The sequence below is a fragment of the Rhinatrema bivittatum genome, chromosome 16 (genome assembly GCF_901001135.1).
Source record: "Rhinatrema bivittatum chromosome 16, aRhiBiv1.1, whole genome shotgun sequence".
Lineage (NCBI taxonomy): Eukaryota > Metazoa > Chordata > Amphibia > Gymnophiona > Rhinatrematidae > Rhinatrema > Rhinatrema bivittatum.
Window position 1 is genome coordinate 41,197,737 of NC_042630.1, and position 129,162 is coordinate 41,326,898.

The 129,162-nt window shown below is 43.4% G+C and overlaps 1 protein-coding gene across 1 annotated transcript; it reads left to right on the plus strand.

The window, feature by feature from the left end:
* The first annotated feature begins 239 nt into the window (after positions 1–239).
* LOC115077504 (vomeronasal type-2 receptor 26-like) lies at positions 240–68,785 on the plus strand. Its single transcript, XM_029579794.1, has 7 exons — positions 240–527; positions 780–1,042; positions 14,758–14,943; positions 35,602–35,893; positions 51,850–52,662; positions 63,674–63,797; positions 67,825–68,785. Exons 1-7 carry the CDS (start codon positions 240–242, stop codon positions 68,739–68,741), a joined length of 2,883 nt encoding a protein of 960 aa, XP_029435654.1. The 3' UTR covers positions 68,742–68,785.
* Positions 68,786–129,162: the final 60,377 nt, after the last annotated feature.

The window sequence follows — 129,162 nt, forward strand, 5'->3', positions numbered from 1 at the left end:
AGTTAAGATGGGAATTAAGCAAGCCTAGGAGATTAGCTTCAGTGAGATAGATTGAAATAAAAAAGTAAGCAAGTTAATGCTAGCAATGCAAGCTTTTTATTTTGTTTTACCTTTGAGAAAAAAGGAAAGAAACAGTTGTACAGATACTGTGATTGCACAGTGCATGGCCTCTGAAAAGAGAAAGGAAGCTGCCAGAGTGGCTGTAAGCTTGAACAGGATGTGGCCCTCAAGATGCACGCATGAATGAGCAAGCATTTCTAGTGATGTTTCAAAATCACTTGGAAGGACAGAGGCAAGAGCAAAACTGTGTTAGGAGAAGCCAGATTGTCTTGAATTCTGCTTTGAGAGAATGCAAAGCAACAACACTGATATCAAGTGCCAAAATGTCAATAGGAATGTCAGAACTTGATACAATGCAAGTGAACGCAGATGCAGAGGATTATAAAAGCAGCAATGATGCTGAAGATGGGAAAATGACTGTGGGTGGTGGTGTAATAGGAAAACCTGGCATGGAACCAGGGAGCACAGTACTGGAACAGGTGTCAGAAGAGAAGCCTGACTTAAAAAAAAAATGAGAGTCAGCTGATGGAGCAGGCTGGGAGTGTAACTGAGACACATGAGAGATAAGGGTGGAACTTTACAGCCTGGCCTGAGGATAAAGGGATCACAGGCTGCTCAGAAAGGGACAGTACAGTCAGTGTGGCCACTTGGAAGCAGCATGGACTGGCCTGAGGATGGTACTACGGAGGTACTAGAGAGGGACGCTGTTGAAATTCCAGAAAGAGCCACTGCAGAGGAGCCAGTTGGAGACACTGCAGAGAACACAGCACAAACTCTACAAAACAGCCGGACTGAGATATTGCAGAAAGCCCAGTGAAGGAGGTTACCAGGGGCTGAGAAGAATTGCTGCAGAGAGCCTGGACAATGGCACTTCAGGGAGGCCAGAGGAAGATGCTGTAGGGTGCCCAAACACAACCACTGTAAGATTGTCAAGGGAGGTGCTGCAGGTGGATACACAATGGATGAGTCAGAAAAAGCTGTGGTAACAATTGAGAGTACAAGCCTAGAGTAGGGTGAGTTATGCAACAACTGAAAAAAAGGGCTTTCACTGGAGCAGCCAGTCTAAGAAGTCCTTCTGGAGAAGAATTGGAACCCAGAGTTGGGAAAGAACTCAACTGAAGGACTGCAGGTGAATACTGAGCAAATGGTATAGTGGGTCATGGTAATGTCTGTGGGATCTGGGGTATTCCTAGCATGAAGGGGAGAGCACGACCCTATAGCTCCACCCAAGTGTTTACCTGGCTGAAGGCCAGGATGATCTATTGGAGAGTGAAGCCACTTCCCTGGATGGGATCCAGGGTGAGGAAGTACACTTACCCCCATGGGTTTAAGCTGAGAGGGAGGGTATGTGAAGGACTGGCCTTACTTCCCCTCCTTAACCTGTATGAAACCAGGCTAGATGGCCTGGGCCACCTTAAATCCTATAGAGAGAGAGAGAGAGCTCTGTGGGTGGGACCCTGCTAGGGAAGGATACCAGACTGATCCTAGCTAGGTTCAGGAGGCTCTGGAGTTTCCAGGAGAGGAGCTCCTGTATTCAGCTCTGCATTAAGTTATTGTGAAGGACACTGCTTGAATAAGATTGGCAGTCTACTAAATGTCTATATATGAGTATACTGCTGGAAGGGGACAGGCAGTCTAATATTGTGTTTGCTGATTGAATGGAAGAAATAATGTTTACATTGCATGAAGAAAGGTTGGGTCCTGAGTCTCTGTGTCTCCGGCGTAAGAAAGTTGCTTGGCATCCCATATCCCCTTTCATTGCTTTCTCTTCCTTCCAGCATATCTACGCTTTTCTGGATTTCTGTTTCATCTCCAACCAAGCCCTGTTTTAAGTCAAGTGGCTTGCAATGCCACAAAATATATTGAGAATAACAAGTTCTAGAAAAGAACTTTGCAGTGATCCAATCAACATTTTGCCTTCCCTCTCTGAATTCAGTTATTGGATAAATTTCCCATCCAATTTAAAACTTTCTCCACTAATCCCATACCCTCTTGTGTAAAAAGCCTTACTAAAGATAGGCAATATCTATTGTACATTCTCGATCCATTGCTTTTGCTGTCTCAATAAAGAACTCAACCAAGTTTGTATGAAACCATCTTCTCCTAGTGAATCATCATTGCTGGGTTTCCTGTAATCTTCCTGATCCACAGATCTGCATTCTTTTTTTTTTCATTATTATTATTTCCACAGTTGTGCACAGTAAAATTAGATTAATGAGCCTGCAGTTGCCTACCTCTTGCTTGTCTCCAGTGTTTGGAGCAGAACTACATCTATTCTTGTCTGATCCCACATACACTCTTCCATCCTCAAGGACAAGTTGAGTGGTTTAGCCAGCACGTTCTTGAGCTCATTATATATTCTGGGCTTTGCCACACTGGGACCTTGATCTTATCTCTTTATCTCTTCCTCTTCCTCATGTCACATTTATTGATTACATTTCTTGATTTAAGTCTGTATCATTTTCCTTATTCTGTAAATATTTAAGAATTCTTCAATTTGGATTTCATCTCTCTCCTACATATCCAAAGACTTTATCTCTTACTTTTATTGATTAGGCAATGTTGTTCTCTCTTTTTGGCCTTTGCTTCTCTAACTGCACTCCCTGCCTTCCAATTTTTTGGATAATTCCCCCTGTCTTCCTCTACCTATATTTTTTGAATGATACTCTATTTTTTCTTGCAATTTCTGCTACCTTGGTTATTTTTACTGTCTGATAATAAAAGGACTAGGAGGTACTCCATGAAGTTAGTAAGTAGCTAATTTAAATCAAATCAGACAAAATTATTTTTCACTCAATGCATAATTAAGTTCTGGAATTTAATGCCGGAGGATTTGGTTATGGCAGTTAGTAGAACTGGGTTTAAAAAAATGGTTTGGATAAGTTTTTAGAGAAGTCCATAAACTGCTATTGATCAATAAGAAATAGTAATTTGGGATCTATTTGAGGTCTGGGTACTTGCCAGGTTCTAGTGACCTAGCTTGGCTACTGTTGGAAACAAGATACTGGGCTTGATGGTCTGACCCAGTATGGCATGTCATATGTAAAGAGGGGATTTTGGAGAGGGTTAAATGATTCACTGACACCATTCCTCCTCATGTTGATCCCTTCTCTTATTCATATAACTCACATCCCCACTAATCCACTCCCTCACAGCACATTCCCTCCAACTCCCTCCAACTCCCAACACTCTACAGCTCCTCCAGTTTCTTCAATCACTGTCTAGACTTCCTCCTATCCCCTCACATCCTGTCTTCCTGCATCCCCATCCTCTCAATCTCACCCCACAGAACCTCCTATCCCCTCACTCTTACTCTCCAGCTCCTCCAATCTCCTCACTCTACAGATCCATTCCTATTCCACCACTTACTCAATTACTATCCCCCCCCCAATATGATCTCTCTCTCCGCACTGTGATGCCATCTCTCTCTTCGTATTCTAATTCCTTCCCTCTCTCCCCTGCATCTTCTCCAGTCTTGACTTGTTAGGAGAACTATTCCAGCATAGATACTCAAATTAATATCCAGCTTGACCCATAGGTTAAGGACAATGTTCTCTAGACATAAAGGGGTCCATATTCAGCCTCTGTGTGGCTTTGCTAGTTAGCAGATAAACTTATCTGGCTAACAAGTGCTGTATATTCAGTGGTACAGTTGCACCGCCGAATATTCCCAAATATCCTAATGTTAGATGGATAAGTTTATCCAGCTAACTTTAGGACAGGTCTGTGGTCCAGCAAGAGTTATCTGGTAGAGATGTGAATCGTGTGATCGATCGTCTTAACAATCGATTTTGATTGGGGGGGGGGGGAGGGAATCGGATCGTCGCGGTTTTGTTTTTTAAAATATTGTGTAAATCGTAAATCGGGGGAGGGCGGGAAAACCGGCACACTAAAACAACCCTAAAACCCACCCCGACCCTTTAAAATAAATCCCCCACCCTCCCAAACCCCACAAAATGTCTTAAATTACCTGGGGTCCAGTGGGGGGGTCCCGGTATGATCTTCCACTCTCGGGCCACGGGTGCGTTGATAGAAATGGCGCCGGCGCCATTTTGGTTCCTGTCCCCCGATGTCACAAGCATAGGAGATCGCTCCCGGACCCCCGCTGGACCCCCAGGGACTTTTGGCCAGCTTGGGGGGGGCCTCCTGACCCCCACAAGACTTGCCAAAAATCCAGCGGGGGTCCGGGAACGACCTCCTGCACTCGAATCGTGTTGCCGTAATGAAAAATGGCGCCAGCCATATGGCCGGCGCCATTTTGCAATACGGCAATATGGCAATATGGCCGGCGCCATTTTGCAAAGCAAAGCAAAGCATTGCGCCGGCTGTATGGCTGTATGGCCAGCGCCATTTTGCAAAGCAAAGCATTTTGCAAAGCAAAGCAAAATGGCGCCGGCCGTATGGCCATATTGCAGTATTGCAAAATGGCGCCGGCCGTATGGCCGTATGGCTGGCACCATTTTTCATTACAGCAACACGATTCGAGTGCAGGAGGTCGTTCCCGGACCCCCGCTGGACTTTTGGCAAGTCTTGTGGGGGTCAGGAGGCCCCCCCAAGCTGGCCAAAAGTCCCTGGGGGTCCAGCGGGGGTCCGGGAGCGATCTCCTATGCTTGTGACATCGGGGGACAGGAACCAAAATGGCGCCGGCACTACCTTTGCTCTGTCATATGACAGGGCAAAGGTAGCTCCGGCGCCATTTCTATCAACGCACCCGTGGCCCGAGAGTGGAAGATCACACCGGGACCCCTCCACTAGACCCCAGGTAATTTAAGACATTTTGGGGGGGGGTTCGGGAGGGTGGGGGATTTATTTTAAAGGGTCGGGGTGGGTTTTAGGGTTGTTTTTAGGGATGTGCAGAGCAAAAGTTTATGTTCATAAGTCTATAAGTCGAAAAGGGGGGGGGGGGGGGGGTCAATTTCGGTCAATATGGACATATGGAGAATTCCATAAGTTGAGTCTATGTCCATACGTGCAAATAAAAATTTAAACCCCTCACCCTCCTTAATCCCCCCCCCAAGACTTACCACAACTCCCTGGTGGTCCAGCGGGCAGTCAGGACGCTGGACCACCAGGGAGTTGTGGTAAGTCTTGGGGGGGGGGATTAAGGAGGGTGAGGGGTTTAAATTTTTATTTAGGATCAACAATCGCGATTTCCAATGTATTCAACATAACTATGTTGAATACATTGGAAATTCGATCGTTTTCGCCTCATCACTTTTTTAAGTTAAAAAAAAAAAAAAGTTGCGTTTTACATTTAAGTTCAAAACGAATGCACACCCCTAGTTGTTTTAGTGTGCCGGTTTTCCCGCCCTCCCCCTTCCCCCGATTTACGATTTTTGATGATAAATCGGGGGAATTCCTATTATATATCACCTCTAATGATTTTTGATGATTTAAAATATATCGGACGATATTTTAAATTGTCAAAAAACGATTCACATCCCTATTATCTGGATAACCTATCTGGCTAACTCAATTCCTCCCTGATCCATTCATTCCCTACCCCTGAGTTATCCATCTTAATACTTAGCTGGAACGTGACTTATCTGACTAAGTGCTACCTGCTGATCCTAGCTGGATATTCAGAGATGTCATATATCTGGATAAGTAGGACTTATCTGGCCAAGTTCTATTTTGAATATTACCCTCAAGGTTATCCCAGAATTAGCAGGAAACAGAGAATGACTAAGTCCTGCTAACCCAGAATGCTTTATACTTCTGGGGATTCAATCTTAGCTTGTGTAAGGAAAGCCATGTGCACACTGCATTAAGACACTGGTTGAGGTTACTGATGTCTTTACTTTGACATGCATCTACATATGCTACTAATTGAATAATGTTTGTAAAGAAAAAGGTCTTGGATTAAATTTGTCAGTAGTGCTAAGTATGAATTGAACAGAATTGGGGACAGGGCTGATCCCTGTGGTACCTCTGACAACAGTGATCTACTTGAGGACAATTCAGACTGCCAACCTTTCTAGTAGGTGTGATTGCTTAAAATGATCTAAATTAATCTAATAGAGGTGTGCATTCGTTTTCGACATATTGGCAATCCGCAATGTACATGTCCCTATTCGTTGTATTTGTGAGGTCACGATACGTATGGCGAACCCCCATGAATACAACATTTATTTTATTTATTTATTTGTGTTTTTCTATACCGGCATTCACGGAAGTTCGTATCATGTCGGTTTACATAAAACAAGGGGTGAGCAATACATTATAACGTACATAGCTAAAACGTAAGAGTATACATTACAAAAGTATAACAAGTGCATAGAAGAAAAAGTTACAATAAAACAGGGGTTATTCTAACTGGGATTAGAGTTAGAGGAGAGATAAAAAGTTTAACAAGAAGTAAAACCTTGTAGTGATTGGTTGGTATTGTCTGTTTCAGTTTAATAGAAGATGCTCAGTGTTGCTGCATTTGATGGAAGTGAATCATTAAGGGTCCGGAAATGCTTTTTCTAATATCTAATATCTAATATCTATATCTAATATCTAATATCTATATCTAATAATATATAGATAATATATAGATAATATATATCTAATAATATAATATATATATAATATAATATCTATATCTAATATCTAATATCTAATATCTAATATCTAATGAATAAACCCTCCACACTCCTGACCCCTCCAAGACTTACCAAAAGTCCCTGGCGTGATCTCCTGCACACGGGCTGTTGGCTGCCGGTATTCAAAATAACGCCGATAGCCTTTGCCCTCACTATGTCACAGGGGCTACCGGTGCCATTGGTAGGCCCTTGTCGCATGGTAGAAGCAATAGACAGCCGGCACCATCTTGTGCTCCTACCACACTAACAAAGTTGCAGGCGCTATCAAGCTAGGCTGAGAATATATTGTGCAAATCTCAACTTTGTATGCTTTTCATCACATATCACTCCAAACACATAAAATCTTCACTGATGTCTACTGTGCTGTACCTCTGACTGTTCATGTAAAATTGACCTTAAAAAGCTATCCCACCACCAAAACCTCAACCCGAGTTATTAGTTGGCCCTCTTACAGTGGTATAAATAGTTTACTTATATATGATCCAGGATCCTTATAAAGAGTGTCTCTCTCTCTCTCCTGTCTGGGCATTAACACAATTTGAAAATAACACAGGGTGTGCTAAATTATCCTAATCACACCCTTTTTTTTTTTATCATGGATGTTATTCTTGCAAAATGTATAGCAAAATGATAAATATAGGCCTGAGTGTTTTTCCAGAGGGAAATGCCAGTTCTACTTACAGGTCATTTAAGGTATTCAAGATAGCATTAGTTAAATAAACATAAAAAAAGGTGAGAGCAAAACACAAAATAATAATAAAAATGTGTGATGTTGAATTTCTTTTATTGTATTTGTTTTTGAATCTCAGAAAAAAGTGAGTGAAAAAGTTTACAACATGGTTAGCCAAGACATCTTGGCCCATCTACACTACTTGCTTACAATATCATAAAAAACACTAACATTTCTTGGGTACATAAGACCACAGCTTTATTGTGTACATTGAATGGTATCCTTTGGGGAAATCTAGTCCTGGTCATGCTCAAAGATAAATGTGCGACACAATTCTTTCCTTTTCAGTTGAATCTCCCTCAGTTTGATTGTTTGTTTTCCAGGGTTCATGACTTGTTTTCTTATTGTGGTGTTTGATGTCATTTGTTTTTCTTGTTTAATTTCCTTTTATTTCTTATGTTGAAGATGTTTCTATATATAAAATTCAAATAAAAAATCTCAGTACATAAAGCTATTCTAAATATGACTTGCTTCTTTACAAAACAATTCAAAATGTTGGCCCAAAATAGCACCAAGCTAAGAGATTGTACCTACTTGGGATTCCTATTTCTGTTTGCTCATTCTTCCTGGATTATTTTTCCTCATTGGGGAAAAAGCATAAAGCTAAGATTGACTTGTATCCTCCTGCAGCTCCAGATGTGGGGGTAATTCCTTGCACTGCTGGTTACTCTCCTCTGATTACTTACCCAGTATGGGGGCAAATCAGAAGAAGGTATAATGGCATCCTTGGGAGAGATCATAGAAACATAGAGATGATGGCAGAAAAGGATCAAATGATCCACCCAGTCTGCTCAGCAAGTTTATGCTCAGTATCTGCTGCACTGTGCATGTTACTCCCATGCTTATCAGTTTCTCAGACCATTAAAGTCAGAGCCCTTGTTGGATGCTGTTTAAATCCAGTTTCCCTTTATCCTTGCTATGGAAGCAAAGGACAATGTTGGAGTTACATCAAAAGTATCTGGCTTATTGGTTAAGGGTAGTAAAAGTCACATAAGCAAGTTAATCCCATTCTTATTTGTTCCCAAACCATAAAAGTCAGGGACCTCATTGCTTGCTGTCTGAATCCAATTCCCCTTTTTCCGACTGCCACTGAAGCTGAGAGCAATGATGGAGGTGCATTAACAATATCAAGGCTTATTTGTTAAGGGTAGCAACTGCCATACCAACAAGTTATCTCCATTCACTCTTTTCTAGGGATGTGAATCGTTTTTGGACGATTTAAAATATCGTCCGATATATTTTAAATCGTCAAAAATCGTTAGGGCCACGATACAATACCAATTCCCCCGATTTATCGTTAAAAAATCGTAAATCGGGGGAAGGGGGAGGGCAGGAAAACCGGCACACTAAAACCCCCTAAAACCCACCCCCGACCCTTTAAATTAAATCCCCCACCCTCCCGAACCCCCCCCAAATGCTTTAAATTACCTGGGGATCCAGCGGAGGTCCAGAACGGCGGCGGTCCGGAACGGCCCCCTCAATTGAATCCTTTTGTCTTCAGCCGGCGCCATTTTGCAAAATGGCCGCCGCAAAATGGCGGCGGCCATAGACAAAAACGATTCGACGCAGGAGGTCGTTCCGGACCCCCGCTGGACTTTTGGCAAGTCTTGTGGGGGTCAGGAGGCCCCCCCAAGCTGGCCAAAAGTTTCTGGGAGTCCAGCGGGGTTCAGGAAGCGATTTCTTGCCGCAAATCGTTTTCCGTACGGAAAATGGCGCCGGCAGGAGATTGACTGCAGGAGGTCGTTCAGCGGGGGTTCCGGACAAAAGGCTGAAGACAAAAGGATTCAATTGAGGGGGCCATTGCGGACCGCCGCCGTTCTGGACCACCGCTGGATCCCCAGGTAATTTAAAGCATTTGGGGGGGGGTTCGGGAGGGTGGGGGATTTAATTTAAAGGGTCGGGGGTGGGTTTTAGGGGGTTGGCTCACGATTTTAACGATTTTTCACGATATTTTTAAAACCCAAACGGCAACAATACGATTCCCTCCCCCTCCCAGCCGAAATCGATCGTTAAGACGATCGAGGACACGATTCACATCTCTACTCTTTTCTTCTTCCATCCTCTAGCCTTAGGGATCCTCAATGTTTATTCCATGCCCCTTTGAATTCCTTCACAGTTTACATCTTCACCACCTCCTCCAGCATTCTAGGCATCTACCACCCTCTCCATGAAAAAATATTTCCTGGCATTGTTTCTGAGTCATCCTCCCTGGCATTTCATTTCATGACCCCCTAGTTCTATTGATTTATTTCCAATAGAAAAGGTTTGATGATTGTACATCATTAAAATGTTTAGGGTATCTGAAGGTCTGTATCATATCTAACCTGCACTTCTACCCTGCACCTCCTGTCTTCCTGTCTTGATAGGGAGGATCAACTTGGCGAGGGTGTGGCACTTTATGTCCTGGAGGGTATAGAGTCCAACTGGATAAAGATCGTACAAGAGGCTAACTGCTCAGTAGAATCTATATTGGTAGAAATCCCATGTGTGTTGAGTAAGAGTATAGTGATAGGAGTATACTACCGTCCACCTGGAAAAAATGGTCAGACAGATGATGAAATGCTAAGAGAAATCAGGGAAGCAAACCAATTTGGTAGTGCAATAATAATGGGAGATTTTAATTACCCTACTCACACAAAGGAGTCAGCGGTTAACCACAACATATAATCTAGCACAGGAAATGTGGAACCCAAAAAACAATTTCAAAAATTGGCCTAAGAAGGTGTCAGCAAGCCTTGACGTTATGTGTCACTCTCAAGCAGACACTAACCGGTCTTATCAATCATTCACCTTCATCATAATTTTAATGCAACAAACTTTTTTTTCTTTTTTTTTTTTTTTTTCTTTTTTCAATTATTATTAAAAATAATTTTAATAATAATTGAAAAAAGAAAAAAAAGTTTGTTGCATTAAAATTATGATGAAGGTGAATGATTGATAAGACCGGTTAGTGTCTGCTTGAGAGTGACACATAACGTCAAGGCTTGCTGACACCTTCTTAGGCCAATTTTTGAAATTGTTTTTTGGGTTCCACATTTCCTGTGCTAGATTTTAATTACCCCAATATTGACTGGGTAAATGTAACGTCGGGACTTGCTAGAGACATAAAGTTCCTGTATGTAATAAATGATTGCTTCATGGAGCAATTGGTTCAGGAACCAACAAGAGAGGGAACTATTTTAGATTTAATTCTTAGTGGAATGCAGGATTTGGTGAGAGAGGTAACGGTGATAGGGCCACTTGGCAACAGTGATCATAACATGATCAAATTTAAACTAATAACTGGAATGAGACAATAAGTAAATCTGCAGCTCTAACACTAAACTTTCAAAAGGTAAACTTTGATAAAATGAGGAAAATAGAAAAAAACTGAAAGGTGCAGCTGCAAAGGTTAAAAGTGTTCAACAGGCTTGGACATTGTTTAAAAATACAATCCTAGAGGTGCAGTCCATATGTATTCCACGCATTAAGAAAGGTGGAAGGAAGGCAAAACGATTATCGTCATGGTTAAAAGGTGAGGTGAAAGAGGCTATTTTAGCCAAAAAAACATCCTTCAAAAATTGGAATAAGGATCCATCTGAAGAAAATAGGATAAAACATAAGCATTGGCAAGTTAAGTGTAAACATTGATAAGACAGGCGAAGAGAGAATTTGAAATGAAGTTGGCCATAGAGGCAAAAACTCATAATAAAAACTTTTTTAAATATATCCAAAGCAAGAAACCTGTGAGGGAGTCAGTTGGACCATTAGATGACCGAGGGTTTAAAGGAGCTCTTAGGGAAGATACGGCCATTGCAGAAAAACTAAATTAATTCTTTGCTTCCGTGTTTACTAATGAGGATGTTGGGGAGATAGCAGTTCCGGAGATGGTTATCAGGGGTGATGAGTCAGATGAAGTGAACAAAATCACTGTGAACCTGGAAGATGTAGTAGGCCAGATTGACAAACTAAAAAGTAGCAAATCACCTGGACTGGATGGTATGCATCCCAGGGTACTGAAGGAACTCAAAAATGAAATTTCTGATCTATTAATTAAAATTTGTAACCTATCATTAAAATCATCCATTGTACCTGAAGACTGGAGGGTGGCCAATGTAACCCCAATATTTAAAAAAGGCTCCAGGGGCGATCCGGGTAACTATAGAACAGTGAGCCTAACTTCAGTGCTGGGAAAAATAGTGGAAACCATTCTCAAGATCAAAGTCCCTCATGAGAGGCTTCTATGAAAACTAAAAACTCATGGGATAGGAGGTGATGTCCTTTCGTGGTTTACAAACTGGTTAAAAGACAGGAAACAGAGAGTAGGATTAAATGGTCAATTTTCTCAGTGGAAAAGGGTAAGCAGTGGAGTGCCTCAGGGATCTGTACTTGGACCGGTGCTTTTCAATATATATATAAATGATCTGGAAAGGAATCCGACGAGTGAGGTTATCAAATTTGCAGATGATACAAAATTATTCAGAGTAGTTAAATCACAAGCAGACTGTGATACATTGCAGGAAGACCTTTCAAGACTGGAAGATTGGACATCCAAATGGCAGATGAAATTTAATGTGGACAAGTGCAAGGTGTTGCATATAGGGAAAAATTACCCTTGCTGTAGTTACATGATGTTAGATTCTATATTAGTAGCTACCACCCAGGAAAAAGATCTAGGCATCATATTGGATAATACTTTAAATTTGTTGGCTCAGTGTGCTGTAGCACTCAAAAAAGCAAACAGAATGTTAGGAATTATTAGGAAGGGAATGGTTAATAAAACGTAAAATGTCATAATGCCTCATATTGCTCCATGGTGAGACCACACCTTGAATACTGTGTACAAGTCTGATCGCCACATCTCAAAACAGATATAGTTGCGATGGAGAAGGTACAGAGAAGGGCAACCAAAATGATAAAGGGGATCGAACAGCTCCCCTATGAGGAAAGGCTGAAGAGGTTAGGGCTGTTCAGCTTAGAGAAGAGACGGCTGAGGGGGGATATGATAGAGGTCTTTAAGATCATGAGAGGTCTTGAATGAGTAGATGTGACTTGGTTATTTACACTTTTGAATAATAGAAGGACTAGGGGGCATTCCATGAAGTTAGCAGGTAGCACATTTAAGACTAATTGGAGAAAATTATTTTTCACTTAACGCACAATAAAGCTCTGGAATTTGTTGCCAGAGGATGTGGTTAGTTCAGTTAGTGTAGCTGGGTTCAAAAAAGGTTTGGATAAGTTCTTGGAGGAGAAGTCCATTAACGGCTATTAATCAAGTTTACGTAGGGAATAGCCACTGCTATTAATTGCATCAGTAGCATGGGATCTTCTTAGTGTTTGGATAATTGCCAGGTTCTTGTGGCCTGGTTTGGCCTCTGTTGGAAATAGGATGCTGGGCTTGATGGACCCTTGGTCTGACCCAGCATGGCAATTTCTTATGTTCTTATGTTCCAGGGTGTACAAATTCAAATCCTTCAGCTTCCCCTCATAACTCTTACAATGCCGACCCCACACCATTTTGGACACTTATTTTGACTGCCTCTATCCTATCTTTATCCTTTTTGAGATATGGGCACCAGTACTGAATGCAATACTCCAGGTGAGGCCTCACCAAGGACCTGTACAAGGGCTTTATCAATTTTTTTTTCTTACTGTTTATTCCTCTCTCTATGCAGCCCAGTATTCTTCTGGTTTTATCTATCACCTTGTCACATTGCTTCACACTCTTCAGATCACCAGACACCAACACTCCAAGGTCCCTCTCCCAAGCCATGTGTGGTTATGGCAGTTAGTGTAACTGGATTTAAAAAAAGGTTTGGATATGTTGCTAGCGAAGAAGTCCATAAACTGCTATTAATCAACAAGAAACAGTAGCTTGGGATCTATTTAATGTTTGGGTACTTTTCAAGTATTTGTGAATTGGATTGGCCACTGTGTTATAATTAGTGAGGCACCAGAAAGAAAGTTCCTTCTGAGGCCGCTCCGATTTCGGAGCGGCCTCGGAGGAAACAGAGGCAGGCTGCGTGGCTCGGCACGCGCAGGCTGCTGATTTTGCACAGCCTTGCGCATGCTGACCTTGGATTTTAAAGGACACGCGTGGCTACGCACATATCTATTAAAATTCGGCGTACTCTTGTTCGCGCCTGGTGCGCGAACAAAAGTACGCGCGGGCGTACTTTATTAAAATCTACCCCATATGTTACAAAATGGCCACGGATCTGAGTCGGCATATGCCCATATATGTGTGCCCTCGCAGGGGTTTTAAAGGTATCATCTTTATAAATTAATCAGTAGGTTACAAAATTCAGCATCGTTTCTGTTGGTTAAAAGTACCACCCTGCTAACCAAGTTTTTATACCTTTGGAACAATCTTGGAACATAAACAGTGTGTCCTATTACCAAAACATGCCTACTTGATGGCTATAATAATTATCAGTACCATTAACATGACAATATATGCACCTGTACTCATGGAATGCTCTAGCATACACCTTGTGAGAGGTTATGCAACCATTGCACAATCTTCTTCTGATTCTCTGGAAAATAATTTCATTATTAAGCAGTAATCAACAAACTGACAGTTGGCAGAAAAATGCTCTTGTAGTATCAACTTCATAGGGCTTTCAAATAGTTTTTTTTTAACTTGGATTCAATGAGATAATCAAGCTGCTTATCAAACCCAGGTCTTGATCTAACCATAACAGCCTCCTACTTTCTGCCTATGATGAACATTCATACGTAAGGATCTATAAGTTACAGGCAAACAAACTTTTATAATATGCAATATTTTGCAACTTTCTGTACTCTGATCACTCACACATATACATATGAAAATCAGATGTAAAATGAATAAAATCCCAAAAAGTATAGAACTAAACTTTCCATCACTGACCTCTGTTGTGAATTATTACCTCATCAGCTGTGCCCGGACTTGCCAATCCTGTTTTCCATCTTCTCTTCTCTTCTCTCTGAAGATTTATCAGTGGGGCAATGCAAGTTATTATTTTGTGCCACTATCATTTATATTATTATGACCTTTCAGAGATTTTAAATTTGCAGTTATAGTTTCTAATGTGTAATATTCTTGGCACTGTTCTTGAGCTCTAGAGAAATCTTTCCCAAACATTTACAGTATAAATGTTTGCTGCTCCTCTACTATTTCTATCCATGTACAGGGATGTTAGGAGGGTCTGAGACAATACTGTCTTTATGTAGACATTCTTAATAATTGTGGAAAGCAGAGTCTTAGGAGAAAGATTACAAAGCACTCAACACTTTTCATAAGAAAAAGATAAATGAAATTTGGGATTAGGGTAGTAAATCAGAGATATCAATAGTTTGCTTACATAGAGGGTGAGGACTGATGTTATCAGCTATTTTGATTTTATTGACTCTTCCCAGTATTGTGGAAACACAATCATATCCTAGTGATGCCTGCATCCTGAAAATGGGGATTCATCCTTATGAAACATATAACTATTCTAGAGATGGCGATGTCATTCTGGGTGGCAACCTCCAATTATCTTTGCTGAGTGGAAAAGACAAAGAGATTTTTAAAGTAAAACCCATAGGAAGTATATGTGTAGGGTAAGTATTAATTCTTCTATCAGATTTTCAAATGTTTTTTTCTTATGGCATTTACACTACATCAAATCAGATGACAAATGGAAAACTAGATATTACGGGGGAAATCTTTTAAAAGATTTATGAGAATAAATCCTGGTTTTATGTTTGCAAATGACATTTTAAAAATTGTCCAGGGGTTGTGAGCATAAAAATATGTGCAAAAGCTATTTGATAAGAGCATGTTTGCTTTTTTTTTTTTTTTATTATTTTTTCTTTATTAGACTTTTCAGTTATATACATAAAGAAAAGCAAAGGAAAACTTGTATGGCAGAATACACTTCAAGGTAATAAAAACTAATACAATTACTGCTTACAAGCACTCAATAATAAAGAGGACATAGACAAATAAATAAGACAAAGAAATATCAATCTTTGGAAAGAGGAGAAAATATTATAAATTTAGTGCTGGATTCACTAATGATGCAAGGCATAGTGAGTCCCGCGGTAACGGGGGGTGGGGCAGTGTTCCTGCGTTAGCCTACAGCGATCGCACTGCGTGCGCTAGCTATCTAGCTGTCACACAGGTGAGATAGCTTTAGTAAATGACCCCCTTAGGTAGCTATAGATGGACTCTCATTTAAGGTGGTTTATCTAACAAAGACGTCTCAAGATGTAGAGGGTCAGAAAACAAATGTCTTGCCTTTAAAAAAGAGTGTGTTTGCTTTTACATCTTATTTATTTATTTATTTATTTATTTGTATTTTTCTATACTGGCATTCACGGAGTTCGTATCATGTCGGTTTACATAAAACAAGGGGTGAGAAATACATTATAACGTAAATAACTAATAACATAAGAGTATACATTAAAAAGTAAAACAAGTGCATGGAAGAAAAAGTTACAATAAAACGGGGGTCATTCTAACTGGGATTAGAGTTAGAGGAAAGATAAAAAGTTTAACGAGAAGTAAAACATTGTAATGATTGGTAGATAGAGACTGTTTCAGTTTAATAGGAAATGTTCAGTAATGCTGCATTTGATGGTAGTGAATCTTTAAGGGTCCGGAAAAGCTTTCATGAACAGCCATGTTTTCAGTCTTTTCCTGAAGGTTTGAAGACATGGTTCCTGTCTTAGTTCTAGGGGGATGGAGTTCCACAGTGGGGGACCTGCTGTGGAGAAGGCCCGATCTCTCAATGTTATATGTTGGGTGGTATTGTTGTGTGGTACCTGTAGATATTCTCTATATGCTTCTCTGATGGGTCTGTTGGAGGAGTGTTTTTTAAGAGCTATTTGTAGATGGAGTGGAGCCAGTCCATGAATATTCTTGTAGATTGTGGTGAGGGATTTATGAATTATTCTGTAGTGGATTGGTAACCAGTGTAGGTCTTTAAGGACTGGTGTAATGTGATCTCTTCTTCTTTTGTTTGTTAGAATTCTTGCTGCGGTGTTCTGTATCATTTGGAGCGGTTTAGTATGTGATGATGGGATGCCTAGTAGGATGGAGTTGCAGTAATCAATTTTCGCAAATATTATTGCTTGGAGCACTGTTCTATAATCATGGAAGTGAAATAGGGGTTTTATTCTTTTTAATACGTGCAGTTTGTGGAAGCAGTCTTTGGTTGTTTGGTTGATAAACGATTTCAAATTTAGCCTGTTGTCTATGGAGACTCCTAAATCTCTTACTTTTGAGGTTTGCAAACCTCAAAAGTAAAAGTTTGCAAAACAAAATCTTATTGTTTTGTTATAGTATATTCTGTTTTATTATCTATATTTATTATATCGCCCAACAACAACTATGGATCTGTGTGGGTTATTGTTTTAAATAAAGAGATAAAGACATTTTTTAAGCGCATTACAAAATGCTCTTCCAGGGGGCAGAGATGTGGCAGAGATGGAAATTATGCACATGTATTTGATTTTCAATAGTATGCATGTTAATATACAAGCACAACATTTTATTTGCTGCTGTATAGGTGTAATTTTGTGCATGTATGTCAGTGATGGTTATGTGCACATCCAAAACTTTTCAAAGCAAATGTGTGCACAAAAATCAACACTTAAAATTCAGGCTAATGCCTGCCAGCACCCACAGGTTTTAGCCTAGGTGAGCTGTTTGAAAATTACTCTCTGAGCTTACCTTTCAAACCCAATCCTAGAACAGCATTTGCACACATAAGTGCACATGTGGAGATTTATCTAACATTTTAAGAACTGTGTGGGGGAAGCAACAATTTTAATCACATTCTATAACGATAAAAGAAACTGCTCATAATCTCGGTGTTCTATTTGATTCCTGCCATTCCCCACATAAAGACATTTGTGCAGTCTCCCTGCTATATACTGCACCTCCTTCATCACCTCAAACCTCTACTTCAATGATATACATTTAGGACTGTATAGTAATCACTCACTGGTAATTGCATCATTAGACTGCTGCAACTCTCTTTACCAGGGTCTTCCATACTCTACACTTAGGCCATTACAGATTATATAAAACTCTACTTACTGAGCACATTACACCTACCCTTCAGCCTTACAATAGCTTCCCATTCAGCTCTGTATTTAATATAAAACTGCATCCCCTGTGCACAATCTCATACATCATGCCTCCTTTGATTACCAAATCCTTAAGTTATAAATTACGAGCAGGGCATTGCAGTTAGCATCCCAATCCTTGCTAGAAATCCCCTCCTTACAATTGGCAAGACAGTCAATAACACACAAATGTGCATTCTCTCTTTCCGGCCCTGCCCTCAACACTTGCACACCCTGAATGATCCAAAAGACTATAAGGAAGCTTTTAAAACACATTTGTTTGCAGCTGCCTTCCTCTCTGACTCTAATACTCAGAAACTCTCTCTAAATTGCTTATTCCATCTGCTCATGTGTCCCTTTATCCTAAATCTATCAGTCTCACAATCCAGCTGAATAGGAGGTTTGTGATGAAATCTGTTTGTGTGTGTAAGTGATTCATTTTATTATTATGAGTATTTTTATGTTACCCATCCTGAACTTTGGAGTGCATGGGCTATAAATATTTTAAAACAAATAACTAGCATGTGTACATATATATCTGTATATATTCCTTACAAAATAGCAACTATCAACCATGTATATTTCTAAACCCTGCCCCTTTTTTCCCACTGGTAAAATGAACACATGAAATGAAAAAGGTGCACACACTTCCAACATTTATAAAAGATCATATCTACAAGCACATAGTACTTATGTGCATAGTTGATATTTTTGCATACTAAACCCTTTGAAATTTTACTATTTGAGTAGAATTGTGAATGGCAGATCTACAAGGGAAGTGTTAACCGGCCATAGCCAAACTCATGCATTGCTTTGGATCTCTTCTCTTTTGTTATGAATTAGAAATTCATAACATTTGACTTTATATTCATTAGGTCACATTTATAGAGCAACTTTTGAATTAATAGAATAGTACACCTATTCCACAGAATAGATTCATAGCCAGTTGAAATTGTTGAACATTTCTTGGGAAGAAGATGGAGTAACCCATGGTCTTTAGCCTGCAATGCTGGACAGAGGCTTATTAAACAACCAAAAAAAGTCAGCTTAGGGTACAAATAATCTATAGATTCTATTTTTAGAAGTAGCCATTTCACTTGACAGATGCTGGAGTGGTTACTACTGCAGATTTTGGGGACTGAAAAGAATATTATGGGGTCATGTTATAATGGCCCACATAAAATAGTCAACAAGTACACAAATAATTTATACCAATTTTCAAATAGAATGTATGTGTTACGTGCATTCACTTTGAAAACTATCCCACCAAAAATTCCTGTATTTAGTTAGTACACTGGAATGTTTAGTACAGACCTTTGAAAATACAAATGAACAAGTGCAAGTACAAAAACCTCCCCAAACCAGGTCCTAGGAGCATCTCCACTCACTCCAGAAAAACTGCATTCAGGACCTACACATATAAGGGGGTCATTTATCAAAGGCTTAGCGCACGTGATACGGCCGATTCGCATGTGATAAGCCTCTATTGCATGCGAAAAGGTCCTTTTTGCGTGCGATAGAATGCAAATGAGGGGGAGGGGAAAAATCGGGGCGGGGAGGGCAGTGGCGTAGCCATGGGTGGGCCTGGGTGGGCAGCTGCCCACCCAATTTAGACCCAGGCCCACCCAACTGACACCAGAACTGCAAGGCTGTCGCGGGATCCCATCCTCGCGACAGTGAAGAGGAGAACCCATGCTTGGCACGCCATCACGGCACACGTGGGGAAGCGGTCCTACAACCATACGGCCGACCGATCTTCCTGTTTGCGGGGGAGGGGGGGAGCGGAAGCGCCGTGCACAGCTTCCACTTCCTCCCCCCAAAGCAGGAAGATCAGCTGGCCTCTCCTGCTATCTTCGGGCCGTATGGCTGACCGATCTTCCTGTTTGGGGGGGGGGGGAGGAGAGCGGAAGCGCCGCACACAGTTTCCGCTTCCTCCCCCCAGAGCAGGAAGGTCAGCTGGCCTCTCCTGCTGCCACTGGCCTCCTGCGTACAGCCGACCGATCTTCCTGTTGGGGGGGGGGGAGAAGAGCGGAAGCGCCACGCACAGCTTCCGCTCCCCCCCCCAGCAGGAAGATCGGTCAGCCGTATGGCTCGAAGATAGCAGGAGGCCAGTGGCAGCAGTAGAGGCCAGCTGATCTTCCTGCTCTGGGGGGAGGAAGCGGAAACTGTGCGCAGCGCTTCCGCTCTCCTCCCCCCCCAAACAGGAAGATCGGTCGGCCATACGGCCCGAAGATAGCAGGAGGCCAGTGGCAGCAGGAGAGGCCAGCTGATCTTCCTGCTCTGGGGGGAGGAAGCGGAAACTGTGCACAGGCTTGAATGTGTATGTGAGGATGAGAATGGGAGCCTTGTGTGTGTGTGGGTGAAAATCGGACCCTGGGTGTGTATGGGAGTGAGAATGGAGTCTTGAATGTGTGTGGGTGATAATGGAAGCTTGAATATGTGGGTGAGGTTGGAAGCTTGAATATGTGGGTGAGGTTGGAAGCTTGAATGTGTGTATATATGGGTGAGGATGGAAGCTTGAATGTGTGTATATATGGGTGAGAATGGGAGCCTGGGTTTGTGTGTGTGGGTGAGAATGGGAGCTTGAATATGTGGGTGAGGATGGAAGCTTGAATATGTGGGTGAGGATGGAAGCTTGAATGTGTATATATATGGGTGAGAATGGGAGCCTGGGTTTGTGTGTGTGGGTGAGAATGGAAGCTTGAATATGTGGGTAAGAATGGGTGCTTGAAAGTGTGTATGTGTGGGTGAGAATGGGACCTTAAATGTGTGTATGTGTGGGTGAGAATGGGAGAATGGGTTTGTGTGTGTGGATGAGAATGGGTGCCTGGATGTGTGTCTGTGTGTGCATAAGAATATAAGCCTGGGGAGGGGTGAGAAAGTGAGAGCTTATATGTGTGACTGCAGAGAATGTGAGCGGGGGGGGGGGGGGGGGGGAGAGCATATGAGAGTGAGAGCCTGAGTGTGTGAGGGAGTCTGTGAGAGAAAGCATTTATGTATATATGTGTGTGTGTGTGGAAGGGAAGAAGACAGTAGTAGAAAAGACACTGAAGAGGAATTAGGAAATGAGCGACAAGGGAAAAAATGGGAAAGAGAGACCAGGACCAACTGATTAGAAAAATACAAAGATCAGACAACAAAGGTAAAAAATAAATAAATATATATATATAGAGAGAGAGAGAGAGAGAGATGTTAGCAATTTAAATATGTCATCTTTGGGAATGTGCATTCTTATATTTTTGTATTTTGCTCTTTCTTAAGTATTCCACTGTTCAGACATTTTAGTTTCTCAGGCTTTCTATTTTGGCTTTATCTACATGTTTCTGTTTCTAATTTATAGTCTCTTATTTCTATATTAGGTAAGGGTCGGTCTCAGTTTTGCCTGTTTGTGACAGAAATGAGTATTTCTAGCATATAGTTTCTCTGTAGTAGTAGTCCAGCCTGTTCTGTTATTCCCGTAGGTGATGTATTAATGTTCTAGGGCCTGGTGTAGTATTTGCATTGCTGCTTTTTCATAAGGTTGCTGTTTGAATCCTGAGAGTCAGTGCTGTGATTGTTTGGCAAGGTTCCAGATGCCTCTTTCTTTGCAAGAGTTTGTTACTTCACAAAATAGCAGTGGAGGGTTATTTTTTGCTGAGATTACACCAGAATTTGAATTTTTTTTTCATGTTACTTGTAATGTGAATTGCCCTAGCTTTGCGCTGCACCTGTTCTGATGATTAATTATATTTTATTGTATTTATGAAGATTTCTGGGTTTCTGCAAAGATGGTTCATGAAAGAATACATTAATTTTTGTTTTATTATATGATTGGATTTGATTGTTTTCTATACTTGAAATAATTGAAGTAAATTATTTTAAAGTTTCATACATGACACATAATGGCTGTTGCAAACTACTTAGAAAGCCATTCTAGGGTGCAGTATATGGCATTATTTATCAGTAAGAAAACAACTAGTAGACCTGCATGCCTTGTGCCCACCTATGTTAACCTTGTGCCCACCCAAAAAATCAATTCTGGCTACGCCACTGGGGGAGGGGCGGAGTCGGTGGTGTATTCGCTGCTGGAGATAATGTTACTAACATTATCATCGGCAATAGTGCGCCAAATAGCACCACCTTTCACGGTGGCGCTATTCGGTGTGAAAGCCGGCAGCCGGCACACTGCCGTGATATGAAGGCTGTGGGCTTTCATAGGCCTGTTACCTGGTGTCGCTCTCTTAGTTCTATGTAAACCGATACGATGTGCAAACGGATATCGGTATATAAAAACCACTAAATAAATAAATAAATAAATAAATAAATATATCTCTGCATGCCAGACACGTGCATACACATGGCTGTGTGGAGTTGTTCGAAAGCAGTCATCCTTGTGATTAGATCAAATGTCCTAAATATGTTGCCTCCATTAAAAAAAAAAAAAAAAGGTATTCAGCTATTTTTCATGATTCAAGAAACTTTGGATCTCAGTTTCACACAATCTTCTTAAATTTGGAACCACACAAGAAATATGTAGACAATCCCACTCTTACTACCAGCTGTGAAGCCTTTCTCACAGCCCTCTCAGCAATGGGATTCAAACAGATAGTGAACAAACTGACACACAAAGCCGGTCACACTCTTGACCTTATCTTTGTTAACAAAGACATCTATCCTGCATCGCTCCTCAATTGCAAGAAAGTACCTTGGTCAGACCACACTCTTATTTCGACCTCATTCTCACTGAAAGAATCCAGCACCCCCCGTGTTCCTTCACCCACATTTCTTTACAGAAAATCTTGCTCCTCAGAAGACCTTAAGAACCTCCTGACCGCTCAACTTCCCCTTATAGACCTCACCGACCCGAACACAGCTCTCTGCTCTTGGAACAAAATTACAGAAGATATAACCAACAAGCTCTGCCCACTATCTACAAAAAGGGCACACTCAAATGCTTCCAAAAGACAACCTTGGTTCACCAATGAACTTAGAAGGCTAAAACAATGCTTAAGGCAGAAAGAGAGCAAATGGTGCAAAGCCCCATGTGCCAACACACTCTCCGCCTACAAATCTACACTACACCAATACAAGTCCTCTACTCTAAAATCAAAAAGGGACTTTTACGCCTCCAAGATCCATAACCTGGCCTTCGATGCCAAAGCACTCTTTGCCTACGTATCTAGCCTTACCCAAATCAACCCCCTGGAAGTTCCTAGCAACCTAGCACAAGCTAAAGCGGAAGAACTAGCTCTATTTTTCCAAAACAAAATTGCCAGCCTTCTAATACAGCTGCCCTCCAATACCACCTCATACTCGACTTCTTTTAATCTCTACTTCAAAAGCACCCGTCTTGAAGCTTTCAATCCCATCTCCTCCACTGAGATACAAGTAGCATTAAGGAGAATGAAACCTTCCTCTCATCCTATGGATCACATTCCTACGAAACTCCTCTTGACAATTCCAGACTCCATTTCCAAAATTCTGGCGGACATCATTAATTGTTCTCTCTCCCAAGGACTCTACCCAGAGGACCTTAAATTGGCTTCTCTCAAACCACTCCTAAAAAAACCCAATCTGGATCCTAAAGACCCAAATAACTTCCGCCCGATCGCCAACCTGCCCTTCATAGCAAAACTCATGGAAAAATTAGTGAACACTCAACTTTCAGACTACTTAGAAGATAATAATCTCCTGTTCCCCTCCCAACATGGGTTCCGCAAAGCCTTTAGCACAGAATCACTCCTCATTTCCCTGACAGACTACCTCATCATGGGCCTCGACAAAGGACAATCATTTCAACTGATTCTACTGGACCTCTCGGCAGCGTTTGACACTGTCAATCACTCCATCCTCATAAATCAGTTGGCGGCAATAGGAATTACTGGCGCCGCACTTAATTGGTTCAAAACTTTTCTCAACAACATAGGCTACAAGGTTAAAATCCAAAACAAAGAATCATCACGTTACAATTCAACTGTAGGAGTCCCACAGGGTTCCTCTCTGTCCCCTATGCTCTTTAACATCTATCTCTTACCGCTATGCCAGCTCCTCTCCAGCCTCAATCTAAAACATTTTCTATATGTGGACGATATTCAGATAATAATCCCTGTTAAAGACACATACTTGAAAACACTAGATCACTGGGAAAACTGCCACCAACAAATCAAACTCCTCCTCACTAGTCTAAACTTAGTATTAAATTCCTCCAAAACCGAACTCCTGCTCTTCTCTCCCGAGAACAGTAACATCACTTCCACTCACCCTGGCATCCCACAGTCCACGCAACTGAGAGACCTTGGAGTTTTAATTGACAATCGGATGAATTTGAAAGCTTCTATCAACAAAACTACCAAAGACTGTTTTCACAAACTCCAAGTCTTGAAAAGGATAAGACCTCTCTTTCACTTGCAGGACTTTAGAACAATCCTTCAGGCATTAGTTTTCTCAAAGTTAGACTATTGCAATTCTATCCTACTAGGTCTCCCTTCCTCCTATACCAAACCGCTTCAGATGGTACAAAATGCGGCAGCACGAATATTAACAAACACCAGAAGAAGAGATCACATCTCCCCTATCCTAAAAAGCCTTCATTGGCTGCCAGTGCACTTCAGAATTCTCTACAAATCCATCTCCGTTATCTACAAAATCATTCATCAACATACTTCTATCGACCTGCAAATTCCTCTCCTCTTACACAATTCTTCAAGACCTACCAGAGATGCATATAGAGGTTCACTCCAGGTTCCTCCAACCAAAGCCACTAGACATATTACCTTGAGAGATCGGGCCTTCTCTACCGCCGGTCCCCCTTTATGGAATTCCATCCCCCCAGACCTAAGAGAGGAACCCTGCCTCCCAACCTTCAGGAAGAGACTTAAGACTTGGCTCTTCAAACAAGCTTTCCTGGATTCCAGCTAATGTCCTTCAACTTCAAGTTCTATAACACAACCAGCTCATTTAACTGTTCGTTGTAAATATTTAAAATGCTATTAACCTTTACTTTTTCCTTCCTCTCCCAGGGCCTCATTTTCTAAAGTATCGCATAAGAACATAAGAAATTGCCATGCTGGGTCAGACCAAGGGTCCATCAAGCCCAGCATCCCGTTTCCAACAGAGGCCAAAAACCAGGCCACAAGAACCTGGCAATTACCCAAACACTAAGAACCCATGCCACTGATGCAATTAATAGCAGTGGCTATTCCCTTAGTATAATTGATTAATAGCTATTAATGGACTTCTCCTCCAAGAACTTATCCAAACATTTTTTGAACCCAGCTACACTATCTGTATGGTTCCTTTTATCATGGATATGTCCTCTATTTCATTTTCTAATCATTGTCAGATGCCTTTTGCCATAGTCTGGATAACAGCATTGCTTGTTTATGAAGTGCTTAATATCTGGCCAACAATATTCATGGAATCCTGATCATTTTTCTTCCAGTCATTTTTTTTTTACTTCCTGTGTAGCTGTTATATCAGGTGGATCAGATTCTTTGACTGTCAAAAGTCCCTTAGATTTTAGAAGAATCATCATCTCAAATCTCCAAACTGAATAATTGCTGGAGTTCAGCATTTTATATGATTAGTCCAAAGAATTTTCTTTCTACTCAGGCTGCTGTTTTACAAAATGTCCCTGCAATTTGTTTACCTGGCATTTCTTACTGTTATTTTGTTCTTTTGTTTACATTATTTTACATTATTCAGGAAATACATTACATTATTACATTACATTATATTCCATTATACATTCCATTATACATTATTCAGGAATTAATTACCCATTACCACAGAATAACCAAAAGTCAAGGAAAAAGAGATTTACTGTGGCATCCCACAACTCTACCCCCACACTCACACAGGGCATTAAGGAACTCAAAAAACAGTACTACAGTGGGCTCTGGAAGAATTAGACCTGTGATCCAGAGACACACACTGTATCAAGTGCAACAAGTACAAAATTCCTACTCTGTACTAAATACTGAAGAAGTTCTTGAGAAAAAGATTGAAGTGTTATCTGAAAAGAGAGAAGAAACCCAATGCATACAGAAATTCCAGATCAGAAACCAAAGAAAAAAGCTCACTGAGATGGATGACTCAATCAAAGGCACTAATCTTTCCCCTTGCACAAATGCAAAGGGAAAAGTGGATAACAAAACTCAAATAAAGAAGTCACAAAAGGAGTCCAGGGACAGCAGTAAACTGAACAAAGAAAGTTGGAAAGCTATGAGCACAAATGCTCGTAGTTTGGGCAATAAAATCCCAGATTTGCAAGCCCTAATGGTGGAGGCGAACTTGGAAGTTGTTGCTGTCACAGAAACATGGTTTACGGACTCTCATGACTGGGATACTGCAATACCAGGCTATAACTTGTTAAGGAAGGACAGAGAGGATAGGAGAGGGGGAGGAGTGGCTCTTTATGTCAGAAACAATATCCAAGCATCTGAGCTGCAAGGAAGACGGGGCAATGAAGAAGCACTATGGGCCGACCTAAAAAAAGATGGGGCATCCATTTTTATTGGAGTGGTTTACAGGCCTCCAAACCAAAAGGAAGAACTGGACAGAGATCTGATTGAAGACATCCAAAAGATAGGAAAGAAGGGAGAAGTGGTGATCGTTGGAGACTTTAATATGCCGGATGTAGACTGGAGAATCCCATCTGCAGAATCTAATAATAGTAGAGAAATAGTGGATGCCCTGCAAGTAGCTTTGTTCAAAACAAATGGTAATGGAACCCATGAGAGAAGGAGCTATACTCGACTTAGTGCTCACTAATGGAGATAATGTCTCTGATGTCCAGGTGGGCGCCCACCTCAGCACCAGTGATCATCAAACGGTATGGTTTAATATCACAAAAAGGATATGGAAAAGAAGCACAAAGACCCGAGTTTTGCAGTTCAAAAACACGGACTTTGATGAAATGGGGAAATACCTGGAGGAAGAACTAAAAGGCTGGGAGAACGAGAGAGATGTGGATCAACAGTGGACCAATCTAAAAGGAGCAGTTACCAAGGCAACTAATCTATATGTTAGAAAAGTAAAGAAAAGCAAATGAAAAATGAAACCTATCTGGTTCTCAAAGGAGGTGGCTCACAAAATAAAGGCTAAAAGAACAGCGTTCAAGAAATATAAAAGATCACAAAGGGAGGAGCACAAGGAAGAATATCTGGTAGAACTGAGGGAGACGAAGAAAGTAATCAAGATGGCAAAAAGTCAAGAGGAAGAAAGGATTGACAAAGAGGTAAAGAGAGGTGACAAAACATTTTTCAGATACATCAGTGAAAGGAGAAAAGTCCAAAGTGGTATAATGAAATTGAAAGATGAAAAGAATCAATGGGGCGGATTTTAAAAGCCCTGCACGCGTAAATCCTTCCGGATTTACGCGCGCAGGGCACTCGCGCGCCGGCGCAACTATTTTGCATAGGCCGCCGGCGCGCGTAAAGCCCCGGGACACGTGTAAATCCCGGGGCTTTCTAAAAGGGGCGTGTCAGGGGCATGTCGGGGGCGTGTCGGTGGCATGGACGGAGTGATGCGGCGTTTCGGGGGTGGCGATGCGGGCGTGGTTTCAGCCCGGGGGTGTTCCGAGGGTGTAGCAGCGACCTCTGGACCAGCCCCCGGGACCGGAACACGGAGCGGGGCTGCCGGCCGGCATGCGCAAAGTTACGCCTGCTGAAAGCAGGCGTAACTTTGCCGACAAAGGTAAGGGGGGGTTTAGATAGGGCCTGGGGGTGGGTTAGGTAGGGGAAGGGAGGGGAAGGGAGGGGAAGTGGGGGGAGGGCGAAGGAAAGTTCCCTCCGAGGCCGCTCCGATATCGGAGCGGCCTCGGAGGAAACAGGCAGCGTGCGCTGGGCTCGGCGTGCGCAGGTTGCACAAATGTGCACCCCCTTGCATGCGCCGACCCCGGATTTTATAAGATACGTGCGGCTATGCGCGTATCTTATAAAATCCAGCGTACTTTTGTTCGAGCCTGGTGCGCAAACAAAAGTACGTGATCTCGCAATTTTTTTAAATCTACCCTAATGTGTGGAGAGAGACGAAGGAATGGCAGAAATATTAAACAAATACTTCAGTTCGGTGTTCACTAAAGAGGACCATGGAGAAGGACCATCGCTAGTTAACAAGAAACTGGAGGGGAATGGAGTAGATGTAACTTCATTTACAGTAGAGAATGTATGGGAAGAGCTGGGGAAACTGAAAGTGGACAAAGCCATGGGGCCTGATGAAGTTCATCCCAGGATACTGAGGGAGCTTAGAGATGTGCTGGCGGGTCCGTTGTGTGACCTGTTCAATAGATCCTTAGAAACGGGACTGGTGCTGAGTGATTGGAGAAGAGCGGTGGTGGTCCCGCTTCACAAGAGAGGGAACAGAGAAGAGGCTGGTAACTACAGACCGGTCAGCCTCACCTCGGTGGTGGGAAAAGTAATGGAATCACTGTTGAAAGAAAGAATAGTGAACTATCTACAGTTGCAAGAATTGCTGGACCAGAGGCAGCATGGATTCTCCAGGGGAAGATCCTGTCAGACAAATCTGATTGACATTTTTGACTAGGTAACTAAGGAATTGGATCAAGGAAGAGCGCTCGATGTCATCTACTTAGATTTCAGCAAGGCGTTTGATACGGTCTCGCACAGGAGACTGGTGAATAAAATAAGAAGCTTAGGAGTGAGTGCCGAGGTGGTGACCTGGATTGCAAACTGGTTGATGGACAGAAAACAATGTGTGATGGTAAATGGAACCTTCTCTGAAGAGAGGGCGGTGTTGAGCGGAGTGCCGCAGGGATCGGTGTTGGGACCAGTCCTGTTCAATATCTTTGTGAGCGACATTGTGGACAGGATAGAAGGTAAGGTTTCTCTTTTTGCAGATGACATTAAGATCTGCAACAGAGTGGACACGCCGGAAGGAGTGGAGAGAATGAGACGGGATTTAAGGAAGCTGGAAGAATGGTCAAAGATATGGCAGCTGAGATTCAATGCCAAGAATTGCAGAGTCATGCACATGGGGTGTGGAAATCCGAAAGAACTGTATTCGATGGGGGGAGTAGGGCTGATATGTACGGAGCAGGAGAGAGACCTTGGGGTGATTGTCTCTAATAATCTGATGTCGGCAAAACAATGTGACAAGGCGATAGCTAAAGCCAGAAGAATGCTGGGATGCATAGAGAGAGGAATATCGAGTAAGAAAAGGGAAGTTGATAATCCCCTTGTACAGGTCCTTGGTGAGGCCTCACCTGGAATACTGTGTTCAGTTCTGGAGACCGTATCTCCGAAGGGACAGAGACAGGATGGAGGCAGTCCAGAGAAGGGCAACCAAAAAGGTGGAAGGTCTTCATAGAATGACTTATGAGGAGAGATTAAAGAATCTAAATATGTACACCCTGGAGGAAAGGAGGAGCAGGGGTGATATGATTCAAACTTTCAGATACTTGAAAGGTTTTAATGATCCAAAGACAATGACAAACCTTTTCCGTTGCAAAAAAATCAGCAGAACCAGGGGTCACGATTTAAAACTCCAGGGAGGAAGACTCAGAACCAAAGTGAGGAAGTATTTCTTCACGGAGAGGGTGGTGGATACCTGGAATGCCCTTCCGAAGGAAGTGGTGAAGACCAAAACTGTGAAGGATTTCAAAGGGGCGTGGGATAAACACTGTGGATCCATAAAGTCTAGAGGATGTGAATGAAGAGAAGAGGCAAGGGGTGGCTTGCTTGCGGGAATGACGGCTACTACCTGGAGATTAATATCCTTATTCAATAAACATACACACAGTTAATGCGACTCCAATATTGCTCTATGCTTCAATGGCAAGAGGAAATGTGGAAAAAAGGATTTGCATCCACAAAAAAGCAGGGGAGTAGCTTGCTTGTTACAGCAGTTACTACCCCAAATCAAATAAGCCTGATACTTCACTTTCAATGCACATCCAGCATAGCTCTCTCCTTCAACGGCAGGGAAAATGAAGAAAAGATGATTTATATTCAGCATCAACCAACAAGGAATGAATTACATAGTCTGGGTAAACAGATAAGCATGGGTGTAGCTTGCTTTTTACGGTGGCTACTACCCCGAATCAATTAAGCATGATACTTGACTTGGAATAAGTATCCAGCACAGCTCACTGCTTCAGCAACAGAGGGAATTAAGTAAAGAGGATTTTTATTCAGACAACCAACAATGGCTGAATTGCACATGCAGGGTAAACAAACGGGAGTAGCTTGCTTATTACGGTGTTTACTACCCCAAACCAATTAGCTAGATACTTCACTTAGATGCAGCTCCAGCACTGCTGTCTGCATCGATGGTGGGGGTGAAAGGGAATTGGAACCAAAAAGTTACCAATAAGGGCCTGACCTCAGTGGTCAGAGTAACAGATTATGAAAACAAATAGGTGTGAAAGCTTGCTGGGTAGACTGGATGGGCCGTTTGGTCTTCTTCTGCCGTCACTTCTATGTATGTTTCTATGTATATTTAGGAGCTTATCTCTCTATGCTCTGGGTATAGGATAGTTTTATTTATTCTTTCCATCTTCTTTACCAATGTCCAGTGTCTTAAAAGAGCTTTGTGGCACAATGACATTTGTTTAGATAAGAGAAATGTAAGGAAAATCACATGAGCAAGGGAGGTTTCTTATTTAAAGAGCAATCAAACTATGCTACATTTATTAACAAGGTAAAACTCAGCTATAAGCAACCAGCAGCTCAGCTCACCCAGAAATAGGAAGCAGGTAGGGACAGACGAGGAGCAGTACAGAAGCTCCAGTGGCACAAAACTATTCAAATCTACGAAACACATTTCCAGCACAGCCCAGTTTTATGGTTAAAGCACTATTTTACTTTATTTTATTTGCCTTTGAAAATTACCCTCCAAATGAGAAAGGGGAAAACAAAGAAAAGGAGTCTGAGGATTCTGGGATGGTGAGAACAGTCTCAAATGCTTTTGGATGAGGGCTCTGTGTGGGCATTTCTGTTGGCATCAGCGAGAGCATAACTGAATGTCTGTTATGAATCTTCCCCGTTCCCCGGTTTGTTTTCAAAGCTTTCCTTGTAAATTTCCTAAAAACATTTCTTATGCTGAAATCAATCCAACTCTAATGTTTATGACAACTGATGTTTAATATATTTTTTTCTATCAATCATTTTTCAGAGGCAAAAAAAAATATATATTTGGATTAATTGAACCCAAGGCGAATAAGTATGACATATAGGGGTACATTTTCAAAAGCTTAGTAGGGACGAATTTGTGCATAATTCAATTTATGAAAGAGTACATTCAAAGATATTTATCTAGGTAAATTGGTATCCTCTTACCATTTTATTTATTTATTTATTTATTTATTTATTTATTTATTTATTAAGCTCTCATATACCGTCGTTCAGACTGGCCATCACAACAGTTTCCATATATAAAACATAAATAACAATAATAATGAAAAGAGCAATTATTCATAAAATATGATAAAATAAAACAAAAAATAAAATGCAATGAAATAAAAAATAAAAACTAAATCATATAAAACAGTTTCATTAATATCGGATGTTAAAAAGTTAAGATTAAGGTCTGGATTCACTAATGCCGCAAGGCATAGTGAATCCTGGCGGTAATGGTGGGCAGGGGGGTGAAGCGGGGGGCGGTCCTGCACTAGCCAGCAGCGATCGCACCTCCACAGTGCGATCGCTGCCAGCGTTGCGTCAAATAACTACACCATAAAAGGTGTAGTTATTCGGTGCGAAATAGGCAGCAATACGGAACCTTACTGTTTCGCTGTCTGCGCCGTCTTTGCAGAGTGAGCCCCAGTGAGGCCCCAGCTCCTCCTCTTCCGGGGCCGACTCCGCCCCGATGTAGCTAGTGCACGCATGCGCCAAACTTTCTATCTGTCGCACTCTTGCGATAGATTTAGAAAATAACCACCTAAGTGCCTAGAATTTGTATACTATTTCTCTCTCTCAGATGTTTAAAAATTAAGGCCAGGATTCATCGCAGAATGATGAATCCTGCAAAAATGGGGGGAAGGGCGGGCCTGCGAAAGCCCGCAGCCTTCACACCAAGGCAGTGCGCCGGCTGCCGGCTTTCGCACCAAATAGCGACACCATGAAAGGTGGTGCTATTCAGCGCGCTGCTGCCGACAGTAATGTTAGCAACATTATCGCCAGCAGCGAAGACACCGCCGACTCCGCCCCTCCCAGCCCCAACTCCTCCCCTCCCCCTAATTTGCATCCTATCGCACGCGAAAAGGCCTTTTTCGCGTGCGATAGGGGTTTATCGTGTGCGTTAGGGCCCTAACGCACACGATAAACGCTTACAAAACAACCCCCTATGTGCCTTATATTAAATGCAATGTGTAAAAATGGAAGTAAAATAAAAGTGAGATAAAATATTATAAAATAAGTAATTTTAAAATAAAAACAGTCAGTCGTTCCCTCCGAATGTGATTCCAAACAGCCATGTTTTCAGGTTCTTTAAAAATAATTTTAGCTCGGTTTGAGTCCTTAACTTAACAGGCATTTCATTCCAAAGTTTTGGGCCAGGCGGGGAGATACTTCTTTCTCTTATTTGGCAAAGATGTGCTGATTTTACTGAATGTAAGTGTAATGTTCACAACCACATACTTTTACTCAAATGAAAAAAGGGCATTGATGAGAGGATGATGAAGTCAGGGGATGGGGGAGGGTAAAGTACTCATGTAGAAAGTCATTTTCAAATGTTCACGTGTACTTTGCAACTTTTCATATTATTTGGTATGCATTGTAGAGATGTGAATCATGTCCTCGATCGTCTTAACGATTGATTTCGGCTGGGAGGGGGAGGGAATCGTATTGTTGCCGTTTGGGTGTGTAAAGTATCGTGAAAATCGTTAAAATCGTGAGCCGGCACACTAAAACCCCCTAAAACCCACCCCCGACCCTTTAAATTAAATCCCCCACCCTCCCGAACCCCCCCCCCAAATGCCTTAAATTACCTGGGGGTCCAGCGGCACACTAAAACACGGCACACTAAAACACGGCACACTAAAACTGCAGGAGGTCGTTCAGCGGGGGTCCGGAACCCTCGCTGAACGACCTCCTGCAGTTGATCTCCTGCCGGCGCCATTTTCCGTACGGAAAACGATTCGCGGCAGGAGATCGCTCCCGGACCCCCGCTGGACCCCCAGGAACTTTTGGCCAGCTTGGGGGGCCTCCTGACCCCCACAAGACTTGCCAAAAGTCCAGCGGGGGTCCGGAATGACCTCCTGCGTCGAATCGTTTTGGTCTATGGCCGCCGCCATTTTGCGGCGGCCATTTTGCAAAATGGTGCCGGCTGAAGACTACACGATTTAATGTGCCGGTTTTCCTGCTCTCCCCCTTCCCCCGATTTAGCTACGGACCGCCGCTACGGAGGTAATTTAAGGCTACGGAGGTAATTTAAGCTACGGACCGCCGCTACGGACCCCCAGGTAATTTAAGGCATTTGGGGGGTGGGTTCGGGAGGGTGGGGGATTTAATTTAAAGGGTCGGGGTGGGTTTTAGGGGGTTTTAGTGTGCCGCTGGACCCCCAGGTAATTTAAGGCATTTGGGGGGGGGGGGTTCGGGAGGGTGGGGGATTTAATTTAAAGGGTCGGGGGGTGGGTTTTAGGGTGTTTTAGTGTGCCGGTTTTCCTGCCCTCCCCCCTTCCCCCGATTTACGATTTTTTGACGATAAATCGGGGGAATTGGTATTGTATCGTGGCCCTAACGATTTTTGACGATTTAAAATATATCGGACGATATTTTAAATCGTCAAAAAACGATTCACATCCCTAATGCATTGTGTACTTTAAATGTATTGAGATTATTCAAGACGCTACTACAATTTGGCTGTTATTGAACATCGGCTGCTGTCTAATGCACATTACCTCTTGTCGGCGTTTGGAACCGCTCTGATTGGCAATCAGAATTCAAGCTGCTGTTTGAACGCACATCATCTTTGTAGATGCTCTGATTATAAAAATGTGAGTGCTCAATAATCCTATGCCTAAGAGTCTGTTTATGAACTTACATGGAATGAGCACACCAACAAAATCTGTCACTCATGTTTTGGACGTCGTTCTGAATGAGGCTTGAGAGATTGTAAAGTACAACCTAAAAGTGATATTCTGCTGTTTTCAGAGCCCCTGAAGCAGCCCTCAAATGGGTGAAACTCAGGCCTAGAGTCGGGCACTCATTGATTGAATAAACATTTTTTTGGAGGACTTTAGGCTATTCCTTGTTTTATTCCATTCCAAACTTTTGGGCCAGGCAGGGAGATACTTCTTTCTCTTATTTGGCAAAGATGTGCTGATTTTACTGAATGTAAGTGTAATGTTCACAACTACATACTTTTACTCAAATGAAAAAAGGGCATTGATGAGAGGATGATGAAGTCAGGGGATGGGGGAGGGTAAAGTACTCATGCAGAAAGTCATTTTCAAATGTTCATGTGTACTTTGCAACTCCTTTTCAGCAGGTGAAATAAAGGAGGGAAAAAACTTGCAGGGACATTTTTGCCCATGTAGACACTTAAACAAATTCTAAAAGGCAGTCATGGAGAAAGAAAAGATCCTCAAGCATTTTGGGAAGCAATTAAAGATCAAGAAACTGCATTAAGATAAATGGCCCCCACTGTATTGGTCATCACTAACCAAAGTAAAATTAACTTTCAGCCACAACTTGACAGGTTGCCGCAATATATATTACATCCTATGAACTCCAGACCAAGCCTCTCTTTGAAACAATGCTTGTATTAAGGAGAGCAATAGCAGTACATTTGAGAGAATGGGATCATTCCAACATACCCTGGTTAGGAATGAGGTTTATTTCTGTCAAGGTTTATGCAAAACAAATCCATTTGGAGATGCTATACTGCACTTTTGTGGGCTACTGAAAATTTCTCCCTAAGTGTATGTTAGCCATATGCATGTTGTTACTGCTTTGAAGATTACCTTCTTTGGTTTTATACTATTAATGTGCATAATTTTGCATCCTGTTTTGCACTGGGTATATTTATGTGTGTAGGTTTATTCGCACAGCAATCCTACCTTCAAAATAAACTTGTATATGGATCCTGTTAAAAATCAGGATAATTTGTGTAGGCTTGAAATTGTACATTAAAATCTGCAGTAAGATGCACTATTAACATGTCTATCCTTTATTCTAGCTAGGCATTAATCTTTATTTAGTCAGTTATATGAAGTGATTCTACAGAAAATTTATAGGAGAATAATGAATCACTTTGGGTAGTGATACAGTAGGTAGCAAGAGATACCAAAATGTTTTTGTAAGAATGATAGGATACAACACTTTGGGGAAAATCTTTAAACTTACGCGAGGATGCAGATTTGTTCGCGCAACCCGGCAGCGCACGCATGTTATAAAATCCAGGGTCGGCACGTGCATGAGGGTGCACAATTGTGCAACCTGCGTGTGCTGAGCCGAGCAGCCTGCCTCCATTCCCTCCGAGGCCTCTCCGAAATCGGAACAGCCTTGGAGGGAACTTTTTTTTTGTCGCCCTCACCTTTCCCTCCCTTTCCCTGTCTAACCCACCCCCCCAGCCCTAACTAAATCCCCCCTACCTTATTTCATGGAGTTATGCCTGCCTCTGGCAGGCGTAACTTGCACGTGCCACTGGCTCCCTGCCCCAGCACAGGCCGTTCTGCCGGAGCACTCGGCCCCGTCCTGGACCACCGCCACGCCTCCAGCCCCGCCCATGGACCACTGCCACACCCACGGACACACTCTGACACATTGCCATGCCCCGGACATGCTCCCGGCCAGCCCCTTATTCAAAGCCCCGGGACTTACGCGCGACCCGGGGCTTGTGCGCGTCACCGAGCCTATGCAAGATAGGCTCAGCACACGGATGAGGAGGCAGGGGTAGGTTTTCGGGGGTTGCGCGCATATCTTACGCACGCAACCCTTTGAAAATCTACCCCTTTGCTTTCTTGCTGTACAGAAAAATATCAGAATTATGTCTGCTTTCTGTTATTTGCTTTCTAAAGAAATGGTAAAAGTGCAATATATCGAACAGTAATAAAACTGAATAAAGCATGCTATACATGTCATTCTTATAGGAAAACAGTGGAAATAAATTGCAAGGGATAATAATTATGAATTAAAATGGAGATAAACAAACACATAAGTTTTATTCTTTCCTTTTCATCAAATAATAACATTATTCCTTCAGACAGCATTTGCATTACTTACGGCATCTTTTGGCCTTTGCTTTTGCCATTGAGGAGATCAACAACAGAACAGACCTCTTACCCAACATTACTCTGGGATTCCTGGTGTATGATTCTTGCTACAGTGATGAAATTTCAGTGCTTAACATTTTGCGAGTATTATCTAGTCTTCAGTATCCAGTTCCTAATTATCGTTGTTATCAGAAGGGCAGATTAGTAGCTGTGATAGGACAATTGATGTCTTCTCCAACCTGTTCATCTGCAAGCATCACAGGGATGTACAGATACCCTCAGGTATGAATAAGAAATCTCTATAGAGTTCAGTTTTACGAAAATATTTAAACATTAGAAGATACCGAGGGTTTGTAGTAATTTTGCGGTTCCCTTTCCCTTTTCCATACTTTTCTTCCTTCCTTTATAAACTCCTTTCCTTAATAATTCTTCTTCTGTTCTGAATTTCCCCTATCTTTCTTGCTGTCAGTTTTTACCCTTTATTTTTGTTGTCCCTCAACCCAATTCTATCATTTGGAACATATTTTCAAAGAGTTCCTCACATAAAAAAATAGCATATAGGCATGAAAGTGGCATGTTTCCATATATATAATAAATGTTAAGAGTAGGCATGTATTTTTAGGTTTCTATATATATTTTGCCAGGGGAAAAATGGGGTTGTTTAAGAGCATTTTGAGGCAGGGTTCAGTATTGTGTGTGGTAGTTGTTATTGAGAAAGAGTTATACACAAATACTGTACATTATCAAACTTATTTGTTCACATTTATATCTGCTAGTGAAAGAATAATATGTTGCCTACAATTTTTGGGTGAGAGATCTGTGTAAACTGGTGGGGATTTAGAGTGAAGTGCTAGAGGGTCTAGGTGAACAGGAGAAGGACTGGATAACCTGGCGGAGATATCAGTAAACTGGTGATTCCAAATTCTCCTGTAAGTAAGTATTTTCAGAATGGTATGTGGACATGCTTTACAAAATATCTGCCTCTATGTTTAATTCTGAGTGTTTATTCATGCAGTATCACAATTATTTTGCACATAAACTATGCAAGTGTATGTTATGTTTATAAAATAGGCAAGATTTGCATCCACAAGTAGATGTGTAGAGATTCATCCTAAGATATTATAAACTGTGTGATGGAACTGCACAGTTCATAAAATACTACATAGTTCTGTTTTGAAAACACATGCATTTGCTTTAGTATGCATGAATATATCCAGTGCAGGAAATCACTCACATTCTCTACTTATTATCTAAATATTTACATATATATTTTATGTGCAAAAAATATATGTACATGTAATAATCCTGACTGTATGCAGGCAGGCAATTTATAAAACATGCATTTATGCCATTTTGATACTATTTGCCTGCATATTAGAAATCAGCATTTTGCCAGTATCTCTGTCAATTCATCAAGTCCATATTCAGCTCACACAGACCCTCTAGCACTTCACACTGTACTTCCATCTTTTCACCCAATCCTCCCACCCAAAAATTGCAGACAGCAGATGTCCAAGTTCACTTGAACCAGTCAATTAGCAGATATAAAAGTGTACAGATAAGTTTGCTAATATATATACATATATCTCTTACAAAATAGCAAATGCCATGTGCACTTCTGAATCACACACCCAAATCCCCCTAGCCTGCCCCTTTTTTTTCTGGTTAAATCTCTGCCTGAAATGGAAAAATGCACACAGACTGTCAATGTTTACAATGTAGTATATCCACAGCTTCTAAATGGAAAATGTTCCTATCCCAAAGCCTAAATACCCCCTTCACATGGTCCAGGAGAATTTCCATAAGGGCAGGAGCAAACTCTAGCAGATATAAAACTATTGAGACTTGTTCTGCTGAATAACAAGGACAGTTTACCTGGCTAATTTTCTGAATAATGTGTTTGTTTGCCATTTTTTGAATATTGCCCTTCTGGAGGCTAATATATAAAAAACAAACAAACCCTAGAAAATACATCCTGAATAATGTTAAATGGGTAAATTTAGCTGGATAACTTTAATCTTTTGAGTTTTGCCAGTTAGATTTAAAGTTATCTTGCTAAAAGTAGCTGGAAAATGTTATCCTTATCTGGCTATATTCATGCAAATATACCCAGTTAAGTGGCAGTGACCATTAAAAAAATGTGTAGCATGGATCTGTGGGTCAGATTCCCAGGCCTCAAGCCATTGTAGAGTAGTGCCCCGCCAGATTGAATCCTACTCCCAAAGCCTTCCAAATATTTTGAAAAACATAAATGTATGTTGGGATGGTGCAGGGATCCCCTTCCCCATCCCAGATAGGTAAAACCATTAATAAATATTCCCCTTTGAAACATAAGAGATCAGCATTGCTGTCAGAGCAGCATTGGAAGCAATCAGGATCACTTTGTACCCGTAACTCTAGGGTAGAATGTGGTTCACTACAGTACTAAATGGTTGGGCAGCTTCGACTTTGGAGGGAGGGAGCAGTGAGTAAAGAGTCTGCCTTACTGAGAAGGGATAGAAGAAGTTAGGTGCCAGCCCATCATACTTTCAGTTTTGTGAATGCTTGGAGGTGCTTGAGGAATGGGAGAGCGGGCCAGTCCTCCAGGGCACTTCTATTCATTGACGGGACCTGGGAGTCAGACCCCCCAAGCTCACACGTGCCACATTTTAAAGATCATTAACATTGAAGCAGCTATATTCTTTGGTTTCTGGATTAATTCAGACCTGTTCCAGGACACAGTTAAAGTTAGCCAATAAGCTTCTTTTTGGCAAACTCCTATGAGTCAGCTGATACGTTTCTGGGCTAACTTGTCTCCTTTCTGGAATACCTAATAATGCCCATTACTTATTTAGTTAAGTTTTATCTGGATAATGACTTATCTATCTAACAATTAACTGGAGAGTTCCCATTCATTTGCACAGATAAGGGCTGGCTAAAGCCGGGGAGATTTCCCTTTCCTTTGCAAAGGAATGGGCTCCCTAGAATGAGTTGGCCCCTAGAGTGAAGCATGAGCTTTCATAGTTTGGCAAGTCGACGTGGAGTAGGTTTCCATTTGAACAGCAGATCTGGTTCAACATGGGTTGGCAGGTACTAAGAGATAGGCTGGCTACACCCGGGGAGAGTTCCCTGTCCTTTGTGCAGGAAAGGGCTCCCTAGAATAGGTTGGCCCCTAGAGTGGAGCACGAGCCTTCAAATATAGCAAGTCCGCATGGAGGAGGTTTTCATGTGAACAGCGGGTCTGGTTCAACATGGGTCAGCAGGTACTAAGAGATAGGCTGGCTAATCCCAGGGAGATTTTCCTTTCCTTTGCGCAGGAAATGGCTCCCTAGAATGGGTTGGCCGCTAGAGTGGAGCATGAGCCTTCAAAGTATGGCGAGGGGACATGGAGGAGGTTTCCATGTGAATAGTGGCTCCGGTTCAATATGGGTCTGCGGGTACTAAGAGATAGGATGGCTACACCCGTGGAGAGTTCCCTTTCCTTTGCAAAGGAAAGGGCTCCCTAGAATGAGTAGGCCCCTAAAGTAGATCATGAGTCTTCAAAGAATAGTGAGTCGACGTGGAGGAGATTTCCATGTAAAAAGTGATTCTGGTTCAACATTGGTGGGCAGGGTAGTAAGGGATAGGCTGGCTACACCTGGGGAGATTTCCCTTTCCGTTGCAAAGGAAAGGGCTCCCTAGAATGAGTAGGCCCCTAGAGTGGAGCATGAGCCTTCAAAGTATGGCGAGTCGACGTGGAGGAGGTTTCCATGTGAATAGCAGCTCCGGTTCAATATGGGTCAGCGGATACTATGAGATAGGCTGGCTACACCAGTGGAGAGTTCCCTTTCCTTTGCGCAGGAAATGGCTCCCTAGAATGGGTTGGCCCCTAAAGTGGAGCACGAGCCTTCGAAGTGTGGCGAGGGGACATGGAGGAGGTTTCCATGTGAACAGCAGTTCTGGTTCAACATGGGTCGGCGGGTACTAAGAGATAGGCTGGCTACACCCAGGGAGAGTTCCCTTTCCTTTGCGCACGAAAGGGCTCGCTAGAATGGGTTGGCCCCTACAGTGGATCATGAGCCTTCAAAGTATGGTGAGTCGATGTGGAGGTGGTTTCCATGTGAAAAGCTGTTCTGGTTCAACATGGGTCAGCAGGTAGTAAGACATAGGCTGGCTACACCTGGGGAGAGTTCCCATTCCTTTGCACAGGAAAGGGCTCGTTAGAATGAGTTGGTCCCTAGATTGGAGCACGAGCCTTCAAATTTGGCAAGATGATGTGGGGGAGGTTTCCATGTCAACAGCGGTTCTGGTTCAACATGGGTTGGCGGGCACTAAGAGATAGGCTGGCTACACAGGGCAGAGTTCCCATTCCTTTGCACAGGAAAGGGCTCCCTAGAATGGGTTGGCCCCTACAGTGGAGCACAAGCCTTCAAAGTGTGGTGAGTTGACGTGGAGTTGACGTGGAGAAGTTATCCATTTCAACAGTGGTTCTTGTTCAACATGGGTCGGGGGGGTACTAAGATATAGGCTGGCTAATGCCGGGGAGATTTCCTTTTCCTTTGCAAAGGAATGGACTCCCTAGAATTAGTTGGCCCCTAGAGTGGAGCATGAGCTTTCATAGTTTGGCGAGTCGACATGGAGTAGGTTTCCATTTGAACAGCGGTTCTGGTTCAACATGGGTTAGCAGGTACTAAAGATAGGCTGGCTACACCTGGGGAGAGTTCCCTGTCCTTTGCGCAGGAAATGGCTCCCTAGAATAGGTTGGCCCCTAGAGTGGAGCACGAGCCTTCAAATATAGCAAGTCCACGTGGAGGAGGTTTCCATGTGAACAGCGGTTTTGGTTCAACATGGGTTGGCAGGTACTAAAGATAGGCTGGCTAATCCCAGGGAGAGTTCCCTTCCCTTTGCGCAGGAAAGGGCTCCCTAGAATGGATTGGCCCCTAGAGTGGAGAATGAACCTTTAAATTGTGGCGAGTCGACGTGGAGGAGGTTTCCATGTGAACAGCAGTTCTGGTTTAACATGGGTCGGAACATACACCTGGGGAGATTTTGCTTTTCTTTTCACAGCAAAGGGCTCCCTTGAATGGGTTGGCCCCTGGAGTGGTAGAATTAGACCTGTGATGAGGAGACACACACTGTACCAAATGCAAAATGAACAAAAAGTCTTCTCTATATTAAAAACTGAAGAAGTTCTTGAGAAAAACATTGAAGTGTTACCAGAAAAGAGAGAAAAAACCCAACGCATGCAGAATTTCAAGATCCATAACCAAAAGAAAAATCTAATTGAGATGGATAACTCTGTCATCAGTGGCACAACTGCAAAAGGAAAGAGTGAAGTGAATAACAAATCTCAACTAAAGTCTCATAAGGAGTCCAGGAAAAGCAATAACCTTAAAGAGAGAACCTGGAAAGCTATGACCACAAATGCTCATAGTTTGGGAAATAAAATCCCAGATCTGCAGGCCCTAATGACGGAGGCAAAATTGGACATTGTTGCTATCACAGAGACATGGTTCACAGAATCTCATGACTGGGATACAGCAATACCAGGCTATAACTTGTTAAGGAAGGACAGAGTGGATAGAAAAGGGGGAGGTGTGGCTCTTTATGTCAGAAACAATATCCAAGCATCTGAGCTGCAAGGAAGTTGGGACAGGGAAGAAGCACTATGGGTCGACCTAAAAAAAGATGACGGAGCATCCATTTATATTGGAGTGGTTTACAGGCCTCCAAACCAAAAGGAAGAGCTGGACAGAGATCTGGTTGAAGACATCCATACGATAGGTAAGAAGGGAGCAGTGGTGATCGTTGGTGACTTTAATATGCCAGATGTAGACTGGAAAATCCCATCTGCAGAATCTAAAAATAGTAGAGCGATAGTGGATGCCATGCAAGTAACTTTGTTCAAACAAATGGTTATGGAACCCACGAGAGAAGGAACTGTACTCGACTTAGTGCTCACTAATGGAGATAATGTCTCTGATGTCCAGGTGGGCACCCACCTCAGCACCAGTGATCATCAAACGGTATGGTTTAATATCACTAAAAGAATATGGAAAAGAAGCACAAAGACCCGAGTTTTACAGTTCAAAAACACGGACTTTGAGGAAATGGGGAAGTACCTAGAGGAAGAACTAAAAGGATGGGAGAACAAGAGAGATGTGGATCAGCAGTGGACCAATCTAAAAGGAGCAATCACCAAGGCAAGTACACTATATGTTAGAAAGGTAAAGAAAAGCAAAAGAAAATTGAAACCTATCTGGTTCTCAAAGGAGGTGGCTATCAAAATTAAAGCTAAAAGAACAGCGTTCAAGAATTATAAAAGATCCCAAAAGGAGGAACACAAAAAAGAATATTTGATTGCTAATAAAAGGCTTGAGAATATAGAAAATTCCTTGAGATCCCACAATCTGAGATTTTTGAATTTCCCGGTTTTGAAAAACATTTCCCCAATTGATCTGTTCAGACTTTATATAACTCAAATTTTGAAAATGCCTGAAGAGGTGAAACCTGTAGTAACGAAAGCATACTACCTACCAACAGCGGATTCTAATCCTGGAAATATAGATGAACATTTATTACCTGATGTTACCACTTTACTTGAATCCTCACAAGAGATGATTGTGACCCAGAGGAGAACTTTACTGATTTCTTTTGCGTTTCTTATGGATAAAATAATGTTTCTAAATATTTTTTTAGAAATAGTCAAGAAAAATTCTTTGGTCATAAATTGTGGTGCTTTCCTGATATTGTTAAAGCAACCCAAACCAGGCGTAAACTTTTCATTGATATGAGAGCTGAAGCGATTCAAAAAGGGGCTCAATTTAAACTGCATTTCCCGTGCAAATGTTTTATTTTTTACCAGCAACAGAAATATATTTTCTTAGAACCCTCCCAGCTTAGGGATTTCTTGGCTTCTCGCCCCTAAGAAGTCTCACTATATAAGTGGAAATTGAAATAGACAAGACAAGAGTTCTATCAGGCTGTTAATTTTCACGTAGTAATAGATTACCTTAAAATCGCTCCTTATATGAGGTGTCTCCGTATTTCCTATATTATTTAAAATACAAATAGTATGTTGCCTTATAAGATGTAAAGATTATTGTGTTTCCATTTGTACTTTATAATTTTCAAACAAGTTTTGACTTGGATGTATATTAAAATGAGAAATTAAAAATTAAAAAAAAAAAAGAATATTTGATTCAACAGAGGGAGACAAAGAAATTAATCAAGTCGGCAAAAAGTCAAGCAGAAGAGAGGATTGCCAAGGAGATAAAAAATGGTGACATCTACTTGGATTTCAGTACAGCTTTTGATACGGTTCCGCACAGGAGACTGGTGAATAAAACGAGAAGCTTAGGAGTGAGTGCCGAGGTGGTGACCTGGATTGCAAACTGGTTGACGGACAGAAGACAATGTGTGATGGTAAATGGAACTTTCTCTGAAGAGAGAACGGTTTTAAGTGGTGTACCGCAGGGGTACCCAACCACCGGTCCGCGGACCGGGACCGGGCCGTGGGAGTTTTTTGCCGTTCCGTGGCGCCGCCAAGCACCGGCAGGTGTGTTGCGCGCTCCCGGTCTCTCCCGCAGGTGTGTCGCGCGCTCCCGGTCTCTCCCGCTGCCGTTGCCGCCGGGCTGTCAGCACGTTCAAGCCCAGTGGGAATGGCAGCGGTGCCAGAAAAAGCAGTAGCACCCGCGGCTGGGCCTTTTCTTCTTCCCGCGCCTGCCCCCCTCCCGTGACCCAGAACAGGAAGTGATATGCGGTGCGCGGGAAGAAGAAAGAGCCGGCCCGTGCCGTGTGATAAAGTAGCAGCACCGGCTGCAGCATCGGTCCCCGAGCAATTGAAGCAGCCGGTAATCGAGAAAGGAGTCAGCAGCGTGAGCCTCCCGCGGCCGATGGGATTCTTCTGTCTTGGCCTGCGGGGACTGGAGGAGGAGGTGGTACCGCTACCGTTTGTGCTCGGGGGGGGGGGAGAGGAAGTGAGTGAGAGAAAGAGAGAGAAGCAGGCAGCCAGCCTGTGTGTGATTGACTGGTCAGAGAGCTGATGTATGTGTGTGTGTGTGTGTGTGTATGTGAGAGACAATGAAAGTGATTGCTCAGGGAGGTGACTGATGTGTGTGTGTGAGAGAGAAAAAGCATGGAAGTGAGAAGTCTGGATATTTGGGAAAGCATGGGCGTAAGAAGCCTGCTGTTGTAGGGGTGAAAGAAAGCATGGGAGTGAGAAACCTGGGTGAGTGTGCATGCATGAGAGAGAGAGACTGCTTGGTAAGGTGACGGTGTGTGTGAGAGAAAAAGACTGGTGTGTGTGAATGTGAGAGAATGTGATTCAGGGAATGAGAAGCGTGTGTACGTGGAGAGTGAGCATGGAAATGAGAGAGACTGGTGTGTGTGTAACAGAGAGAAAGTGATTATGGGAATGAGAAGCCTGTGCATGTGAAGAGAGTGAGCATGGGAGTGAGAAACCTGGGTGTGTGTGACACACAGCATAGGAGGGAGAAGCCTGTATATCTGAAAGAGAACATGGGAGTGGGAAGCCTGTGTGTGTGTGTGTGTATGCATGAGCGAGATCAGGTGACTGGTGTGTGTGTGTGAGAGAGAGAGAGAGAAAAATAAAGTGATTATGGGAATGAGAAGCCTGTGCATGTGAAGAGTGAGCATGGGAGTGAGAAACCTGGGTGTGTGTGAGACACATTATGGAAGGGAGAAGCCTGTATATCTGAAAGAGAACATGGGAGTGAGAGACTAGTGTGTGTGTGTGTGTGTGTGTGTGTGTGTGTGAAAGAGAGAGATAGAGAAAGTGATTATGAGAGTGAGAAGCCCATATATCTAAGTAGAACACGGGAGTGGGAAGCCTGTGTGTGTGTGTATGGCATGAGAGAAACTGTTCAGGAAGGTGACTGGTGTGTGTGTGCCAAAGACTGTTTGGGAGATGATTGGTGTGTGAGAGACAGAAACTGGTCATGGGGGCATGACTGGTATGGTGTGTGTGTGAGAGACATGGGCACTAAGGAAGAGGACCATAAGTATAGAGCTTAGCTTCTACTGCTGCTTCTGGTGTGTGCCACGGCCTGCAGGGAAGGGGAGTAGGAGAGCTGCTGGAGGGGGTAGTAAAAGTGGCTTTTTAAGTTTATTTTTCTTGACTGCCATTTTAATTGTGTGATGTCTGCTTTTTTGAAATATTTTATTGGTGTTTGGAGAATGTTTAATAGTTTTTATGAGTTTTTAATTGTTGGATGTTATTCTGTTCATAGCTGTTTTGAAACATTTATTCTGCTTATTAGTATAGTTTTACAATTATTTCTGTGTGGGGATCTATAACTGCTTGCTAGTTCTGTTTTCCTAATAGGAGGTATATTGGTTTTTAGGACCTGATTTAATATTTGTAGTGTTGCCTTTTCATAGATAGGGTTGCTCCTGTTTGAGTGTATTCCATAATGCAGGTGTAACTGTGTGCGGATTAGTTTATGTGCATTACTACAGATCCTGGGAGTATGTTAGGTCGGTTCTGTGTCTGTTACCGAGATGAAATATTTTGCTAGCATGTAAGCGTTTGTATCGGTCTTATTTGTTGTGTTTTATTTATTTTTTTAAGGCTTTTATATACTGACTTTCTTGATATAAATCTCTTTCTTGATACAAATGTTTTCTCAAGAGGACATGCATTGGTGGTAAACTGCTGTCTTTTCATAAGTAGGGCTATTGAGCCTGGAAGTAGAAGGAGTTTGAGTTGCTGTTACTGAGATGTCACCAGAACCAGAATATCTTTTTTGTAGGGTGAGTTGTATGGGGAATGTCATAATTCTGCTTTACATCCATTATTGTTGGTCAGGGGGGTTCCTGTGGATACAAACTGTACTTTTACGTCTAGCCCCGTGATGATCATGGGTCAGTGTGCCATGCATGTGAGAACCTTTGGTGAGTTGAGTCACATTCACATTACAAATGTCATAATTAAATGATAAGTGTGCACTAAAATCCAACACCCTCCATAACCCCGCCCTCATATGACCAAAGCCCCGCCCCTGCCCCGCCCTGCCGGGCCATGGAAAAATGGTCTTGCTTGAAGCCGGTCCCTGGTGCAAAAAGGTTGGGGACCACTGGTGTACCGCAAGGATCTGTGTTGGGATGGGTCCTGTTCAATATCTTTGTGAGCGACATTGCAGACGGGATAGAAGGTAAGGTTTGTCTTTTTGCGGATGACACTAAGATCTGCAACAGAGTGGACACGCCGGAAGGAGCGGAGAGAATGAGACGGGATTTAAGGAAACTGGAAGAGTGGTCAAAGATATGGCAGCTGAGATTCAATGCCAAGAAGTGCAAAGTCATGCATATGGGGAGTGGAAATCTGAATGAACTGATCCGATGGGGGGGAAAAGGCTGATGTGCACGGAGCAGGAGAGAGACCTTGGGGTGATAGTGTCTAATGATATGAAGTCTGCAAAACAATGCGACAAGGCGATAACAAAAGCCAGAAGAATGTTGGGCTGCATAGAGAGAGGAATATTGAGTAAGAAAAGGGAAGTGATTATCCCCTTGTACAGGTCCTTGGTGAGGCCTCATCTGGGGTACTGTGTTCAGTTCTGGAGACCGTATCTAGAAAGAGACAAAGACAAGATGGAAGCGGTACAGAGAAGGGCGACCAGGAAGGTGAAGGGTCTTTATCGGATGACATACAAGGAGAGATTGAAGAATCTAAATATGTACTCCCTGGAGGAAAGGAGGAGCAGGGGTGATATGATTCAGACTTTCAGATACTTGAAAAACTTTAATGATCCAAAGACTATGACAAACCTTTTCCATCAGAAAAAAATCAGCAGAACCAGAGGTCATGAGCTGAGGCTCCAGGGAGGAAGACTAAGAACCAATGTCAGGAAGTATTTCTTCACAGAAAGGGTGGTGAATGCCTGGAATGCCCTTCCGGAAGAAGTGGTGAAGTGTGAAACTGTGAAGGACTTCAAAGGGGCGTGGGATAAACACTGTGGGTCCATCAAGTCTAGAGGATGTGAATAAAAAGGCAGCAAAACACTGCACGGAGCGGCAGTAGCCACAGAGGCATTCACGGAGCGGGATGCCAGTGGTTGGTGTTCACTGCTGCCATCTCCAAAAAGAAACAAAAAAAAACCCAGGGGTGGGTAAGAGTATGGGGCAGGGGTGTGGCCTGCTTGTTGCAGTGGTTGCTACCCCTAATTGAGCTGGATGTTCACTTGGATGCAGATCCGGGGCTGCTCTCTACATTGCTGTTGGGGTGGAGGGGAATTAGGCCTGGAGAGTACTGGAAGCCAATAGTAACAGGTGGGTGATAGAAAAAGATTAAAAAAAAAAAAAAGGATAAAGTGCGTAGTTTGCTGGGCAGACTGGATGGGCCATTCGGTCTTCTTCTGCCGTCATTTCTATGTTTCTATGTTTCTATGTAGTAAGAGATAAGCTGGCTATACCAGGGGAAAGTTCCCTTTCCTTTCCGCTGGAAAGTGCTCCCTAGAATTGGTTGGCCCCTAGAGTGGAGCATGAGGCTTCATAGTTTGGCGAGTCGAAGTGGAGTAGGTTTCCATTGAACAGCGGTTCTGGTTCAACATGGGTCGGCAGGTACTAAGAGATAGGCCAGCTACACCCGGGGAGAGTTCCGTGTCCTTTGTGCAGGAAAGGGCTCCTTAGAATGGGTTGACCCCTAGAGTGGAGCATGAGTCTTCAATTATAGCGAGTCGACATGGAGGCAGTTTCCATGTGAACAGCGGTTCTGGTTCAACATGGGTCTGCAGGTACTAAGAGATAGACTGGCTAATCCCAGTGAGATTTCCCTTTCCTTTGCAAAGGAATGGGCTCCCTAGAATGGGTTTGCCCCTAGGGTGGAGCATGAGCCTTCATAGTGTGGTGAGTTGACATGGAAGAGGTTTCCATGTGAATAGTGGGTCTGGTTCAACATGGGTCGGAATGTACACCCGGGGAGATTTTGATTTCCTTTGCACAGCAAAGGGATCCCTTGAATGGGTTGGCCCCTGGAGTGAAGAACAAGCCTTCAAGTTATGGCGAGTTGATGTGAAGGAGGTTTCCATGTCAACAGCATTTCTAGTTCAACATGGGTCGGCGGGTATTAAGAGATAGGCTGGCTACACCCGGGGAGAATACCCTTTCCTTTGCACAGGAAAGGGCTCCCTAGGAAGGGTTGGCACCTAGAGTAGAGTATGAGCCTTCAAAGTTTGGCAAGTCGACGTGGTGTAGGTTTCCAAGTGAACAGCAGTTCTGGTTCAACATGGGTTGGCGAGTTCTAAGAGATAGGCTGGCTATACCTGGGGAGAGTTCCCTTTCCTTTGCACAGGAAAGCGCTCCCTAGAATGGGTTGGCCCCTAGAGTAGAGAATAAGCCTTCAAAGTTTGGCGAGTCAAGGTGGAGATGGTTTCCATGTGAACAGCGGTCTGGTTCCACATGGGTCAGCGGGTACTAAGAGATAGGCTGGCTACACCCAGGGATAGTTCCCTTTCCTTTGCAAATGAAAGGGCTCCCTAGAATGGGTTTGCCCCGAAAGTGTGGTGGTTCTGTTGGTGTCTAGTGAATAACCAGAATCTCTCAACTGCTTATGCACTTCAGCTGATGACAAAGGAACTTGAAGAGCTCTCAGAAATAAGAAAACTGCTACTCAAGTCAAAAGCTACAATATCAACCTATGTTGACTTTGTACCCTTCACAGTTCCTCTGTAAACTATGGGAACACAGAGGATCAACTAGAGTGCAACTACCACCAGTTATCTATAGTACTAGAATCATTAATGTTGGCACCTAAGAAAGATTTAGGGAAAATGGTCCATATTATGAAGGTCTTGAAAACTATGGAGCATATGAAATATGCAAGCTCCAAACATACATCTTAAGTCAGCTTTTTATGTTCTTACAGTCCAAATGTTGCAAAACTGGAAAAAGAATATTCTGTAAAGAAGTGACGCACAAATTCATGAAAATGAAATTAGAAATACTAGAACTAAACTCAGACAGGCACAGGATTTGAGGTCAGATTGGCACAGAATTTGGGTTCATGCCCTTGCAATGACATAAGGGCTGGACGGGCAGGCACAGTGCTTGAGGTCAGGCCCTTGTAGTGACATAAGGACTGAACAGACAGGCACTGCGTTTGAGGTCACGCCCTTGTACTGTCGTAATGGCTAGATGGCCAGCACAGCGTTTGAGGTCAGGCCCTTGTAGTGATGTATGGGCTGGACAGTAGACAGACAGGCACAGTGGTTGAGGTCAGGTACATGTGCTGATATTATCTGGTGCATATGAGGCAGTTGGAGCTGCTGAAAGGCTTTAAATTGCTATTATTCATCTTGTCATTCAGAGGGAAAATTTGGAAACCCAAGCAAAGGCATGTTTATTTTCAAACGACTAGCATTTCCATCAACTCTGGTGCAAACCTTGAGCAGTGAGGACTCATGATATCCCCTGTCATTGAAAATACACGTTCACTGGGCACACTGGTTGGTGAACATTACAGATATTGCTGAGCCACTTTGGCTAGGTGTGGCTAGACAGTGGACTTGTGTGCCCAATATGCCAGCGGATCTGTCTGCATGTCCTCTATGGGCTCTGTGAGATACCGTGTCACTGACATTTGTGCCATTGTCTCCTCTTTCTACTAAATATGGTTCTGTAGGGGACTTTGCAATTTGGATCTAAGACCTTCAGCAAATTCTTGAAACCCACATTCTCCACTACCTGCAAGGGATGCTCATCAAGGGCAATCATTTCCACAATGCTCCTGGTTACAACTTTTGAGGCTGCCTGCCTCCTTCACCGGGATAGCATTACCAAACACCACTCCATTTCCTCCATGGTGTGTTGTCACTTCTGACAGGGGGGGGCTGGTGGCCTGCCACCTGACTGCTACTGCCACCATTCCCAGATGGCAGTACTGTTGGGTGTTGCTTCTGCATATGATGCATCATGTCAAAATTAGTTAGATGTCCCATTTGCTTGCCTCTGCTAATAACCCTGGCCTAGTAATTACACTGAGCAAAACGCAAGTCCTTCATCACTTTATAGTGGCTCCATATCACAGATTTCTTTCATGATCCCTTTTCTATAGCCTTTGAGGTGGATGTTGACACTGGAGGTGAAGAAGTGGGTGTACCCTGAGAAGCAATGCCAGGGGCATCAGTCATACTCTGTGCCTGCGCTGACTGCTCTTTCTCCTCATCATCATCAGTTTCATCTCTACCCTGCAGCACTGAAGTGGAGGCTAAGACAGGACTAACTAAACCTCCTAAACCTTCTTCACCTATGACTTCTTCCATTTCTGATGATGAGAATCCCACACAAGATGATTCTTCATCGGAAACAGAAGCAAACAGCACTAACTAGAGTCTGCTGTCACACTGCTTCTTTTGGGTCTCACCCTTTTGTCTTGCATGACTCAACCTCCCTTTCCCTCACCTCCAAAACTACAGGGTCAGAAAAGGTGGTGGCGGTGCATCATCTTTAAATTTCAGTTTTTCCTGGATGGAACTTCCTGCCCCTCCAGAGATTTTAGAGTGGAACAGCTCTCTTTTTAACTTTAATGGGGGACTGACACTGCCTTTTGAAGTGCCTCCTCTGCCAGCCCCAATTACTCGACCACATCTAGATTTCACTGACATCATGGATTTAATGTCTCTGCCTAGTAGGGATTTCAATTAAATAATTATTTCTTTATTGGTGACTGAGCACCTCTGTACCAATATATGTGAATGCTTAAAACTACACACACACACACACACACACACACACACACACATAGAGAAAAGACTGGAGGCCTGAGCAAGCCCAATTCCTACAGTGATGCTGCTTGTTCTTTGAAAATTCCAACTCCCAGACAGCCACTGGAACTCTCATACAATCTCCCACCCATACCATCCAAACCCTGCCTGCAACCTATCCCAGGGGGCTAAGATCAGCAGCAAAATGTCAATACTGGCAGTTTGTCTCAGTGAGAGAGAGAGAGAGAGAGAGAGAGAGAGTGAGAGAGAGAGACAGTCTGAGTTCAATAAAAAAAAAAAAGTGGAGTAAAAGAACCTTGGGTGGCACAGCAGCAAAACAAACACATTTCTTTTTCAATGGAAAATTCTATCAAAGAAGCAAACACAAGCAGCAATAGCAATTAAATACAAATTTGAGACACTCAGACTAGCTCTGAGTAAAGCCACCTCCCTAGACAACACCTGAGAAAAAAGTGCATGGCACGCCGCACGCTGAAGGTTTAAATAGTACAGCATCAGCAGGAACAGCATCACAGAGCACTGAGAGCAGCGATTGGCTGCATTAGAAAAATGCTTAGCTCTGATACATTGCCATTCTGGTGTCCTTGCCAACCTTTCTGACCCGCTCTATGACAGGGCTGTGAGGTCGCTTATAGCTCGCAGGAAAGGGCTGTTTGTTGCAATGGATACTCCCTTATGACCTTCTCCTATTTCAAATGGCCACTAAGAAATCACTGCGAACCAAAAGAATGAAACTAATATGATATGTTTCATTTGTGGGTGATCGCCATGCATTTTGTGAACCCACGAAAAAAACGAACAGGGACTTATGCATTGCAGATTGCACATTCGTTGAAAAAGAATGCACATCCCTAATAGATATGCATTATAGGTCACCAGAAAAAAGCTATCATGTAATATGATGAGCACATAATCTCCTGAGCTTTCCAATATGACTGCAAATCCTAATGCATTTCCAATCTCCCTTGTAGGATAGTTATTATTTCCTTACTGCAAGGTCTGCAGACCCCCCAGTTGAGCTGGTATGTTCATACCAGTGTGGGCATTTCATGCATTCTTAACCACTTTCTTTAGGTTAGTTTATATTTCTTATGGCAATTTCTCTTGATCAAACACTAGGCAATTTAGTGCTATTCATCTATGATATTGAAATGAGCTTAGTGGATCCCAGCAGTTGGGGTGATTCAGGACTGCCATATTCCCATTCAATTATTACTGTATATTAGAGATGTGAATCAGGTGAGATGAGGCGGTTGCACCTGAGAGGGTTGTGACATAGTGTTTTATTGTATGCATACTGTGATGTTATTTGAATATGCTTGTTAAACTATATTTCTACTGTAATCCTTTTATAAATGTATTATCTGTTTTAAATTTATTTGTTCAAATGTCCATTTGCAAATGCAGGATATGATAATGAATCAAATCAGGCCCTGAATGACATATTATTTAGGAAACATTTGATTCATGGTAACAAAAATCAATTAATATATGTTTTTAATGTCTGTAAATTACACTCTTTTCTGTTCTCTGCAGATCAGTTATGGAGCCCTGGATCCCATCCTCAATGACCGGGTTCAGTTCCCTTCCTTATACCGGACCGTCCCTGATGACAGATCTCAGTATGAAGCTATAATTCAATTACTGAAGCACTTTGGTTGGACCTGGGTTGGTATTATGGCATCAGAAGATGACAGTAATATGAGAGCCAGTGAGGAGCTGAGGAATGAGATTATCAGGAGTGGAGCTTGTGTTGCCTTTTTAGTAGTTCTCACCTCGTCAAAAGGCTTTAACACTGCTATCAAAGTACTGACAAATACAACAGCAAATGTCATCATTGTATATAGTAGATTTGTTTATTTTATAGAATTTATGAGAAAAATACAAGAGGTCCAACTGCCCAGGAAAGTTTGGATTTCTTCAGCTCCATTAATAATTATCACTGAAAATTGGTTTGAAAAGTACTTATATCAATTCAATGGTTCTTTGATGCTTTCTGTCCACAAAGGGGAGATTCCTGGATTAAGAGATTTCATGTATGGCATCACTCACTCAAATATGTTGCATATGAATTTGCTCACGATGTTGTGGTTTGCAACTTTCCATTGTGCACCCGAAAACCTTCCTACTAGAGAGTGGCCTGTTAACGAAAGGAAGTGTACGGAGAGAGATGAACTGAGATTCCTTGACGCTTCAACCTTTGATCTGAATAACCTTAGATTTTCATACAGTATTTACATTGCTGTATATGCAGTGGCTTATGCTTTGCATATTGTGTATTCATCTGAAATCCAGCAGAATGGATTTGTAAATAAATCAAGTCTACCACAAAATTCTCTTTCAAGACAGGTAAGAAAATATTGTTTGGTTAATGTGTATGATTTTATTTGACTATTAAAAGTTGGAGTTTTTTCTGACATATTAACATTTCTATATGGTTTACATATGACAGTTATTGAACACATTGGATGAGAGATGGTTTGAATTATTAAATTGAAAGATCTCTGATCTAGCATGAAAGATTCCATTCCCCACAATATTCTATCACCATGACAAGAATTTATAGGAGAAACTGTGGAAGATACAAGCCCAGGAGAAGCAATGAATTGTGGTAGAAGCAGAGAGTTCTAAACGAAAGAAAACACATTTCTAACCTGCTACTATAATTTGCAGCTTTTCATTGAAAACAGCCATGATTCTTGATGGTTGAATGCTGCCAATGTGATGCAGATTTTTTTTAAAAGGTCTCAAGGGGTGATCAGGGAAACTATAGACCAATGAACCTAACATCAATGCCTGGCAACATGGTAGAGGTCATTCTTCAAAACAAAATCACTCACCATATAGACAGACATGACTTAATATGGAAGAGTCAGCATGATTTTTGCAAGGAGAAATCCTGTCTTACCAATCTTTTAGAAATTTTGTAAGGTGTAAATAAACCTGTAGGTAAAGATGAGCTTGTTGATATAGTGTATTTAGATATTTAGAAGAGATTTGACAAAGTCCCCTATGAGAGGCTTCTTGGGAAGTTGCAGAATGATTAGAAGGCAGGAAATAGAAGGGAGGATTACATGGCTAGTTTTCTAAATGGAGAAAAGTCTTTAGTGGAATTAAGGGACTGATAATGGGCTCTATGCTGTTTTACATATTCATATAAGATCTAGAAAAGTGACTATAGGGAGAAGAGTTCCGATTTCTAACCCAATCTCCCTTTACGTATGCACCAACTATTTACCAGTGACCCTCCTGTTAATTGTTAGAAAATTACACAACTGTCTGAAGAAAATCAAATTTACTTTATTTCAATGTTACACAGGGCTAAGCTTAAAACTTTGCATCAGAAACCACAAAAGCAATTGGGGACACAGACAATAAGAAAAACAATAGTTACCAAAGCATATCTGACATCCAGTGACTATCCAATTAAAATTAATCAATTAATATTAGCCCCACATATTTCTAGCATTGACTTGCAAGTAGAGAATGCTAATGAGCTCTGACTTCCTGACCACAGACTAGGGAATATGTTAGAGTCCTTATCTTAGGACCAGAAGCTGAAACCTCTCTCCAGATCTTCAGCAGGCAGGTCTTTCTACAATAAGGACCCAGGAACTCAGGTGGCAGGGTCTATTTCCTAGATCAGGTATCCCAAGCTGAGAAGAGCTTCACCTTTCCAGCAGCAAGGTGTGCTCAGCTCTTCTGCTCAGGTACACTTTGAAGGAAGATAAGTATTTTATTTCAGCAGTGGTAGCCAGAGAGCTTGGCCAGAGTGGCGCCAACAGCACTCAGATGGACCACCTCCTTCTCTTTCATGGGTAACAACCTGATGACAATGAACGGCCAATATTATTGTTAGCTGGCCTTTTTCAAGGGCTCACCTATGCATAATTCAGGAGCTCATGCGTACAGGTGAATTCATAATTAAGGTTTTTAATTAGCAGATTTCCCTGTGCTTTTACAAGTCCTTTGTCTCATCTCCAGTTTCATCAAGTGGTCAGTTCTGATGAATGACAGTTATTCACATTTGAAAGAGCTCTGATAAACTCAGATCCCAGATAGCATCATAAATAGAGGCCCTAATATAATTGCAGCATCCATTCCCACACAGCACCATCTGTTCTAATGTTTCTTTTGGCCCCATTTTGGTGCCAGTTTGGCTAGCAAGGCTAATAATTTCTTCGGGCTGTCTTGCATATAACAATGAGAAGGCTGTCTCATGTCTGCATTTGGCTGTATGTAGCCAAATGACAAAATCTTTTTTTTTCTCTGCATTTGCATTGGCAAAATAGGCCAATATCCATTTTTCCTGACAATAGAAGGTCCATCTTAGCTGTTTGTCCTTGTTAGCAAGAATTGAGATATTTCCTACAGGACCAAAGAGTGAGGAAATAAAATTTGTAAATGAGACAACTTTATTCAAATTTGTTAAAACTGATGAAAATTGTAAGAAACTTCTTAAAGACCTTGTGAAACTAGAAGACTGGGCAACTAAATGGCAGATAAAATTAAATGTGGAAAAATGCAAACTGATGCACATAGGGGAAAATAATCCCAACTACAGACACACAGTGCTGGGTTCTATATTGGGAGCTAATTCCCAGAAAAATGACCTTGGACAATATGTTGAAAGTTAGGAATGATCCAATAAATTGAAAGTTAGGAATGATCTAGCGGAGAATGTTCAATAAAACAGAAAATATTATATTGCCTCTGTATTGATGAATGCTGCAACCATACCTTGAGTACTGTGTGCAGTTCAGGTCACCCCATCTCAAGAAACACATTCATGAATTAGAAAAGGTAAAGGATAGTAACAAAAATTATAAAACTGATAGAACACCTCTCCTTTGATAAAAGGCTATGAAGACAAGGGTTCTTCAGCTTGGAAAAGAGACGGCTGAGAAGGGACATGCTAGACATTTCTAAAATCATGACTGGGATGGAACGGGTAAATAAAGGAAGGCTGTTCACTCCATAATACTAAGCCAAACAGATTCAAAACAAATCATAGAACATACTTTTTTTTTTACTCAGAACACTAACAAGCTGTGGAATCTATTGCCAGAAGATGTGATGAAGGTGACTAGTATAGCTGGATTTAAAGGAGGTTTGGAAATATTTCTGGATAAAACTTCATGACACAGTATTAGCCAAATAGACTAAAGAAAGCTAGTTATATTCCTGATAGTGAGTAACAGGAATCAGATCTACCTTATGGGATCTTCCAGCCATTTGTGACCTTGATTGGTCAAAGTTGGACACAGAATGCTGTGAGAAGGTGATATGGTCAAATTTCCTTGTCCCTAATAAAAGTCTTGATGAAACATTTTGAAGTAACTATACTGGTTTTAATAGTCTTGAAAATATGCCTAGTAATAGGGAGTTACAGTAATCAATGTTTGAGAATATTGGTTGCAATATTGGTCTCAAAGCAGATCTCCCAGTTCAACATTTTTTTCTTCCCAGTTGTATCATTTGTATTCCAGATTCCCTGTGGCTCCATCTCCTTCAGCATATTTCATCACACACCCTATTTGTTATGGGCCAGTAAGGACCCTAAAGATAGTTCTTTCTCTGTTACAGAGGTTCTCACTCTTTCACACTTCAGAAAGCAGCTTACATCCAGGAACACTCTTCAGGAGTGACGTCAGAATCTGGTCCTTTGTGCATAATGTCATGCGATAAACCCTATCGCACGTGAAAAGGGGCTTTTCGCATGTGATGGGATGTTAATTAGCTGGAGGAGAGGAGTCGAGGCAGGGAGGGGAGGAGTCAGGGTGGGGAGGGGAGGAGTCGACTACGGCACCACACCCAGTAATAATGTGAAGGACATTATCGCCGGCAGTGGCGTGGCAAATAGCGCAACCTTTTACGGTGGCACTATTCATGCAAAAGGCTGCAGTCGGCCACACCACAGCCGGCAAAATTGCACCGCCAGGGTGTGAACGGCTGAGGCCTTTCACAGGCCCGCCCCCCTTCGCCTCCCCACCCCCTTTTTCACTGGATTCATCATTCTGTGAAGAATGATGAATACAGCCCTTGGTTGGATAAGACTGATATTCAGCATATCCCTAAGTTTTCTGAATAACTTTAGCTGTTCCAGAGGGCTCTCCTAACTTATCTGGATAAACTGACCAAGATAACTTTGGATATATGTGGGTATATTCAGCAGTTTAGGTTAACTTGTAAGTTTATTCAGTTAACTTACACAAACAGCCAACAGTTGAATATTTACTTTTTTTTTTTTTATCATGGATCTATTTTCCAAGATGGCCACAATCACTAATAGCCCCACCATTTTCAGCTTACTGACCTTCTTCATTGATTTTCTAGATAAATATTAATTATCTTCTTCTGACTTTAGCTAAATCATCATCTGAAAAATATTCACTTCAGAACTTCAGCTGGTGATGAGATTTTCTTTGATGATGAGGGGAAAGTCCCAGGTCAGTTTGACATTATAAATTGGCTGATCTTCCCAAATGGAACAGTCAAGAACATTCAAATAGGAAGCTTTACATCCTCTTCTCCAGTGGGTCATCAACTGTTCATCAATGTGAGTGCCATTGAGTGGGGACCTAACATTATACAGGTAAGAGCCAGAGGGACACACAGGGAAACTCGAAGCTGAAGGATACCATTAATTTTATAGTTGGACCATATTTTCCAGTGTATAAGTCACACCTTCCATAAATTTCCATGTTGACAAAAATGTTGGTTTAGAAGTCACACATTTGTATAAGACACACCTGTTTGTACAGTGAGGTTAGGAGACAGGTTGAGAGAGAGAGAGATTGTGACAGTATATAGGTTGCACCGGTGAATAAGTTGCGGTCACTGAAATTGCAGAAAAAATAAAATGTGACTTATACACCATAACATACGGTAGGTTCCAGAAGCAACATCATTTTGGCCTTCATAAATTAATCAGGGCCATTTTTTCTACTTCTGAGATTTAGAAATCTTGATTTTCTATAGATAAAGACAGATATAAAGCTTATTAATCAAAAATGAGCTCACAAACATGATGAAAAGATTTAGAGTCAAAGATGTCATTAGCGATGTTGACCTTCAAGTATTATTACAACATATTTATTCTTTTCCTCTTCTGGAACCAGGGCTGGAATAAAGCAACGTATGCCCATTGGCAGTGGGGGTAGGGTTGTTATCCTCCCCTTCTTCCTCTGGGAGGATGAGGTGGGGAGATCCAAAATTTCCCTTCCTCTTCACCTCCAAGTCATGGAGCCTGAAGCACTGTGGGGCCTTCAGTAGCCCTTGTTTGCTGAGGTACACTGTGAGCTTCAATGGAAACAGGAAACCTGGGCTGGATGTGGGGCTGGGGTGCCACAGGATATTGTCAAAGCGTGAGGGCTGTTGCTTTTTCACCATCCTTTGGTGCAGCTGCAGGCTGAAATTCAGGCACGACAGAGGTAGTGACACTCCAGCAACCGTAAGAATTTGGTGCAGGAGGGAGTTGCCTGCATTGCTGATGTCTAAATCTGGGCCTCTCTGGGAGGCAGAGCATCACTTCATTTGTGCAAGGAAGAAAGTAAGACAAATGGTCAACAACTTCAGACAAGTCAGCAAGTATCAGATGCACAGCAACAAAGAAGGCAGCACAAACAACAGCACCTCAACGGAAAATATCTCTTCTTGTTGAGTGTAAGCTCCAGGGAATGCTTCCATGCATGGATGGATGGGTGGCATGGGTGGATGCAGGTAGGCACTAAGGTATGCCAAAAATATTAGTCCTTATGAAAGGCAACGTCATGTTCTGTGTAGACAAGGAACCAAAAAAAGTAGCAATCATTTCAAATACAAGAATATAATGTACTATGAAGCAAGAAGAAAGAATGCAAAGACAGCATGTTCAGCAGATAAAGGACATACAAGGGTAAATTTTCTAAAGCTCAGGTATTGTTAGCTATCAAAATCCTAAATATATACACAATGTCGAGTACTTAATGAGGGAGTTACACACATATTGGCATATATGCTCGAAAGTAGCCTTTTCTCTCGTACTTGCTGTTCTATAACAGAAAAAATATAAGGTGACATGTTCACTATATCATGCACATACAAATTATTATATACGTGTATCAGTAGCCTCTACTCATATATTTCATCTATATAAATAAAAATGTTAAATAGTTTGTACGTCGTCGCTAATCTCGCCAACCGCTTAACCGAATGCGTTCAAATTTGCGCACAACATTCACTTCCCGTACGGGAAGGATCTTATACACTTATATTACATATAGGTCACACCTGTGACAGGTAATACAAGTTTAAAAATTGCTTACACAAAACAGCGACATCTGGTGGCCGTCAGCGCAAGCACAACCTCTTACACCTTTCACACACACTCACACACCACACCCCACCCCCACACAGGGCTATTGTCTTTCATTCACACTCCCTCATAACACACAGAAATCCACACTCATCACACCACACACTCCCACCCACACGCCCTGCCAATGTCACTTACTTCACCCACCCTCCCAAAACACACCAAAACACGAATTCCTGGCTGCTACATTGGGAAGTCAAGCATTTCACACACCCTCCGATTTTAAATTAAAGTACCCTCTTCCACCCACCCACGCACTGCACTCCGATCACACACTATACCTGAAACAAGTCCGGCTTCTCCGCTGGCACCACAGGAACGGTCCGGGACACATCGCATTCAGTAGGGCGGTCGGATGCCAGCAACAAAAATGGCGCCGGCGGACCTCGCCCTTACTATGCTATACGGAGACAACAATGACGTCGGTACACCATGTGACATAGTAAGGGCAAGAGCCTGTCGGCGCCATATCCTCACCGGACTTTTTCCCTTACTAGGTCAGGAATCCTGATGCACCACTTTCACCGGTGAAGTTTTGCGACATGGCAGCCGGTGGAACAAACCCTAGCACACATCCTCGCCACCGGTTAGCAGTTTACACAGGTAGCCGGGGAGGAGCACGGTGGAGGACCGTTCTTATTTTCCGCCATGCATTTTTCACATGGGGGGGCCACTCATTCTCCACATCTCCCGAGAGGGGGGCTGTAGCGTGGGTTTCTCTATTTCGCCGGGTTGGGGGGGGGGGGCAGGAAGGTGTGCTTGCATATTTAAACTATTCTTTGCTGGTGCTGTTCATTTTGGGTTAAAAAAAAAACCACACACAAACTCTAACCTTTACTGCTCTGTTCTGTTTTTTCAACTTAACCAGGCTCAGCCACAGCAACGCGTGGCAGGGTACCGATTGCTTTCATACTTGGACACAAGCTTCACCTCACATACTGCAAAGTTCTTCTACACTTACGTTACATATATGTCACACCGGGGGCTGGTAAAAAAGTTTTAAAATTGGGTTCCACAAACAGCGACATCTGCTGGACGTAAGCACAAGCTCTTACACCTTGCACAAACGCTCACACCCCACACACACATGACCAATGTTTGGGATTCACACACCCTCCGACCAGACACAAATCCACCCTCCTCACACACCCCCGCACACATGCCAATTGTACTTACTTCACACACCCTCCCAAAACACACAAAAACCCACAAAATTCCAGCATGCTACACCAGGAGGCCACTCACATGCCACATGTTTGCAATTCCCACACCCTACGAACTCACACAAAAACACCCTCCTCACACCCCCCACGCACATGACTTTTCTACTTACTGCCCACACCCTCCGAACGCACGCAAAACTGCAGAATAGTTCGGGCTGCTCCAGCGAGGGGGGGGGGGGGCAACACCGCTCCGTGACACATTGCATACACTACGGCCGTCGGCTGCCAGCAATCAAAATGGCGCCGACGGCTCTGTCCCTTACTAGGACACTCGGGAACGCCAATGGCGGCAGTAGCCCATGTGACATAGTAAGGGTGAGGGCCTGTCGATGCCATTTTCTGGACTGGCAACCGGCGCACCTTCGCCCTTACTATCTGAGCGAGACGACCACTCCCATTGCTCTACCCCACTGACAGAGTAAGTTCTAACAGCCGTCGGAGACAGTTTCAGTGCTGGCTGCCAAGGGCCCGGCGCTAATACTTCCATGCCGGAACGAACGCCCGCTCCACCGACTACCATTTTTGACAGGTATCGGCAGGCCTGCAAGGGGGGGGGGGGCATGGGGATGTTCTTGCTTCCATGTTCGGGGGGGGGGGGAGGCAGGGGGCGGTTATCCCCATTCTCTTTTCTTTCTTTTCCACTTAACCTGGCTCTGCCACTGCAACGCGTGGCCAGGTACAGCCTGCGTGCATATTTCCACATTTATGCACATATATGTGTGTAGAAAAGGAGTGGTCTAGAGGCATCGCTGTGTGGAGCCTACAGTTACACGAGTAAGCTGCTATTTAAAGACGCATGCATACATTTTCCAACTTTCTCGCATATTTTTACACCGGACAATTATCTGACGTAAATGATATTAAATGTGTTTATTGTTTAGTACCGACTGGGTGGGAGGTCTGGGTGAATGGGGGGTAGGGAAATCAGGCTGAAGAACCAGAGGGTCTCCATGACCCAGAGAAGGACTGGACAAACTGGTGGACTAGTTGCTTAAACTGGTAATTTCACCGATGCACATTTGTTTTAAGATACACTGATTTAGATGTATAAATTCCAATTTACATCAAGTCCTACTTTATTTTTGTGTGTAAAATATACGCGCGTACATTTTGAAACTGCATGACTAAAGTATGTGCATTCAATGCACTGAAATATGTGGTTCCAATGCATTACATGTATTCACGCATTGGCCTACGTGTATTTGAATGCTTCGGGGTAAGTATATGAGTATTTTATAACATGCACATGTGTAATACATGCGTTTTATAAAATTCTATGATAAAACAATCCACAGCCATAATTCTGCATTTTTGCCGCTACGCACAGTTGTTTGAAACTTTTCCTTCCTGCAGATATTTTAAGTTTCTTATGTATATTTACAGTGCAAAATGTGACAGACTAAAGTGTGGGTGAAGAGGTATGCATGGAAGTTTCTATTTTATAAGAGATATTCACCTATAAACTAGCTCACTATTTTACACTATTTCACACCTACTATTTCACTAGTGCAATTGAAATCAGACTTGTCAGTTATCTGAAGTTTTGAGTGGGAGGTCTGGTGAACTGGTGAGAGCCCCCTATGAAGTTCCAGAGGGTCTAGGTGAACTGGAGATGGAGTGGGTAAACTGGCGGAGGTATTAGTGAATTTGTGATTTCAAATAAATGTGGAAGAAAGTATAACCATGCTTATTATAAATATCTGATTGTATGCATACATGTTGTATTTTTATGTTCCTAAAATATGCACACATGTAGATTATTCATAAAATATGTAGAGAAAGTAATTGGTTTCAATTAAGCAAATATTTGTGCATACAGAAACATGCACACATACTTTCAGAGCATAACTACGCTGAATTTTATGAACTGTGAAGCAACCCACTGCACAATTTATAAAATACTAGGATAAATCTTCAGACATCTACTTATGTGCATACATGTAATAACAAGAATGTTATCCTACAAAGGTCTGATTTTCTGGCATAAAACACAGTTTAATGCACACATAGGGCTAGATTCATCAAACTATTAATAACATTTTTGCACTTTGTGGTAATACCACAATTATTGCAGATCCTGAGATAAAGAGAGATACCGTCAAATACCAAGGTCTGGGCTTCAGACCTTGCCTTAAATACAGGAGCCAGGAGGCGGAGTCTCAGGAGGAGCCATGACAATATCCGGTCATGGCTCCTTTAAACCTTGCTGCAGCCGCGTGCGCGGCCCCTAATGGTTGAGGGGGAGGAGCCGGACCGCCGAGAACCAAGCAGCCGGGCGCTTGGTTCTCGGTGGTCCGTTTGCGTGGGAACTTCAGATATTTAAAGGACTGAGCCCAGCACAGCATTGCCTCAGCTGCAGGCTTGCTTGTGCCGGTGCTCCCGTGAGTGAATTCCTGTTTTTCTCTTCTTCTTGACTTCGGACTGTTCCTGACCCCCACAAGACTTGCCAAAAGTCCAGCGGGGGTCCGGGAGTGACCTTCTGCACTCGGGCCGTATTGCCAGTATTCAAAATGGTGCCGGCGCTAGCTTTTGCCCTCACTATGTCATAGGGGCCGACGGTCGGCCCCTATGACAGGGTCAGGAGGCCCTATGACAGGGTCAGGAGGCCCGCCCAAGCTGGCCAAAAGTCCCTGCGGGTCCAGCGGGGGTCCGGGAGTGATCTCCTGCACTCAAGCCGTATTGCCAATATTCAAAATGGCGCTGGCGCTACCTTTGCCCTGTCACATGGTAAGGACAAAGGGCCACCGGCGCCATTTTTATTAATGCAGCTGAAGGCCTGAGATCGGGAGATCGTTCCCCGTGCTCCCGCTGGACCACCAGGTAATTTTAAAAGGTTTTGGGGGGGGGAGGCTAAGGGGGGTAATTTTAAAGGGTCGGGTGGGTTTTTCTTTATCGGGCCATCGGCGCCATTTATATTAGTGGCAGCCAAAATGGCGCCGATGGCCCGAGAGCAGGAGATTGCGCCAGGACCCCACCCCACTGGACCACCAGGTAATTTAAAACATTTTGGGGGGTTCGGGAGGGTGGGGGATTTGTTTTAAAGGGTCGGGGTGGGTTTAGGGGTTGTTTTTGGTGTGCCGGTTTTCCCGCCCTCCCCCCTGCCTCCTCCCCCTCCTCAATTTATGATTTTTCACGATAAATCGGGGGAATTTCTATTGTATCGCGACTCTAATGATTTTTGACGATTTAAAAAATATCTGACGATTTTTTTAAATCTTCAAAAAACGATTCACATCCCTACTTTCCACTGATTCAGGTACAAACTTCAGATTGTGAGCTCTCTGAGGCAGGAAAATACCTACTGTACCTGAATCTAACTCACTTTGTGGGTCATTTTCTATCGATATCGCATGCGAAAAGGGACTTTTCGCAAGCAAAAAGTCCCTTTTAGTGTGTGATAGCTAGATAGGGGCGGAGTCGGGGCGGAGTCAGGACAGAAGAGGAGGAGTCAGGGCGGCATTGGGGTGGACGCGGTGGAAACTTTGGTGGCTGCGATAAGGTAAGATCTGTTATCGCCGCCAGTAGCGCGCCCAATAGCACTACCTTTCAAGGTGGCGCTATTGGGTGCGAAAGCCGGCAGCGATAACACCGCGGTGGTGCAATCGCTGCCAACTTTCGCAGGCATACCCCCCACTTCGCCCTCCTGCCCCCTGTTACTATGTGATTCAGAAAGCCGTGCGACATTAGAAAATCCAGGCCTTTGACCTTTGATTTGAAAAGATGAGTAATCTAACATCTACATGAGATCTATAAATCTCCTTTGATTCTTTTACCTTCTTAGACTCCAAATTCTGTCTGCACTGAGAGCTGTACTCCTGGGTACAGGAAAGCCCCTCGTAAGGGACAGCCTGTTTGCTGCTATGACTGTGTCCCCTGTTCTGAAGGAGAAATCACTACTATGATTGGTAAGTTCAATTTATCCATCAATGCAAAGAAAGGTTTGTGATTGTTCTGAAAATGCTGAATGCATTTCTTAATACAGAAAATATAAATGTTTGATTGTATAATGCAGTATTAAATATTATTTGGTTTTCAAATGGCTCGATTTTAGAGATACAGAATACTGTACAGCATGTGAGGCAGGGATGAACTGTCTGCCAGTGCATCCTCAGGAGGCAGTTGGATAAATACGGAGTACGATGTTCTGAGTGTGCCTTATTAATCTAGTTGCCCAGTTTCATTGTTGATATTGATTTCTGCCTTTACCCTCTTTGAATTTCACAACTAAGGGTTCTCTGTGCCTACCCTATGCTTTCTTCAATTCAATTACCATTTTTATTTATACTACCTCCTCTGAAAGACTGTTCTACATATCCACCGCCTTTTTCCATATATAAATATTTTCTGATTTTGGTTTGAAGTTTCATACTGTAGTCTATTCTAGAACACTATTGGCCAGACTTTATAACATGCTCGCAGGTGTAGATTTGTTCACGCAACCCGGTGTGAACAAATCTATGCCCGATTTTATAACATGCACGCGCTGCAGCGTGCATGTTATAAAATCCAGGGTCAGCGTGAGCAGGGGGGTGCACAATTGTGCAACCTGCATGCGCCGAGCCGAGCATCCCTCCTCCACTCCCTCCAAGGCCACTCCGAAATCGGAGCAGCCCTAACTAACCCCCCCCCGACCTTTATTGAAGAAGTTACGCCTGCCTCCGGGCAGGCGTAACTTGCGCGCGTCGGATCTCTATTCCCCGGCCCGGTGGCTGTTCCCGAGGTCTTGGTCCTGCCCCCTGAAATGACCCCGGGCTGGCACCCCGTCCACGGCTTCACCCCCGGAACTCCCATTTTTTCAAGCCCCGGGACTTACGCGCATCCCGGGGCTTGTGCGTGCCGCCGAGCCTATGCAAGATAGGCTCAGTGCGCGCAGGGAGAGGCAGGGGAAGGTTTCACGAGGGTTGCGCACATATCTTACGTGCGCAACCCTTTGAAAATCTACCCCTATTTCTTCTAATTTTTTTCTTGTTTTGCTTCGTCTGCACAATTTAAATCTTTAAGTTATTTGATTGCCCCTATCATATCCCCTGTATCTTTTCTATCCTCTTGGCTATATATTTATGTCTGCAAAATGACCACGAGGCAGATAGCACCCTCCTGACCCCCACAAGACTTGCCAAAAGTCCCTGGTGGTCCAGCGGGGGTCCCGGGAGCGACCTCCTGCACTCGGGCCATCGGCTGCCAGTATCAAATGGCGCCGATAGTCTTTGCCCTCACTATATTACAGGGGCTACTGGTGCCATTGGTTGGCCCCTGTGACATAGTGAGGGAAAGGCTATCGGTTGCCATTTTGAATACTGGCAGCCGATGGCCCGAGTGCAGGGATCGCTCCCGGACCACCGCTGGACCACCAGAGACTTTGGCAAGTCTTGGGGGAGCCTCCTGACCCCCACAATTGTCAAACATAATAGTTCTCTTTAGGGTCCCCCGATATGGACCCGTGTTTCGCCCGAAGGCTGCATCAGGAGGGTTGAGATAAACACTTTGAAACTGAAACAAATAATACATGTGTAAGAATTCTTAAGAATAGGACCAACAGCGAATGGTTAAACAATTTCAAGAATGGCCGATGAGAACATAGCTTAGATGCGAAGTAACATTCATAAAGTTGACAAGGCAAGGAGAGCTGAAGTGCAAAATGCATACAACATTGATTGAGAAATCCCCTGCATCTCCAGGCATCTCCAGAGAAGTGAATAGGAGCAGAAAGGGGTACAACAGTTTTTACCATCACCTCTGATGGTTTTTCTTCTTTACCTGAGGTAGTAGAAGCATTCATCTCTGAATGCAGTAGACTAAAGGCCACAGTCAAGCTTTCCAACATGCTCTGTTGTTCAGTGATTCGCTGGGCCAGGCTGGAATGGCCTGTAATCCAGTGAGCTGAGCTGAATCCATGGAGTTAGCAATCTGATTTGATATCGAGGTGTTTGGTGGATTCTCAGGGGCAACAGTGATGTTATCTCCTATGGGGAGGAGCCCCGTAGGGAGACTGATGCACCGGGCTAGACTCAATAGCACAAACACAGAGATAGTTTATTTTATTGTTCAGCTAGGATGACCACCAGAGGTGGCAGTAGAGAGCAGGTTAACTTGGTTTGCAGTCTGTAATCCTTGGCGAGGGAGTCCCATCCCACAATGGTGGCATAAGGCCCCGATGCAGATGTCCAATAAGGCACTGTAGGAGAGACAGACTGGCAGATGTTAAACACTTTCCTGTAGAGAATCCCAATGAGCGGTAGAGAGGATAGGTGTTAGCAGTCCGTGATCCTCAGCAGAGGAGACCCGTTCCACAATGATGGTGAAGGGCCTGATGCAGAGAGGTAGCGAGGAACTGATGAGAGACAGACTGGTAGAAGTTGTACTCACTCTCTGTAGCTGATAGGTGGATATCCAGCAGATTGAAGAATGGAGCAGGCACCAGGATAGACACACAGGCCCTTGAGGATCGAGTACCTGTAAGAGGATAGGCACCTGTAAATAAGCAGAGGGCTCCTGAGGAGCGGGTACCCAGGTTAGAGAACCCCAAAGGGTGAAGATAGCTTCCAGTATATAGAAGCGGCAGAGTAGCTTCAGACCGGGGCATATCGATCCTTGCTAACTCGGCAAGAGTCAGCAAATGTGCAACCTTAAATATGCGAAAGCAGTGACGTCACTCGAAGGGGACGCCCCCCCGAGGATCGCGCCAACACTGCTACAAAGGTAGGGATGCCACACGCGTGCGCGTGCCTAGGAGACCTCGGGTCAAGATGGCCGAACGCCATGCCTGAGCCACTCCGGGAATGCCGGAGGGTGCGCAAGGAGATGCCACAAATGCCATACTCCCGAGGTTGGTGGAGAAAGCTGAGAGAAAGGTGAGGCATGTCGGGCGAAGTCATTTGAGCTGACGGATGCAACAATATCTCTCCCACATTTCATCATCTGGAGAAGGCATCTATCCATCTGCTCATTATATATTTTTTGACTATGAATATACTTTTACAACCCAAGAGAACATGGTATTTATCTTAGGCTACCAAGCGTGACGTTTACTAAAATATACAAAGTAGCATAAAATCAGAGAAAATGGCATTGACCAATCTATAAAGAAAGCTATAATATAGCTCCAAAAAGCTTAAATTACAAGGTATTCCCAGATACGGTGCAAATATGGGTTTTTTTTTGCATGTTTTATTCTTGCTAGTATGAATAATATTCACTCTGAATACCTTTTCTGAGGGAATATATAATCTGTTTGCTAGCTTGAAATGGTAATGCAATTTCCCTAGGATTATGTTTTCTGTGAAAGTGTTTGCAATATCTAATTCAAGTGATTTAAGAAATTTTGCTTCATTCCTGTGGAGAGGCTAAAATTTTAATCAGGTCACTGCAACCAGCAATGAATCCTCAGTATCTCAAAGGAACAAAAGTATGTTGTTAGTCAAAAGGTTAACATTTTTTATCCCTATCAAAATTTAATTAAAAAGATCAAAGACTCCAGACATGGAAGAAAATTAATGAATGACAACAAACAACCCTGCTTTTCCTTCATAGTTAAGAGAACTCTTCTGAAGCTGCCTCATTAACTTGTACCCTTGTCTTAGGTTCCAAACACATTTTTCCAGGACAAACCATACATTATATGGCCAGGACACATAGTCAAAGACCTTATCCACATGTAGTCTCTATTGCATGGGTCCCCCAACTAAGAAGGATTTACAGAAAATAAATGTATTTTCCTTAGCAGCAATAAAGCAGGGATATTTTACTTATTAATGCATGAGGCTTTTAAAATTCATGTTGCCACTTAAGAGAAAAAAATAAGATTTCTGGTGGAATAAAAAGCAGTGGAAAAATATGGGTGGGAAAGCTTATTTTAAATACTAATTTTGTTTAAATAGAGATCATACTTTTTTTTTAAATTTGTTAAACTTTTAAATTATGATTTGTTGACAGATATGGAAAATTGTGAGCCCTGCCCAGAAGATCAGTGGTCCAATGAGAAGAGAGATCTGTGCATACCAAGAGACATAGTCTTCCTTTCCTATCAGGAACCCCTGGGTGTGGTTTTAGCTTCTGTTGCTATTTTATTTTGTTTAATAACTGCTGCAGTGATGGCAATTTTTATTAAACATCACAAAACACCCTTAGTGAAAGCAAACAATCGTAATCTCAGCTACATGCTTCTTCTTTCACTCATATTGTCTTTTCTTTGTTCATTATTATTCATTGGTCATCCTCTAAAGATGACCTGTCTGCTCCAACAACCTGTATTTGGGATTATATTTACTGTTGCTGTTTCCACTATACTGGCTAAAACCATCAAAGTTGCTATTGCCTTCAATGCAACTAAGCCCAAAAGCAATTTAAAAAAGTGGTTGGATGCCAGAGTATCCAACTGTATTATTCTTCTCTGCTCACTGGGTGAAGTTGTGATATGCCTTGTTTGGCTGCTCATCTCTCCTCCATTTCCAGACTATGACACAAAATCAGAAAGTGGGAAGATGGTATTAAAATGTAATTATGGATCTGGGATGGCTTTCTATCTTGTTGTTGGATATATGGGGGGTTTGGCATTTTTAAGCTTTGTTGTAGCTTTCCTAGTAAGGAAGTTGCCTGACAGTTTCAACGAGACCCAGTTGATCACATTCAGCATGCTGGTGTTCTGTAGTGTTTGGGTGTCTTTCATTCCAGTGTATTTGAGCACCAAAGGCAAATATATGGTAGCTGTGGAGATATTTGCTATCCTGACGTCTAGTGCTGGACTCCTGGTCTTTATATTTATTCCTAAATGTTACATTATTCTGTTCAAGCCTGAAATGAACACAAGAAAACATTTAATGGGGAAACAATCAAACAATGACAATTTATAAGGAAAAATTTACCAGAACTTGGTACAGATTTGGTGAATACTGTTCTCCTGCACATTCAGTAGATAGAGATAAAAATAATATTCTCTTTTGAAGACTGTTCTTTTGTCCTTTTTAAAAGTAAGTCATTTTTAGCTGTCACTTTATAGCAATGAGATTAGGAAGATAGTTTGAAAATAAAAAGATTATGTATTAATTTCTCACCCACTAAATGTTCTTTATTCTGATGGAGTCATGTGTGGTTAACTAAATATAATCTTCTCAGAGCAGTGCAACATATTTTTGGTTGAGGGTGGGAGACAAGCAAATCAACCAAGCTCCAAACAAGCTTCAGAAAAAGGCAGGGACTTAGTTTTGCAGACTGTGTGTCATTGTTATAGAAGGTGAAATATTCCAAACAAATTCCTCAGCAAGGGCTCATGATCTGAAGTTGCAGTGAAGAAAGTTCAAAGAAAATATGAAAAACACTAATTTGCTGACAGAGCGGTATAGATAACTGAAATAGCCTCAAACAGTAATTGATGAAAAAGTCTGGAATGGTCCGCTAGGGAAGACTGGAAGAGGAACAGTATTCAAATCCTCGGCTCTGGTGCTAAATCCACTGCTCTCTTGCTAAACTTTCAAAAGGGAAAGTTTGATAAAATGAGAAAAATTGTTAGAAAAAAACTGAAAGGAACAGCTACAAAAGTAAAAAGTGTGCAAGAGGCATGGTCATTGTTAAAAAATACCATTCTAGAAGCACAGTCCAGATGTATTCCACACATTAAGAAAGGTGGAAAGAAGGCAAAACAATTACCGGCATGGATAAAATGGGAGGTGAAAGAAGCTATTTTATCCAAAAGATCTTCATTCAAAAATTGGAATAAGGATCCAACAGAAGAAAATAGGATAATGCATAAATGTTGGCAAGTTAAATGTAAGACATTGCTAAGACAAGCAAAGAGAGAATTTGAAAAGAAGTTGGCCGTAGAGACAAAAACTCACAGAAAAAACATTTTTAAATATATCTGAAGCAGAAAGCCTGTGAGGCAGTCAGTTGGACCGTTAGATGATAGAGAGGTTAAAGGGGCACTTAGAGAAGATAAGGCCATTGTGGAAAGATTAAATGATTTCTTTGCTTTGGTGTTTACTGAAGAGGATGTTGGGGAGGTACCCGCACTGGAGAAGGTTTCATGGGCAATGATTCAGAGGGACTGAATCAAATCACGGTGAACCTAGAAGATGTGGTAGACCTGATTAACAAACTGAAGAGTAGTAAATCACCTGGCCCAGATGGTATACACCCCAGAATTCTGAAGGAACTAAAAAATGAAATTTCAGACCTATTAGTAAAAATTTGTAACCTATCATTAAAATCATCCATTGTACCTGACGACTGGAGGATAGCAAATGTAACCTCAATATTTAAAAAGGGCTCCAGGGGCGATCCAGGAAATTACAGACTGGTTAGCCTGACTTCAGTGCCAGAAAAAATAGTGGAAAGTGTTGTAAACATCAAAATCACAGAACATATAGAAAGACATGGTTTAATGGAACAAAGTCAGCATGGCTTTACCCAAAGCAAGTCTTGCCTCAAAAATCTGCTTCACATTTTTTAAGGAGTTAATAAACAGTGGGATAAAGGTGAACCGGTAGATGTAGTATACTTGGATTTTCAGAAGGGGTTTGACAAAGTTCTTCATGAGAGACTTCTAGGAAAAGTAAAAAGTCATGGGATAGGTTGTGATGTCCTTTTGTGGATTGCAAACTGGCTAAAAGACAGGAAACAGAGAGTAGGATTAAATAGACAATTTTTCTCAGTGGAAGGGAGTGGGCAGTGGAGTGCCTCAGGGATCTGTATTGGGACCCTTACTTTTCAAAATATTTATAAATGATCTGGAAAGAAATACGATGAGTGATATAATCAAATTTGCAGATGATACAAAATTGTTCAGAGTAGTTAAATCACAAGCAGATTGTGATAAATTGCAGGAAGAACTTGTGAGACTGGAAAATTGGGCATCAAAATGGCAGATGAAATTTAATATGGATAAGTGCAAGGTGATGCATATAGGGGAAAATAACCCATGCTATAGTTACACAATGTTAGGTTCCATATTAGGTGCTGCAACCCAAGAAAGAGATCTAGGCGTCATAGTGGATAACACATTGAAATCGTCAGTTCAGTGTGCTATGGCAGTCAAAAAAGCTAACAGAATGTTGGGAATTATTAGAAAGGGAATGGTGAATAAAACGTAAAATGTCATAATGCCTCTATATCGCTCCATGGTGAGAACGCTCCTTGAATACTGTGTACAATTCTGGTCGCCACATCTCAAAAAAAAGATATAATTGCGATGGAGGAGGTACAGAGAAGGGCTACCAAAATGATAAGGGGAATGGAACAGCTCCCCTATGAGGAAAGACTAAAGAGGTTAGGACTTTTCAGCTTGTAGAAGAGACGGCTGAGGGGGATATGATAGAGGTGTTTAAATCATGAGAGGTCTAGAATGGGTAGATGTGAATCAGTAACTTATTTACTCTTTCGGGTAATAGAAAGACTAGGGAGCACTCCATGAAGATAGCATATGGCACTTTAAAACTAATCGGAGAAGAGTCTTTTTTTACTCAATGCAGAATTAAACTCTGGAATTTGTTGCCAGAGGATGTGGTTAGTGCAGTTAGTATAGCTGTGTTTAAAAAAGGATTGGATAAGTTCTTGGAGGAGTCCATTATCTGCTATTAATTAAGTTGACTTATAAAATAGCCACTGCTATTACTAGCAACGGTAACATGGAATAGACTTAGTATTTGTGTACTTGCTAGGTTCTTATGGCCTGTATTGGCCACTGTTAGAAACAGGATGCTGGAACTGATGGACCCTTGTCTGACCCAATATGGCATGTTCTTATGTTTCTTATGTTCTTACGGTGGATTCCAGCACTGTAAGAAATGTCAACATGTAAGTTTAATTGAGGGATTTATATACTCATTTTTCCAAAGTAGAAGAGGCAAGAATCAAAGAATTTCACCAGGGCAGACTATTTTGGACATGCCATGGGACCTCAATAAATGTGCTAAGTGTTGCGGTCCCGGTCGCTAGGCTAGCGACCGGGTCCTTACCTTTCTGCTGCCTCTCCCGGTCTCGCCGCGTTCCGTTGCTCCTGGGGCCTGCAGGGCCGCATGGCAGCGTCTCTCTCCACGTGGAGACGCTGCCGAGGGACTGACTCAGACTCCTCCACTGCCAGGCAACGCCGCTTGCGCGCGAGCAGGGGCTCTTAAAGGTCCAGCACCCGGAAGTGCTGAACAGCCCCGTTCCTGACGTCAGACGCTGGCCGGCTATTTAAACCAGCGTCTGACTTCCTTGCTTTGCCTTTGCAACGAGGTCTCTCTACTGTGTGCTTAGTTGCTTCCCAGCGTTGCTTTCAGCCTTGGTTCCTGCTTGTTCCAGCCGTGCCTTGCTTCCAGCTCTGGTTCCTGCTTGTTCCAGCCGTGCCTTTGCTTCAGCTCCGGTTCCAGCTTGTTCCAGCCGTGCCTTGCTTCCAGCCCTGGTTCCTGCTTGTTCCAGCCGTGCCCTGCTTCCAGCTCCGGTTCCAGCTTGTCCCAGCCGTGCCTTGCTTCCAGGTCAGGTTCTGTTTGGTCCTGCTGTGCCTTGGCTCCAGCTCTGGGCTCTACTTGCTGTCTACATATCCTGACTCCAGCTCCGGTTCCTGATTCTCCTTGTCTTCAGCCAGCCACGAACCTTGGTCTTCTTCACGATTCTCCTTTGTCTTCAGCCAGCCTCGAACCTTGGTCTTCTTCACGATTCTCCTTTGTCTTCAGCCAGCCACGATCCTCGGACTTCCTCACGATTCTCCTCGTCCTCAGCCAGCCACAGACCTTGGACTCATTCACGATTCTCCTAAGTCCCAGCGACTCGGACCCCTACGGGCTCCTCCTGGGGGGGTCTTGGGTTTCCAGGGTTGAAGACGCAATCAGTCCGCTCCAAGCTGAGTACCGCCTCCCGGCTTATTAACTCCTGTGGACGCTGTCCCACCTCAGCCGGCCCAAGGGTCCACTATTGACTCTTACTCATAACATAACAGTTGCAAAGGCCATGGACTCGGCGGACTCCGCTCCTATGCAGGCCATCCCTGGCATGGCCCAAAGAATCCAGCAGCAACAGCAATGTCTGGAAGTCTTGGCTGCTACGGTGGATCGCCTGGCCAGTCGCTTGGACGCCAATTCCGCCTCGGTGGCACAACCCCGCCTCCACCGGCGGTTCTAAGCTCCCGCGCAGACTCAGCTTCCAGCGCCTACCCGATCTCCGGGGATGCCAGATCGTGCAGGGGCGTTTTTGAATCAGTTTGATTTCATTGTCATCCGCTTCACTTTGCTACCAGGGCAGTTCCCGTCTGATGCCGCAAGGTAGCATATATTTTTGTCTCTGCTCGATGGGAGAGCTATGCTATGGGCCTCTCCCCATGTGGAGAAACAGGACGCCATGCTGCACCATTTACAGGATTTCGTGACTCACTTCAAACAGACTTTTGACGAGCCAGCTCGTGCTACCACCACTACCACTGAAATTCTACAGCTACGACAAGGATCCCGTTCTCTGGCGGAGTACGCTATTGAATTTCGTACTCTGGCGATGGAACTCGGCTGGCAGGATGACTGTTTGCGGGGTATTTTCCTGGAAGGCCTTGCAGGCCGTATCAAGGACGAGCTGATGGCTCGCGACCTGCCCTTCACTCTGAATGGGGTGATAGACTTGGCCGGGAGGATTGACCGGCGATTGCAGCAACGAGCTAAGGAGGGTTGAGTTCCTCGTCGGCCTGTCTCTTTGGCACCCTCCTTCTCCAGGTCTCTGACTTTACCTCACAAGACACCATCAGCCTCCCATAGCCCCTCTGAGGAACCTATGCAGCTTGGTCGGGCGCCCCTAACAGAGGAGAAGACACGTCGCCGCACTCAAGGCCTGTGCTTATACTGCGGCACTAAGGGTCATTTCCTGGGTCAGTGTCCTGCGAGACCGGGAAAAGCTCAGGTCTAGGGAGAGATGAGGAGGTTCCCCTAGGCTATGTTAATGCTACTCCTCAATGTACAGTTCCTATAACGTTGGAGTATCCAGGTGGCTCCTTTCAGACTCTAGCTTTCATTGATTCCGGAGCCGGAGGGAACTTTATCTGGAGAGAACTGGTACACCAATTAGGACTACCTACTAAGCGCCAGATACCTCCATTATGGGTTACCTCTATCCAGGGAACCCCTCTACCTGGATCCATTTCTGAAACTACGATGCCTCTCACTTTACGGACGGGAGTGCTTCACACTGAGACAATCTCCTTTTTGCTACTTGATAAATCGGTGCACCCTGTGGTCCTGGGACTCCCTTGGTTGCAACAACATGCTCCGGTGATCCATTGGGACTCTCTCCAAATTACGCAATGGAGTCCTTCCTGTTTCCAGAATTGCCTGGATCCCGTTCCTAGACCGGAGATATTACTCTCTCACTCTGCCCTGGACCTTCCTTTGCCGTACCAGAATTACTCTGACGTGTTCTCCAAACAAAAGGCTGAACTGCTTCCATGCCATCGGCCCTTCGACTGTGCCATTGATTTACTACCTGGTTCCACTCCCCCGCGGGGTAGGGTATACCCTCTTTCTCTGCCAGAAACCCATGCAATGTCAGACTACATTACGGAGAATCTTGCCAAAGGGTTCATTCGTCCTTCGCACTCCCCTGTAGGAGCAGGATTCTTTTTTGTGTCCAAAAAAGATGGCTCCCTCCGGCCGTGCATAGACTATCGAGGTCTGAACTCCATCACTAAGAAAGATCGCTATCCCTTGCCTCTGATCCCAGAACTGCTCGATAGACTTCAGGGGGCCAAGATCTTTACAAAATTGGATTTACGTGGAGCATACAATTTGGTTCGTATTCGTCCCGGTGACGAGTGGAAGACAGCGTTCAACACGCGAGATGGACATTACGAATACTTAGTAATGCCTTTCGGCTTGTGTAATGCCCCTGCTGTCTTCCAGAATCTGATGAATGAGGTACTCCGGGAGATGCTTCATTCTTTCGTCATAGTGTACCTTGATGACGTCCTGATCTATTCCCAAGATCTCTCTTCCCATCGCCAACACGTCAAACAAGTCTTACAGGCTCTAAGGGACAATCATCTATACGCTAAATTTGAAAAATGTCAGTTTGAGCGCGAGTCGCTTCCGTTCTTGGGATATATTGTTTCCTCGTCCGGTTTCCAGATGGACCCAGAGAAGGTGGCGGCCATTGTCAATTGGCCTCGCCCGTCTGGCCTGAAGGCGCTACAGCGATTCCTTGGATTCGCCAATTTTTACAGGCATTTTATACCACATTACTCCCAGAAGGTAGCTCCTCTCACGGCGCTTACTCGCAAAGGGGTTAACGCTCACGATTGGTCCACTACCGCCTCAGCTGCCTTTGAAGACTTAAAACAAGCATTCCTAACCGCTTCCTGCCTACGACACCCAGATCCACAACGACCCTTCATCTTGGAGGTCGATGCCTCGAATCTGGCTGTTGGAGCGGTGCTCAGTCAACACGATACTTCGGGCAAATTGATGCCATGTTCTTACTTCTCTAAAAAGTTTTCGCCTGCTGAATGTAACTATGGCATCAGGAGACAAGGAACTCCTAGCCATTAAGTTAGCCTTCGAGGAGTGGAGGCAATGGCTGGAGGGGGCTAATCATCCGGTGACAGTGTACACTGACCACAAAAATTTATTGTACTTGGCCCGAGCTCAACGACTAAACTCGCGGCAAGCAAGATGGTCACTCTTCTTCAGTCGTTTCAATTTCATCCTCAAGTTTCGACCAGCTGAGAAGAACGTTCGAGCCGATGCTCTATCTCGTACCTGTCAGCCGGAAGAAGAGGACGACTCTCCACGAACCATCCTGGATCCTGCCTGTGTTCAACTAACTACTACTTCCATTTGTTCCTCAAGTAAGACTATGGTTCCTAAAAGGCTTCGGAGGGAAGTCCTGTCTTGGGGCCACGACTCCTTGACCGGGGGGCACGCTGGTAGACTAAGAACTTTGGATCTTATAAATCGTTTCTATTGGTGGCCAGGTCTTCGACGTGATGTTTCCCTTTACGTGAGTTCTTGCCCCACTTGCGCTCTGCAGAAACCGCTTAATGGCCCCCCGAGAGGGTTACTACAACCGTTACCTATACCCACGGAACCCTGGACACATATTGCCACTGACTTTATGGTGGAACTCCCGCCTTCGCAAGGCAAGACTGTGGTATGGGTCACGGTGGACCGCTTCTCTAAAATGGCTCACTTTGTGCCTTTACCCAAATTACCTTCCGCCACTGAACTGGCTTCTCTGTTTCACACACCATGTATTCCGTATTCATGGTCTGCCTCAGGACATTGTTTCAGACAGAGGTCCTCAATTCACAGCCAGGTATTGGAAGGCCTTATGCAAAAAATTTAAGATCCAGTTGAGTTTCTCTTCCGCTTTTCACCCGCAAAGTAATGGGCAAACTGAACGCATGAATCGTTCTTTAAAGTTGTTCCTACGAGCGTTCATTAACCACAAACAAGATAATTGGGTGGAGCTTTTGCCTTGGGCTGAATTCGCCTATAATAATCAGATACATACGGCGACGGGGAAATCCCCCTTTTCAAATTGTGTACGGTAAACAGCTCAAACCACCGTTACCTCTACCTGTACCAACCTCCTCACCCGCGCTCAATTGTCCGCGGACCAATTGAGTAAATTGTGGTCCTCAACTCACACCGTCTTCAGAAAGTCGCACGCACTGCTAAACGCTACTATGATCGACACCAGAAAACCTGCATTCACCTTCCTCCCAGGCGATCGAGTGTGGCTTAGTACAAAGAACATTCATTTGAGGCAACCTTCCAAGAAACTCTCTCCCAAGTTCTGTGGTCCCTTCCGCGTAGCAGAAAGAGTAGGGTTGGTCTCTTACCGTCTACGACTCCCAACCACTTTACGCATTCATGATGTCTTTCACGTCTCTCTCTTAAAACCAGTAATTCTTTCCAGATTCCACCCCAGGCCTCTTGACGACGCTTCCACCACCACGGATGGGGATCCTACGTTTCAGGTACGAGAGGTCCTGGATGCTCGTTTCGCCAACAGACGTTGGGAGTATTTGCTGGCCTGGGAAGGTTGTGGAGACGAAGACAATACGTGGGAGCCTGCCCGCAACATCTTGGACAAGACTCTCCTACAGCAATATCATCTGGACCATCCTGACAGGCCTAGTCCTCTGAAGAGGGGGCGTAAAAGGGGGGGTACTGTTGCGGTCCCGGTCGCTAGGCTAGCGACCGGGTCCTTACCTTTCTGCTGCCTCTCCCGGTCTCGCCGCGTTCCGTTGCTCCTGGGGCCTGCAGGGCCGCATGGCAGCGTCTCTCTCCACGTGGAGACGCTGCCGAGGGACGACTCAGACTCCTCCCACTGCCAGGCAACGCGCGCGCGCGAGCAGGGGGCTATTAAAGGTCCAGCACCCGGAAGTGCTGAACCGCCCCGTTCCTGACGTCAGACGCTGGCCGGCTATTTAAACCAGCGTCTGACTTCCTTGCTTTGCCTTTGCAACGAGGTCTCTCTACTGTGTGCTTAGTTGCTTCCCAGCGTTGCTTTCAGCCTTGGTTCCTGCTTGTTCCAGCCGTGCCTTGCTTCCAGCTCTGGTTCCTGCTTGTTCCAGCCGTGCCTTGCTTCTAGCTCCGGTTCCAGCTTGTTCCAGCCGTGCCTTGCTTCCAGCCCTGGTTCCTGCTTGTTCCAGCCGTGCCCTGCTTCCAGCTCCGGTTCCAGCTTGTCCCAGCCGTGCCTTGCTTCCAGGTCAGGTTCTGTTTGGTCCTGCTGTGCCTTGGCTCCAGCTCTGGGCTCTACTTGCTGTCTACATATCCTGACTCCAGCTCCGGTTCCTGATTCTCCTTGTCTTCAGCCAGCCACGAACCTTGGTCTTCTTCACGATTCTCCTTTGTCTTCAGCCAGCCTCGAACCTTGGTCTTCTTCACGATTCTCCTTTGTCTTCAGCCAGCCACGATCCTCAGACTTCCTCACGATTCTCCTCGTCCTCAGCCAGCCACAGACCTTGGACTCATTCACGATTCTCCTAAGTCCCAGCGACTCGGACCCCTACGGGCTCCTCCTGGGGGGGTCTTGGTTTTCCAGGGTGAAGACGCCATCAGTCCGCTCCAGCTGAGTACCGCCTCCCGGCTTATTAACTCCTGTGGACGCTGTCCACCTCAGCCGGCCCAAGGGTCCACTATTGACTTTACTCATAACATAACACTAAGGGAAGGTGGAGTCATCTTACAGTTTGTAACTATCCATTTATATGTATGCAGCCTACTTACTAAGGGATAACAATCTCATCTAAAAAGAAATTAGCTTTTCCAACCTTCTCAATGGTATATATAAGACCAGAAATTCTCTATAATTATTGCTATATTTTCCATTTCAGCTTTTTTCTCTTATCCAATATTCCTCTGAATTGAAATACTCAATGATAAAGCTTGAAATTGGCAAACACTAATGCACCATGAAATGTATTGGGTGGCAATGTGCTTCCATTCCACCATGGATTTTTTTATTTCTCCTTCAGCTCTGCGAAAAAAGCAACTGTGGGACATTTATAAAAATCATCAAAAAAATAAATTATTCCTTGTGAGGAAGTTCATCTTGACTGTCTCTAATTTTCTTAAGCATAGCAATTATTAGATCAGTCATCAATACACATAGGGATACCACTAAACCAACTAATTATAGTGGGATCTATATCAATAGTAATAATATCAAACTATTTAGTACTGTATTAGCATACTATTCAGTAGTGTCATCAATAAAATGAGCACTACAATTCATAATGAATAGCAAAGGTTTGCAGAAAACTCAGATAGGGTTTTACCCAAAGCACCGACTCACTGATTATTCATTGTTGTTGTTTAATCTTACAGATTTTGATTAACAATCATGTTAAAAGAACACCTCTTCTCAATCTTAAACTACTGCACACTCGGAGTTTGTGTGTGTGTGTGTGTGTGAGTAAGTTTGGAGACATGGAACATTTGATATGTATTCATCCATCAAATATAAAATAAACATAAGCAATCTGGAGACTGCTTCAGACAAGGTGAGACAAGGATGTAACCTGAGTCCCACCCTCATTGACATCTACATCAATGGCCTCCTCACAATAAACTCTTTCAATAAATTGCCTGCTTTATGCAGATGATCTGATCATTTTATCCTTAATCTCAGAAGTTATACAACAAACTCTAAACTTGCTTGAGACCTACTGCAAACCAGGGACCCTTAAGTAAATGTATTTATTTATTTGGATTTAGTTCACATTCTTTCATTGGTAGCTCAAGGCTAGTTACATTCAAGTACAGTATGTATTTGCTTGTGACCAGAAGGCTTACAATCTAAGGGTAATCTTTATCAAACCACATCATTTTATCACAGAATGGGCAAAATATTGCAGGAGTTGTTCCTGTGATATTTTGACCCTCCTTCACAAAATATAATGGCAATATTGCCGCATTTTCTTTATTGCAGAAAAAATCCATGATGAAAAAAAAAACACAGTAGATGTCAAAAAAGCATGTGATGGCAGCCTACGTTGTACAGGATGCCATCAGTTTAAAGAGTCCAGAGATCCACCCCCTTACATTTTCCACTAGACCCAGGGATCTAGTGGAAAATATTAGGGGATGTTATGGAAAATGTCATTGGCCAGGCTCAGAAATAGGGGCAATCCTGGCCAGCCCTATATATCCCACAAACAAGTTCGATCTCCTTGTTATATGTAACTTTTTTACCTCCTCTGATTATTTTACTGTTAAATGATTGATAATGTTTTTTTTTCCCTTTGTTCCATGTAAACCGATTTGATATGACACCTGTCATGAAGGTCGGTATATAAAAGAATTAAATAAATAAATAAATAAATAAATAAATAAATCTTCCATAGGTGAAAGAGGGTCCAGGCATGGGAAGAGTCATTGGACAACCCTAGATTACCAGGGCCTGTTTAGAAGATTGACAGGAGGGGATGGGGTGCTGGTAAGCTCCATGGAAGATGGCTGCCTAGTTCTTCAGCTACTCAGATATCCTTCCTAAAATGCATTATTTGTTGCTGATCAGTGCCACAATTCACCCTCAATTTAAAATGAGGTCAACAACGAAAGGTCTGGTTCAAAGCCTGTCAAAATTGAGTCAGCATTTCATCATACTTTGGGGTATAAAAGAACTCACCGGAGGAAGTATCCATGGCAAAATTATCAACAGAAATAGACCCTATTCTTATGGAGCTACAGCAACTGAAGGACATGCTGTACCACAATACTGAAACAACCTGTGCCATTAAATTAGAACTTTCTGACCTGGAAGCAAATGTGGCCACATTCTAACTTCAATTAGACTCTGCAAAGCAGAATGGATGCCTGTGACCCAGTTGCTGAGCTCAAAGCTGCCTCAATAAATATGGCCTCTCTCCAATGGGACCCAGAAGACTTCTCCAAATGCAATCAGTGAAACAACCTAAGGATCCTGGGAATTCCAGAAGATAATGAAGGCTCAGATATCTTTCCATTTTTGAGGCAGCTCATTCTTGCAATTCTCAGCTTACAATTTGATTGGCCCCTGAAAATCAAGCATGCACAACATATGCCTTTCATGCCAATTCCTCCTGTGAGATACCTGCGACTTATAATCATAAATATTTTGTGTTACTATCAAGTTTGGGCCATTTTATTAGCAGCCAAGGCTACTTCACTAAGGGATGGATTTTAAAAGCCTAAACGCGTAAATCCAGAGGATTTACGTGCATGGGGGGGGGGGGGGGGGGTATGCGCGCCAGACCTATTTTAAAAAGGCACGGCAACATGCGTAAAACCCCAGGATGCGTGTAAGTTCCAGAGCTTGCAAAAAGAGGTGGTCCAGGGGTGGGGCTTGGGCGGGTGGGCAGTCCAGGGGTGGGGTCAGAGGCCTCCGACACAGTGGCCATTTGTGGCTGTGTCGGAGGATCGCATGCCGGCAGGCTGCTGGTGAGTGCAACCTGCGCCTGCCTCCAGGAAGGATCAAAAGGTTCGATAATTTTTTGGGGGGTTAGAGTGGGGCTAGGGGGGAGGGGGAAAGGTTAGGGGAAGGGGTGGGAAGGTTAGGTTAGGGGGAAGGGAAGTTCCCTTCCAGGCCGCTCCAATTTCAGAGCTGCCTGGGAGGGAACGGGGGAAGGCAGCGCGGCTCGGCGCATGCAAGGTGCACAATTGTGCACCCCCTTGTGTGAGCTGACCCCTGATTTTATAACTTGCGCGCGCACATGTACGTCTGCGTGCTGCTTTGAAAATCTACCCCTAAGAGTCTATGAATCTATGTGGCCTATTTTCATTCCTGACTTGGCCAAAATGACAGCTGTATGGAGGAAAACGTTTTCTAGGTCTAAGAACACAGCTCAAGTAGATTGGTGTACATTATGGCCTGCTCTACCCGGAGTGGATGTGAGTTAGACATAACAATTCCAGTTGCATCTATGTCATTCCCGAGGAGCTAATAAATATTAGGATTGCTGAGATCTCATTGTCTGTGCATCAAAAATGTGTACTTGACTTTCTTCTCACAGTAGATGTGAAGCAGACCTTGGCAAACTGGAAGAATACTAACTTGCTAAATGTACACTTTTTGTGGAACTCAATTTGTTTCTACTATAGATATAAAAAAATAGATGCAATTAAATGCCATAGAATTGCTTTTTGGTTGCTCATATGGGGCCTGATAAATTTGGTCCTTAATCTACTTTTGGAACGATAGTATATAAAACCCCTAAATAAATAAAAGCATCTTAAATGTCTCAATTACCATCCTGTTTCTCCTTACCTGATGTTTTGTACTTACTCTGTAATGTCATTTTGATATGTATGTAAATGGTGGGCTGAGTAGAAGATTTTTACATCATAGAACACACAATACAATCTGGTAAAGCAAACATTCGGTTTACCGAATATTGTAAAATAAAATAAAAGTAAGCCAAGGTAAAAAGTATCACAATGAATATCTATAAAGGGAAATAGCATGTTAGGAATTATTAGGAAAGGAATGGTTAATAAAACAGAAAATATCATAATGCCTCTGTATCACTCCACGGTGAGACTGCACCTTGAATACTGTGTACAATTCTGGACTGGTCGCCGCATCTAAGATATAGTTGCGATGGAGAAGGTACAGAGAAGGGCAATCAAAATGATAAAGGGGATGGAACTGTTGCGCAGGTGGTGAACCCTTGGGTTGACGCTACAAGTCCCCACCATCAGCAGGCGGAGCTGGCTGACTGATGGAGGCCGGCTGGAGCTTCGCCAATAGCAGCCCTCATTCCCCTCAGGTTGAGCCCTTGGGTACCAGGGCTGGCTGGTCTTAGGTGGGCCTCCGTCCGAGGTCTTCTCAGAAGCGAGGTGAGAGTAGGCCAGGGACCAGCAGTGGTGACTGAGATTGGAGAACAAGTGCAGATGAGGCAGAGTCCCGGAGCCTCAGATACCAAGCAAGACAGAGGTGCCTGACTATGAGCAGGCCGAAGCCTGAGAGGCCAAGTCCAGAATAGATTCAGCAGAGGTGTGGTAGAACAGGCTGTGATCAGGGCAGGCAGCAGATGAGGAGTAGTGGCAAAATGGGCACGGGTCAAACAAACCAGGAGCAAACAGAGGATGGCCAGGCAAGGCAGAGTTCAAACCAGGAGTCAAGCAGGAACGTAGTCAGATGAAGCAGAGGTCAAGCCAGGTATCAGTCAGAAACATAGACAGGCAGCAAAACCATGGAACTCAGGAACAGGAATGGATATCAGGAGTAAGGCAGGACCAGGAATCAGGAACACAGATGAATCAGGAACAAACCGGGAACCAGGAACACAGAGGAAATGCAGGAACGAGCAACTAAGCACACGACAAGAGTGGAGACCTGTTGCCAAGGCAAGGAAGCACTGACTGGGCCCGGCCTTATATACTGGGACCCAGTGACATCAAAAACAGATGCTGTAACTCTAAAGGGCTATCCCCACTCCCGTTGCACTGATTTCAAATGTCCACAGAGATCTTATAATCATTCACGTGGTTTCTAAGGTGTTTCACAGCACACTTGCAACACAAACCTTTTTTCTTTTTCAAATGAGACTTATATTTATTTATTTTATTTATTTAAACACTTTTTTATACCGGAGATCATGTACAAATACATATCGCTTATAGCAGACTCTCCACAGCTATCCGCACATCCAGCTATAATTCACATTATTTATAAATTATTTCCAGGCATACTTTCTCCAAACGGTCTTTTTCTTTCTTCTTTTTCACAAACAAAAGCTGTTATAAATTCTCAAGGGCTATCCACATGCCCCCAGCGCTGATTTCGAAAGTCCACGGAGCTCTAATTGTGCTTCACATCCTTTATACAATGTTTCACAGTGCATTTGTACAGCGAACCTCTTTCTCTTTTCCCTGAGGAGACTTATGGCGGACTCTCAGCTAAACTCTCCACACACCCTATGCTGCAGCATTTCGGCGGCACACGGTCACCTGCATCAGGGGCCCAATTTACAAAATATAAAAATATAAAAACATACAGACCACTTATGGCAACCCAAAGTTATTCAACCCCAAAAACCCTTACATTCATCCCAAAAACACTTACCCCTTCCATAACACCGTCTCAAACCACGCCATCCATCTTTCCCCTTCTACATTCAACCCTACTCATGCGCACCTAAAAACTCTATTGACTCCTCCCCTAAACACACCCACCTTCCAATTCCAACCATCTAATATTTCAAATTCCTCCCCCTCATCACCCAAAGCCCTTAGAAACCATGTGAATGATTATAAGAGCTCTGTGGACATTTGAAATCAGTGCAGAGGGCGTGGGGATACATAGCCCATGATAGTTAAAGCGTCTGTTTTTGAATAAGAAGAAAGAAAAACAATTGTTTGGAGCAAGTGTGCCTTGAAATAATTTGATAAACTATGTGAAATACAGCCGTGGAAGTGATTGCTTGGACCTCTTTGAATAGACTTGTTGACATTTGAAAATAATGAGGGGGCGGAGTAGTTTGAAACAGTGGTGGTTTGATATATGTTATGAATGTGGCATGTTATTTTAACAGTTAAAAATTACAAAACACTGAAGGGGTTGAAAATGTATGTAGTAACAGAGGGAAGATAAGATAAGGTCATAGGGTTTGGATACAGGGAATGATTGTGGTGGGAGGTATGTGAGAATTGTGTTTGAATGAGTGTTAGGATTCGTGGGTTTCATGGACCCTTGCCCTGAGGTGAGGGTTGATACCACCTGTGGGGAGGAGCCCCACAGGTCCTCACCGTCAGGAGGCAAGGTCAGCTGCAGCCGGAGATAATGTTAGTGGTAGAAGAATAGAGTGACCTGCATCTCAGCCACGTGATCGCAGGAGCCTGTAGAGAGAGTACTGTGAGGGATCCCGAGGAATGGGGTAAGAGACACAGTTCGAAGGGGAACCCACAGTATAAAGGCAGAGCTGGAGATACAGGTACCAGAGTAGGAACCTCTAACAGGGAAGCGCTAGGCAGGCCCCGAGGAGTGGGGAGCATGAGACAGGAACTTCTGGAGGAATGCAGCAGAGACTGTTCCGAGGGGTGAGGCTGCATAGCGGGAGAGGCTCTGGTGTGATGGCATAGACCGTCCCATGCAACGGGGAAGCCCAAGTCGAATCTCTGAAGTAGTGACGTCAGCAACCCCGAGGAGCGGGGCTGCGCATGAAGGAATCTCCGATAGAGAAATGTAGGCATTGTCCCAAGGAGCGGGGAAGCACAGGCACAGTCACCAGTGTGGAACGTAGGCAATGCCTCAAGGGGCGGGGAAACGAAGGTACAGACACTGGCGTAGGCACTGCCCCAAGGAGCGCGGAAGCGCCAAGACAAGTCTCCAAGGCAGTAAGGCAGTTTGAGGGACAACCCTGAGGAGCAGGGAGTCCAGCAGGCAGAAACTCTGAAAGGCGCAGGGCTATCCTGAGGAACAGGGGAAGCCTGGAGACTGGGTCTCCAACTGTAGTGCAAGCAGGCCCCTGAGGAGCAGGTACCCAAGCCAGAGACCAGAGTAGTAGAGAGGTCAGATACAGGAACCACAGTCCAAGGAGAGAGGAGTAGCACTCGTAGTGAAGGAACTCATTGCCAAGTCAGTTTGCAAGAGGCAAAGGCAGTGCTTAAGAATCTTAACCTAGTGATGTCATCAGTCGGGGACACCCCTGAGGTTCCCACCATTGGGCCTTCAAAGGGAGGCCCGGTGGTGCGCCCGCATGCCTAGAAAGGCTGGAGTCGGCGTCGGTGGTGGCAGCGTCCCAGCTGCCATGAGGAGCCCAGAGGTATGCGGTGGTAGCGGCTAGCCCCAGCCACAAGTAGACCAGGAGAAGAGAGAAGGGCAGCACAAGACGTGAGTTGAATCGGTCGCAGCCATCTGCGACCGATGGTCATAACAGTGAGTGTGGTGTCCGTGGGAAAAATGATGTACTTTAATATATCAATGAGATAAGAATTCAGTGTTTTAATATTTAAATTAGTGGTATTTTGAATAGTATAATTGAGATAATACATTTTCCAATAAGAAAAGAATAAAGCATTTGTGAAAATTTAAGTGGTTGATGTTGTAGACTGTTGCCTCTTATAGGAAGTGATTTATTAATCTGTAAGACAGACCAGTTGAAGTTTGGTTGATGCTCCTGAAGCCTCGGCAGACCTAGAATAATAGGATGATTGGCTATGGAGTTCGTGAGAAAGCTGAATTTTCCTCATGCATAATTCTAGTGTGTAAGGCCTCAAGGTACTATGGTCTTGGAGACCTAGCTTCAAATATGATCTCCATAGAGAAGAGATCACTAAAAAAGAAGTTATCTGGATCGTGGAAATATGGAGTTGGTTGACTTGTTCCTTTAAGATGAAATTTCCTCCAGAGCCAGAATCCATGAAAGCTTGGGTAGAGAAACAAGTGTAGCCCCATTCCAATGTGACCAGAAGTAGTAGTTGGGGAGCTGGTCTAGTGAGATCTAAGGTTATTGCCCCAAAATACCCTAGGCATTGAGGTTTCCTGACCTCTGTGGACATTGGGCCAAGAAATGGCCTTTAGCAGTGCACTATAGACAGAGACCATGCTGTTTGTGACGGAACCTCTATTCTGGGGCCAAGTGAAAGCAAGTGCTCTGGCTCTTCTGGAAGTAGAGAAGTTGCATGTGTGGCAGCCAGGGGTGAGAATTGATATTGGAATCGAGTTGCCAATGAGACATTCCTACATGCAGGATGGGTCTCTTGAGCACTTTGTTACAAGTGGTGATCTATTTTCCAGCTTAGGGCAATGAAGACCTCTAGTGAGGTGGGAAGGTCCTGGATGGTGAGCTCATCTTTATTCTGCCCAGAGAGACATTCCAAGAACATGGCAACTAGGTTATCCTCACACCAGTTCAGCTTGGATTCCAGCTTCAGGAATTTTACTACATTTTCAGTTACAGTTCAGGTGCCTTAGTGGATATGGAGCAGATCGTAGGCCATCACTGCTGTATGACCCAGCTTCTTGAAGACAGTGTGGAACTACTCTACAAACTGTTATAGATTGAGCAAGAGGAGGGTCCCCTCGTTGCCAAACACACGCCATTGCTGTTCTATCAGGGAGAGGATATACATGGTTTTAGCCTGATCATCAGGGAACAGCAGAATCTGTAATTGGAAGGGAATTCTGCACTGGTTCAGGAATCCCCTTCCCCATTAGCATGTGGAAAAATCAGTTTTCTCATGATCTGTAATACTAGGGTGGAGCTTACAGCTGAAGGACTGGCTGACTGGGTGTGGCACTGGTGGAGTGGACACTGCATCTAGGTGAGTGGAGAGCTAGTCCATGTCAGCGGCCAAGTGTTCAAGGCACCTTGTTAGACTTGCAGCCAGTGGAATATACCAGAGTTGACCTGCAGTGAAAACAAATCTGCCAAGTCCATTGCCACAGCAACCTGTTCTTTCTGTGGGCTCTTGGGCTAATGCAGTGTTTGCTCTACTTGCAGAGAGGTGCCCTGCAAGTTGCCACTATTGGAAGGTTACCCAGGCAAAGCAGAGACCAGTTAGAACCTTCACCTATACCAGCCCACTTTCCCCTCAGGTTGAGCATTTGAGTGCTGGGGCCAGCAGAGCTTAGGTAGGGTCTCTGCTGATGGCAGGGGCAAAGTTCCTAGGTAAGCTGGGTCATAGGCAGGCGGTTGTCAGATGTATTTGGGGTCAGGCAATGGTCTGAGGCAGGAAGTGGTCAATCATATCTGAGGTCCTGGCAATTGTCAGAGGTAGATAGCAGTCAGTCGTATCTGGCATCCAGGCCAAGGTCAAACCAGTATCCATCTGAGGGTGGAGAAGAGGGAAACATAAGTAGGATGGGCAGGTGAGGACTGGACCAGGTAGGCAACATGGATGGGGCAGAAGAAGATGTGGACAGAAGACAAACCAAAGATAACTGGACCAGGACTGAAGAGAGGATGGACAATGACTGAAGGCATGGCAAAAATGAAGCTGAAGACAAGGCTGAAATGAAGAGACAAATGTTGGGAAGCAACATGCACTACTAGAAAGTAGTTGGACTGTTGCTGAGGAGAGTTACTTCCTGGGAGCTGCCCTTATATAGGGCTGTGCAGGTGATGTCATCACATTCCCACTGCAGTCCTCTCAGAAGGTGATATGTGTGCATGCCTAGGGGGAGACATGGTGTGCACTGGCGGTGGCATCTCACTGGCAGCATCCCACCGCGTGGCTGACCAGCAGTGTTCACCAAAAAGAGAAGAGACAATGCCAGTCTGACAAGGAGAGTTGAGTGCAGCAGTTCATGGGAGTAGCCTGCAGACTACCAAATGCAACAATATTCCCTTTAATGACCACCTACTAATCATGTAAAACTCCTTAGGTCAGAGGCACAACCCTTGCCTACCCTCCACTATATATGCATACCCCCACTAATCAAATCCACTGTGAACCCTTAAGAACATAAGAACATAAGAAAATGCCATACTGGGTCAGACCAAGGGTCCATCAAGCCCAGCATCCTGTTTCCAACAGTGGCCAATCCAGGCCATAAGAACCTGGCAAGTACCCAAAAACTAAGTCTATTCCATGTTACCATTGCTAATGGCAGTGGCTATTCTCTAAGGGGTAGATTTTCAGACGAGCGCGAATAGCCTACTTTTGTTTGCGCTCCAGGCGCAAACAAAAGTACGCTGGATTTTAGTAGATACGCGCGTAGTCGCGCGTATCGGCTAAAATCCTGGATCGGCGCGCGCAAGGCTATCGATTTCGTATAGCCTGCGCGCGCCGAGCCGCGCAGCCTACCCCCGTTCCCTCCTAGGCCGCTCCGAAATCGGAGCGGCCTAGAAGGGAACTTTCCTTTGCCCTCCCCTCACCTTCCCCACCCTTCCCCTACCTAACCCACCCGCCCGGCCCTGTCTAAACCCCCATCCTACCTTTGTCGGGGGATTTACGCCTCCCAGAGGGAGGCGTAAATCCCCGCGCGCGAGCGGGACTCCTGCGCGCCGGGCCGCGACCTGGGGGCAGGTACGGAGGGCGCGGCCACGCCCCCGGACCGCCCCGGGCCGTAGCCACGCCCCCGTACCCGCCCCCAAAACGCTGCCGACACGCCCCCGCAACGCCGCGCGCTCCGGCCCCGCCCCCCGACACGCCTCCCGACACGCCCACTCCGAAAACCCCGGGACTTACGCGAGTCCCGGGGTTCTGCGTGCGCCGGTGAGCCTATGTAAAATAGGCTCACCGGCGCGCAGGGCCCTGCTCGCGTAAATCCGCCCGGTTTTGGGCGGATTTACGCGAGCAGGGCTCTGAAAATCCGCCCCTAAGTGAACTTAATAGCAGGTAATGGACTTCTCCTCCAAGAACTTATCCAATCCTTTTTTAAACACAGCTATACTAACTGCACTAACCACATCCTCTGGCAACAAATTCCAGAGTTTAATTGTGCGTTGAGTAAAAAAGAACTTTCTCCGATTAGTTTTAAATGTGCCCCATGCTAACTTCATGGAGTGCCCCCTAGTCTTTCTACTATCTGAAAGAGTAAATAACTGATTTACATCTACCCATTCTAGACCTCTCATGATTTTAAACACCTCTATCATATCCCCCTTCAGTCGTCTCTTCTCCAAGCTGAAAAGTCCTAACCTCTTTAGTCTTTCCTCATAGGGGAGTTGTTCAATTCCCCTTGATTGTAGCCTTTATAGGAAGCCTCCTCTGGAATGAACCCTGGTATTCCAGCTTCAGTATTTCAGGTCTCTGATAACTCAGACCTGGAATTTTGGACCCCCAGGACCAAAGACCTGCATTTCTACCCTTGCAGCTTATTTGATGTCAACAAAGGGGTAGATTTTCAAAAGGTTGCACGCATAAGATACACGTGCAACCCCAAAAAACCTACCCCTGCCTCCCCCTGCATGCGCCGAGCCTATATTGCATAGGCTTGGTGGTGCACGCAAGCCGAGAGACGCGCGTAAGTCCCGGGGTTTGAAAAAATGGGTGTTCCGAGGGCGGGGCCATGGGTGGGGCACCGGCCCAGGGGCGTGACCGAGGCCTCAGGAACAGCCACCAGGTCGGGGGATGGAGAGATGGCGGGCACTAGTTATGCCTGCCCGGAGGCAAGGGTAACTTCTCCAACAAAGGTCAGGGGGGGTTAGGGCTGGGGAATGGGTTAGATAGGGGAAGGGAGGGAAAGGTGCGGGGGGGTCAGAAGGAAAGTTCCCTCCGAGGCCGCTCCGAAATCGGAGCGGCCTCGGAGGGAACGAAGGAAGGCTGCTCGGCGCGCACAAGTTGCACAACTGTGCACCCCCTTGCGCGTGCCGACCCTGGATTTTATAACATGTGTGTGGCTGCATGCGCACGTTAAAAAATCGGACGTAGATTTGTTCATGCCACATTGCGCGAACAAATCTACGCCCACGTGCATGTTATAAAATCTGGCCCATAATGTATTGCCAATAGGCTGTAGGAGGAGGAGGTAGGAGCAGTACTATGGGAGAAATGTGGTTTGGGAAGGGTTAGGCAGGACATCATAGTTAGTGATTCGATTATTAGAAATGTAGATAGCAGGGTGGCTGGTGGACGTGCCTGCCTAGTGCGAAGGTGACAGACCTCATGCGTCACCTAGATAAGATTATAGACAGTGGTGGGGAGGAGCCGGCTGTTGTGGTACATGTGGGCACCAATGACATAAGAAAATGTGGGGAGAGAGGTTCTGGAAGCCAAATTTAGGATTTTAGGTAGGAAGCTGAAATCCAGAACCTCCAGGGTGGCATTCTCTGAAATGCTTCCTATTCCACGTGCAGGTCCCCAGAGGCAGGCAGAGCTGCAGAGTTTAAATGTGTGGATGAGACAATGGTGCAGGGAAGAGGGATTCAGCTTTGTAAGGAACTGGGGAAACTTTTGGGGAAAGGGGAGACTTTTCCAAAAGGATGGGTTCCACCTTAACCAGAGTGGAACCAAGCTGCAGGCACTAACTTTCACAAAGGTGATAGGGCAGCTTTTAAACTAGAACAACGGGGAAAGCTGACAGTCACTCAGCAGTGCATGGTTCGTAGAAATGTATCCTTGAAGGATACTAATGAAACAGGAGAGTTAGGGCATCCCAACACAAATTTAAACTAATAACTGGAAGGGGGACAATAAGTAAATCTGCAGCCCTAACACTAAACTTTCAAAAGGGAAACTTTGATAAAATGAGGAAAATAGTTAGAAAAAAACTGAAAGCTGCAGCTGCAAAGGTTAAAAGTGTTCAACAGGCTTGGACATTGTTTAAAAATGCAATCCTAGAGGCTCAGTCCATATGTAATCCACACATTAAGAAAGGTGGAAAAAAGGCAAAACAATTACCATCATGGTTAGCAAAAGAGGCTATTTTAGCCAAAAAAAATCCTTCAAAAATTGGAAGAAGGATCCATCTGAAGAAAATAGGATAAAACATAAGCATTGTCAAGTTAAGTGTAAAACATTGATAAGACAGGTGAAGAATTTGAAATGAAGTTGGCCATAGAGGCAAAAACTCATAATAAAAACTTTTTAGAATATATCCGAAGCAAGAAACCTGTGAGGGAGTCGGTTGGACCATTAGATGACAGAGAGGTTATAGGGGCTCTTAGGGAAGATAAGGCAATTGCAGAAAGACTAAATTAATTCTTTGCATCCGTGTTTACTAATGAGGATGTTGAGGAGATACCAGTTCCGGAGATGGTTTTCAGGGGTGATGAGTCAGCCGAACTGAACAAAATCACTGTGAACCTGGAAGATGTAGCAGGCCAGACTGACAAACTAAAGAGTAGCAAATCACCTGGACCGGATGGTATACATCCTAGGGCACTGAAGGAACTAAAAAATGAAATTTCTGATCTATTAGTTAAAATTTGTAACCTATCATTAAAATCGTCCATTGTACCTGAAGACTGGAGGGTGGCCAATATTTAAAAAAGGCTCTAAGGGTGATCCAGGTAACTATAGACCAGTGAGCTTGACTTCAGTGCCGGGAAAAATAGTGGAAACTATTCTGAAGATCAAAATCGTAGAGCATATAAAAAGACATGATTTCATGGAACACAGTCAACATGGATTAACCCAAGAGAAGTCTTGCCTAACAAATCTGCTTCATTTTTTTGAAGGGGTTAATAAACATGTGGATAAAGCTGAACCAGCAGATGCAGTGTATTTGGATTTTCAGAATGCGTTTGACAAAGTCCCTCATGAGAGGCTTCTACGAAAACTAAAAAGTCATGGGATAGGATGCGATATCCTTTCGTGGAGTACAAACTGGTTAAAAGACAGGAAACAGAGAGTAGGATTAAATGGTCAATTTTCTCAGTGGAAAAGGGTAAACAGTGGAGTGCCTCAGGGATCTGTACTTGGACTGCTGCTTTTCAATATATATATATAAATGATCTGGAAAGGAACACGACGAGTGAGGTTATCAAATTTGCGGATGATACAAAATTATTCAGAGTAGTTAAATCACAAACAGACTGTGATACATTACAAGAGGACCTTGCAAGACTAGAAGACTGGGCATCCAAATGGCAGATGAAATTTAATGTGGACAAGTGTAAGGTGATGCATATAGAGAAAAATAACCCTTGCTGTAGTTACACTATGTTAGGTTCCATATTAGGAGCTACCACCCAGGAAAAATATCTAGGCATCATAGTGGATAATACTTTAAAATCGTCGGCTCAGTGTTCTGTAGCAGTCAAAAAAGCAAACAGAATGTTAGGAATTATTAGGAAGGGAATGGTTAATAAAATGGAAAATGTCGGCTGTTCAACTAAATTGCTTGCAGGTAGCAGCAGCCCGCTGCTATTAAGCCTTACCTGTTCGTTTTTCTTTGTCGGAGTTTCCTTGGTTTGGGCGGAGGAGACGCTGCCTGCCTGACTCGTTGCTCTACTTCCGGACTCTGACGTTGCTAGGCGGAGCCTCAAAGACGCCTATAACAGCGGCAACGGCGCATCCGCCGTCGGCGCTCCGCCAAAGACGCGCGCCTCTTAGGCGCGCGGCTTTGCCGGGCTTCGCCGGGATTCGACGAGAGACGAGATTTGGGGATTTCCTATTCAATATATGGACAGCCAACGGAGTCTGGATTAATGGATTGTACCAAAAGAATACAACACCCAGGTACCTGGTTAAATTTAATAACTTGAACGCTGGCCTCCCTTTCTCTTGGGGATGCCACACACCAAGAGAAAAGGGAGAATAGTGACTTCTACTCCAGCTTCTAACGGGAACCAACCACGTATCTCTGATCTTTTTGGGAGAGCCCTTGAATTAACGCCAGGAGCAGATGCCGTTGGAATTCTAGACAAGGAGCAGGGACTGAATTCCCAGGCATATGAGACATCCCTAAGCCCTGGTGCCCCAGTTACTCCTGAACCACCAACCCGGGAAGGTAGTGGAGAACTTGTTTTTGAGGAAACTATTAGTATCGGAATGTCGACTAAGGGAAAGGAGGGGGAGGGGAACAAGGAGGGAATAGTGTTAATCTCTCCTGAAAAGTTTACTTTGGAGGGAATAGGTAACATGATATCCACCATGCAAAAATCTATTAATGATTTGACTTCTATGGTACAAGAGACCTTAAGTAATAATAAAGTTTTGCAGGTCAAAATTGAAAAAATAGATGAAGTGGTTGGGAATCTGGGAACTAAAACTAGTGAATTAGAAAAAGTACAGATGAATTTAATTAAATCTGAAAAAATTCATTCTGATAAAATAGAACAACTAGAGAATCAAATCCGAAGAGGGAATTTGAGAGTTTTAAACTTTCCAAAAACTCATTTACTCTCACCTAAAGAACTTTTTAGGAGTTATCTCAAGAATGTTCTAAAATTTACTGATTCTATGATTCCAAGTATATCTAGGATATATTATATTAAACAAAAAGGAAAAATTGAACCCATACAGGGGAAAGATCAAGGAGAACAGAATGAAGAAGTAGACTTATCAGATCTGCTAGAAAAATCATCTGATATGCAGATAAACATTAGATTGACATTAATTGTTTCATTCACGGATATATCCCAGAGGGATTCTATACTTAGATTATATTTTAGGAACCAGAATATCAGTTTTCACGGTCAACCGATTAGGATGTTCCCAGATGTAACTTATAATACATAATTGAAGAGGAAAGAATTTCTTACTTTAAGGGATAAGGCTATGACTCGTGGTGATAAATTCATGTTACGTTTCCCTTGTCAATGCATTATAATGCACCAGAACACGCGATATGTTTTTAACCAACCTGAGCAATTGCGTGTATTCCTTGATTCCTGACCCTATAGATTTCTTTAGTCACTGAGGAAAATAAAGAAAAGGTTTATGGCTCTAATTTCTATGAGATATTTTCTTTTTTTCTAAATAACTGCTCTGTGTTATTAAACCAGAGTTGGTAATTACTTCAAAAATTTGCTAGGTTTTCACAGTATGTAAAATGATTTAAATATTGTTATGACTATATTTTGAGATTTTATGCTATTATTACAAACTGTGTATATCCTTTTGAAAAATGAAAACTTGAATAAATATAAATTAAAAAAAAAAAAAAAGGAAAATGTCATAATGCCTCTATCAAATCAATCAACCCTACAAAAAAGGGAAATCAACCCTGGTTCAGCACCGAACTTAAACAGATGAAACAGAATCTACGCCATAAAGAAAATAGATGGCGCAAAACACCCAATTCATCTACCCTTTCAGCATACAAGGGATTCTTACATCACTACAGGACTGCCATTCTACAGAAAAAAAAGGAATACTATGCAAACAAAATACACCATTTCCAGTATGATGCGCAAGCCCTATTCTCCTATGTAACACAAATCACTAAATCCACCCCCCCCCCCCACCTATACCAGACGAACAAGCTCTTTCCAAAGCAAATGAGCTCGCTGCATTCTTTCAACAGAAGATCTTAAATACCCTCACCCTCCTTTCTCCAATTACAACACCTATCAAGTTAGGCGAGAATCCCAATTCACTTACTCGACCTAAATTTGACAGATTCGAGTCAATCTCCACTAAAGAGATTGAATCCCTTCTAAGAAGCCAGAAACCATCTAGCCATCTGGCTGATAATATCCCATTGAGACTCCTGCTGCTCATCCCAAACACGATCTCAGGACCTCTGACCAGCATCATAAACAGCCTTCTAACTCAAGGAAGCTACCCAGACAACCTAAAAACCGCCTCACTCAAGCCCCTCCTCAAGAAACACAATTTAGACCCAAATGTACCAGCTAATTTCAGACCCATTTCTAACCTCCCATTTCTTGCCAAACTAACGGAGAAACTGGTAAACTCCCAGCTTTCTGAATACCTAGAAGACCACAAGATCCTATACCCATCGCAATATGGGTTCCGCAAATCACGCAACATGGAAACCCTCCTCATTTCACTTACAGACCATATAATCATGGGGTTAGACAAAGGACACTCCTTTTTACTTGTTCTGTTAGACATCTCGGTGGCATTCGACACCGTCAACCATACCATCCTGCTGGATCGCCTAGCAGATATCGGCATCTCAGGATCTGCCCACAACTGGTTTAAGTCCTTCCTCAGCAATAGGACTTTTAAAGTCAAAATTAACAATAAAGAGTCACCCTTAACAAAATCAACCCTTGGCGTACCACAAGGATCTTCCTTATCTCCAACCCTCTTTAACATATACCTCCTCCCCCTCTGCCAACTGTTAACAGACCTAAACCTAATTCATTATCTGTACGCAGATGACGTGCAGATTCTAATCCCCATAACTGAATCAATCTCAAAAGCGCTCACCCATTGGAATAAATGCCTTATATCCATCACTAACCTACTCAACAGCTTAAACTTGGTACTCAATGCCTCAAAGACAGAACTTCTCCACATCTCCTCAAACGAAAACAACATCTCTCTTCAATCACCACTCAATTCTCTCATGGCCTGTAAGCAGGTTAGAGACCTTGGAGCAATTCTAGACAATCGATTAAACCTAAAGATAATGGTCAATACAACCTCCAAAGACTGCTTCTACAGACTTCAGGTTCTAAAACGACTGAAACCTCTTTTATTCTTCCACGACTTCAGGACAGTTCTCCAAGCGCTTCTATTCGCCAAAATAGACTACTGTAGTGCCCTTTTCCTAGGCCTCCCCAAATCCACGACCAAATCACTGCAGATGATACAAAATGCGGCAGCGAGATTGTTGACCAGTACAAGCCGCGGCGAACACATCTCACCCATCCTCAAGAACTTACATTGGCTACCAGTGAATTTCAGGATTCTATACAAATCGATCACCTTAATCCACAAAACCATCCATCATCAACTTCAACTCGACCTGGAAATCCCATTCAAACTCCACTCCTCTAACAGACCTACTAGAGATATTCACAAAGGCACTCTGAAATATCCCCCCATTAAAGCCTCACGCCTCTCTACGACCAAAGACAGAGCTTTTTCGATAGCAGGCCCATCTATCTGGAATAGCATCCCATCAAATCTCAGATTAGAGCCATGCCTTTTAACTTTCAGAAAAAGACTTAAAACCTGGCTCTTTCACCAAGCCTTCGCCGATCCACCAGTCTCTCACTAGTTGTCCTTCAATTTAACCCAGCCTGGCATCTATTCTCTTGAACAATGGACTCTGAAACTTCTAGGTAAACGTCCAGGTTAAAGCACCTTTTAAGCTTTAACCCGTACGCCCTTTGGCAATACGTTGTAATACGTTATAACTTATTCCCGCCTTATCTTCCTTCCAGCTTGTTGCAAGCTTCCAAGTTCTCCTCCCCCTGTTGATTGTAACTTTGACTTATTCCTACCTATTGTTATCCTCGTTCACTTGAATTGTTACTCCAGTTATACCCCTTGTTAAATGTAAACCGATCCGATATGGTTATTTACTATGAAGGTCGGTATATAAAACTGTTAAATAAATAAATAAATAAATAAATAAATATCGCTCAATGGTGAGACCGCACCTTGAATACTGTGTACAGTTCTGGTCGCCACATCTCAAAAAATATATAGTTGCAATGGAGAAGATACAGGGCAACGAAAATGATAAAGGGGATGGAACAGGTCCCCTATGAGGAAAGGCTGAAGAGGTTAGGGTTGTTCAGCTTGGAGAAGAGACGGCTGAGGGGGGATATGATAGAGGTCTTTAAGATCATGAGAGGTCTTGAACGAGTAGATGTGACTCGGTTATTTACACTTTCGAATAATAGAAGGACTAGGGGGCATTCCATGAAGTTAGCAAGTAGCACATTTAAGACTAATTAGGAGAAAATTCTTTTTCACTCAATGTACAATAAAGCTCTGGAATTTGTTGCCAGAGGATATGGTTAGTGCTGTTAGTGTAGCTGGGTTCAAAAAAGGTTTGGATAAGTTCTTGGAGGAGAAGTCCATTAACTGCTATTTATCAAGTTTACTTAGGGAATAGCTGCTGCTATTACTGGCATCGGTAGCACGGGATCTTCTTAGTGTTTGGGTAATTGCCAGGTTCTTGTGGCCTGGTTTGGCCTCTGTTGGAAACAGGATGCTGGGCTCGATGGACCCTCGGTCTGACCCGGCATGGCAATTTCTTATATTCTTATGTGAGGAATAAAAAGTCTCAATTCTTTGCATCAGGCATTAATTGGATTACTTAGAATACTGAAGGAAAGGATGCAGTATACAATGGTGCACAAAGATGAAGGGAAGAGTCATCAGGAGCTATGATTAAGAATTTTGCCACCCCCTAGGCGATGTTGGGTCTGGTGCTTCCCCTTGCCTCCTTGCAAGAGATAGGCAGATATTTTATGAGATATGAAAAGGTTATTATGTAAATCCAATTTCTTGTATAGGTTAACATTAATCTGGTAAATTTTAAAAGGAGTGCACGTGCACCCATAAAGCACATATTGGGGCATGTGAGAAAATTTTATATTGCACATATCATTTAAAATATCCATGTTGTGCATATGTGTGCTGCATTTATGCGAAAGAGAGAGAGTTAATCTGACACTCTATATATCTCCTACTGTAAGTTGGGCATTAACTCAGGGTGGGATTTTTTTTGGGGGGGGGTTGTCAGTGTTAGAAGGGTTTACAGATCCTTGTGTCTTAGGCAGACCAATGTAATGCCAGCCCCCCCCCAAAAACATGCACCCTTACAGAGGGAGATATATAGTGTTAGAGTCTCTCTCTCTCTCCCTCTCTCCCCACAGACTTGTGTTTCATCAGGACCAATAGTAAAGTTACACAGGTGCAGGTAACATGGTGTGCATTGTCTTTCAAAATTTGGAGTTACTCGTATACGTCTTGGCCCTACCTCTGGAATGCCCATGTCCTGCCCCTTTTCTGGAAGGGATTAATTTGGTTTTAACTCAGTAATTTATTTTACAAAAGATTATAGATTAAATATTTTATCACAATGTGCTGCAAAAATCATTTTGATCATTTTTTCTAACACAATTTAGAGATACCTAATATCTCTCAAATACCAAATATTTCTCTTTCAGAATCTATTAGGGGGAAATATGCAGAAAGAAAGCAATGCTTTCTTTATAAGAAATTACGGGCCAGATTTTCAAAAGGTTCCGCGCCTAAACCTGGAGGATTTAGGCGCGTAACCGTCCTTAAGTGCGCCGGACCTATTTTCAAAATGCCCGGCGAGGCGCATAACGCCCTGGGATGCGTTTAAGTCCTGGGGCTTTATAAAAGGGGCGGGGAATGGGCGGGGAAAAAGGCCTGCAACACAGCGGCCATTGCCCCTGTGTGAATGGATTGTATGTTGGCAGCCTGCCGGCAGGTGCAAAAAATAGGATAAAACTTTTGGGGGAGGTTAGAGTAGGTCTGCGGGGGGGAAGGTCAGGCTAGGGGGAAGGCAGCAAAGCTCGGCAAGCACAAGGTGCACAATTCTGCACCCCTTGCAGCGCCGACCCCGGATTTTATAACATGTGCACGCCTGCGCGCACATGTTATAAAATCGGGCGTACATGTGCGCGCGCCAAGTAGCGTGCGCACATGTAGGCCACGCATGCATGTTATAAAATCTACCCCTAATTTTTTAACTAACTTACTGGTGGTAAGAATTTTTTGTTTGAGGACTCTGGTCCTTTTGTGATGGTCTGTGAAGCCTCAGTGCTGGTCTTAATCTCTGTGTGCATCTGTAGTTTTGTAGTCTGAAGTTTCTTTTCTTGCATCTTCTTTTGGCTTCTTTAAAGTATTGACTTCTCTCTTGTTCATTCTTGCTGAATCTACCATTTTTGTTGCTTCTCTTCTATGGTTTTTTTTTTTTACTGTTGGCTTCTGTTTTTATATTTTTGTGCAGGAATTGCAAGTATTTGGGTCACAAGTTGTGTAGTGATCTCATCATTCAGCCAGCTATTGTACTGGTTGAGGTGACTGGATCAGTATTCAGATATATATTCAGTTCAATCAACCTTTAAATATGTATGGAGGTAAACACTGTTCAGCTTTTGTGTATTAAATTGCTTTAGTCTTGATTGGCTTTTGAGGCAATCATTATTCTGTCTTTGTATCTCATTCAATCGGTCTTTAGATATGTATTCCACTGAATGGCCATCTTGCCTGGCTTTTGTCTTCAATTACCATGTCAGGCTGACAGGCTGGGCTCTGTTTCTGTATTGCTTCATATTCAGAGTATGACATATCCCTGCATCAGTATGATGAATACTTCAGTACAAAATATCACTCATCCTGGAGCCACAGGAGAGGGGCTAGATTTGGGTGCAGAGAGGGTAACTCAGAAAAGTTTATCATTTTGCAGATGACAATAAATGAGTTTACAAATAAAGACCATAAGGACAGTAATTTTTTTTAATTGTATTTTAATTGTAATTTCAACTTTAAATACATAATTTGGATAATTATGCACATCAAATATATCCAAGAAATCATCACAGTACAATCCTTAATATTTTAGCATATTATCCAACTCATAAGAAATCAAGTTAAAGAATAAAGAACAATTGGGATTCAAGCTTTAAAATGGAGCACAACCATAGAAGAAATGTTACAATTTAAACTTAAATGTTGCTTAACTAATTCCACAATTTACTAATTATCCCTTATTGCACAGTCCTTCAAGAGTGTGTATCCAAATATGCTCGTAGTTGATCAGGCTGAGTAAAGACATATCTAATATCCAAATGTTTTATTAAACATCTACAGGGGTATCTTAGGTAGAACTGTGCTCCTCTTGCTAGTACCTCAGTTCGCATTGTTATAATTTTTTTTCGCCTCAACTGAGTAGAACAGGCTACGTCCGGAAAAATCCTTATGGGTTGGCCATAAAAATCATACTTTTGATGTTTAAAATGCAATCTCAACACTGCATCCCTATCTAATAGGGATGAAAACTGAACTACAAGGGTTGCCCTAATATAAATTTTTGACTCATGATTTTTCAAGAAAATCAGTCAAATTTAAGTTCTCTAATGTTTTTCCATTTTTTTCCTCTAGTGTTTGTTGTAAATAATAGATCGTAGTTAAAGTAGGCAAAGAGGATTCTGTATATTTTAAGATATTCTTCAAGTAACTATTAAATAGATCTAATGGTGTTACTAAGTGAATTTTTGGAAAATTCAGCAATCTGAGGTTTAATTTCCTCATTTGATTCTCTAATAACTCAATTTTGCCCTCGTGTTCTTCTTCTGATTTAATTAAATTTATTTGAATTTTTTGAACTTCACCCAGTTTCACATCAATTATATTTGAACTTCACCCAGTTTCACATCAATTATATTTACATTTTTCTCCAAAGTATCTATTTTCTCTTGTACATGAATATTCTTTTTTAAAGCTTCTTTAACTGTACTAGCAAGATTATTTATTGACTTCTGCATGTTAATCATCATGGAACCTAGTTCCTCCATTGAAATTTTTTTAGGCATGATAATAGAGACATCCTCAATATTATTTAAACATAATTTATTATTTAAACATAACATCATCTCTAGACTGTTGCAATGTCCCTACAATTCCTTCTGCAAAGAATAATGAAGCATCTTTAAGTTCCCTGGGACTACGTTCTTCCATGTCCTCTGAGATATTAGTCAAATTCACGGCATCTCTCTGGGAATTCAAAGAATCTTGTAAGGATAGATTGGTTTCCATATCAGATTTTGCAGATGGGGGGACTGGTTTTTCTGGGGTACCGGGGGTTAAAGATGTTTCATATGCCACGTTGTCCAGCTCCTGCTCCTGAGCTGGACTACTAGCGGCCCTACCCGGTGTATGTGTGGAAATAGTCTGAAAGCAATCCGTAATGCTAGTTTGAAGCAAATTGCTTGGCTTGGATATCGTAGATAACTCTCTCAACTTTGCTTTCCGATTTGTATGAGGCATCGCAACGAGATAACCAAATATTTCAATACTGTCAGAATCCCAAAATGAAATTTTCCAAACAAGGATTGCATTCAAAGTTAAGCAGCAAAATACTCACACTTGAATCACCAATATTCTCTCAGGCCGCAGAAAAGGGGAAACCCCCGCCTAAATCCGATCCAATCTGGGCTAAGCCGGGCAAAGCCACGCGCCCCTTGGCCGCATGCGGCTTAGCCGTTGCGCTGGCGTAGGCTAGATTTTATTTGCCTACCCGGCTTCTCCTCTCAATGTCCTCGCCTTGATACCCGGATGTAGGAAGGAAATTCAATCGGGCCTGTCGCCAATAGACCCAAAGAAAATGTCTGGGTGGCAGCGTCGCGCCAGCGTAGGCTAGATTTTATTTGCCTACCCGGCTCCTCCTCTCAACGTCCTCGCCTTGATACCCGGATGTAGGAAGGAAATTCAATTGGGCCTGTTGCTGATAGACTCAAAGGAAATGTCTGGGCGGCAGCGTCGCGCTGGAATAGGCTAGATTTTATTTGCCTATCCGGCTCCTCCTCTCGACGTCCTTGCCTTGATACCCAGATGTAGGAAGGAAATTCAATCGGTCCTGTCGCCAATAGACCCAAAGGAAATGTCTAGGTGGCCGACAGTAATTTTTCAAGCCATTTTTTCCATGGTAATGTATAATGGTAGGATGTACAATAACAATGGTCACCACTAAGCTCAGACATAATCCTTTCTTGTGTCAGTGAGTTAAAAATGACTCTGAATCCTGAGGGAGCATTGAGAGCAGAGGAAGATTTTGCTTTGGGCTGAAAAGGAAAACTAAGTATTGCTTTGCTTGGTAAATTTGGACGTTTAAATTTGTGGGAGAGTGAAATTGTGGGGTAAATTAATATTTAGTTTATGTGTTTAATTAAAAAGTAAAGGTAGGTAACTTTAAGTGTTTGTATGTGTGTCTGAACAGTAGAAAGGAACGATAGGTCCTTTTTACGTGTCTTTCTTTCCCTTAAACCCAATCCTAAGTAAATTCATTGATTTAGAAACTCATATCCCATTTAAGAGGTCCAGAGATATTTTCACATCAAAAATCAGAGATTTATTTAAAACAGGAAGTGACCAGACCTTATCAACATATTAATGTTGTCACCTTGCAGGGAATTACCAAAGTAATATTAAATACACCACATACATTTAAAGGACTTTAGTTTTCAGATACCTACTCCCTTAGCAATATAAATTAACTAGGAACACAACAATATTAAGACACAGACAGAAGACCAACAGTGAGATGGGGGCCTCCCAGTCATTTTCCCTGAGGGTCACATATATGATTATATACCAGTTGGTGAGGGGGATGTATATATGCAGCTGTGCAAAGAGCTCTTGGCTCTCAGAGATCTAGAAAAGTGTATGACGAGTGAAGTGTTCAAGTTTGCAGATGTCACAACATTATTTTGAGTTGTTAAATCACAAGCAGATTGTGAGACATTACAAAATGACTTTACAAGACTTGGAGACTGGGCATCCAAATGGCAAATTAAATTTAAGGTGGACAAGTGTGAAATGATGTGCACAGGGAAAAGTAACCCATACTGTATTTACACAGTTATAAGTGAATTTTAAAAGCCAGGAGATTTGTGAGTATCTTGGACCAGCGGGCGCCGCACGGATTTTAAGAATCACCTGAGTAAGCACGTAATTCCCAGTACGAGAACATATCAGGAAATTAGAAAAGGGGTGGGACATGCACAATCCAGGTCTGAAACATGAAGTCTATGTGTTAAGTATTTACGCAGGCAAGCATGCACTGGAGTCCCCTACTAGGTAGCTTTACTTTTGCAATAGATGGCATGTAAGTTTTAAAATAAAAAATTCAGGGCTAGTCAGCGGGGCTTGAGGGTTGAGGCTAATAAGGTAAAAAGGGAGGCTATCTAGCTAGGGGTGTTGGGAAGTCCTATCTTTTACCAGGGCGAACTGAGCGCAAACTTGGAAAATGGGTATTTGTGCTGACCTGCGTGCCTAGTAAAATCCCCCCACTTATATAATAGGGGTGTCATTTGAGCACACATGCATGTGTCCATATAAAATTGTGCACACATGTACACGTGTACTGCTAATTTTATAACAGACACACATATACACTCATGTTATAAAATGGCTGCACCCATTGGCATGAGCCGGCAGACATGCATCCATGTGTACCTGTGCAGCTGTTTAAACTTTTCTGTCCACAGTTACATAATGGAACTTAAAACTAGAGATGTGCATCGTTTTTTGTGTTCGTGTCAGTCTTCGTTTTTCGGCCGCCATGGAAAATGTCGTTTTTTTTCGGTTCGGGTCTTTTTTTTCATGAAAAATTGATTTTTAGTTAGTGCACGCTAACTCCCAGTTAGCGCGCGCTAACTCCCAGTTAGCGCGCACTAACAAAAACCGTTAGATTTTGTTACTTTTTGTTACTTTTTGTTAGTGCGCGCTAACAGGAGTTAGCGCGCACTAACGGGAAGTTAGCGCGCACTGACTCCCGTTAGTGCGCACTAATCGGAAAAACAAATTTTTGCAAAAAAACAGGAAAATCCTGATTTTTTTCGGGCTCCCTGAAACATGCCGAATTGGACAATTTCGTTGCAATTTTCCAATTCGGCAAAAACGAATGCACATCTCTACTTAAAACTAGGAAAAGGATCTGGGCATCATCAGGGACAATACTTTGAAATCCTCAGCTCGGTGTATGGCAGTAGTCAAAAAGCAAATAGAATGTTAGGGAAGGAATGGAGAATAAAATGGAGAAAGTCATAATGCCTCTGTTTTGCTCTATGGTGGGACCACACCTAGAGTACTGGGTGCAAAAGCAGTTGAACTGGAAAAGGTAGAGAAAGGTGACCAAAATGATAAAGGGCATGTAATGGCTTTCCTATGAGGAAAGGCTAAAGTGCTTAAGGCTATTCAACTAGAAGAAAGAACAACTGAGGGAGATAAGATAGAGGTCTATCAAATAATGGATGGAATAGAACTGGTAAATCTGAATCAGTTATTTTTAGGGATTTGCATTTGTTTAAAACTACAAAATAAAAGAAAAAATGACCACATCTTTTCAGTTTTATTTTAGTGCACATTAAGCACCGATTTTATAACATGTGTGCGTTGCCTCATGCTCATATGCACATAGATGCCAGTCGCACGCAGAACTGGGGGTTATTTTCTAATACACACGTGGCAACATGATGGGCCTTTGCCCAGTTCCCTCCCAATTTAATCCAGTAAAGGAGCAGACTGGGAGGGAATTTCCCTATCCCCCTAACTAACCTTCCACTCTTTTCCCCTCTCCACCCTCACCCCTAAATCCTCCCTAACTAACCTATTTTTTTTTGTTGCAGAACTTACCTGCTCAGTGGAGCAGCAGTAAGTTCCTCACTCTGGCCAGCTGCCTATGGGTGCTGTCCCGGCACCCACTCACCCCACCCTTCCCCGGCCTGCCCCTTTTTGCACAGCTGACACTTCCATGCATACCGTGAGAGACACGCGTGGCCACAGCCAAACTAAAAGGTCCATGGCACATGCGTGGCCCAGTCACTTGCATATCTTGCGGTTCTTTCGTGTGCCAGCTATTTAAAATCTACACGTAAATTCTATTAGTGAGCACTAACTGGACTTAGTATACATTAAATCTAAGTTATTTTGCACTAAGTTCAGTGGGTGCATACTAACAGAACTTAGGGCCTCATTTTCAATGGAGTTTACCGCGTGCGATAAATTCGCAAATCGCGATAACGGCCGTTATCGCGATTTGCGAATGCAAATTTGTCAGGGGGTGGAGTATATGCAAAAACAATCGTATGCGGTGAAACAGCCGCAGTGTTAGCGCAGCTGCTATCGCGGATAATAGCTACAACCCTGAAATTTGCGTTATGGGGCCACGAAAGGGTTATCGCAGTCCACAATAGTCCCGGACAGCTGAGAGAGAGAGAGAGAGAGAGAGAGAGAGAGAGAGAGAGAGAGAGAGAGAGAGAGAGAGAGAGAGAGAGAGAGAGAGAGAGAGAGAGAGAGAGAGAGAGAGAGAGAGAGAGACTTACTATAGTGCCTATGCCCTAGACAGGTATTTTAACCCCTATGGGAGGGCCACCTACTAACTCGGGGTGGGGATTAGGTATGAGCGTCAGGGGTTGGGGGCCACTTTCGCATTCCACATGAGACCTACGGACAGAACAGTGGTCTCTAGTGCAGATTTGCTGGCCGTCGGAGTGAGGACGCTCACTCCAAGAAGTGGTTTGGGCAACGTTCTCTCCACCTAGCTTGATGGACACTCTACCTGGGCAACAACAAGCTAGGTGGAGAGAATGTTGCCCAATAGAGATGTGAATCGTGTCCTCGATCGTCTTAACGATCGATTTCGGCTGGGAGGGGGAGGGAATCGTATTGTTGCCGTTTGGGGGGGTAAAATATCGTGAAAAAATCGAAAAATCGTAAAATCGCAAAACCGGCACATTAAAACCCCCTAAAACCCACCCCCGACCCTTTAAATTAAATCCCCCACCCCCAATGACTTAAATAACCTGGGGATCCAGCGGCGGTCCGGAACGGCAGCGGTCCGGAACGGGCTCCTGCTACTGAATCTTGTTGTCTTCAGCCGGCGCCATTTTCCAAAATGGCGCCGAAAAATGGCGGCGGCCATAGACGAACACGATTGGACGGCAGGAGGTCCTTCCGGACCCCCGCTGGACTTTTGGCAAGTCTTGTGGGGGTCAGGAGGCCCCCCCCCAAGCTGGCCAAAAGTTCCTGGAGGTCCAGCGGGGGTCAGGGAGCGATTTCCCGCCGCGAATCGTTTTCCGTACGGAAAATGGCGCCGGCAGGAGATCGACTGCAGGAGGTCATTCAGCGAGGTGCCGGAACCCTCGCTGAACGACCTCCTGCAGTCGATCTCCTGCCGGCGCCATTTTCCGTATGGAAAACGATTCGCGGCGGGAAATCGCTCCCTGACCCCCGCTGGACCTCCAGGAACTTTTGGCCAGCTTGGGGGGGCCTCCTGACCCCCCCAAGACTTGCCAAAAGTCCAGCGGGGGTCCGGAAGGACCTCCTGCCGTCCAATCGTGTTCGTCTATGGCCGCCGCCATTTTTCGGCGCCATTTTGGAAAATGGCGCCGGCTGAAGACAACAAGATTCAGTAGCAGGAGCCCGTTCCGGACCGCTGCCGTTCCGGACCGCCGCTGGACCCCCAGGTTATTTAAGTCATTTGGGGGGGGGTTCGGGAGGGTGGGGGATTTAATTTAAAGGGTCGGGGGTGGGTTTTAGGGGGTTTTAGTGTGCCGGCTCACGATTCTAATGATTTATAATGATAAATCGTTAGAATCTCTATTGTATTGTGTTCCATAACGGTTTAAGACGATATTAAAATTATCGGACGATAATTTTAATCGTCCTAAAACGATTCACATCCCTATTGCCCAAATCTCTTCTTGGAGTGAGCGTCCTCACTCTGACGGCCAGCAAATCTGCACTAGAGACCACTGTTCTGTCCGTAGGTCTCATATGGAATGCGAAAGTGGCCCCCAACCCCCGACGCTCATACCTAATCCCCACCCCGAGTTAGTAGGTGGCCCTCCCATAGGGGTTAAAATACCTGTCTAGGGCATAGGCACTATAGTAAGGTTCTCTCTCTCTCTCTCTCTCTCTCTCTCTCTCTCTCTCTCTCTCTCTCTCTCTCTCTCTCTCTCTCTCTCTCTCTCTCTCTCTCTCTCTCTCTTGGCAAAAACATCACCGCACGCAATGTTATTGGAAAATGAGGCCCTTAGTGCTCAGTTTATTTATCTTGTAATTGATTACTGATGCTTAAGTGATTTAAAAATAGCATACACAATTTAAAACAAACAGAATCAAATAATACAAATCATAATATACACTAACTATGAAATTAGGGGAAAATGAAAAAAAAAAAACAAAGAACCATTTTAACAGCAAAATTAAATGAAAAATGACATGAAACAAAAACATACAAAAAAACCCTGCACATCCCTAGTTATTTTTGCTTTCAAAAATGCAAAAATATAGGGGACATTCCATTAAGTTAGTAAGCAGCATATTCAAAACAAATTGGAGAAAATTATTTTTTGTTCCATGCATGATTAATCTTTGGAATTCATTACCAGAGGATGTGGTAAAGGCAGTTAGCCTAGCTGAGTTAAAAAAGATTTGGATAAGTTCCTGGAAGAGCAGTCCATAAACTATTATTAACCAGACAGGCTTTGGGGAAGGCCACTAAATCTCCCTGGGTGTTAGCAGCATGGGATCTACCTACTGTTTGGAATCCTGCCAGGTACTTCTGCCCTGGATTGGCCACTGTTTAAAACATGATACTGGGCCTGATGGACTATTAGTCTTACCCAGTATGTCAATTCTTATGTTCTTATATTCTTATGAGATTAGTTTCCAAACAGCTCTAAGATGGCTAAACTCTGCAGGTAGAAAGTACCAGCAGATTTTCAAACTGGATTTATTTGCATAAATCTATTTTGAGAATTTGTGGGAATACAATCCCAGATCTGCAAACCCTAATGGTGGAGGCGGACTTGGACATTTTTGCTATAACGGAGACGAGGTTCACGGAATCTTATGATTGGGAAACGGCCATACCGGGCTGTAACTTGTTAAGGAAGGACAGAGAGGACAGAAAAGGGGAAGGAGTGACTCTTTATGTCAAAAACTATATCCAATATACGAAAAAACTGTATATGCATATGATGTAGAGTCATATATTATATTCAAAACAGCATCATATATTTAAGACATAATTCACTAGCTAATCCCACATAGTCTGAAATTTTCTCGTGCAGAGTTAACCTCATATTAATTTATGGAGGGTTCATATTGCTTGACCCTTTTGCCATTCATATATAGGTGGTACATGAGTGAATCACCCAAAGATTATAATCATTGGTTACTCTGCCAGAGTACTTTGAGTATTTTATATTAATATTTGCAATGTCCAGGCAGGCAGTAAATAAGCTAATGTAGCAGGCAAAGAACAGCTCTGGTATCAAATTGGCTATGGCCCGACACGGCTCATGTTTCTGTTATGCTTCCTCAGGGGCCCAAAGTTGCCAGATGATTTCACCGTCTGTCCAAAGGTTCCTTCTGCTACCAGGGTGCAGCTATCGCCGGACAGCTGCACCCTGGTGAAATCATCTGGCAACTTCGGGCCCCTGAGGAAGCATAACAGAAACACGAGCCGTGTCGGGCCGTAGCCAATTTGATACCAGAGCTGTTCTTTGCCTGCTACATTAGCTTTCTTACCGCCTGCCTGGACATTGCAAATATTAATATAAAATACTCAAAGTACTCTGGCAGAGTAACCAATGATTATAATCTTTGGGTGATTCACTCATGTACCACCTATATATGAATGGCATAAGGGTCAAGCAATATGAACCCGCCATAAATTAATATGAGGTTAACTCTGCACGAGAAAATTTCAGACTACGTGGGATTAGCTAGTGAATTATGTCTTAAATATAAAAGACTATATCCAAGCATCTGAGCTGCAAGGAAGATGGGGCAAAGAAGAAGCATTATGGGCTGTCCTAAAAAAAGATGATGGGGCATCCATTTTTATTGAAGTGGTTTACAGGCCTCCAAATCAAATGGAAGAACTTGACAGAGATCTGGTTGAAGACATCCAAAAGATGGAAAAGAAGGGAGAAGTGGTGATTGTTGGAGATTTTAATCTGCCGGATGTAGATTGGAGAATCCCTTCTGCAGAATCTAACAATAGTAAAGAGGTAGTGGATGCCCTGCAAGGGGCTCTGTTCAAACGGTAATGGAACTCAAAAGGGAGGGAGCTATACTCGACTTTAGTGCTCAGTAATGGAGATAATGTCTCTAATGTCCGGGTGGGTGCCCACCTCACCATCAGTGATCATTAACAAGTATAGTTTCATATCACAAATAGGATATGGAGAAATCGCATGAAGACCCGTGTTTTGCAGTTCAAAAACACAGACTTTGTTGAAATGGGGAAGTACCTGGAGTAAGAACTAGAAGCCTGAGAGAAAATGAGAGATGTAGAACAACAGTGGGCCAAACTAAAAGGAGCAATTACCAAGGCAACTAATCTATATGTTAGAAAAGTAAAGAAAAGCAAGAGAAAAATGAAACCTATCTGGTTCTCAAAGGAGGTGGCTGACAAAATAAAAGCTAAAAGAACAGTGTTTAAAAAATATAAAGGATTTCAAAGGGAGGATCACAAGGAAGAATATCTGGTGGAACTGAGGGAGACAAAGAAAGTAATCCAGAAATCAAAACGTCAAGTGGAAGAAAGGATTGCCAAAGAAGTAAAGCGAGGTGACAAAACATTTTTCAGATACATCAGAGAAAGGAGAAAATTCCAAAGTGGTATAGTGAAATTGAAAGGTCAAAAGGATCAATGTGTGGAGAGAGACAAACAAATGGCAGAAATATTAAACACATACTTCAGTTCAGTGTTCACTAAAAAGGACCCTGGAGAAGGATTGTCGCTAGCTAGAAGAAACTGAAGGGGAGTAATGAAACTCTGTTTACAGAAGAGAATGCATAAGAAGAGCTAGGAAAACTGTAAGTGGACAAAGCCATGGGGCCTGATGAGGTTCATCCCAGGATACTGAGGGAGCTCAGAGATGTGCTGGTGGGTCCACTGCGAGGCCTGTTCAATAGATCCCTAGAAATGGGAGTGGTGCCGAGTGATTGGAGAAGAGCGATAGTGGTCCCGCTTCACAAGAGTGGGAGCAGAGAGAAGGGTGAAAACTACAGGCCGGTTAGCCTCACCTCGGTGATGGGAAAATAATGGAGCTGCTGTTGAAAGAAAGAATAGTGAACTATCTACAGTCAGAAGAATTGCTGGATCAGAGGCAGCATGGATTCACCAGGGGAAGGTCCTGTCAGACAAATATGATTGACTTTTTTGATTAGGTGACTAGGGAACTGGATCAAGGAAGAGCACTTGATGTCAACTACTTGGAGTTCAGCAAAGGTTTTGATACAGTCCAACACAGGAAGCTTGTGGAGAAAATGGGAAGCTTAGGAGTGAGTGCCAAGGTGGTGGCCTGGATTGCAAACTGGTTGACGGACAGAAGACAATGTGTGATTATAAATGGAACTTGCTCTGAAGAGAGAGCAAAGTTAAGTGGAGTGCTGCAAGCATCGGTGTTGGGACCAGTCCTGTTCAATATCTTTGTGAGCGACATTGCGGACAGGAAAGAAGGTAAGGTTCGTCTTTTTGCGGATGATACTAAGATCTGCAACAGAGTGAACACGCCGGAAGGAGTGGAGAGAATGAGACGGGATTCAAGTAAGCCGGAATAGTGGTCGAAGATATGGTAGCTGAGATTCAATGCCAAGAAGTGCAGAGTCATGCATATGGGGTGTGGAAATCTGAAAGAACTGTATTTGATGGAGGGTGAAGGGCTGATGTGCACGGAGCAGGAGAGAGACCTTGAGGTGATAGTGTCTACTGATCTGAAGTCGGTGAAACAATGTGACAAGGTGATGGATAAAGCCAGAATAATGCTGGGCTATATAGAGAGATGAATATCTAGTAAGAGACAGGAAGTGATGATCCCCTTGTACAGGGCCTTGGTGAGGCCTCACCTAAAGTACTGTGTTCAGTTCTGGAGACTGTATCTCCAAAGGGACAGAGACAGGAAGGAGGCGGTCCAGAGAAGGGTGACCAAAAAGGTGCTTGGTCTTCATAAAATGACTTTTATGAGGAAAGATCGAAGAACCTAAATATGTATACCCTGGAGGAAAGGAGGAGCAGGGGTGATATGATACAGACTTTCAGATACTTGAAAGATTTTAATGATCTATGTCAACAACAAACCTTTTCCATTGGAAAAAAATCAGTAGAACTAGGGGTCACAATTTGAAACTCCAGGGTGGAAGACTCAGAACCAATGTCAGGAAGTATTTCTTCACGGAAAGGGTGGTGGATGCCTGGAATGCCCTTCCAGAGAAAGTGGTGAAAACTAAAACAATGAAATAATTCAAAGGGGCATGGGATAAACACTGTGGATCCATAAAGGCTAGAGGATGGGAATGAAGAGAAGAGCCATGGGTTTGGCTTGCTGGAATGGTGGCTACTACCTGGTGGTTACTACCCTTACTCAATAAGCCTTCACACGGTTAATGCAACACCAACATTGCTCTCTGCTTCAATGGCAAGGAGGAAATGTGGAAAAGAGGATTTGCATTCAGACAACCATCAACAAGGACTGAACTACACAGTCTGGGTATACAAATAAGCATGGGGGTAGCTTGCTTATTGTGGCGGATACTACCCTAAACCAATTAAGCCTGATACTTCACTTTGAAAGCATATACAGCAGGGAGAAATGTGGAAAAGAGGATTTACATTCAGACAACATCCAATAAGGCATTTATCTGAGCAGTCTGAGTAAACAAGCATCGGGGTAACTTGCATGATGCGGCGGTTACTACCCTGATCTATTTAAGCCTTATGCTCACCTTTGATGCAACTCCAACATTACTCTCTGCATCAACGGCAGGGGGTGGCAGGAAATTTGAATCAAACAGTTACCAACAAGGGCCCTGAACTTGGTGGTCGGTGAAACAGATAAATATGGGAAAATAAGTGTGGGAGCTTGCTGGGCAGACTGGATGGGCGGATTGGTCTTTTTCTGCCGTCATTTCTATGTTTCTCTGTTTTCCATTATATACATACACAAATGTTAACTTTCAGAGTATATTTACAGCACATCCTTTCAGAAATCATTGAAGTATGCAGTTTTACGCTTTTCCTGCCCTGACTCTGCACAGCGGAATAGTTCTTCCTAGGGCAGGTAAAAGTATGTGTGACCATCTAAATGTTTTTCAGAGTACAACATATATAAATAAAACTGGGTTTTATGCACATAAGTCACTTTGAACATTAAAGACTAGCAAGTAAATTTTCAATAGGCTACTGGTGCCATTGGCCGACCTCTGTCACATGGTAGGGGCTGTCCATTGCTCTTACCATGTGACAGAGGCCAGCCAATGGAACCGGTAGCCCCTGTCACATGGTAAAGGCAAAGGGCTGCCGGCGCCATTTTGTTTATTGGCAGTCGGTGGCCCGGGAGCAGCAGATCGCTCCCGGGCCCCTCACTGGACCACCAGGGACTTTGTGGGTCTGGTGGTGTTCGGGAAGGAGGGATTGAACACGGAGGACAGTCATGGGGGAGGGAGGGAAGGAGGAAGGTTGATGGGCTTTGATGGGTTGGGGATGGTTTTGTTTTTTGACATGGGGGAGGTTTTATCAGCGACTTATCCACATGTGATGGACAGAAGACAATGTGTGATAGTAAATGGAACTTACTCTGAAGAGAGAGCAGAGTTAAGCGGAGTGCTGCAAGCATCTGTGTTGGGACAGGTCCTGTTCAATATAAGGTAAGGTTTATCTTTTTACGGATGATACTAAGAACTGCAACAGAGTGGACATGCTGAAAGGAGTGGAGAGAAAGAGACGGGATTTAAGGAAGCTAGAAGAGTGGTCGAAGATATGGCAGCTGAGATTCAATGCCAAGAAGTGCAGAGTCATGCAGGCCCAAAACGTACCCCTGACTTATACATGATATTGACTTATACCCAAGTATATATGGTAGGTTCCATGTGATCCTGAGGGCCATCCATCCCATTGCCCTGGAATAACCATGGCTTCAAGAGCATCATCTCTAATTCAATTGGGCTTCCCTACAGCTCATCAGATGGGGCCAAGAGTGTATGGACTCCTGCCTGGAGTGTGTGGAAACCTGACCATGGCAACAGTGCTTCCAGGGCTTCTCCTGTAGTATGCAGACTTTGAAGATGTATTTTCTAAGAAAAGAGCAGAGACACTAACCCCCACTATTCATACAATTGTGGGATCGAACTCCTCTAAGATACAGTGCCCCTGCAGGCAAGGATCTACTCCTTGTTGCTTCTGGAGACTTGAGCCATGACCAAATATATCCTGGAAAACTTGGAGCGTGGCTTTTTTCACCCTTCCTTCTCCTTGTCTGGAGCTGGGTTTTTCTACATGGAAAAAAATGATGGTTCCCATTCCATGTAATGATTATCGGGGCCTGAAGGCAATCATGAAAACAGATCACTACCCCTAAACTGGATCTCAGGAGAGCTTATAATCTCACGTGGACTTAGGAGATCGACAGGTGGAAAACGACTTTTAATACTTATGATAGACACTACTAGTATCTAGTCATGCCTTTTGGGTTGCGCAAATCACCAGCAGTCTTCTAAAACATAAGAACAGAAGAAAATGCCATACTGGGTCAGACCAAGGGTCCATCAAGCCCAGCATCCTGTTTCCAACAGTGGCCAATCCAGGCCATAAGAACCTGGCAAGTACCCAAAAACTAAGTCTATTCCATGTTACCACTGATAATGGCAGTGGCTATTCTCTAAGTGAATTTAATAGCAGGTAATGGACTTCTCCTCCAAGAACTTATCCAATCCTTTTTTAAACACAGCTATACTAACTGCACTAACCACATCCTCTGGCAACAAATTCCAGAGTTTAATTGTACGTTGAGTAAAAAAGAACTTTCTCCGATTAGTTTTAAATGTGCCCCATGCTAACTTCATGGAGTGCCCCCTAGTCTTTCTACTATCCGAAAGAGTAAATAACCGATTCACATCTACCCATTCTAGACCTCTCATGATTTTAAACATCTCTATCATATCCCCCCCTCAGTCATCTCTTCTCCAAGCTGAAAAGTCCTAACCTATTTAGTCTTTCCTCATAGGGGAGCTGTTTCATTCCCCTTTATATTTTTGGTAGCCCTTCTCTGTACCTTCTCCATCGCAATTATATCTTTTTTGAGATGAGGCGACCAGAATTGTACACAGTATTCAAGGTGCGATCTCACTATGGAGCGATACAGAGGCATTATGACATTTTCCATTTTATTCACCATTCCATTTCTAATAATTCCCAACATTCTGTTTGCTTTTTTGACTGCCGCAGCACACTGAACTGATGATTTCAATGTGTTATCCACTATGACGCCTAGATCTCTTTCTTGGGTGGTAGCACCTAATATGGAACCTAACATTATATAACTATTATAGCATGGGTTATTTTTCCCTATATGCATCACCTTGCACTTATCCACATTAAATTTCATCTGCCATTTGGATGCCCAATTTTCCAGTCTCACAAGGTCTTCCTGCAATTTATCACAATCTGCTTGTGATTTAACTACTCTGAACAATTTTGTATCATGTGCAAATTTGATTTCCTCACTCATCGTATTTCTTTCCAGATCATTTATAAATATATTGAAAAGTAAGGGTCCCAATACAGATCCCTGAGGCACTCCATTGCGCACTCCCTTCCACTGTCCATTTAATTCTACTCTCTGTTTCCTGTCTTTTAGCCAGTTTGTAATCAACAAAAGGATATCGCCTCCTATCCCATGACATTTTACTTTTCCTAGAAGCCTCTCATGAGGAACTTTGTCAAATGCCTTCTGAAAATCGTAGATAGGTTTCTTATTTCTCTTGCTTTTGTTTACTTTTCTAACATAAAGATTAGTTGCCTTTGAAACTGATCCTTTTAAAATCTCCCATTTTCTCTTGTTCATCATTTTCCATCTCCAGGAATTTTCCCATTTCAACAAGGTCCATATTATTGAAGTTCAAAACTTGGGTCTTCATGTGACTTCCCCATATCCCATGTGCAATATCAAATCATACCGTTTGATGATCACTGGTACTAAATTAGGCCCCCACCCAGACATTTGAGATGCATCCCCGTTTGTGAGCACTAAGTTGAGAATAGCTCCCTCCCTCATGAGTTCCATTACCATTTGTTTGAACAGAGCCCCTTGCAGGGCATCCACTATCTCTCTACCTCTGTTAGATTCCACAGAAGGGATCCTCGAGTCTACATCCGGCAGATTAAAATCTCCAATAATCAACACATCTAACTTCCTTCCCACCTTTTGGATGTCTTCAATCAGTTCTATTTCTTCCATTTCAGTCGGAGGCCTATAAACCACTCCAGTAAAAATAGATGCACCATCCTCTTTTTTTAGGACATTGGGAGTCTTGGGTCTCAGCCAAGGCCCTGGCATTGTGCTTTCTCCTATGCCCTGGCCCACACTTTTGCCCTTGGCCTAGTCCAAGATACCCTGATTTGGTCCTCATCGTATGCACTAGGTAACGCCACGGCCTTGAGCCTAGGCCTATCCCTGAAGCATTCATTGAAAAAATATGCAACAAATAAGGTTCTTTTCATTTGGGTGACCATAGATTCATTTCAGGGACTCTTAAATGAAACAATATTGCCCTTATTTGTTGCAATTTGTGCATTCAGTTTAAGTGAATGCACATTTCTAATATTCAGCAAGTAAGCCACTGCAGAAAATTCACTATAGCCAGATATGTTCAATTTATCCTGCTAAGTAACACTGTTTTGTACAAAAATTAATTCAAAATTATCCTCTTTATCATTATATTGCTGTTAGTGGCTTTGAATATTTTGGAAAAATTGAAACGTAAATAAACTTGCAATAGTTTGGATTGGAAAGGAAGCATCTGCTGATGTTTTCTATGAACACAGTCAATCTATTTATTAGTTATTGGTAGATATTTAATAACAATGTGCCAGTTACTTCATATTTATGAAAATGGAAAAAACTTTATAAATCAGGTTCTAAGACAGAAAATATTATTCTATATACATTAATCACTGTCCCATACACCAAATTCATGACCTTTCCAGTCAAATTAATATTTGTCTCTTTGTTATTGAAGACACAACATCTGTAAGGCACTATTTAAAACAACCTATATTTAATATTAAATGCACAGCTTAGAAGCAGATATCACTTGAGAGTGAACATTTGCACATCAGGACCCAATATTAAATACCACATGGTTTCTTCCCAACAGTTGGATCTCAGGTATAAATAGAGAGCTCTCCTCAATGCCCATATTGCTGTCTATTTAAATTCTCCTTTGTGTTGAAGGACTAACTGTGTATAGATCAACAGATAAACTTCTCTGCCCATCAATCAGAGAAACCACCCTGACTCTTACAGCATCCTTCTGCCATGCTCAGGAAATAATTGCAGAGAAGGAAAGGCAGACTTCACCACTGATAAACTACTACACAGATTGAAAGATGGGAGCTCATACAGTTCTGATTTTATTAATGTTTTATAATGCCCTGTGGAAGATTGTTGAGTGTCAATGTAAACTAGGCCGCAATGGGGAGGTAATACGAAGATTGTACAAAGATGGGGATATCATAATTGGGGGAATTATAAGTATGGAAAGCCTTAATATAAGAGAACATCTGCTCTTCACATCTTTTCCTGTAGTAAAAGGAACAACAAAGTAAGTACCATCATGGCTTAGCTCCTATCTGATACATGCTGTGAGTTTTATTTTGGTTAGTCACTGACATAAACTGCAGATGTAGCTTGAACCTGTAAGAGAGACCCTTAAACGCATGAAGACTTCTTGTGATTTTTCATGTTTCTGTCATTGAGTGATAATATGGAGTTAATTAGGAGCCGATGGCTCATTGTCCTCTATCGGAGTCTGTGAATATATTGCTCACCATTAAAAGACATTCATTGTCAGGGAAATATAAATTGCCCCATGGAAATTCATATGAATCACTTTATAAATCTTATAAGCTGGTAACATTTTATTTTATTTTTATATTTTGTAGCAATTTTTTGGCAGATAAAGATCATTTGGTCCACACAGGCTGTGCATTTTTTTTCAAACTTTATTTATAATATTGAATTTATAAATATTGACAAATAAATTTCAAAGATAGTTTGATTTATCCACTTAGAATTTACAGTCATCCCTCTATAGAAATTGATAGAAAGAAAAACATACATTCAATTTGAAAATATTTAAATTTGTTTATTCACAAGCAAACAAATTTATATTGGTAAAATATATGGGCAGAAAGGATAGAAATCGTATTTAAGGAGATAAAGAAAAATAACAAAAGTAATAAGCATTAACATAGAATATCAGCTGGTATTCATACTTAATTTAAAGCCTACTCATTTACAGGCACAGGGGAGGAAGTATTGAGTAATCGAGCCTCCAAAAAATGACACAATTGTTCTATCTGAAAAAATACAAATGTTTCTTCATTTTTCTTAATTTCACACCGACAAGGATACTGTAATAAAAAAGAAAATCCCAGAGAGATAACCTGTTGTCTTAAAGATAAGAATTCTCTTCTTTTTACCCAAGTAACTGGAGTGAGATCAGGATATATCTTAATTGGTTGGGCATGAAATAATATAGGAACTTTCTGGAAATACCTTCTCATACGTTTGTTTATATCTTGTGTAGTAATAAATGACACTATTATGGTATTTTGATCTATGACATCTAAGCAAGAACTCTCCAGAAAACTTGTTAGGTTTGCGGGAATAGAAACTATAGGAGCTGAAGCTCTTTTTGTTAAAAAATAACAAGCATTCACAGAGGGAATATCTTGTTCAGAAAATCCTAATATTTCTATTAGGAATCTTTTTAAAGAAATAAAGGGAATTTCCACCGCTACCCTGGGAAAATTCAAAATTCTAACATTTAAATGTCTAATATTGTTTTCAATCATTTCAAGAGGACGTGAATTAGCTAATTGATCTTTAACCATTATAACATTAAGCTTTTGGAGTGACCTGATATTATTCTCGGTTTCCCCAACTCTATTGGAAATTGAAAAACATTATTTTCCCTTTCATTTTGGCCAGCATGGTCAAGAAATTATTAATACCAGAAACAACAAAAAAGATGCAACTCTTATGCTTAGAGATGCTTCTATGTTGCTCTCTTATCCTTTTTTCCAGAGATTTTCTGGCAGTAAACTAGGTAAGCCAGGTAAACTGGGCAAACCCGGGCTAAGCCAGGCAAAGCCGCATGCCCCTTAGGCATGCGTGACTTTAGTGGCGTGCCGGTGGCTGCAACATGCCGCAGGAGTGCCGGTCTTAAAAGGCACTTCCGGCCCCTCGCTCTGATGTCAGGCACAGTGGCAAGTCCTGTTCAGCAAGAAAATGTTCTTACAGATGGTAGCAGTCTCTCCGGTTTTACCAGGTAATTTGAAAAAGAAAAATGTCTCTCCAGCTCCCCTGTGTCTCCAGTTGCCCTTGGCTGTGCAGTTTTACTGCATTCTCTGATGTCTCAGATCCTTCTCAATCTCTGGTCTTTTCCATTTCTCCACTGAAACTAAGGCCTGTTTATGTCTTTCAAAAAAAACAAATTTTAACTCAACTACTTTTCTGGATCCTACCACATCAGGTATCACCAAACTGTAAAAAGTGTCTTCTTCCATGTCTTTTATATTGGTGACCATATTAGCTTCATATGACAACCCCTAGACATTGAGTTTTGCATTCTCTGGAAAACAATACCTGCTTCTCTTACTGAAGACAGCTAAAGAGCTCCTTGCTTGCATTATATCTCTCGTTTCCCTTTTTTCTTCTTAAGAGTACATATTTAGCTTTTCAAGCCCGTCTGTCTCCTACTCATTCTACAGGATCTGCACTATTTCGGTTTGCCTTCTCCATGGTCTTTTGTACATGTGGTCTCCTCACAGTACTCAAGAAGTGGTCTAATCAGAAAGCAGTACAGACTATTGATCCTAACCCCTATAGACCGTATACCCTATTGCCATATTTTACTTGTCATCATTTTACATGTCATTACATTGAATATCATCTGCTACTCAATGCCAAGTTTTCTACTTTTGCAAAGTCTTTCTGCACTTTCTTACGATCTATTGCTCTTTTTTAATAACTGAATAATTTTGTTTTACAAATTTCACAACTGTAACCACCTCATTCATTCTTCTCTTTTATAGATCATTTACAAATATGTTAAATAGTACAGGTCTAAGTACCAATCCCTGTGGGTGCTCCTCTAATGAGTGTTCTCCATTCATACAGCTAACCATTTAGTCCTACCTTCTGCTTCCAAACTTTTATTCAGTTACCAATTAGGAGTCTCCTTTTTTTAAAATTTTTGTGTCATTTTTGTTTTGGGTTGTTATCCATTTGATTTTGTTTTTAAAATTGTTTGGATGTTAGTGTGCAATGTGCACTAACTGAAAATGTTACTGATATGTTAAAAGTGTCAACTGGGGGAGCAGTTAATTACCTAGAGGTATGGTTCTGCATTCCCATTCCGAATGGGGGATGACCAGGGCCTGGTAACAAGTAAAAACAAACAAGTGATATAATAGTAGAATCGAGTTCTAGTCAGTGAAAGCAAAAACATGTAATGCAAATGCATATTTTGAATTCACCATTCCCTTTGAATTTTATGAAAGGGGCCCCTGACATTTTGGGACATGCAGTTACTCCTTATCTCAGCAATCACCCCCCCTCTACATACCAGGCTGACTCTCTCACTTGTCACCACTTCAACCAGTCTCTCTCTCACTTATCACCCCATGCACCCAAGTCGCTCACCCTCTCACCAGTCAAACCCCCTCCCCCCCCCCACACACACACACCCCAAGGGAATTAAAAGTATGCATATCCCAAATTCCAGGACCCCTTTCATAAAATACAAAGGGATTGGTAAATTCCAAATATGCATTTGCCTTACAAGCTTTTGCTGACTAGAATTTGATGGTATTATTATCGCACTTGTCCATTTACATTTGTCGCCAGGCACTAGTCACCATCCCCCCCACAAACGCCACCTTGCAAACTTGGCAAAATAAACAAGCATCTAAGGAGTCAGCCAATGGAAATGCAGAGTCATATCTCTAGCTAATGAACTGCTCCCCCAATTGACACTCTTTAACTTATCAATAACATTTTCAGTTAGTGTACACTAACTATAGTTAGTGCATGCTAACAGCCAGTTAGCATGCACTAAATCCCGTTAGTGAACACTAACACAAACTACCAATTTTTACAAAATTTTGTCATGTTTTCATTCGCTTTGTGGTGCTCCTGAAACAAGATGAAATAGATGATTTCATTGCCATTATCTGTTTTGTTTAAAACAAATGCACCTCCTTATTTCCAATATACACTGCCTCCTAATCTGTTTTTTTTTTATTTGATGAAAAGTCAATAATGGGGAGACTTTCTTAAATGACCTCTGAAAATTTAAAAACAACTATGTCAACTGGCACACCTTTATCTTCATGTTTAAAAAAAATTGTAAGAGAAGACTTCCCTTTGCTAAAACCCATGTTGATCTTCCCCATTAAGCTTTGCCTATGCTCGTGAGCAGTAATTTTGATTTTAAGACTAGCTCCTACCATTTTGCCCACAATGCCCTGCACATACAGCAGGCTCATCAATCTGCAGTTTCCTGGATCATCTCTGGAGTCCTTTTTAAAATGTGGCATTACATTGACTACCCTCCAGTCCTCAGGTAGTGTCACTGTTTCGCATGATAGTATACAGATTACTAGCAGCAGCTTTTCAATTTCATATCCAGGCTCTTTTAGGACTCTGGGATAGATACCATCCAGTCCTCAGGTAGTGTCACTGTTTCACATGATAGTATACAGATTACTAGCAGCAGCTTTTCAATTTCATATCCGGGTTCTTTTAGGACTCTGGGATAGATACCATCCAGTCCTGCCAATTTGTAACTCTTTGCATGTACTTGAAAACTTTGCTAATACATAGGATACTTTTATTTTGGCATCCAAGAAGGTATTTTTCTTCAATATTCAGGCAAATATTTTCAGGGCCCATTTTACCAAAATACATACAGCGAAATAGCCAGCTGATCATGTCCTTTATTTCTATTCTAAGAATTTGGACTGTATGTACACTTCTTGCTTGAACTCGTTTCTGTAGGAGTTTGTGAGATATCGCTGCCCTGTGGAATTTCATATATCCAAATTATTAATGATTTGCTTGATTTATTTGTGTCTAAATGGGCAAAAACAAGTTTCCACCCCTCCCTGAATTTTACAGATTGTAGGGAGATGCTTTTATGACACAAGTGGAATATATTGTCAAAAACAGTAGTACATTATGGGTGTAGTACTGCCCATAGCTCAGAGTTGTAACATATTACACATTTATTCCAGATTTCTAACATTACTGGCACAAATGTTTCACTAATGCCTCTGGATCATATGTCATTCATATGGATGAACTTGTCCACTGCCCCCAGGGCTAACCTGGGGGCAGTGGACATTTTGCATGTGATCCCTTTTCTTTGGAATGCCTGTGAAGGAACTAGTAAACTACACCTTGAAGATGAGCACTTAAGATTCTGGAAAGGCTTAAAATCATTTAATTATTCTTAGAGGTGAATTTTAAAATCCCAGCATGCGCATCAATTGGGAGAGGTCCTCACATATTAGGCTGGCGCACGCCGACTGCATTTTAAAAACCACCCAGATACGCACATATCTCCCGCTGCGTGCACACCTCAAAACTTTTCAAAAAGGGGCAGGGCATGGGCGTGGTCTGGCAGGGGATTGGGTGTTTCTGGGCGTGGCCAATAGATATGGGCATACATCCTTATGTGCCTAAGCTCACACCCAGATCCATTGGTAAGTAAGTTTATTTCTGCTGGGGATGAGGTGCAAGTTAAAAAAATAAACAGAAAGAGCCATTTCTAACTGGTTTAAAGGGTCTGGATTAGCAGGAGAGTGAAGGTTTTTAAACAGGGTGGTTTGGATGACCTAGCTATTAGCTGGGTGAGCTGGTGGATGAACTGGAGAAAATGGCAATGGCGTTGGCACGTGCCCCTTTTAAAATTCCCCAATTTCCACAGTAGAAGAGGGATTAACCCACATAAGCATGCACTCACTTAAAATTGGATGCTTATATACACATACATGGTCAGGCTATTTTAAAACATACATGCATAGACATGTGCAAGTGATAAAATGGTGTGCATCTGGTGTGCACCGATGCACAAGCACCAAAGAGCACGCATGCATTGTTTGGAAAATTACCATCCCTATGTATGACAGTTTGTTTCATCTATGCAGTAAATATGTGTTACGGGAGCCGGTCACGGAGGCCCGCGACCGGCTCCCTCCACTTACATGTGACGCGGAGCCTGGGTGGCAGCAGAGAGCCGTAGCAGACACACTCCTTGCACACAGACTCCACACCTGATGGGCACCGCTGGCACTTCCTCTGGCCTAGACGCAGCCGAGCACTGCCTGGGCCCTCCCTCGTGCCCCGGTCACCCTAGATGCGTGCGCGCTCCTCCTCCAGGTACTTAAAGGGACCGTGGCAGGAAATTTCCACTGCCCCTCCTTTCAGCAATCAGCACCTGCTTCTGTTTTCTGGAGATTCTTGTTCCTGCATCTCTTTGGACTTGACCAGTTTTCAGACTTTGACCCTCACCTGTACCTGGACCACGAGTTTCGCCACCTGCCAAGACCCATACCTGTACATTGGACTACAAGTTTCACCCCTGCCAAGACCCAAGCCTGTACTATGGACCCCGAGCTTCACCACCTGCCTCAGCCAGCCTTGGCACCCAAGGGCTCAACCTGAGGGGAACGATGGCTGGTTCTGGTGAAGCACTCTACTACTTTCTGGCCTTGCCAGCTTACGGAGAGGGCCTGTGGGGCTCCTCTCCATAGGCAGCGCCTTTGCCCAGAGATCCATGATCCGTAACAGCAAGCCAAGGCCATGGATCCAGCGGAGGCCTCCGCCCTACAAGCTATTCTGGGATTGGCACAGAAGATCTTGGAAGAGCAGAGGGCTCTAGAGTTGTTAGTGGAATCTATGGACTGCCTCAATGCCCACTTGGACTCTGTAGCCTCGGCATGTACTGCTGCCTCACCTACATTGAGCCCCTCTGTGGCAGCTCCAGCTTCATTACCGTTCATCTTGCTGCCTGCTCCACCTCACTACGTAGGTGACCCTCAACAGTGTCGGGGAGTCCTCATTCAGTGCAATATGCACTTCTGTATACAGTCCACACTGTTTCCTGACAGTCTTACTAAGACCACGTATATCCTGTCCTTGCTCAAGGGCAAGGCCTGGCCTGAGCATCCCCCTTGTGGGAGCACTCAGACCCCATTCTCCAGGACCTCCACGGGTTCCTGGACTGGTTCTGGACCATTTTCGAAAATCTCAGAAGACTGACCATGGCAGGTACTGACCTTCTGCACATCCATCAAGGAGGGCATCCTCTGACAGATTAAACCATCAAGTTCAGGATACTGGCCATTGAACTCCATGGGGAAGAGTTCTGTCTTAGAGCCATATTCCTGGACAGGCTATCTGTAGGATATTATTATTATTATTATTATTATTATTATTATTTATTTTATATTGATATGTTACCTATTGTATTTTTGTTCTATCTTTATTTTATTTTACTATTCAAAAATTTTATTTTTATTGTATTTTATTTTTATATTTTTATTTTGTTAAACTAGAAATATTTGTATAACGTTTTGATCAAATTTATTTGCTATAACGGTATATAAGAAGTTTTAAATAAGTAAGTATATAAAAAAATAAATGAATAAATAGATAAATAAATGACATGGTCAGTGGAACCCTAGCCTGAGTTGGGGTTGATGCTACCTGAGAGGGTAAACCTCCACAGGTCCCCAACATCAGGAGGTGAAGTCAGAGGAAGAATGAGGCCAGCTGGAGCTTTGCCTATACCAGTCCATGTTCCACACAAGTTGAGCCTTTGGACACCCTGAGGCATGGTATTGGTGTCGGGTCTGCAGCTGGAGCAGGAACAAAATTGGAATCAGATGGTTTGCAGGCAAGAAGACAGGCAGAGTTCAGGTGCCAGCTGAGGGAGAAGGAGGCAGGCACCTACCTAGAGTCAGAAGGCCGATGGCAGGCTGACCAGGGATGGCCAGGAGCCATGCTTCTGCCAGAGGGTCGACGAGCAACATGAGGCCCAGTCCAAGGCTCAGAGGTAGGTGGCAGATGAGCACAGTGAGATGCAGTCCAAGGTGCAGAGGCAGGCAGCAGATGAGCAGAGTAAGGTCCAGTCCAAGGTTCAGAAGCTGTTGTGGGATCTGCTAGCAGGTTAGCAATCTGTTGAGATCTGCTATGCTGATGGGAGGAGCTAGCAGATGAGAATAGCAGTCTGATAGAATCCCCTCCCCAAAGGGGAGGAGTAGCAATCTGTTGTGAACTGCCTCCTATGGGTCTACTAAAGAATGGCAGTATGGTATGATGTAGACTGCAGAGTTGGCAATCTATACCAGCGGAATACTAGAGATGGTGCTCAGATGGACAGAAAGTAGATAGGTGAATTCTTGGGCCGATGGTAGATGACAGCGCCCCCAGGCAGGAGTCCCAAGAGGGACCACCGGCTAGGCTGGAGTATGGAGACAGACACAGATAGTTCTTTTATTAGATAAGTAGTATAACCATCAGAGGTGGCAGTAGTGAGCTGGTATGCCCGGCAGGGCTGAAGTCCCTCAGATACTGGAACTGCGATTCTAAGGTTGCTGAGCTGCAAAGAGACTGTAGATAGTGAATAGACAGGGTATGCAGGTTCTATACTTCTATTCGACTCTGTATCCAATCTCTTGCCGCAGGTCTCATGTGACTTTTATTTTTCTTGTTTATACTGCTAAATGAGACTTGTTAGCCAATATGCTTATATTACATTGTTAATTATTGATCTAGTTACCCTTTTCCAAGTTCCATAACCTTGTTCTATGTAATGACTCTTGGCAAAAATTTATGTTTCTGTTTCAATGTAAACCGATGTGATCTGTATTCCATACAGGAACACCGGCATAAAAAAAAAAATCTAAAAATAAATAAATAAATAAATACATAGCCAGTACTAGATGATAACTCACATAAGTTCTTGAGATAGCTCAGTAGCTGGAAAGGGTTAGGCCCTCGAGGACTGAGTACCTGGTTCCAGGGAAAGCTCTGAGAGCAGTGATCACTCACAATAATCTGTATCTGGAATAGTTTCTAGTCAATAGAGAATCTTCAGAGTGTTCAGGAACATGGGCCCTCGAGGGGCAAGTATCGGTTCCTAGCTGCAATCTGAAATAGAGAAAGAGAATGAGGCCCCCGAGGAGCGGGTACCTCTGGTACATCCAAGGGGCAGAGTAGCTTGGATGAATTCATATCCTTGTCTGAGTCCGAATCAAAGTCCTTCCTAACTCGATCTGTTAGCAAAATTAAAGACCTTTTATGTTGGAAGCGGATGACGTCAATACAGGAGGACGCCCCTGAGATTTGCATCCTTGCTGGTACATACTTCATAATGCGTGCATGCGCGCGCCCTACGTCATCAGGAACATGGCGGATCCGCAGCATTGAGCTGGCCCGGGGACACCGGGGAGAAGCGGCATGGAGACGCCGCGGCATGGAGCCATCCATCAGGCATGGAGGGAGTCGCCACGCAGGTAGAGAGGGTGGAGTGAGGGTGAAAAGTAGGCATGAACGCAAAAGAAGCAGGCAGCAGATGAGCAGCATGAAGTCCAGTCTGAGGTTCAGAGACAGGCAGCTAATGAGCAGAATGAGATCCAGTCCAGGGTACAGAGGCAGGCGGCTGATGAGCAGAGTGAGGTCCAGTCCAAGATACAGAAGCAGGCGGCTGATGAGCAGAGTGAGGTCCACTCCAAGGTACAGAGCCAGAAGATCTGTCCAAACAGGCTCAAGAAGAAGGGGACAAGGCCAGGTCCTGGAGCGGGAGCCAGGTACTGGAACAGGAGCCAGGTACTGGAACAGAAGTCCTTCAAGGAGACACCACAGGATCCCTAGAGAAGCAATGCAGGAGATTTGTTGCCAAGCCATCTTGTACGGCCCGAGGGAGCCTTATATAGTACTGCACTGATAACATCATCCTCCAGGGCGGTCCCAGGTTTCCCGCCGAAGGCCCTTTAAATAGCTGCTGATGCTGCGCATGCGCGCCTAGGGTGAACTCCGGGTGGGGCCGGAAGCTGTAGGCATCTCATGCGCAGGCGAGGCTGAGGAGTCCCCAACATCGGCGATTGCAAGCGGACAGGAAACAGAAAGGCAGGCCATGGCAGCCGATATCCCAGGTAGGGCACGGAAGCATAGCCAGGTAGAAGGAGCTGGCATGGGGGTTCTGCAGATGGTAAGTGCAACAGTACCCCCTTCTTTAGGGCACCTCCCAGGGGTTCTGGGCTTCCTAGGATGAGCGCAGTAGAACTGTCTGATCAAATTCTTATCAAATATATTAGTAGCAGATTCCCAGGAGTTATCTTCAGGGCCAAAGCCCTCCCAGGCTAGAAGGTATTCCCATCAACACCCTTGCCTCCTTACATCCAGGATGTTGTGTACCTGATAAGTGGATTCCTCCTCAGCGGCTACCAGTTGAGGTTTAGGTTGAGGTTGGGATGGCCAAGACAGCACCAAAGGTTTTAAACGGTAGGAGAGAAAGGAGTTGTGGCTACTCAAGGAAGAATGTAGCCGCAGTTGGTAGCTGACAGGTCCCAGTTGACAGATACACAGGAAAGGGTCCAATATAACATGGGGCCAAATGCATGGAGGGAAACGTAAGGCAGATATGATGGGTACTAAGCCAGACCTTCTCACCAGGCTTAAATTGAGGAGAGGGCCTCCGGTGGGCATCAGCTGTCTTCTTGGCTCTCTGGGCGGCCTCCTGGAGAAGAAGCGCATGCACCCATAGAAGGTGTAGCTCCTGGGCTGTCAGCTGGGCTGCTCCAGAGGTCACCGTAAAAGGTACAGGTAATGGAGGAAGCGGTTGAGGGCCATAGACAAGCTGAAAAGGTGAGGATTTGGTTGCTGAGGAGACATGGGAGTTTAAAGTGAACTCGGCCCACGGGAGGAGCGATGCCCAGTCATTCTGTTGAAGGTTAACATAGCTGAGAAGGAATTGCTTCAACATACAGTTGGTTCTTTCAGCCAGGCCATTAACTTGCAGATGAAACACTGTAGTAAAATCTAGAGTGATGTTGAATTTTCGGCAGAGAGCCCTCCAATACCTGGCTGTAAATTGAGTTCTGCAGTCAGACACCATATGGTTTGGGAGACCATGGAGGTGAAAGACATGCCGTATGAAAAGTTGTGCCAACTGAGGATCGGTGGGAAGACCTGCCAGGGCGACGAAGTGTGCCATTTTAGAAAAACGGTCTACCACTATTCAGATGACCATCTTGCCCTCGGAAGGCAGTAGTTCTACGATGAAGTCTGTAGCAATGTGTGACCAAGGTTATGTGGGATCGGGTAGTGGCTGTAGCAGCCCTAAAGAAGGACCTGTAAGGGACTTCTGCTGTGCACAAACCTGGAAAGTATACACATAGTTTTTCACATCAGTTCACATTGCAGGCTACTAATAGAACCTGAGAATTAAAGCGCGGGTGCGAGCATGTCCGGGGTGCCCTGTGGTATAGGAATCATGGGCCCAGTAGAGGATTTTATCATGGAGTCTTCGAGGGACCACTGTTTTCCTTATAGTCATGGTGGTGGCTAGGAGGACCCTATGTCGAGGCGGTTCCTCAATGTCCTCAGTGTTGAAAGCGGGGGAGAGTGCATCTGCCTTGAGATTCTTGGCTGCGGGTCAGTAGTGAAGAGTAAAGTCAAAGCGTGAAAAGAATAGGTCCCAATGGGCCTGACAGGCGTTCAGATGCTGGGCTTGATGCAAGTACTCAAGATTTTTATGGTCCGTATATTCAGTAATGGGGTGTTGAGAACCCTCGAGCCAGGAATGCCACTACTCAAAGGCGCGCTTAATTGCCAGAAGCTCTTTGTCACCAATTCCATAGTTTTTTTTCAGCTGGTGAGAATTGATTGGAGTAAAAGGAGCACGGATGGAGGGTTCCAGAGGCAGAGTGATGGCTGAGTACCACTCCTATTCCTTCAGAGGACACATCAACTTTGACCACAAAGGGGCGCAGTGGGTCAAGATGCCGAAGACAAGGTTCCTGAAGGAAGGCTGCTTTTAAGGTTTGAAAAGCCACCACAGCTATGGGAGGCCACTGCCTGGGATTTGCACCCTTCCGGGTCAAGGCTGTGAGTGGGGCTACAAGCTCATAACCTGCAGGTTTTTTAGCCATACTTTGTCCAGACAAAGTGCGTCTCAAGATTATGCCAAAGTGATTTAACATATCCTACCTTGGTTCCCCCAAGCCCGGGGAACCGGAATACATTGAATTCACCATTCACATTTGGTCCTCGTAAAACCTTTTGACTTTACTCCACTTGAGATAGACTATGCACTTGTGAGGCCCAATAGTGTTGTACCATGTTTGCACGCCAAAGCCAAATGAATACCCCTCCAAGCCTTTCTCTGAGTTATCCTTGATCTAAATCATATTGAACTCTGGCCCAACAAAGTGTATCACCTTGGTTCAGGATGTGATTGCTTTTGAAATATAAACTTCCCAACTTCCTACAACCCATTCCTCCCTTACCCCCCTTACCCCCAAGAAACAGACACAAAATACTCCCTTTAGGAGGAGATATAGAGTCCACATTTGTACCCATGCCGGTGCTCCCTCTCACCATATTGTTAGTATATCTGGGTGAACAATGTTAATATTGATTAGCAACTACTGTTAAGTATTGAAAGAGTTGATATCAGTTCAAATCAACCGAACTGTGTTCTAACAAGGCCTTTCCCACACAGGGAGAGGGGCTTCATAATCCCAGTCGTTTACCATTAACACGGACCTCCAACTCTTCATTTCTCTGTTAGGGAGTCCACAATTGATGGAACCGTATCAAAAGCTATTCACACATCATTTTGTTCTACCCTCAGTTTAGCCGGATATTGTAAATTGAAGCAGATGTGCTTGTTGAAGAGAGCCATGTAGATTGGTGTAAAAGCTCTTCTGTGTTGGGACACTGCAGCAGAGAAATCTTGGAACAACATGATCTTATAACCTTCATAGATAAGTGATGGTTTCCTTTGGAAGTCGTGAAGAACCATCACTTTATGTGCATAATTTAAATATCTTGCAGTCAGTCTGGGCCCCCAATCTATGCACCCACTCCACAAGGTAGTGCTCCAGCAATGATTCTAGTTCAAGCTCCTTGAGCAGCCAACCCTTGAGTAGAGAGTGGACCTCGCAGTCTGACAGTGTTTTCAGGAACCCCACAAATCTAAGTTATTTCTTCTGGCCTGGTTCTCAAGTCATCTACCTTGGCTTCTAATGCAGTGAGCTGCTGCTTTAGTGCTGATTGCGTTGTCTGTAAGGCTTGTGCTATCTCAATTGCGGCCACATGCTGCTGAGTATCTTCCACCTGGGTCTGGATTTTTACCAAGGTCTCATTGCCGGTTCGCACTTGTTGGGATATCTCTGCAAAATGGCCATCCAGTGCCCACACAACCACCTGAGTTACTTCCTCCACTAAGGAGGAGTTTGTGGCGTTTAGGCCTGCACCAGGGCTCAGTGGTCCATCTGCCATTTTAGGATCTTGGAGCGTCCCAGCAGCTTTTTCTCGTGCTGCAGTTTAGACGCCATCAGGCCGCAGTCGCACAAAAGGAACTCCTCGATACACCTTTGCGAAGCCAGAAGGAGAGAAATTTCTACCTCCGCAGTAAAATTTGGAGCAGAATTAGCAGTTTTCTGAGGGGGCACCAGGAGCAAGCAGGACTCTCGTCCTACTCTCATACATTGGGTCATGTG

Bases quoted from the DNA above. Each gene is read 5' to 3' on its own strand.
- LOC115077504 (XM_029579794.1), top strand. From the start codon at position 240: ATGAATGAGCAAGCATTTCTAGTGATGTTTCAAAATCACTTGGAAGGA. The intron at 528-779 runs GTACTGGAACAG...TTGAAATTCCAG, and splicing joins GCATGGAACCAGGGAGCACA to AAAGAGCCACTGCAGAGGAG. The intron at 1,043-14,757 runs GTAACAATTGAG...GACTCTTCCCAG, and splicing joins ATGAGTCAGAAAAAGCTGTG to TATTGTGGAAACACAATCAT.